The sequence below is a fragment of the Phodopus roborovskii genome, unplaced genomic scaffold, assembly GCF_943737965.1.
Source record: "Phodopus roborovskii unplaced genomic scaffold, PHOROB, whole genome shotgun sequence".
NCBI classification, from domain to species: Eukaryota; Metazoa; Chordata; class Mammalia; order Rodentia; family Cricetidae; genus Phodopus; species Phodopus roborovskii.
In genome coordinates this window covers 2,474,617-2,618,795 of record NW_026126636.1, presented here as the reverse complement: position 1 = coordinate 2,618,795, position 144,179 = coordinate 2,474,617, and the positions used below count along the sequence as shown (strand labels likewise).

General features: G+C 46.7%; 2 protein-coding genes across 4 annotated transcripts; both read right to left on the bottom strand.

The window, feature by feature from the left end:
* Positions 1-26,292: 26,292 nt before the first annotated feature.
* Positions 26,293-96,738, bottom strand: Dpy19l3 (dpy-19 like C-mannosyltransferase 3). Its single transcript, XM_051206960.1, has 19 exons — positions 96,605-96,738; positions 95,008-95,149; positions 91,976-92,106; positions 71,239-71,329; positions 68,676-68,797; positions 67,462-67,607; positions 64,778-64,901; positions 63,116-63,250; positions 58,208-58,339; positions 55,659-55,760; positions 51,309-51,382; positions 51,029-51,187; positions 48,295-48,417; positions 47,805-47,916; positions 46,273-46,329; positions 42,251-42,333; positions 33,763-33,895; positions 32,421-32,579; positions 26,293-30,005 (listed from the first exon to the last, which is right to left on the bottom strand). The coding sequence occupies exons 2-19, from the start codon at positions 95,108-95,110 to the stop codon at positions 29,844-29,846; spliced, it is 2,148 nt and encodes a 715-aa protein (XP_051062917.1). The 5' UTR covers positions 95,111-95,149; positions 96,605-96,738; the 3' UTR covers positions 26,293-29,843.
* A 19,365-nt stretch (positions 96,739-116,103) lies between these two features.
* Positions 116,104-142,897, bottom strand: Znf507 (zinc finger protein 507). Of its 3 annotated transcripts, none has more exons than XM_051207037.1 (7): positions 142,752-142,897; positions 141,399-141,492; positions 133,824-135,931; positions 132,100-132,214; positions 128,241-128,355; positions 116,754-116,888; positions 116,104-116,662 (listed from the first exon to the last, which is right to left on the bottom strand). In XM_051207037.1, exons 3-7 carry the CDS (start codon positions 135,927-135,929, stop codon positions 116,296-116,298), a joined length of 2,838 nt encoding a protein of 945 aa, XP_051062994.1. In that variant the 5' UTR covers positions 135,930-135,931; positions 141,399-141,492; positions 142,752-142,897; the 3' UTR covers positions 116,104-116,295. The 3 variants fall into 3 exon arrangements, with proteins under 3 accessions (XP_051062994.1, XP_051062996.1, XP_051062997.1); XM_051207039.1 differs by having other exon boundaries at positions 141,399-141,488; positions 142,752-142,875; XM_051207040.1 differs by lacking the exon at positions 141,399-141,492 and having other exon boundaries at positions 142,752-142,888.
* Between the last annotated feature and the right edge of the window lie 1,282 nt (positions 142,898-144,179).

The window sequence follows — 144,179 nt, the reverse complement described above, 5'->3', positions numbered from 1 at the left end:
GTTTTCTTATAATTGACTTAAGCAAAATTTGTCGGTGGATATCTCATTAGTTGCCTTTCTTCCAGTGGGGACAAGATCCCTGATAAAAGCAAGGCAAGGGAGGAGAGGTGATTTGGCTCATGGTTCCATGATGGGGAAGGCATGGCAGCTGCAGCCGCTTGTCTGTGGAGACTTTAGCTTGCAGCAGCGCTCCACATCGCCCTGGAAGACAGGCCACAAAGGACAATTGGTCTGGAAGTGGAGACAGGGAACCCATTTCTGACAGGTAATTCCTACCTCCTAATGATCCCAAATTCTCCCAGAACAGCACCACCAGCCAGGATACTAATTGTTCATATTTGAAGTGTCACAAGTACGAAGTTGTTTTCCCTGTCAGTCAGAGCCCCAGGACTGTGACAGAGTACCAAGGAACACAGCCGAGAGGAAAGCAACTTTATTGTGACTTGCGGTTTCTGCTCGGGGTCACTTGATCATGTTTTTGTAGCTGTGGCGAGATAGAGCATCTTGGTGGGGAGTAGTGATGGAGCCAGGCTGCTCACCTCAAGACAGTCAGGAAGGGGGGAAGATGAAATAAAAGTGTGGGGGGGTGGCACAGGGATGCTAAGATAAGGACCTGGAGCAGAGCTGTTAAACTCGCATTAGGGAAACCTTTTTCAGAGCAAGGACTGGAAGACTTTGCTGGAGAAACCATCCCTCTCCCAGAACAGAGCTGGAACACTTCTGTTGGGATACCTTTCCCTACAGAGCTGTAGAGTCCTGTAAAGAGTAAGGATTTCCTCCCGCCGCCAGTTTTAGCCTGTCACTCTGCCAGCCCCAATAACTCACAGAAACCCTGTATTTGATATTATGCTGTTGGCCAGTTACTTGTTTCTTATCGGCTAGCTCTTTCTTAAGTATGACCCATATGTATGTATTTCCACGTGGTCTTACCGAGAGCGGAGAAATGGCGGTTCTGTTCTCTCCAGACTCTCCATCTTGACTCCTCCCCACTACTTCCTCTTTCCTCCCTTGTCTACTAGTCCCTCCTATCTTCCTTTCCTATTGGCCAACAGTGCTTTATTCATTAACCAGTATGAGAAACATATATACATAATGGCATCTCCCATCATCTCCTCTTTTCTGTCTAAATAAAAAGAAGGGTTTTAACCTTAACATAGCAAAATATATACACAACAGTTATCAAGAATCACAGTTAACAATATTTAGTCCATTAACATTTACTAAGATTTAAGAAAATATTCTATCATCTATTCTATAGGGTCCACACTCCCTTGAATCAGGCTCCATCACTGGTGTCCACCATCACCCAACAGCCCATTAAACTAGGAAACCTGGAGCTAGAGAGCTAGCTCAGCAGTTAGGACCATAGAGGACTGAAGTTCAGGTTCCAGACTCACATTGGGAGACTCACAACAGCCTGTAGTTCCAGATCCAGGGAACACAGTGCCCTCTTCTGGCCTCCATGGGTTCTGCACTCACGTGCACAAAACCCAGACACAGAGAATTAAACAGCAACAACAAGAAATTTTAGCTATGAATCTATCAATGGGTTAATATTTTGGGAGTGGCCAGAGGTCTCATGATCCAATCACTCCCCCAAAGACCCACCTCTGAACATTGTTGCCTGGGAAATGATATTCAACCCAGGGACCTCTGGGAACATTGAAGACCCTAACTATAACAGCCATTGACTAGTGTGCTGTTGCAAAAGATGCTCACGCCTTCGGGTGTCCCCTTAAAGACTTATTCAACACTCAGAGGGGAGGAGGGTTGCAGAGAGGCTCAGCAGGTGAGCGCACTGGCCACTCTTGTGCAGAATGAAGGTCTGGTTACCAGCCTCCCACATGGTAACTCACAGCCATTTGTGACTCCTCTGTTTCAAGGGGGATATAGTGCTTCCTTCTGAGCTCTGAAGTATATCAGGCAAGCATGTGGTACATGTACATACATGCAGGCAAAATATTCATGCACATAAAAAAATTAAGAGAAAAGGAGGACAAGGGGTCTCCTCCATAGAGAAGTCTGCCAGATACCACAACCAAGAGTTCCAACTCTACCGTTGACGCTGTGGGTGTATCTCGACAAAGGACTCATTTCTTGTAAGTACTGAAGGGCCTGTAAGGTGCTAAAGATGCCACACTTAATCTATTTGTGGGGATTAGAGGAACAATTCAAACTGGGGGGGGACTTTCTACAAAACAGCCTGCTCAGATCCTAAAAATATCAGTTTCAAGAATGTCCAAGACAGGAGGCTGGGCATGGCAGCCGCACCTTTAATCCCAGCACTCAGGAGGCAGGGGCAGGAGCTTCTCTGGGACTTGGAGGCCAGCCTGGTCTACAGAGTGAACTCCAGGACAGCCAGGGATACACAGAGACACTCTGTCTTGAAACAAGCAAACACTAATCTCCAAGGCAAGGCTGGAGGGATGGCTCAATGGTTAAGAGCACACACTGCTCTTGCAGAGGACCTGAGTTCAGTTCCCACATCCTGAAAGACTTAAACTAGCAAAGAAATGAAATGAAACCCAAATAATTGGAATGCCGGGCAGTCTGACCCAGAAAGCTGACCAAGGCCACTGTGACTTAGTTCCTGGAATTTGCTAACCACTTGCAACCTCTGCCTTACAAGGCCCTAAGATAGCCGATACCGAGAAGGTCGCCCTCCCCCAGGGAGCTCAAGGGGGAACAAACTGCCCCTCCCGTCAATGTGTCAGCAGGGTCCTAGAGAAACAAAGAGATAGCTGCAACTCCTGTTTGCTTAGGCAAGATTGATTAGCACACCCTAAATAGTGAGACCATCTAAAACGATAAAGAGCATGCTAGAGCCCATGACTCTGGTCACCTACTCTATGGTCAGAGGGTCACGGCTCCTCCTTAAGCTTGTAGGTTTTGCCTTTAAAATCGCCTGCGCCCAAAGAATGATGCTTCTCTCTAGCCTGCGTGCTGAGGGGGCCCATTTGCACAAATGTTTCCTGTTCATTAAAGCCTCTTGCGTGTTGCATCAACTGGACTGGACACTGAGTTCTTGGGGGAACCGACTGAACTGGGGAGACTCCTCATTCTGAGGGTCTTATAATCCATCTTCTTGTAACTCCAGGTCCAGCGAGTCTGGCACCCTCTTCTGGGCTCTGTGGCACTGCACTAATGTACACGCCCCCCCCCAAATAAATATTAAAAATGAAGAGTGACATGTGGAGGCTCACCACACTATTATCTCAATATTTCTGAAGGGTTAAACATAATCCAAATGACTGAAGTGAGCTTGGGACTCTGTAGGCTACACAGGAAGTGAAAAGCTACGGAAACAAAGTGGGACTCTGTGCACCCCCATGATGGGGTGAGTTTTGTGATGGTGCAGCTGCATGAGGGTCCCCAATATTCCTTCAAGGAACCCCTCACTGTGCTGAAACCCATTGGTTTCAACAGAAATGAATGAATGAATAAGCAGATAGATAAATAAATTTTAAACGAAAAGTCTAAAGGAACGATCTGGTTAGTTCCCTACTACTTTATTTATCTAACTATGTTAGGTAAGTCTTAACAAAATAATGGATTTATTTTTAATAATGAATTATTAAATGAATGTGAAATCATTGTAACATGACTTGCTTTTCTTCAATTAACAGCTAATTGACTTTCATGAATATTTAACTTCTGAATAAAAATATATTCACATGGCTGAAAATAGAAAGGTTACAAAAGAATTCCCTGGAGCTGGAGAGATGGTTCCGTAGTTAAGAACATGCACGCATTGCAGAGGACGGGAGGCAATTCCCAGAATTAACACCTGTGACTTCAGCTCTGGGAGGTGCAGCGCCCTCTGCTAACTTCCACAAGTACCAGGCATCATGCACATGGTACAAAGCAAGCATACAACACACACACACACACACACACACACACACACACACACACAAATAAATAAATCTAAAAATAATTTTTAAGATGCTAGAGAAATGACTCAGCAGTTAAGGGCAGCATCTGCTTTTCCTGAGGACCCAGGTTCAGTTCCCAGCACCCACAAGTGTCTGTAACTCCTATTCCAAGAGACCCAACATTATCTTCTGGCCTCCACAGGTACCAGCACACATGTGGTGCTTAGATATACATGCAGGCAAGGCATCTATGCACACAGAAAATTTTGAAACCAAAATTCTAAAAATGTGAATGAAGAGGGCTGGTGTTATAGTTCAGTGGTTGTTGACTGGTTGCCTAGCAACCTAGCACACTCAAGGGTCCAGGTTCAGTCCCCCGTACTTCATGCGCACACACACACACATACACACACACATACACACACACACATGCACGCACCCCCCTAGAGAGAAACATTTGATTACAGACACTTGCTCACAAACTGAGGAATCTGTTCTCCGTAGGAAGCAGATGCCCACATATTTGTCCTGACAGAACACTCAAATGAAGAAACTGAGCCTAATGTCACTTGCTTGAGAACTTTATAAGATTTTAATGTCTAAGAATCCAAATTAGCACATCTCTGTCCGAGGGGTATGAAAAACTAATCTGAGTATAATGATGTGGTAATGTGATATCGGGAGCAGAGACCCAAGCCACTGCCCGCGCTCTGAGTTATAGCTGGGCCATTAATAGACTCCATCAACCCGGGCCTGATTTCCAAGGCTTAACAAGAACAGTTCCCAGGATGACCCTTTGTGACGAGAAGGATCAGCTGTTGCTGAAGGTTGGCATCCTCCCGGCGGAGCCTTCAGAGTCATTTCTGCTTGGAGTCCCAAATGAAATCCACATTTAACACTCAGATTTCAGAGTTCTCACAGGGGGACTGCTTGTGCAGTGAGTGACAAGGACCGTGGGAGGGGCGGGGGCTGGGAGTCTTGATTAATGCCTTCTCCCCTCTCCACATGCCTGACTTCCTGAGCGAGCTGACCCACGTGTCTGTTTGAAGTCTAAGGGGTGGGCCGCTCCAAACAGGGCATCAATACACTTCAGGATAATTAAGTGCCTAATTGAGTGTCTCAATTCAGCCGAAGCAATTTATGTGGCGTCTTGTCATGTCTGCGGTGCCAATTCCACTTTCTGTCTAAGTCTGCATCTTTTCCCTTGTGTGTTGGCGTGGTTTGTGTGCCGTGGGTTTGCGATGTGCATGTGCTGTGTTTATAGGGCGTGTGTGTGTGGTGTCTGTGTAGTGCGTTTGTATTTGTTGTGTGTGTTCTCTGTGTGGCGTACAGTGTATCTGTGCAGTGTGCAGTGTGCAGTGTAATGGGTAGTATGTATGCGATGTGTGTGTGCTCATGGGTGCTTGCATACCCAAGCGTGAGCATGTGGACCCCTTAGGAGGGTATCAGTTACCTTCCTCCAGCTCTCCCCCTTATTCCCTTGGGGCAGGGGCTCCCCTCAGATATGAAGTCTGCTGTTTCAGCTAGGCTTCTGGCTGGTGAGCTCTCAGAATCTGCCTGTCTTCTTCATCCTGCAACACTGAGGTTACAGTATGTACAGCATGTCTATGTCCTCTCTCTCTCTGTGTGTGTGTGCATTTTACATGGGCACTGGGGTTTTGAACTCAGGCCTCGTGTCTGTGCACACCAGGCTAGCTGCATTTTCAGTCGGTTCCCAGGCTCCCATTTTCATAAGGCCCTAATCCCAACCCCAGAGGCCCCGTGTACGTGCTGTAGTCTTTTGAAGCTTCCCTGCCTGTTAATGCCATCACTTTGGGGGCCTAGCATTTCAACGCAGAGCACAGACATCCAGACCACAACAACAACAACAACAAACCCCTCATGTATTGATATATTTTCAGTATGGTCTTTATCAAGAGATTTTTTCTCTTAACTCTGGGGAGTTCCTACTTTTTGGAGGGTGTCATTGCTTTGAATCCAGCATACTTAAACATTTATGAAATGCTTACTGTATACACTGATCTAGTCTGGTTCTGGATCCTAGGTCTTAGCCCACACTGTCTGACCTGGTTTTGTCCGGCTCTGTGTAGCTCTGGGGAGCAGGGTGCATATGGCTAGCCGGCTTTTCTCTCTTACAACTGAAGGGGTGTAGGGTCCAGCAGAGTCCACGCTGCAGTCTTCTGGCTGAGAAATCTATTTTCGAATGTGTCAGAGGGGATGGCTGAATTAAAGCAGTTAAGACAAGGCAACAGGGACCTGATTTATGCAGTAAGATGTGTCCTTTTCTGTGTTAGCTTTCCTGGGCTCACGGTTTCCAAGGTTTCAGTTCCTAGTTTGCTGGCTGCATGCCTTTGGGCTTAGATAAGATGAAGACAGAGGTGGCAGAGGATGCTGATCATCTAATCGCTGGGATGTAGAGGGCGGAGGGATTGAGCTGAGGTTTACCTACAAAGACACACCCATGTCCTCCAGTCAGGGAAGCTCCGCCTCCCAGTTTCTGCAGCCTCCCAGCGGTCCTCTATTAATACTTTTCAGGTATTTACTGTGTGTGTGCGCGCGCGCATGCGCACATGCACGTGTAGAGGTCAGAGGCCAACTTGCAGAAGTCTGTTGCCTCCTTGGGGCAACCTTGGATCCTGGGAACCAAACTGAGGTTATCAGGCTTGGCCACAAGCCTCCTTACCCACAGAGCCTTCTAGCTGGCCCACCACAGTGATTTGTCCTTTCGATGACAAATCACTGAAGGGTTGACATGCTGTGATTGAATCGTTGTCCCAAAGTTCCACTGGCCCCCTGCCCCCTGCCCCCCCCCGCTCCCCCGCTCCCCCCTCCCCCTCCCCCGGCTCCCCCCTCCCCCGGCTCCCCCCCTCCCTCTGGCTCCCCTGGCTTCCCCTGACTTCCCCCAGCTCCCCCAGCTCCCCCTCTCCCCCGCTTCCCCCCCAGCTCCCCCTGCTCCCCCGGCCCCCCCTCCCCCTAGCTCCCCTGGCTTCCCCTGACTTCCTCTGCCCCCCCCCGCCCCTTGGCCCCCCTGGCCCCCCTGGCTTCCCCCACTCCCCCCTTCCCTGCTCCTCCCCCGCTCCCCCTCCCCCCGGCTCCCCCTCTCCCCCGGCTCCCCCCTCCCCCGCCCCCTTCTCCCCCCTCGCTCCCCCGCCCCCCCTGCTCCCCCTGGCTTCCCTGCTCTGAGCACTCTCCTTTGTTTTCACATCCTGTTCCTCTACCCTTGTCCCACAAGGAGGGATACTGTGTAGCTCTTGTCTTTTGTAGTCTGGCTGCTTTCACTTAACACACTCTCCTGTCCCACACACACATTCCTGCACCGATGTGACTGTTCTCCTCTGTATGGCAGAACCACATTTTCTCTGCCTGTCAATCCATCCGCTGAGGAGCAGCTGGGCGGGTTCTGTAGCTTGGCTACTTGTGGGAAAGTCTCAGCCACGCCTACAGCGAGGCAACATTGATTCTTTTGGGTACCAGGTGGTAGGCGGCTTTGAAACATTAAATGACTTACTTAAATATGAGTTGTCTTTCCTAAATATGTGTGTGTCTCCAGACTTGTCCCTCCTGGGAGTGAGGCTTTGGAGTTCCTTGGCAAGCGTGCCTTCTATCCCCTTCTTTCACTTTCTGCATGGCCAAGAGGACAACGTTTATGCCCCCATAACTAGTTTGCCCCTAATATGTCTACCGAATAATTTTAAAAGCTGGGCCGGCATAGTGGCACACACCTTTAATCCCAGTACTCTGGAGAAAGAGGCAGGCAGATCTCTGAGTTCAAGGCCAGCCTGGTCTGTAGAGCTAGTTCCAGGATAGCCAGGGCTACATAGAGAAAGCCCAAAAACCAAAACAAACCCCCTAGGATCCAGCTGGGCCTGGAGATGCACACCTGTAATCCCAGTATTGGGAGTCTGAGGCAGGAGGGTTGACAAACTCAAGGCCATCCTGGCCTGCATGCAAAATCCCTGGAACACTGTCACACACATTCACAGACACAAGCACAGGGTTGAATTGAGGGTCTGGAGAGATGGCCCAGAGGTTAAGAGTGCTCATTGTCCTTATAGGGAAACCAGATCCAATTCCCAGAAGCCATGCTGGACAGCTCACAGCCATTTATAACTTCAGGTATGAGAGATTCAACTTACAATTCTGGCCTCTGGGGGCGCCTGATACATACCCTGTGCTAGAAGTTTTATGGTCAAAATGACTTCACCTGTGTACTTTGTGAGATTAATTTCTTTCTTTTAAGTGGAGACCAATGAACAGTGTCAAGCATGGCTCCAAGTGTCTTTAGGATGGCCTGGAACTCACTGTGTAGCCCAGGATAGCCTTAAATTTACCATCTTCCTGAAACAGCCTCCTGAGTTCTGGGTACAATCGCGTACCACCATGCTCCTCTCCCAAGTGTGTGTGTGTGTGTGTGTGTGTGTGTGTGCATCTGTGTGTGTGTTTTAACAGAATAGCTTTTATCTATTCATTGATATTCACTCATGTGAACAATAGGTCTTAATCATATGTACCCCAAACTCACACCCCTCAGGAGCTCCCTAACTCCTCCCTTGTACTTTTATCAGGTCCTTCACCGTGTCCTTCTCCCCGTCATAGTCTACCCTCTCCATCTCCCTGCCTCTCCTTTGACTCCCCCATCTGTCTCCCTCCCCCCTCCAGTTAATGCCTGCCTGTCCATGGACGCATCTTGTGTATATCTTGTGCAGGTACCGATTTAATGGGTGCAATGGCCATACAGGTCCTAAAGCAGCATCTTACAGCCTGATCCCCATCCTCCAGCTCTTACCTCTTTCTGCCCCCACGTCTATGATGTTCTTGAACCTGGGGGATGAAGGTTGCGATGGATGTCCCATTTAGGGGTGAGCACTGGGTACCGGATGCTTTTCAGACTAGGAAGTTTCTTAGTCCTCTGGCCTTGGCAGTGGAAGGGACATGACACAGCTTGTCTAGGCAGGGCTTTGACTCCAGAGCCACCTCCTGCCCCCTAGTGTCCACCTTCCACCCAAGGCTACCCCCCACCCACACACACACACAGGGGTGTGGTCCTCTCAGCAACTCCAATTCCCATGGGCTCTCTGAGCCCTTCAGGCCCAAGGGCACAACAGCTTCAGTACTACTGGACCCAAAATGATCTCCATTGCAGTCAGTCCCCACAAACTCAATCCTCACCTGCTGACTCTTATACCTCCTGCACATCCGGTCACTGTGGATCGATGCCTGTGGCCCATGGGCTGAAGCTATTGAAGGCACTAGTGTATATACCATACACAAAGACAGAGAAAGCTTAGGCTTGTGAATTCTATCCTTTTTGTTTTCTTTTTGAGACAGTGTCTTGAGCTTGGGCTCCCGCTGCCTCAGTCTCTTTAACGTTGGTGTTTAACAAGAACTGTATGTGCGCCACCATGCCAACACCGTGCATTCAAACTTAATGTCTCCACGGTTTATAAAACAGCCTTGGTAGGATCCTGTTATAGCGATCCCACCATTCATCCTGCCATGTTTTTCTATTGCTGTCTCATATCTGCTCAGTAAAACAGTCGGCCCAAACAACTAACTGGGTTAGGTTTTTAAACAAGGAGTCATGGGCTGGCTCAGTGGCTAGGAGCACTTGCTGCTCTTGCAGAGGACCTGGGCACAGTTCCCAGGACCAATGTGGCCGTTCATAATTCCAGCCCAGGAGATCGGAAGTCTTTTTCTGGCCTTCAAGGGCACCCGGCACATATGTGGTTCACATAAATACACGCAGGCAAACACCAGACATAGAAAATAAAAATTAAAGATAAATTAAGGCTGGAGTGCATACTGCCCTTTGAGAGGACCTGAGTTCGGGTCTCAGCATCCACATCAGACAGGTCACAACAACTCCAGCTCCAGGGGACCTCACCTCGTCTAGCCTCAGAGGGCACTGCTCTAATATGCATACTCCCCTACACAGACACACACACATATGCATAATAAAATACATTTTAAAAAAGGTATCAAGTCAGGCTGGAGGATTTGCTCAGTAGTTAAGAACATTTGTTGGTCTTGCAGAGGACCTGGGTTCCAGTTCCAAATGCTCCCATGGTGGCTCCCAAGCCTCTGTAACTCTCATGTCCTTTCTGACCTCCTCAGGCATCAGGCACGCATGTGGTGTGCATACATACATGCAGGCAAACACTCATATGCATAAAATAATCAAATGAATAAATCTAAAGAAAATTAAAAATTGAAAGCTACCATGTGTCTCGAGTCCTGTATTAGAGTGAATTGTGAAGTATTTTGGAAGCCAGTCCTTCTCTGCATGTGGCTCCGACCAGCTGTGGGGTTAGCCTTCCCATGAGGTTGTTCTGGGTCTCACACTGCCTCAGCCTGAGAGTGAAGGGCTGTGTAATCAGGTTGACTTAGAAGGCCAGGACCAGTCTTCCCAGTGGGTTTTAATCATCATTGCAAAAGAAAGGATTATTCTCCATAGTGAGACAACTGGTCTCTGGGAAAGACTCTGGCTTTGAAGGAGTTACCATGGCAACCTCTGTCTTTAGGGTAGCATTTGAGTTTTGCCAAAACAAAGGACTTGGCTTTGTGTTAAGTTGGTCACCATGGAAGTGCCACAGCATCCATACTTCACCCGCTGCCTTTGCTCCTGGGGACATTTGCTTTTCTTCTGAGACTTGGAGACTCCGTGAAACACTGAGTGGCCATCTCCTGCCTCCCTCTGGCATCTTGGACTCAGTAGGAGTCTGCTCATATCTGTGAAACAAGATACGTTTTCTCTAAGACAGCGGGCTCTCTGCTGGCGCGGCTCAGCCCTTCACCATGTGTGTATTGATTTTTAAACAAAGGCTTTAACTCTGGGAAGAAGAATTTTGTGTACTGGGACACACTGTGTTTTTGTCTCTGCCCACCGTCCCTCTCCACTGTCCCTTTCTCTGGCGATAGCATGCTGTTTGTCCCTTGATTGGTCCACTAACATTGTCAGGACAATGAGTTATTTCTCATAAAGGGGAAAAGGCATCTACACTTACATGACATTCAGGTAAATATGTGTGGATTAAAAAATCTGAAAGTGACTCAGGTGGCAGAAGAGACCATTATGTATGTGTTTCCGTGTGTGTGTGTGTGTGTGTGTGTGTGTGTGTGTGTGTGTGTGTACATGAGTGCAGTGCCCACAGGAGCCAGAAGAGGGCATCAGATCTTCATCAGATCTGCTGGGAACTGAACGCAGGTCCTTTACAAGAACACTCTTAAGCACAAAGTCATCTTTTCTGCTTTTATTTTTATTACTGTATTGTTTTGGCTGGAGATCCAACACTCTCTTCTGGCCTCTGTGAGCACTGCACACATGTGGTGCACAAACACACATGCAGGGAAGCACTCATAAAGTAAAAATATGCTACCCCTCGCACTATATGCATGTATGGCATATATATACATATATACATATATACATATATACATATATACATATATAAATATATACATATATACATACATACATACATACATACATACATACATACATACATATATATAAATTACTCTGGCTCTGTTCTCTTCCCCTTTACTTTTATCCCCACTCATTGCATTTATTTTGGCCTTTGCAACTTTTTGCTGAGTGAAAAATCTGCTTATTTTTCTTGCACGACAATGTAAGTGATCCTGATAGATGCTGTGGCTCTCCCGGCTATTAGCTGGTCTCTGTCATTCCTCCACCATCCTAGCGCCTAAGGCTCCTGGGCTGATGGTGTGGGCTTCCTCCTTGACAGAGGGTTGTTTTAAAAAGGTGTCTTAAATCCCAGGTTTGGATTTTTAAAAAATTAACCTCTTACAGGTGATTTCCAGTTTTACTAAATTGGCACATCCTGTGATGGAGTTAGACATTTTCCACTCATGACACTTCTGTCGCTTCCATGATTAAGCTGATTATGCATAAGCAAGGAAGGTGTGTGGGCCCTGCCAGTCAGCCACTGCTGAGCCACAGACTCGTGTGTTCCCACTTGAACGGATCGTAAATGGGGACCTTCACGCCGAAGCATCTCGCTGTGATTTCCTTTCGGGCATTCATTCCTCAATTTCTTCTACTGTACTTAATACATTTTAGCTTCGGTAATTGACATTTGTGCTAGCGGCTCAACCATCTTCACCAGGAAGTGTTCCGCCTGGTTGTTAATATCTTGGCCCAAAGCCACATCACACGTAAGTGTTGGTTTCTTTACTGGCAGCTGCCTGGTAACCATTCATCCATTGGAGTGTATGCTGTGCTCCAGCCACCATGCTCGGTGCTCGGGACAAATGCTGAAAAGAACCACTACCGGGCCTGCCTCCACCGAGCTGCCGGGAGGAGACTGTGATATGACCTGAGCCTCACAGTCTCACGCACATTCCTTCCCATGCCACGCACGTACTGGTTCACACTGGCACACTCTTGTGCCCTCCTCTGCACACTCAGTCACACTGTCACCCACTTCCCCCATGCACACTCATCTATACACACACACATCCTCTCTCTCTCTCTCTCTCTCTCTCTCTCACACACACACACACACACACTCACTTTCAACCTGCAAGATGCGGTATTGGGAAAGGCAGAGACAAAACCGGCCAATTTTGCCTTCTCCAAAGACTGCATGATGTTATAGTCTGTGATGTTCGGTGTGAAATAGCCAGTTACCAGAAAGTGGGGTCACCCAGGAGGCGAGCCTCTGGGCATGTTGGGGGGTTATCGTGATCGTGTGAACTGGGTGAGCCTCATCCTAGCGATGGGAAGGACCAGTCCACAGGGACTGGATAATGAGGACAGTGGGAAGTAAGTGCCAGTCTGCATTCATTCATTTCTCTCTGCTTGCTGACTGTGGGGGAAATGTCAGTTACCACGATGGGGACAGAACCTAGGAGCCACAGATGCTCTAACTGCAGAGCCATCTCTCCAGCTCAATATGTGACGTGTTTTGATCAAATACCTCCCATGCCCTCCCCTCACATTCCTCCCCTGTGCCCCTCACCCCTTTCCATCCTAACTTCATGTGCTCTTTCTTTATTTTTAATTCCCACTTTGTCCATCTGGTGCTGCCCGTAAGCCCAGGTAAGCCCATGGACACTAGTTCTCAGGAAGAACTTAGAAATAGGCATGTGGCTCACACTGAAACTACCGCCAGTGCCTCCTGTGTGTGTGTGCATGTTGGTGTGTATATGGGTATATAAGTTTGTGTGTGCATGTGTGTATGTGAGTTTGTGTGTGTGGTATGTGTATGTGTATATGTGTGTTGATGTATATATGTGTTATGCTGTATAAGTTTGTGTGTGCATGTCTGTATGTGAGTTTGTGTGTATGTAGTATGTGTATGTATATATATGTGTGTATATTTATATATGTCTGTGTGTGGTATTTGTTTTATGTGTGTTTGTGTGGTGTATGTGTGGCATGTATGTGTTTGTGGTGTGTGTAGGGCATGTATATGTATACAGCATATATGTTTGGGATGTGTGTATGGTGTGTGTTTGGGGCACGTATATGAGTATAGTGTATGTTTGTGGTATGTGTGGTGTAGGGGGCATGTATATAAGTTTAGTGTATGTGTGTGTGGTGTGGGGGCATGTGTATGTGTATAGTGTATATTTGTGGAGTGTGTATGGTGTGTGTGGGAGCATTTATATGTGCACAGCATGTATGTTTGTGGTGTGTGTATGTGTGCGTTTGGTGTATATGGTGCATGTGTTGTATCTCCCCAGGAAAGGTCTCTCACACAATTATACAAGGCATCGGTTATTTGCCACCTGCTTAGCTCCTGCAGGTCCTGGCATGGAGCTGATCTTCAGGATGCTGTGTGTTAGGCTTGAAGGGCAGGCAGGGACTCATCTCTCAGTGCCATTCACCTCTACAGCCTCACCTTGCAGTCAATGGACTGGGAGCGTTGAAAGGGTATTAGAGGATGGGGGGGGGGCTCTCTTCAAGGTTTTTCATTCTGCTTAATTTTAACAAATAGAATATATATCAGCTAATGAATATTTCAGTCTTTCACATATGAGCTGAGAATGTAATTATGGATTTGATTTTGCCGACTGTTGCTGCCTGCGGTAGTCAGAGATCACAAATCGCATTAAATGAAAGGTGAACCCCATTACGGCATCGGGAAAATGGAGCTTAATAAGTTTTATAATTATGGGGCAAATCTATGCAAATTGCCATTTTTTATCAGGCAATTTTCCATCTTCATCTTGGCGCTAATAGTCCATTAGACTTGTGCCTCTGTTACGGGAGCTCCTGGCTTTCTTTCTGGATTGTTCTTTGTCATAGAGACGTGGTGTTTGAGGGTGGAATACTCATAGATCGATTTACTTTCTGTTTTGGATCTTTTTAAAAATAGCAAGACTTGAGTTCTGTGTTACCAAGAACTCTAGAAATCCAGTTAGTACCCATTTTTATATAGCCTGGGAACTATGAGAAGCCGAGTCACAGGCATTGCTTTGTTTAGGTTTTGAGCCAGTCTTACTATGGAGCTCAGGCTGGCCTGTAATTCACAGAGGTCTTGTTGTTGTTTTGTTTTTCAAGATTTATTTATTATGTAGACAGAGTTCTGCCTGTATATACACCTGCGGGCCAATAGAGGGCATCAGCTCTCATTACAGATGGTTGTGAGCCATCATGGGATGGCTGGGAATTGAACTCAGGGCCTTTGGAAGAGCAGACAGTGCTCTTAACCGCTGAGCCATCTCTCTAGCCCTCTAAGAGTGTTTTAATTAGGGTTTCTATTGCTGTGATGAAACACAGCAATAGTTGGGGAGGAAAGGGTTTATTTCGCTTACCATTCCACATTGTAGACCATTATTTAAGGAAATCAGGGACAAGAACTCAAGCAGGGCAGGATCATGGAGACAGGAGCTGATGCAGAGGTCATGGAGGGGCGCTGCTTGCTGACCTATTCCTTGTGGCTTGCTCAGCCTTCTCTCTTACAGAATCCAGGGCCATTTGCCTAGGGTTGGTACCATCCACAATGGGCTGGGCTCTACCCCATCAGCCACTAATTAAGAAAATTAAGTTCTCCAGGCTTGCCTACAGCCCTATCTAATGGAGACATTTTCTCAATTGGGGTCCCTCCTCTCAGATGACACCAGCCAGCACAGCAAAACAGATTGTGCTGTGGTTATTTTGAGATATGGTTTTACCCTCTAGCCCTAGGCTGGCTTAGAAATAATGGGAATCCTCTTGCCTCAGTCTCCCAAGTGCTAGGATTACAAGTGTGAGGCCTGGCTAAAGCTATCAAGTTTTGAAGTGGTCTTTGTTTTTCCAAGACACAGTTTCTCTGGCTGTCCTGAAACTTCTCTCTGTAGACCAGGCTGGCTTTGACTCAGATATCTGCCTGCCTCTGTTTCCTGAGTGCAGGATTAAAGGCGTGCGCCTCCTGGTAAAGTGACTTTTAAAACATTTGTTTTAATTATAAGATTAAAATTATTTTTATAACAATTTTGTTATTATTAATAAAGGAGGTGTGTGCATATGAGTGTAATACCAACAGAGCCCAGAGGACGGTCCCTCCTGCGGCCACCGGGCTGACCCCAGACATGCAGAGAAATAAGTCAAACTGGGGATTCTTTGGATTCTCTGGACACATGAAAATATGTATGGATGCTGTACTGAGGATTCTGGCTTGAGCAACAGGATGGACAAAGGTGCTGTTTACACAGATATGAGTCGTCATGTCATTGGCTGAATGTCTCAGAACATACCTCCACCTGGAGAGGAGTTTTGTGGATGCAGTCATGAGTCTTGGGGCTGGACTCAACAGTTGGGACTGGAGAGATGGCTCAGCAGCTAAGAGCACTGAGTGCTCTTCCAGAGGACCCAGGTTCAATTCCCAGAACCCATTTGGCTATTCACACCTGTCTATAACTCCAAGATCTGACACCCTCACACAGACAGACATGCAGGCAAAAACTAAATGAGAAGAAAGAAAGGAAGGAAGGAAGAGATGGGGAGGGAGGGAGAGAGATAGAGGGAGAAGGGAAGGGTGAAGGAGAGAGAGAGAGAGAGAGAGAGAGAGAGAGAGAGAGAGAGGATCTTGGGGCTGGAGAGATGGTTCTGGGGGTTAAGAGCACTGACAGCTCTTCCAGAGGACCTGGGTTCAGTTCCAGACAACAATGTTGGTCAGCTCATGGCTGCTTCTAAGTCCAGCATCAGAATTATATGCCCTCTTCTGGGGACACACACACACACACACACACACGCACAATTAAGAATAAAAATATATTGAAAAGAATCTTTAGAACATTCTAGATGATTCTGGGACCTTCTGAGAGGAAGGTATAGGGAGTTTTGAGACATTTGTAAAGTATACATAAAGAAAAAAATTAAAGCTATATAGCTATAAGCCAGAACCACAGGAGTAAAGGAAGTGTGAGGTTCCCAGCTATGTCAAAGATTCTACAAGGCTGATCGACTATTAGAATTGTGATGAGTTGGAATATTGCAGATCGAGAGCCGAACTGCCTATTTCTTTCCTGCTGCTGTGTCTTACTTTTTTTTTTTTTTTTTTTTTTTTTTTTTTTTTTGGAGACCAGGTTTCCCTGTGTAGCATTGGCTGTCCTGGAATTCACTCTGTCGACCAGGCTGGCCTGGAACTCACAGAGTTTCACCTGTCTCTGCCTCTGGGTGCTGGGTTAAAGGTATGCGCCACCACCGCCCGCCTACACATAACATCGTTTTAACTATCATTGAAGATCTTTTGGAATGTACTAAACAGGCCAGTAGCTCCCACCAACCCGGAAGCCCAGACTTTGAGAAGCATTTATCAGATTGCATCTGCTGCAACCCCTCCCACTCTATGTACGAGAAAATAAAAACAGGATGAGCAAAGCTACATCCCAGGTCCTGACAGCTGCACCGAGGCCCACCTGAGGCACCGTACCTCTGTGTTGACTGGCATCTGCAATCTGTGATGCAGGTTGGATTTGCTTTTTTGCTGATGGAAGAAAGTGGTTCAAAATGGGCACAGAGAAGAGAAGGAAACACGTTAATATATACTCTAGCTGTGTGCAGGGTAGACACTTTGTACAGAAGGGTGAAGGAGTAATCGTGGGAGCCACCCTCCCTGGTAGGAATCGTCAGAATTGTGTTAATAATAGCAATAAATATTTATTAGGTGTTTAGTCTGCTCAGTGCTGTTCTAAAAGCTTTAAATTATTAACTAATTTAATCCTTTCAAAAACTCCATGGGAAAGACTTAATCTATTTACTCTCAACACACAGATGATGTGCCCAAGGTTATGCTGCGGGCAAGCACTGAGCCGGGGCAGAAAGCTGGGTTTCCCTCCAAACCTCAGAAGGACATCAAACATAATAGAAAAGGGGTTTCGAGATGGCTCAGGGGTCAAGAGCACGTATTAATCCTGCAGAGGACTTGAGTTCAGTTCCCAGCACACTTGTGGGGCATTATGCCACCTCTTCTAACTTCAAGGGGGTCCTACTCCTCTGCCGGCCTCCAAGGACACTGCACTCATACACAAGCAGGCACACACATGATTAAAATAAATTTAAATATAAAAATAATAGTAGAAAACAAAGAGTGTAAAAACTGAGGTGTCTTCCTGCCTCATCCTCTGCAGTGCTGGGATTTGGACTTGGCTCCCTCCATCTCTTGCTGTTATAGTGATTTCCCAGCCATCCCGATGCACAGTTTACCCCCAAACTCTCCACCACAGAGACATATCCCCATGGAGGAGATGATGGCATGCACGCCATAACCCTTCAGGTGCATGCTTCAGTCTAGGAACTCTTATGTTGTGACACAGTCTATGTATGCACCACCAAGATCTGAGACACAACGTTCACTGCTTCAAATGTCCTCTGGGTCTGTGAGATGGCTCAGCACGTAAAGGGGCTTGCTGTCCAGCCTGATGACATGACTGCAATACCCCGGACCAACGTGCTAGGAAAACTGACTCTCAAAAGTTGTCCTCTCTGACCCCCGCATGTGCTCCATAGCATGCATGCGTGTACTCATGCACGCGTGCGCGCGCACACACACACACACACACCAAAGATTCTTCCAGTGGCACTTCCTCAACCTCCTATCCCCTCTACTTTAAAAGATTTATTATTTTTATTTCATATGTATGTGTTTCACATGTATGTATATGTGTGCAATATCCACAGAGGGTGTCTAACCTAAAGTACCATCCCTAAAAGTTCTATCTCTAAACATCAACTTGGATTAAATTCCTACCTTCTTTGTTTGTGTGCTTGCATATGTGCACAGGGGCCATACCTGAGTGTCCCTCACTGTGTCCATTTGCCTTAATCCCTGAAGAAAAGGTCTCTCACTGAATTTGGACCTAGAAAATTGTTGAGACTAGGCTGACAGCCATAAAGTTCCAGTTATCCCTATATCTGTCTAGCCCTTGCACTGGGAGGGTGCATGACTGTTCATGGTTTTATGTGGGTGCTGGGGATCGGAACATAGGTCCTAGTGCTTGGCCAGCAAAGACTCTTACCTAGATTCCACCTTATTTACTATTATTATTTTTTTTTTTATGAGTGGGGGTCTGTGCTTATGTGCACATGAGTGCAGTGCCTGTGGAGGCCAGCAGAGGGCGCCAGATTTCCTGGAACTGGAGTTGTAGTTGGTTGTGCACTGGCAGCCAACCCCCACCCTCTGCATGTGCAGCTGTGTTTTTAGGTACCGAGTGGCCTCAGCCCAGTTTCCACCTAGGAGGGCACATTGCAGCCCCCGTCTGATGACAGGAAGATTGCCTGCTTCCATTCAGGGGTATAGATTTGGAATTACTCTGTGACTTTCCGTGGTGGATGGATACTTTTTTAGTGCGGAATAATACTTCCGCATCTAGATGTACACCCACTGAAAATTTCTTTGTCCCTTCTGCATTTTTTCACGTCTATTGTTTTCTATAAAGATCTGTGTGCCAATTTTAGTGTGGACTAAGGGTTTTCAACCCATTTGGACAGACATCAAGGGTTATGCTCCTAGCCACACCCCTGCTCCTGAATGGGGGGAGTCTAGGAAAAGGCTATCTTAGCAGGGTTTGATCCATTTTCAAAATTATTTATGTATTGTCTGTGCATTTGTCGCCACACTGTTTCATGACAAAACTTTTCCTGGGGAGACTCTACACCAGCGGTTCTCAACCTCTGGGTCCTGACCTTTGGGGTCAAAGATCCATTCATGGGGGGGTCATAGGAGACCATTGAGAACCACAGATGTTTACATTACGATTCATAACAGTAGTGGAATCAGGGTTGTGAAGTAGCAAGAGAGATTATTTTGTATGGGGGTCACGGCATTGGGAAGACTGAAAGCCACCACCCTACACGCTCATCTATTCACCCCAGACTGGGAGGCCATAACAGCCCCAAGTATACAGCCAGTGAAGTTCAAGTTGGTGAACCAGGAGTGAAGGGGAAAGTATTGGCCCAGGAGCCCCCAGGCCAAATTCTCAGCACAAAGGAGATTTTTGCCTCAGAGGGACAGAGGACAGGGGATAAAAGACAAACACTGGATAGAAGACAGGGAGAGGGGAAGGGAACAAGGGAAGGGGACAGGGGGTTTGTCCCAGGGGACAAAGGACTGCCCCTGGATAGAGGAGACAGATGTGGCACATGGGCAAATGGTGGTTTATAATGGTAAACGGGGAAAGCCCAGGTTAGGATGAGATGCTTAATTTTAATCGGGCGTGTTAATGAGAGTCAAAGGGGGCTTTTTATTGCTGGACCTTGGTCGTCAGCCTCAGGAGGGGGAAGTGACCAAGTAAGGGTCTAGATTTTGGTGGCCAGCTTTAGGAATGTAATCTAAGGGTTTTTAGCAAGGCAGAGGGAATTGGGGTGAAGGGCAAGGCCTGCCAGGGGCATGTGCTCACCTCACTCCAGGTGGCCAGAGTCCCGTCAATGAGTTCTACTGGGGTCCCTTACAGGAACAGAAATGACTCCAAGAAATGGCATCAGCAATGCCCACGCCGGCATGGTGACAGCTCACAAAGCTGGGAACTTGGAGCACACTGCCCAGCCTGCTGACGGCTCAACAGGCTGGAGAGTGTCCTTTCCGGGTGCCTCAGTTGGTCTAAGCCTCTTCCAGGCAGCTCAGCTGGGTTCTGCTTCTTCCAGGCAGCTGGGCTGGTCTCAACATCGTCTTTGCTTTAGTCTGAGAGGGACTCACAGCTTTCATTGCTTTCTCTGGCAGGGAGGGGCCTAGTGACTTTGGTTTGTTTCAGGGACTTCCTGAAGCCGTTTTGAGTTGTTTACTTTCTGGCTTAGGTGCTCCCCTGCAGGATGGATGCTTTCCATCTTGGAGGACACTATTGCAAAACGGGCAAACACGCAGGAGTCAGAGGAAGACTTGTGGTGTAGACTCTCTCTTACTTCCACGTGAACTCAGGTTGGCCGGGTTGCCGGCAGAAGCCTTTGCCCTCTGAGCCGCTCTAATGGGTAGTGAAATCTCCTGGCTGCTTAATTTGTAAATCTCTGACTTGAGTTCAAGGATGATAAGGGAATACCCTCTACCCTCTCACTGATTTCTAAATCCCCTAGACTAACAGACTGTGTCACAGACAAGGGTAGTGTATGAGATAGGGCCAGGAAGAGGGTCAGAGGGGGAGAAAAAAAACAGTGATTCTTCTTCCCAAGACAGTCACGCGATAAGGCCAGCCTGGTCTACAGCCACTGTGTCCCTACATCTTAAGAGGTGAACAAAAGAGGGAATGAATGAATTTGTTGTTATTAGTCAGGGTTCTCGAAAGCAACAGAACTGATAGGATATAGTAAAGGGATTTTGGGGGCTGGAGAGATGGCTCAGTGGTTAAGAGCACTGGCTGCTCTTCCAGAGCATCCAGGCTCGATACCGTGTGGAGCTCCAGTTCTAGGGGACCTGATGCCCTTTGGCCTCCATGGGTACCAGGCACACACTTGATGCAGAGACCCGCATGTAGGCAAGACACCCAAGAACATAAGATAAAGTAAATAAAGTAAGGGAGTTCAAGATTAGGCTGGCCTATGTAGTCTCCAAAGCAAGACACAGAGCACCATGGGAAGACACACCCTAAAGAAGACACACAGTCCATCATGATTAGCGAGGAAAGAGGTCACCAGACCCCATGAATATGCCTCCCACCCCTTACAAAAACAGCACACCCACAACCTTCTCAACCTTCTGTTGGCTGTTCCTGCCCCGTGTCAGCAGGGGTCAAGGCTCATAAAGTTATTGTCACATTTCTTTGCCAAATCCACACTTGCGTAAGCTGCCCTGTCCCTTTGCTGAAGTCTTGTCTTCCAGAAGACACGAACTGAGAAAAACGCCACCCCACCCCCACTCCACCCCACCCCCTACACCGATAGGGGCTGGAAAGATGGCTCAGTGTGTTTAAGGGTGCCTACAGATCATGCTGAGGACCCAAGTTGGGTTTCCAAAACATCTGGTGTCTCATAGTCATCTGTAACTCCAGCTCCAGGGGATCTGGTGCTCTATTCTAGCCTCCACAGGCACATGCATTCAGACACACACAGAAACACAGAGACAGACAGACAGACACACACACACAAACACACACAATTAAAAATCAACCTTAAAATGTAAAATACCCATAGCGGGCTGGATCCTCCTACCCACCTGACCAATCAGCAATCATGAAAAAGAATGACCCACAAACTTGCCCCCAGGTCAGTCTGATGGAGGCCTTACCCCAATTGAGGTTCCCTTTCTCTCTAGGTCTAGGTTTGCTTCGATTTGACAAAAACCAGCTGGCACAGTTACTCTGCCCTAGGGACGGATGCCTAATGGTTTTCTTCTCTTCTCTGAACAGGTTTCAAATGGCCATCTTGACATCTTTGCTGAATTTGACATTTGGCAATCTTACAGGCCATCTTCATTGCCTGCATTTTCTCAGCCTATGGGACGCGCATTCCTGGGCCTTCTCATGTCTTATAATTTTTAAAAATAAATACATTCTGTCATTACTCCTGCCACCGTTGCATATTTAGAGCCTGTCGACATGAGCGACCGTGTATTTTTAGTGGGATTTTCATATTTATGCGCTCCTTCAGAATGTACAGCTCAGTCAGTTTCTTTGACAGGCAGTGGGAAGGGCGAGTTAGTTTGTCAGGCAACACGGTCCCTGCTCTCAATCTGTTTCTCTCCTTGGGAGGAACCCACTGACCCCCCTGCACACCATCTTTGTCAGACCATCAACAATATTTGTGTAACATTTTGTCGCTGCATTTGAGCCACCTTCCCTGTTTGCCACAGCTATTTCAAGCTTTCCTCATTTCCCCTCATTTTTCATTTTTTAAAAGTTTTGAAAACTTCATACATGAGCATTATGTTCACACCACACCGCCCCCTTTCTCTCCCTAACTCTTACTCTTGCGCTCCCCTACTCCCTCTCACATCCATGACTTCTTTTGTTATTATTACATGTACTCACAGAGATATATGTGCGCACACGCACACAAGCACAAATAAATTTAAAGCAGAAAAACAGAGAATAAATTCATATGCACGGGAGCCTGGCCTTTGCCTCTGCCATATCTTCACAAGGAGAGTATGGTTAGAAGGGATAGGTGTCTGCTCTATTAGATCAAGGCAAAGACGTCACCGATTGGAAATATGACATCAGTGGTTTGTGGGATCCAAGATGAACCATGGCAGAGACTCACAAAAGGGTCCATGGCATAAAAGTCTTCCTGACGCATTGAAACCAGTCTTTCATTGCTACTGAAAAAAAGATTATTTATGTTTATGTGTGAGTGTGCCACGCGTGTGCATGTGCTAGCTGAGACCTAGAGAGAGCCAGGTTCCTGGAGCTGGAGTAATAGGCTGCTGTGAGCTGCTCAATGTTGGTGCTCTGAACTTAACTCTGGCCTCTGCAAGAACTGTGTGCACCCCTAAGCCATGAACCATCTCTGCAGCAGCCGCCCCCCCCCCCCATTGCTACACTTTGATACTTGCTTCACTGCATGGTGACTTTGTGTGGCATGCACCTGGCAGCTCAAGCCTGACTCAAGATGCTACTGGAGACAGATTAGGGTCCTATGAGACAATGTATTTGTGACCTTTTTGTTTTGTTTTGTTTCTATTAATGCTGAGCCTGGAAACCAAGCCTTGTCATGCTATGCAAGTTCTTTATTATTGGGTGACTGGGATTTTTGATACAATGTCTTACTATGTTGCACAGGTTGGTTTGGAATATTGTCCTCCTGCCACAGCCCCCCTCCAGTCCCCTCCCCCAGCCCTGTGCTGGGATCACATGTGTGTGCCACATGCTGAGTCCAGTTTCCAATCTTTTGTTTGCTGTTACTAAACATGGGGGGGGGTTGTTTTGTCTTCTGTTTTGAGACACGGATCCTTGGCTGGCTTAGAATTTATTCTATAGCTCAGCCTAGCACAGCACTGAGATCCATCTCTGCCTTTGGTGGGATTAAAGGCATGCGCCACCACAGCCAACACACTTGAAATCTTTTAGTCTCAAAGTTTGACACAGTAGAGTTAGATAAGCATCACTACCTAGCTCAGAAATCTGGCCCCGGCCCCCAGCTTTTGTTAAAATGGGAAAATGTCCCTTCAGTGTGGCAACTGGGGCCTCACAACCCACCCACTCCATTTGACTAATGAGTGCCTCCAGGGACTGCTGATATCTGCCTCATCTACCTGGGAACTTCTCTGCTCAGCTTGGTGACTCAGGTGGCCTTCACCTTGTCAGTTCAAACATTTACTCACCTGTCATCACCTCAGCCACTCCATCCGATGGCCTCACAGCACCTCCCTTCTCTTCAAGCATTTGGCATTTCCTTGGACTGTTCTTACCTAATGCCTGACCCTCTGCTATAATGTTAAGCTCAGAGAGAATATGGACTTTTATCCTCACTGTCTTCTGATGGGAACCCAAAGCCTTAAAAAATATCACGGCTCCAAAACTACCAGGTGAGCAGAGCATGGTGGCACCCACCTGGGATCCCAACAGTCAGGAATTCGAGGACGGAGAGGCAAGAGTTCCTGGCCAACCTAGGCTTCACAGAGAGACCCTGTATCAAAACACCAGAGCGCAACAAAATACAGCAGGAACGAGAGATCAATGAATGAATTCAATCAACTGGGGTATTAACTGTTATCTGAAGGAAGGCCTGCTAGTTTCAGCGTGCTCAAAACCTCCACGGGTGGTATAAGCCAGCCTTGGTAACTGAGTATGAGTCCTCAGCTGGCATTTTTCCTTAAAGGTCACCGGAATGATTTATTTACAGTTCTAGGAATCAACTCAGGGGCTCCAACAAGTTAGAGAAGTGCTCTACCACTGAGCCACACCCCAGCCCCTCACTGGGGGATTCCAGGCAGGGGCTCTACCACTGAGCCACACCCCAGCCCCTCACTGGGGGATTCTAGGCAGGGGCTCTACCACTGAGCCATGCCCCAGCCCCTCACTGGGGGATTCTAGGCAGGGGCTCTACCACTGAGCCACACCCCCAGCCCCTCACTGGGGGATTCTAGGCAGGGGCTCTACCACTGAACCACACCCCAGCCCCTCACTGGGGGATTCTAGGCAGGTGCTCTACCACTGAGCCACACCCCAGCCCCTCACTGGGGGATTCTAGGCAGGGGCTCTACCACTGAGCCATGCCCCAGCCATACCATTTTTTTATTCAATAAAACTAGGGTGTTTGCTTGTTTTGGAGACAGTCTCACACTAGTTCAGGCTGACCTGGACTCACTTCACAGATCAGAATAGATGTGAACTTACAGTGATCATCTTACCTCAGTCTTACAAAATGATAAGACTGCACGTGTGGACCACCACACCCAGCTTTGCCATCTTCTTCTTTCATATTAGTATCATAAAACATTTTTTTCTAGTACCTTATCATTAGATATCCTCCTGGTCCAGAGGACGAGGTAAATTCTTACACTCTTGGTGTCTGCAACCCAAGAGGCTCTTACAGATGTGTGAAGACACTGAGATCTGGCCTGGAGAGATGGCTCAGTGGTTGAAAGCACTGGCTGCTCATCCAGAGGACTTAGGTTCAATTGCCAGCACCTCGTAACTATCTGTAATGCCAGTTCCGTTCCAGGGGACCTGCTGCCCTCTCCTGGATTCTGCTGGCACTGCACACACATGCACAGACAAGCACCCCTACACATAAAAGACTGAGACACGTTCTTCACTAAACAGGCAAGACCACTGCTCACAAAGACAGCAGACCACCATACAGAGGGCTTCCTCTTAATGGCTGCACTGACCATTACCCACAACCTCCAGGGTGAGATCAGGTGCTGCAATAAAACCCACACCATTGAGCACTAAATGAGCACCGCTTATGTAAATAATCTTAGTGGCAATAATAAGAGAGATAATTGCTCACAGGTGTCATTTCCTGGGGAAAAGCCCACCTTTTCTTCTGAGAGAAAATGCTAATAGTTTCATTCAATTTATGGGTCTTAATTAGCACACTGCTGTTCTAATTATTGTGCGGGGCCTGAAATCACTTCCCTGCACCCCTCTCCCTCTCCTGCACATCCACACTCAATCAGCCATGTCCCCCCCTTTATGAATATGCACTTCTGGGCATGTGCACACATCTGCGCATGTCAATCACACAGCACAAAGTGACGGCATTCCGAAAGCAATCTGTCAGTCTTTGCCTTTGTCAGGAGCCCTTTCCCCATTTCCCACCCCCCCACTCGTGCTCGCAAACAGAGAGACACACATAGGTCTTGATTTTATTTTTAAGATGCGTTCACTTCATCTATTTATGATTTCTTTGTATTTTATGTACATTGGTGTTTGTTTGGCCTACATGTGTGAGGGTATTAGAACCTCTGGAACTGGAGTTACAGACAGTCATGAGCTGGGAATTGAACCCCGGTCCTCTGGAAAAGCAGCCAGTACTCTTAACCACCGAGCCATCTCCCCAGCTCCTGCATCTGGATTTTTACATGGGTCTTTGTGCTTGTCTGGTAGTACTTTTATCCACCATGTTTTTGTTATGTATTTATGTAGGCAGCTAAGAGCGCTGGCTGCCCTTTTGGAGGGCCAGGGTTTGCTTCCCATCGCCTACATGGCGGCTCACAACCACCTATAACTCCAGTTCTAGGGGATCTGGTGCCTCCTTCCGGCTTCCACGGGCACTGAATGTAATATACAAACATACACACAGGCAAAATACCATATGCATGAGATAAGCAAATCTTTAATGTTTTTATACAGCTGGGTGTGGTGATGTAGGCCTGTAAGCCCGGCCTTCAGAAGGCTGACACAGGGGAGTCCTGAGTTGGAGGCTAGCTTGGGCTACCCAGCAAGGTTCGAGGAGGGGGGAGAGGAGACTGAGAGAGAATGAGAGCTTGGCAATGGGACAGAACCACGACGCCCTCATCACTGGTGATTTACTGGCACAGATCTCACAGATCTGTGCCCTCTAATTTGACCTTCAAGCAACACAAGGCACTGGGGATCATTGAAAAGAGCTTTATTTAGTATATAATCTCCATACAATTCAGTACAACAAATTAGAAACGCTCTTTCTAAGCTTTTCCCCAGCACGTGCCACACACCGGAAGGTCAGCCGCTGCCCCGACCTGACAGCAGACCCACAGTCACAGGCTGCCATGGCTGGAGCAGCGGTAGATGTTTGATAAGACAGACAGGATCCCAGAACACTTCATGCTCTTCCTCTAGCCCCCAGCTGAGATTTAAAACCAATGTTTCAAGTACACTTTGGCTAAAGATGAGCTGCATTTTGGGGGAATACCTTCGTATCTTTAGTGGCGCTGTTGTTATGCTCGGCTAACACACCGGAAATCAAGCGGTGGGGCGGCTGTCCTGGTTACTAGCCAGACCTCTGTCTGTCGGCCATGGCAGCAATAACTGTCTGTCTAATGGATAATGGGGGAGCTGTCACCAGTGGTGGACAGCAGCACGTTCACTCGCTGATATTCTGATGAGAAGCCAGAGGCTTTTGTTTCACGGGAGTCCTTGCCTGCGGTTCTTTCTGGCATAAATCACACCAACCCCAGGATTTGGGAAGAACGTTTTCCCGCCAGTGCTGGGAACAGAACCCAGGACCTCATGCAGCGTTAGGCAAGTTCTCCACCATGGAGCCACCTGCCCAGCTTCCAGCGAGACATTAGAAAGATGGGCGTGGCAATGAGGGTTCTAAGCCCATTCATGCCCTTCACCTTTATCCCCCTATGCTTCATAACTTTCCTGATCACATTTAACTTCTAAAGACTACTTCCCCTTCCCTTTTAACTCTGGCTCTGTGTGGGAATGGGCACGTGAGTGCGGTGCCTGCTGAGGCCTGAAGAAGGCACTGGTCCCCAGGAGCCGGAGTCACCGGCAGTTGTGAGCTGGCTAACATGGTGCTGGGAATGGAACAAGGGTCTTCTGCACAGCTCACATACACTACTGAATCATCTCCCCAGACCCAGGCGTGTCACATTTAAAAGCAATTTTCATGAGAAACCGACCTTACCAAAGTATCCCATTTACATTTTTTTTTTTTGCAAAAGTATCTGTCTGACAGTCGGTGTGTCTGTTTTTCTGCAGTGCTAGCTGGTGATCAAGCCTAGGGCTTTGAGCGAGGCCAGGCAAGCACTCTGGCAAGTGGCACCCCAGCCCTCTTGTGCTTGGGCTCTGTACTTACGGTCAGAAGCAGAAGGTGTACCCAGAGATCTGGGTTGGACTATGACTGGAGCCAGGCACGGGTTTGCAGCAGGTGGCTTCCAACAGGGCTGGAGCCCTGAGGCTCAGGGAGTCCCGAGTGGAGTTAATTAAGTTCTGTTGTACTTAGAGGTTCTTCCTGGAACTCAGCAGCGAAGCCTAGTGCTTGCTCTCTCTAGAGCCACAGCTCAATGCTATCAGCCAGAAGTAACAGTTCCCGGGCCCCAACAGCAAGGAGTGAGGGTTACAGGGTTCCAGCTTCAGCCTGCCTGGCTGGCTGGGGGCAACAGCCAAGGGTGGGCCCTCTTTCCTCCCGTGTGCTCGATGATGAGGTCACAAGCTAACGTCCTGATCAGAGCTAAAAGTATCAAACATGATTTGTCGAAAGATTTGCTCACCAAGAGTAAAAACTTGTCCTGTACACATCACAGTGTCTCGGGCAGAGCGCCTGTGTGGAGACTGGGTTTGGCACTTCTCAGTGTTTAGGAAAACGGGCTGGCAGCAATGGCGCTGTGGAGAAAGTGTGACTGTCACCACGGTAAGGGTGTGCATCCAAGTTAAGTCCATGGCTCTTGGATACCAAGATGCCAAACACTGACTGTGAAACACATTCAGGAATGTTTAAAACAAATGCAAACTCAGCCACTAAGCAACAGTGGCGGGGTCTTGATACATTGTGCCTTACCCGTCCATGCTTTCCCTTACAAGTAAGGCACTGGCCCAGAATGTTCTACCACCAGCTCTGGCAGCTGTGTCAGGCATGCGACATTGCTGGCTACATTAAAGTTTTGGCATTGATGAACATGTTTTCTTGCTGCTTACCCCAAATTGCAGTGGTCTCCAACCTTATTAAGGGGTCCAGAAAAGGCAGGGTTCCAAAGTTCCAGTGGCCCAATTTAAAAACCTAGCTGTTGATGTCTAATTTAAATGAGTTTTGCATAAAAACCCTGAGCCTGATGAGACAATGAAGTGCCGTTTTGAAAGCTACTTAAATCGTAACCGAACAGCAAATCACGGGAGCACGTGCTGCTCTCCGACCCGATGCTCAAGGGGATTTATTGCACTAACACGTGAGGAGAAACATTTAAATCACTTCCAAATGGCAAGAGAAGGAGAGAAAGTTAATTTCATTAGCTATCTTGATTTAATTAAGTGGACAATATGCCTGTATCAGCAGCTTTTACATGCCCCCACCATTAGAAATGAATTACAAAAGCAATTATCAAAAAAGCTCTGAGCAGGTATACTACCCCTCTCTGCTGTTTACAGTAAAGCGCAGCTGGGAGGCACTTGGTCACCTCTTAGGGAGGAAAGTGGCATCTCTGGTGCCGAGAGGGAAGACTGGAGACCACAGGTCAAAGGGTATGAAAACACCACACTCAATTTCAGGGGTCAAGATACAGCATCTAAAAAACCCACCATACCTTGCGAGTTTCTAGGGTATGAAAAAATACAAAGGCTAAAAACACAAAAAGTTTACAAAGTTTTGCAAACCCAGTACATTGAAATGAGTAAGAAATGAAGCAAAACTACTATTTTACTTGCAAGAGAGACTAAATAGCACAAATGGGTTTTAAAATGAGCCTGTAACAGTAGCACAGGCTACCTGGCTACATGCACTTCTGCCCCTCTAAGACCTCTAGAATGGCACCTGTGGCTTTGTTGCTTTGAGACAGGGTCTCTCTACAGAGCCCAGGCTGGCCCAGAACTCACTGTATAGACCAGGCTGGCCTTGAACTCTCAAGAGATCCGCCTGCTCCTGCTTCGAGTGCTGGGATTAAATGAGTGTGCCATCACACTTAGCCCAGGAGCACCCTGACTGCTGTGTCCAGAATTAAAACACATACATGCTCTCAGTCTATCCCACACATGTGACATTTTGAAGACCTAACATGATGTGTTTCTTCACACGTGAAATCATGGTAAATTGGGAAGTGTTATAAAATTTTAACGAGACGGGACAATAAGCTTTTAAAAAGCCACCGGTTGGTCTCAGTGGTGAAGATTTATCAATAACTGAGCCGTGCAGCCTGTCAACTACACTCATTCATAACTGGCTCGGGTTCACTGAAAATCACCAGTATTTCAGATCTTAAATGGGCCATCATTTTCCAGGCCACCAGTGGGCCACACATGATTCCTTTGGTGGCAAAATCTCCAACCAGCCTTGGGCAGGTAAACAGACTAAAGGACACTCATGGAAAAGACAGACAGGATGGAAAAGGGTTTGGATGAAGGCAGGGCTGTCTGCAGCTGTTCCACTCTTAGCATTGACGCCCTGCTCCTGACTCACAGACACCGTCTCAGTCGGCTGTAGATGCACTGTGGTTTAAGAATGAACAGTTACTTGTTTCTGGACAGTTTGTAGACATGGAATGTCTTATTCTGGAAAACTCTAGTGAAGTGAGCTGCGTAGGAAGGTGGGTTCCTCTTAATCTCCTCACAGAAGCGAGGGTGGTCTGCAGGTCTCAAGTCGGGGTCACTCTCTCCTGGCCCATCCATCTCCTGAAACCAAAATAAACCCCAAAACAACTTGAGTGATGGTGGTAAGGCCTTATCCATCCATCCATCCATCCATCCATCCACCCCCCCATCCATCCATCTATGCATTCATCCACCCATCCATCCATCCATCCACCCACCCACCCACCCACCCACCCACCCACCCATCCATCCATCCACCCCCCCATCCATCCATCTATGCATTCATCCACCCATCCATCCACCCACCCACCCACCCACCCACCCACCCATCCATCCATCCATCCATCCATCCACCCACCCACCCATCCATCCATCCATCCATCCATCCATCCACCCCCCCATCCATCCATCTATGCATTCATCCACCCATCCATCCACCCATCCATCCATCCATCCATCCAACCATCCACCCACCTGCCTATGCATCTACCCATCCATGCTGGCTTTTGTTTACTGCTTTGCTTAATTTTGAAACAGGTTCTCTCTTTGTAGCCCTAGGTAGCCTGGAACTCCAGATACACCTGCCTCTGCCCTCTGAGTGCTGGGATTAAAGACATGTACCACTGCATCCAGCCTATATCCTGGGGCGGGGGGAGCCAGGCTGGCTTACAAGTCTTAATCCTCTTGCTCTAGCTTCATGAAAGCTGGTACTGAAAGCATCCGTCACCATACCCACTGGAAAGAAATAGTCACATTTATAAAGGCAGTAAGAATCAGGGTAGGTGCTGGGCTTTCTGGGTGAAAATGGTCAGTAAAGGGTGTTTGAATGTCAACCCTACTCAGAGACCAGATGGCCCACCTCACTCTCCTCTACCCAAAGAGCGAAGCACGGCTAGAAAGAATTCCGTGTCACGAGATGTGTCACCACTAATGGCGGAGCAGAAGCAGAACTCAGATCTCCCTGTGTCCTGCCTGGTTAGTCTTTCGTCAATGTGACAAGACCAGAGTCATCTGTGACAACAGAACGTTAAGTGAAGGACAGCCTCCATCAGGTTTGCTGCAATCAAGTCTATGGTGTCTTCTGCTGATGGACGTGGGAGGGACCAGTCTACTGTGGGTGTCCTCAGTGCCACCCCTCACCTGGTGGCCCCGGGTTCTACATGAAAGTAGGCTGAGTAAGCCAGGAGGAGCAAGCCGGTAAGCAGTGTACCTCCATAGCCTCCGCTTCAGGTCCTACCCTGACTTCCCTTCATGAAGGACTGTAAGCCGTAAGATGAAATAAATCCATCCCCTTTGTCTTAGTTAGGGTTTTATTGCCGTGAAGAGACACCATGACCATGGCAACTCTTATAAAGGACATATTTAATTGTGGTGGCTCCCTTACAGTTTCAGAGGTTCAGTTCGTTACCATCATGGAGGATAGCATGGCAGCTGTGGTGCTGGCTACATCTTGATCAGGAAGTGGTCTCAGTGTCACACTGAGGGAAGCTTGAGCAACAGAGACCTCAAAGCCCACCCCCACAGTGCCACACTTCCTCCAACAAGACCACACCTCCTAATAGTGCCACTTCCTCTGGGGGCCGGTTTTTTTTTTTTTTTTTTCTTTTTTTCAAGCTACCACAGCCTCTCCAGGTTGCTTTACTCATGGTATTTGTCACAGCACCGAAAAGCTAACTGGGCCACCCTGTTCCTAGAAGCACACTATCCTTTCCCATCCACAAAAGTTAAACACAGAGAACTCTAACAACAGGGGAAAATTCCCCAACTCAGACGCAGAGTGAGGAACAGCTACCCACAGGCTCACACACTCACAGGTGTGTGTTCCGCTCAGCCTCCAAATTCAAGGTAGTTACTGCTTATATTACTTTCACTGGGCAAAATTCTGAATTTCTAATTCTCGCCTTCAGGCTGTTTTCAGATATAGGCTAGTTACCCCACACCATTAGTCACACCGCATCCCAAAAGGACAAAGACCATGTTTACAGTGACCTGGCTCAGCTCCAAGGGAATCTCCCTTTCTCTGAGGGAGACACAGCTTGCTCTTCTGTGGAGGGCAAGTTTAGCTACCCTGAGGCTGTGTGTGGGTGGAGGACAAGAGGGAGCAGGATGTGTGGGCCACAGGGCTTGGGAAAAAGGGGTGACCCACTGCCTGACACTTAAAGATGTGCCAAGGGGATGTTTTGGAGCAGTGTGTTTACTGGCAGATGTGCTGCATAGAGCAGAAAAATACTCTTTACAAATAAAACGTAGGCAGTGCTGAATCAGGCAAAACAGCCAAAGGCGAGAGGTGCCCTTCCTGAGTCAAACTGCAGGCCGGGCCTCCCTGTCCCCTGGCCCAGTGCCTGCTGTCAGTCACTAAGGAGCAGGGCTTCTACCGATGGACGATGGACGTCTGACTCATACGGTCACTAGCACATATGGTCTAAAGCGACCTACATCACGCTGGATTTCCACCCTCCCTGACAGCTCCCAGAGGTGAAGACGCAGCATGCTCACGTGTCCGTTAGCGACATCCAGCAGGTCGCGCAGCCGGCAGCCCCTCTGGTGCCTGCGTTCATAGCAGATGCTGTCTTCTAGGATGACAAAGTCGGTGCCGAAGGACCTCAGGAGCGAGTGCACTTCCTCTGGGGACCTCTTGGCGTATATCTGATAGACCTTCAAAACGGGGTAAAAACGGAAAAGGGCACACAGCCTGGGAGTCAATAGAGGAAGGGAGGGAGCATCCATCCCCAGGGGGCGGGGTGAAGACCTGGCACTCAAATCCCCTTGCTGTCCAGGCCACTCTTGTCCTGTCATCACAGTCTGGCGTAGGAGCATAGGGAATTTCCACATTGATATTGTAATTATTTAACAGGAGGAGGGAACAGGAGTCGCACTGAGCATATCTAGTATGGATGCCAAGAAGAGCTGGACTCAGAGTGAATCATTTTAGGTTTTTAAATATCTTTATCAGGCGATAACTCTAAGAATGAGTAAACATGACCCGGTCAACAACACAAGCAGGCTGGTGGTACTGTTTGGGCACATGTGTGTCTAAGGGGGAGACCTGGCTTCCCACCACAGCAAGCGGGAAAAGGGCTGCTGACCTTGGTTGGAGTACCACAGGCTTCAGTGGGGTCGGATGCTCTCTTCGGACCTCTGTGGGCACTGCACTCAAGGGCACACCCACACCCACACCCCCACGCACACCCCCGCACATACCCACCCACCCACCCACACACCCACACACCCGCACACACCCACACCCCGCACATACCCCCACACACACCCACCCCCCCACCCCCACCCCCACCTCCACACACACCCACCCCCACCCACACACCCACGCACACGCTATTTGCCTCCTGGGAAGGCAGTCGGTAGCTAGGATATAGGGATGGTATGAATATGTTTTGGACCATTCCCTTCTATATGTTCTGAACTTTGAACTACGTGGCTGTATTGCCTATTTAAACAAACAGCAACAACAAGCACACACACGAATGCACGCGTGTGCACACACACACACACACACACACACACACACACACACACGAATGCACACACCAGAAATGGCCCACAGATAACCAGTATGCCTCCACTTCCTTCCTTCCGAAATCACAAGCTCCAGGGGCTTTGGCCTGAACGCTGCCTCCCTCACACCCCAGGGGGTTTATCCCATCTGTCCTTTCCCTACCTAAGAGGGGCATGTGCTGTACCCACCCTACAAGGCAGAGCGGAAGACGCCGGCCCAGGCCCTTACGCTCTGGCTGGAGGTGTGTAGCATACAGCCCCTCATCATGACACAGGGAGGCAGGACTGGGAGGGGAAAGTGAGCACAGGCAAAGTCGGGCCTCACCGCTTGGGTCCGCTCTCTCAGGCTTTTGTCTTCATAGTGTGGGTGGTTGGTTAGGGTCCGGCCCGTGCACAGCTTGACTCCAGCCAGCAACTGCATGCTCCCAGCGAACACTGCCTTTCTTGGTGTGTTAGAGCTAGAAGGGTTCAGAGTGTGGATTAACCCCAACACTAACATTTCCAAGAAGACAACATCTCCCGACTCAGAACCAGCCAGCTCCGAAGGGGAGTATGAAGATTGGGGGCGGGGGTCACATGAATGACTCAAACCTGTTCATGTTGACATTTTTAGGACATGTAGCCCAGGCTTGCCTAGGGCTCAGGAACTTCTCACCTCACCTTTAGCCCACTTCCTATCTGTTTTCTGCTCACTAGAACAAGGGCTGAGGAGCGTCTTACTCTCCACTTTGAAGGGTTGGCTTTTGTGATGGTCGGACTGTGTTTAGGAGGCAGGAGCTAGCTCCTGAGCCCACAGTCTGTAGGATGCTCTTCTACCACTGCCCAGAGAGGTGAAGTCCAACACAAGATCTCACAGGCTGCAGCTGAGAGTAAAGTAAGACATGAGAGGTGTCTGGAGAGATGGCTCAGTGGTTAAGGACACGGACTGCTTTTGCAGGGGACTCAGGTTCAATTCCCAGCACCTGCTCAGTGCTTCACAACTGCCAGCAACTCCCATTCCAGGGGACAGGGTTCCATTTTCAGGCCTCAAGCCATGCATACATATGATGCATATACATGCATCACAATGCATATGTATGTGTGTGTATGTGTATATATGTATGTATATGTATTTGCATATATTTATCTGTGCATACATATATACTTACATATACATACTCATATATACTTGCAGAAACATACACAAAAAGGTAATAAAATAACATAAGCAAGAAGTCAGAGAAACACAATTGATTGTGACTCAGTTCCATGTGGTTGGAAAATCAAAATGAAACACAGAGAATCCAGTATTTACTGCAGATGACATCTGAAGAAAAAAGCCCGCAACCATAAATGCAGAGTTGGGAAGCCGCCTCTAAGCAGTAGATCCCCGTCTCAGAGAGGGTTATTCAACATGGGAATAGCCTTCACCCTTAACCCTGATAAAGAAAACAATTCGCAAAGCCAAAGCTTAAATAGTATGGGGTACCCTAAGGCTACCCCATGAACTTGTTTTCCAGTGTAATGTGGCGTACCCTAAGACTACCCCACAAACTTGTTTTCTGATGACTCTTTGTTTCCTCGAAGGCTGTGAGGAGCCATGACAGGGAACGTAGGAAGACACCACATGGAAGGTCCTTCCCTTCCCTCAGCCCAGGAGGGAAAGGATCTGTTTTCTTCTCATTTTAAATTTTGACAGTGAGTCTTGCTCATAGCCCAGGCTAGCCTTTAAATCACAACTCTCTTGTCTCAGCTTCTTGGGTGATGTGATCATAGATGTGTCTGGCAAAATAAAAGCCTGTAGCTGACTTAACTCAGTCCTTCTGGGGAAAGCTGGGAGCTGCAACCCTCCAGCCTCTGCCCCAAAGGAGGATGTTTTCACGAGGAACATCCCAAGACATCTTTGAGTTAAGAAACAGGAGGGCTGCATTCTGGAGGCAGAGGCAGTCAGGGATCTCTATGAGTTCAAGGCCAGCCTTGTCTACAAAGTGAGTTCTAGAACAGCTAGGGCTGCTACACAGAGAAAGTCTGTCTCAAAAAACTAGGAAGGAAGGAAGGAAGGAAGGAAGGAAAGAAGGAAGGAAGGCAGGAAGGAAGGAAGGCAGGAAGGAAGGAAAGCAGGTAGGCAGGAAGGAAGGAAGGCAGGAAGGAAGGAAAGCAGGTAGGCAGGAAGGAAGGAAGAGGGTTGTTGGCGTAACTGTGCACACACCCTTAACCCCAGCACTCTGAGACAGGCAGAGGCAGGTGGATCTCTGGGAGTTCCAGGCCAGCAAGCAGAGTGCTGCACAGAAAATCCCTGTCTCAAAAACAGAACAGAAGACTAAGAAGAAAAGAGACAGGGGGCTGTTGATCTGTGCTAAGCCATGGAGGTAATCCTGAAGACTATCTGAAACTTAAAAAGAAAGCCAGAGCGGGTGGCTTCAGTCTTCCGGAAGCAAGGCCCGCAACCTGCTCTGCTGCCGCACAGCTCTGAGACGCCTCCTCACATTCCTATCTTTATTTCAATTTAACACTAGGAATACAGCCTGAACGCAGGCCAATAAAGGCCTGTGGCTGTCTGGGGGCAAGACACGCTATGCTTCGAGTGATGACAGTTACAAATAAATTACATTTAGAAAATCCGAGGTTCCTTTCTAACCATGACATTCGTAGACTGTTGCATTCCAATAAGGCCTCTCGGGTGAGGGGCGAAGACGGGATGGAATTACAATGAGGGGCGGGGGAAATGACAGACACCCATCTGCACCCGCCCTCGGCCTCACTGAAGTCTAACCCTTCAGCATGAGCTTGGCTGGCCTGGCGGGGCTGCCAGCATTCTAAGCAGACCCAGGGATGCGGACCAGAGAGATACTTGCTCTGTCCCCCAGATCCGAGATTTACAGGGAAGTTTGACAGTGGTCCCACCCCAGCAGAGGAACGGGAGGCAAGGGAGGGCTTAAATAAAGGCCTGTGGAGGTAGAGAACTTGGGGAATTCAGCTTACTGAAATTAAAGCTCACTTAACTCTTGTCCTGGGCCTTGCCTGTCTTCCAAACTCCATTTAGAGTCTAAATTTTAGTTATACTGTGAATTTTAGACTGTACCAAAGTTGCTAAAGGGAACAGATATAATGAAGGCGGAGCCATTATTTCCCGGCCAGTCTTCACTCCCCCTGGATCCTCTCAATGTGATGAGCCATCCACCCCCCCTGCCGTCAGTCTACACTAACATATGGACTTAGACTACACGGGAAGGGCTGCTTCCTTCCATGTCAGGTAGAGCAGGAGACACAGGTAGCTCCCATTTCATTCAGTCTTGAAGTGCCAACCTGCAACAGGTTAATTACCACCGGACTAACGGGCTAATGAAACACTTCAAATAATTTACAGGATTATGCAGATAGGAGAAATGGTTTTGGGGTGGGGTGCTGGAGTGGTTATGAGCCCTGGCTGCTTTTCCAGAGGACCCTGGTTCAATTCCCAACACCCACATGGGAATGCGCACGTCTGTAGCTACAGTTCTGGAGATCTGACGTCCCTTTCTGGACTCTGCCCACACATGGTGCACATACATAGAATATTGGCAGGCAAACACACACACATTTAATGGATAAGCGGCTCACCAGCACTTAAAGTCTGACCTATACAGCGTCATCTTTAAAACACACACACCTCTTTCTCCTTTGATTAAAAGCAAGGCAATTCAGCGTGTGCTTTTCAGTTGTGTTGAGAACATGCTACACATGGGAAGCTTCTTGATTGCAGAGAGACTACGTCTAGTAACAGTCTCCTGAACGCAAGTCATTAAAGTGCCATCTTTCAAAATAACCCCATCTACAGATCCCTCTTAATTGCACAATAAAATTTCCAGGCAGCAAAAATGTTGCCTTCCAGGATAGACAGGCACAAGGCACGGCCTGGCTGGGCAGCTGTCACTGTCACCCTTGCTGGAGTAAACATGCTTTTCAGTAACACAAAGTCTGTAGTGGCACCGCCTGGCTTTTGCTGAAAGAGACACAAAAAGGCAGAATGGCCCAGGGATCTAATCTCTGTGCCCAGTGTCAGCGAGGAGGACACTCTTGGAAGCTGCTCGGAGGTAAGGCACACTGCACCTGAGCACATGGGCAGGCTCAGAGCAGAGAGACAGAGGCAACCCCAGCTCTCACACGGGCACTGGGAGGTAGCTGGGGCTACACACCCGGGGACCTGATCTCCACAAAAGGTCCTTGCAGGCTAACATGCCTTTATATAAAATGGAGTTGTGGCCCAAGGCTAGGGCTACAGAGCAAGGCCCCGCCTGGGAAAAGGAAGGAGGAGGAGAGGAAAGAAATAAAAGGTCTCATACATCCCAAGATGACCGTCAACTTACTGTGCTGCTCAGAGTGATCTTGAGCACACAGCATTCCTGGCTCCGCCTCCAAGTACTGGGAATATAGGGAAGTGCTGGGATTACAGGCCTGGCACTCCTGGGTTATAAATTTACACGTCTGTTCCATCAGGAAAGTCAAATCCCAGACACCTCCCGCCTGCACTCGTGACGGTCTGGACTGTGAGGCTGAGTGAAGTGAGGACATGGGGACTGCAGGGCGGTGGTGGCGCACACCTTTAGTCCCAGCACTCGGGAGGCGGACGCAGGCGGAGCTCTGTGGGAGCTCTGTGAGTTTGAGGCCAGCCTGGGCTACAGAGCGAGTTCCAGGACAGCCAGGGCCACACAGAGAGACCCTGTCTCAGAAAAACCAATGAATGAATGAACACACAGACGGCAGGGCCGGCAGGTAGACCCATCTGCTTCAATGAAAGGCAGTGTCATGGACAGTCACCCGTGTTCACATGTGTACCCTGGTGTCCCGTGTGCACAGCTGGGACCCACAGAGAAGCTACTGAACTGTACCAATAAGCACGCAGCTTCAGGTGTGAGAGCTTTATAATGTAAAGGCTTCCAATGCGCTCACAGGACTCCAGCCCTTCGGCCCCTTCACGAGTCCTGTGGTGAGGCTCTCTCTCCTAGGAAAACACAGCTGGGCTCCTTTAAGAGGGACAGACACTAACTCCCACCAAGGCGATGCCATCTTCCTCTATGTCCTCATCAGTCAACCCACGGGTGTCTGGAAGGCCAGACACCCACGGCCCTGGAGTTCAGCAGTGAACCCTGGGGCAGGTGTGTGGCTCCCACAGAGCAGAGCCAGAGGGGTGGGGGTGTGGTGACAGATTGATGGCTAAGCCTCCTCTCCACACTCTAATAGAATCTTCGTACACTAGCATGGAAGACCGCTGGCTGGCTAGCCATCTTGAACCCGAGCGTCCCCTCTTGCTCTAGAAGACGCCATCACAGCTGTGCTGACAAAGGACAGTCGGGGTGGTAAGCACGCAGGTGACCACACTGTGTCCAGTCTTCTCTCCTGGCAGCAGACACACAGCCTGTGACCAGTCTCCTCAGGGAAACCAAAGCCAACAGGAGGATAAGAGCAGGTTAAAGGGACATCAAAGCAGCATGTGGTAGCATAGGCTCCCGGGGAGGCTGAGGCAGGAGGCGCAAGCTACAGAGTGAGTTCAAGGCCAGCCTGGGCAACTTTAGGAGACCCCCCCACCTCAAAAGATAAAGCAAAAAGAGGTCTGGGGACGGCACCCAGTCGTAGAATGATGCTTGCCTAGCAGAACGAAGTCCTAGGTTCAACCTGCAGTACTAAGAAAATAAGAATATTAAATGTACTCCCTTGCAGGGAGAATCGAAGCCTGCCGACCACAGCTGATTTGAATGTTGATTTAAACAAACATATTTTGTGTCTAAATAGACCCTACTTTGGCATACATTCATCATCACTTAAGCTTAATTTACAAACATGCCAAGCAGCTATTTTTTTTTTTTTACAAAAAAAAAAAAAAAAAATCATTTCAATTTGAGGAATTTTCAGAGAAAACAGGCAAGATTACATGACAATGGCACTAATATTTTTAGACAATATGAAATTTTCAGTTGTTGAGAATGAGGAAAGGAGAAAGCCAACCAGCTAACAAGTCAAAAGAGTACGCCAGTAAAGACGCTGTTAGCTAACGGGGCTCAAAGATGCCAAGGCCAGCACCCAGCAGGGAAGAGCAGCCTGGTGCTGCCTTCTTTACACCCGGAATACACCTACCTCACCCATACTTCTGCAGAACCAGAAATACTGCCTTAGATATACATTTCTGAGGGGAAAACTCGAAAATAATGATAGTCAGAGAAGCCTGGGTTCCACTGCCATCGTCTGGACATAATTAGCCAAGGAACTCAGGCGGAGATGCTAAGGATAGCCCAGGGAGAGGAGAGCCACCACCTACAAGATGCAGCCCATGGTGCCACTTTCAACAGGGTCGTGCTAGAAATACAGAGGACCCGTGCTGGAGAAGGGGCTCAGTGGCTAAGAGGACAGGAGCTCAATTCCCAGCATCCATGCTGGGTGGCTCACAATGTCCTACAACCTCAGCTCTAGGGGACCCAACACCCTTTTACAGATTCTGAGGCATCCCACACCAGCACACATCCCCAAATGCACATAATAAAGGTAAAATAAATCCTTAAAAAAATACAGAGGCGCTGGTTAGGAGCACTGGCTGCTCTTCCAGAGGAACCAAGTTCAATTCCCAGCACCCATGTGGCAGCCCACAACTGTCTGTAACTCCAGGTCCAGGGGATCTGACCCCCTCACACCAATGCATATGCAATACATTTTTAAAAGATATGCAGACAGGGAGGACCAGCCTTGCTTTCATATGCACAAGTTATAAATATCTAATTGATTAGTTAGCACAAAAGTAACTAGCTTTTCTTTAGATGTGTATTTATATTTACAATAAATACTGAAACAATTGTTTACTTCCATATTACCCATCATGACTTAAGGTTAATAAATAAGGACCAAGTGTCATTTCCCCTGATCCGGAAACTGTCAAAAATTACCCTCCTGTCCAGTCTAACGAGCAGTTTGACACTGAGACCATAGCCACACAGACATTTAGACTAAGTCTCTATAGAAGCCATGCACGGTGCTCAGGGGACCTAAGCAGCAAGCAGTTGCCATCTCTTAACTTGGTGCAGTACTAACTGGTACTGGCCAGTAAGCACTAGTTGTGGCAGGTACCCACGAGGCTGCTGCTAAAATCCTAAGCGATGGACACAGTGGATGAGGCCTTCAGGACTCGCCTGTGTACAGACAGGCGAGTCCTGCTCTTAAAGCAGGACAGCTGGCTCCACAGAGTATAGGCATGTCGCTTAGGTATCAAAGTGTGTCTTTGCTAGTGAGAGTCAGGGTTCCTGAACAGAATTGGTAAACGCGTTAGCTTCATACTGAGACTGGAGGATGAGCTCAAGCAACCAAGTTCAGGCAAAAGAGGAAAAAGAAGAAGAAGAAGAAAAAAGATCCCTCTGTGAGTTCAAGGCCAGCCTGGACTACAGAGTGAGTTCCAGGACAGCTAGGACTACACACAAAAACCCTGTCTGGGCCAGGGACTTGGGGGTGTGTAGTACTTTATTTGTTTAATTAATTAATTAGTTTTTAAAATTTGAAACAGGATCTCTTTATGTAGCCCGGGCTGTTCTGGAACTCTCTATGTAGACCAGGCTGGCCTCAAACTCAAGAGATCTGTCTACCTCTGCCTCCCTAGTGCTGTGATTAAAGGTGTGAGCCACTATGCCTGGCTAAGGAAAATGTTTTAAGTAAGATGAAATAAAATTTTCTCTGAACTAAGAACTTGAGCAGTGTGAAGTTCCGTGAAGCCTGCAGTGACTGGTAATTTAAAACTTTCAAGGAAAGGACACTTTCATGTGTGTGTTAGTGTTCACAGCAAGTCTGAACAGGATTCAGATGAGAACAATAAAGATCAGCAAAGAGTAGACACTAAATTTTAACATGTTAAATAGAATTCTATAAAAGGTGTTGTGTTTGTTTTTAAACATGGGTGTGTACATCATACATCAGTGTGGGGTATGCATGTGAATGAACTGCTTGGGAGAGTAGAGGGGGAGTCAGAGGCCCTGACATGTGTGTGCGTGTGTGTGTGTGTGCATGTGCATGTGTGTGTATGTGCGTGTGTGTGTCTACGTGTGTGTATGAGTGTGTTTATATATGTGTGTGAGTGTGTGTATGTATGTTATGTGTGTGTCTATGTGTGTGTATGTGTTTATGTATGTATGTGTCTGTGTATATATGTGTGTGTCTGTATGTGTGTCTGTGTATGTGTGTCTGTGTATGTATGTATGTGTGTGTGTCTGCATCTGTGTGTGTGTGTGTGTATGTGTGTGTGTATGTGTGTGTGTATGTATGTGTGTGTGTATATGTGTGTGTGTGTGTGTGTGTGTGTGTGTGTACATCTATGTGCAGAGGCCGGGGTGGAGTCAGAGGCCCTGCAGCTAGACTCCCAGGTGGCTGTTAACCACCAGGTATGGGTGCTGGGACTTCTTGGGTCTTTTACAAGAACAGTGCATGCTCTCAAGTGCTAAGCCTCATGGGTAAATAAAATCCCACTGTCCCTTCTGCTGGTGTTGAAGTTTATATTCTGATCCTGTTTTCCACTTCAAATGAGAATTTCCTTTCCTTCAGGGGATGTAACTGCAGAGAATACTTTTGTTGTTTACAGACAGGGTCTCACTATGTGGCCTGGGTTGGCCTTGAACTCATGGCTCTGCCTCTGCCTTAGTGCTGGGGTCGCTAGTAAGAGTGTCTACCAAATTCAGAGTATTAAAGAAAAGTTTGATTTAAAAAAAAAAAAAAAAAGATGACGTTTCTTCACAATTAGAAGATAAACTCTCTCCCCCAAACAACTGAAATATACAGCTGACTCAAGAAAGGCATTCAAAGTTTTAAACTTGAATAGTTCCTCTTACCTAATCCAGTTCATCAGTTCCACTGTATCTGGGTCATAGAATTCTTTTAACTCGGAGAGCTCATCCATCATTCCTGGCCAGGACTGAAATTAAAAATAAAAGGAGCTGTGTAACAGTCAGCAAGAAGAGGTAACACAGGAAGAGAAACTGTATCATGTACTCAGGAGCCAAGCACAACTAAGCCAAACTAACCAAACCTGGTACCTCTGAGAATTCCCCATTCATTCCTGCTAAGCTGAGCAGGGTCAGATGCTCTGTTAGGGTTTACATATGGACTGTCATGTTGCTTAAAGGGGGGGGGGCACTGTTGGGCCTAGAGAGAGAGCTCTGTGACTAAGAGCATTTGTGGCTCTTTCAGGGGGGACCTGCACCCACATGGTAGCTCACAGCCTACTGTAACTCAAGTTCCACATGATCTGCTGCCCTCTCCTGGCCTCTGTGGGTGTTTGTGCACGTGGGGCACAGGCATACACATAGGCACCCCCCACCTTCAAACAACACACACTCTACAGGCTTCCAATACAGAAAACACCCTGTCCTCACCATAACCCACACGACAGGCGCAGCAGGGAGCATCACCAGCAGATTTGTCTCTTGGCATGGACACGGCGGCTCGGGGAGATGGCTTAGAAGTAGCAGAGCTGTGCCCCAGAGCCTGCTTCTAAACTCAGTCCCCTGGCCATCACAGTGCTATGACACCGTTCTACGGCTAGAGTTCTGGGCAAGTGGTTTGATGGATGTTAATAGAAATACTGGCACAATGGGAAACAATAGCTGGAAACCAGACCCTCCAGGAGAATCTAATATACTTGACTTTGTTATTTATGCCAGGGTCAACTCATGTCACTTAAGGTTACACAGGCGTGATGTAAAAAGAACATTTCTATCCATCACTTCTCTAACATAAGGTCTAGTTCATTAATCAATTAAATCTTAATTATCTCCAATAGATGGTGACCAAGCACTTCCCCTATTAATTTTATTTGTTGTTTTGAGACAGTCTTACTATGTAGCTCAGGCTAGCCTCAAACTCCTGACTCACTCTACTAAGTACTTTGGAGATTAAGTATGTTGTCCCTGTTACTTGACAATAAACAAAATACCAACATTTTAGCCAGTACAATGCTATAATTTTGGAATATGTGTGAATTCAATGGGTATTGGATATTTCTTTTTAACTTTAAAGTTGCTGATATGGAAATAATGTTAAAATCTGGTGCATTCTGAGGGAAACCCCATAAATAATATGCAAATAAAACTAAATGTCACCTTTAACAGAATGAAATAGATTAGTTGGGATTTCACCAATCCAATAAGATAATGAAGAACATAGTAAATGTTTTTAATCTCTGGCTTTGCAGAGCCTACCACATGCTTTTCTCTTTGAATGGGATTATCGTAGAGGAAAGAACTCAACGCACATCATAACTGTCAGTGAAACTCAAACCAGGCTTTGAATAAATACACCACTGACAGAAGAATCTTACTAGTTGGCACAGATGGAAAACCGTCCTAGTGTCAGGGAAAAACTCCCAATGTCTATATTGTTCATGTTCTCTCTGAATTCATACTTCACTTTTTTTCCCCCCTCAAGACAAGGTTTCTCCACATAGTCTAACTGTCCTGGAACTCTTCTCTCTGTAGACTAGGCTGGCCTCAAACTCACAGAGACCCACTTGCCTCTGCTGGGATTAAAGGCATGCACCCCAGCTACAATTCTTTTTCAAACGTCAGAGCCTTGCTCACTAGTAGCCCTGGCTGTCCTGGAACTCGATATGTAGACTGGCAACTGAACAGAGTTCCAATGCCTTGGTCTCCCCAATGCTGGGATTGAAGTCATGTGCCACCATGCCCGGCTTTACTTTGCAAGTTTGGGATAAAGTATCTAAAGTACTTTGTACAGAGTGAGGAGAGGCATCAGGCTAGCTATCCAAGGCCCGAGCATCAGTCTTGAGAAATTCATCAGAGTCCCGGTTCTCTCACCCCAGGACCAGGACCACTGCTGGCTGCTGCTGGCAGTGGTGGCTTTCCCAGTCCCACTGGTCCCCTACAGCAGTGGTTCGTGGAGATGAGGGGACTCTGCTCCCACCAGGTGGAGCCTGGTATAGGAATGTACAGGGAAGTGACTGGCTGTTACAGGGGAGGAGCCATCAGCATCAAGGACATAGAAGGTAGGCATTTTGCTACCCCATCCTTGGTGTAGGTCAGCTCCCGGGACATGGTTAGCGGGGACAAAGTCCTAGAAGACAGAGAAGCACAGCATCAGGCCTCCCAAACCTGATGCCATCCGCATCATCACACCGCTGGGCATCTACTTCTGCTTAGGAGGTCCCAAGTGTAACCCACATCTTGCCTTTCCTAGTTCACTGACACTGATGCTTCTGCCTGCCTGGGGACCATGTTTAAGAACCAAAGCTCTAGACCATGCGTTATTTATCCTCTAAACTCTTCCTTAATCTTATCACCACCAAGTCCTTAAACAGCTTAAAAAAATTCATCAAACTTCAGCAAGTAGTGGAGAATTCAACGCACACACACACAAGCATACCCACAAACACATATGCACACATACACATGTAGATACATATACACATGCATACAGGCAGGCGCACACACACAAACATCTATGTACACATGCATGTCCATATGCACACACACGCGCGCGCACACACACATTCACACAGTTCCTAGTCCCATACTGTACTGCTCCCACAGCTACAGTGGTGACAACAGAATAATGCTGAGATTGTGGGGGGTTTAACCCTTACAATTCCATGTAGAGGTGAAGCTGCCAAGTCGCTCATTGAACATTTACCATGTTTCACTCATTTACGTACAAGAATAAATTTCCAGGAGCTGGTGGGCTGTGCCTTTAATGGCAGCTGTTATGATAGGACACAGACTATCAAATGCAGTTCCTAAGCCCGAAGCCTTCAGTTTATAAACCCTCATGTTACAATAGAAGCAGGCCCATCTGGAGGCCGAGCTGCGGGAGGGCTCACTCTTGCCAACCTGCCAAATCAGGGCCTCTCCATAGCAACCTCCAGTCCACTGCTATAACTTAAAACAGCACTGGAAAACATCAAAAACATTTGCTGTGTTTGAGTTTGGTTTTGGTTTAAGAAACGGTGAGAGAGCAGGATGGTGGCACACACCTTTAATCTCAGCACTCAGGAGGCAGAGGCAGGTGGATCTCTAGGAGTTCGAGACCAGCCTGGTGTACAAAGCGAATTCCAGAACAGCCAGGGCTACACAGAAAAATCCTGTCTCAAAAACCCACCCACCCCCCCCAAAAAAAAAGAAAGGGCAAGAGGTTCGATTGGATTAAGTTTTCTCTATTTTCTCAGGTGATAATTCAAGGTCTGTAAACCTCAAAAACCATCAAATGAATCACTAAGTGGCCAAATGACCGATGACAGGTGTCCCTGAGCGGTGTCTTAGAACACTTTCAAATCAGTTAAAGGAAAAGATGACAGTTTTCTCTGTGTCATTAAAGTGTCTTTGGGTTGGGGAGAAGGGTCAATCTTTCTTTCTTTCTGTTGTCTTGTTTTTGTCTGGGTCTCATTATGAAGCCCAGGCTGGCTTTGAATGCTGGATCCTCCCACTCCAGACACCCAGTGTTAAGATCACCATTGGGTACCACCACACCGGCCCCAAAGACTAACCTTACAGTTTATCCCATGTGTCCAGTTCCTGAGAAAACATCTAACGAAATGTGCAGGTTAAAGTTGGTCCTACCTTAAAACCTCTCACTCTACAGAAACCAATTTTTTTATGCCTTATTTGTCTCAAAACATTTTCAGGATCTGCTTTTCAGTAAGCGTCGAAACTAATGGAATGGCTTTTTCTAAGTGTGTCTTTCCTTTTCTGAATGACTTTTATACTATAACGCTTAACCTCTAAAAACTACAAGTTTAAAGACCGCCTTTCTCATCAGCGCCAACACAAGACTCAAAGGAAGTCTCTGGGGATGCCACAAGCCCCTCTGCTGCCCAGCAAAGAAAGTGTGAGACCAGCCTTACCTTACAGCACAGGTACAGCAGCGTGAGCATGGGCACCAAATACCGCATAACCCAGATCTGTGGGACAAAGACTCTGTTAGATCACACCTCTCTGGATCTCTGTGGCTACCAAGTCTGGCTTTGTTGGAGCAGGCCTTTCAAAGGCAGAAACAAAACCAAGCAAACTGGACCAAGCATCATGTCTGTCAAACAATGGTGCCGACTGTGCCAGCTGCAGCTTCTACCACCCTGCACCTAATGCAGAGGGCAGGCCGTTCATGGCTATGGCTGGTCAGCTCTACCACATAGATGCCAGGAAGTTATCAATCTTTAGGAAAATGCCTTATAATAACAACTGTGGTTCTGGACAATGGAACTATTGGAAAATTTTAATTTGGTTTTTTGTGCTTTTTACTGCATTCCTAAATTCTGTGGAGAGTGAACATATCTGACACTCAGTGAACCTATCTGACACTCAATGAACATATCTGACACAAATGACTTAAAAATATAATGGACAGGGCCAGGCAGTGGTGGTGCACACCTTTAATCCCAGCACTTGGAAGACAGAGGAAAGTGGATCTCTATGAGTTCCAGGCCAGCCTGGTCTACAAAGTGAGTTCGAGGACAGCCAGAGCTGCTACACAGAGAAACCCTATCCTGAAAAACAACAACAAAAAATTTGATGATCAGACTTCAATCATGCAGATAGCCTTAATTAAACTAAGTATGTCATAAGACAAAACCCCACAGTCATAAATCTACTGAGGGGACGGGTAGGTAACAGTCTGCTGGCTAGGTTTTGGTCACTAGGAAGAGAGAGCCTAAATTGAGCGGCTGTCTCCATCAGACAGGCCCATGCTCAAGTGGGTGGGGCCTGCTCTTGACTAGTGATGGATGTGGGAGGGTCCAGCACACTGTGGGCCATGCTGAAGTGGGCAAGCTGAGCCAGCCTTGGGGGACAAGCCAGGAAGTGGCACTCCTCCATGGAGCCTAGAGTTGCTGCTCTGACTTCTCTCGGTGATGGGCCGTGACCTGGGACACATTTGCTTCATAGAGCTTTTCCTTCCCAAGTTGCCTGTGGTCATGGTGTTCTATGACAGCAATGGAAAGCAAACTAGAACAGAGGAGGACTCACAGGCGTGTGAGGGAGTTAGGAGGGAATGTTGGGATAGGTGCTAGAATACAATATACACATGTATGGCATTGTCAAAAAATAATGAAAGATAAAATGGCAAACATATCTTAAAAAAATCAATCCCCATAAAAGATCAAGTGAGTGAATTCAAGATACAGATTTTGAGCCTAGTGGTGATGGCACATGCCTTAATTCCAGCACTTAGGGGGCAGAGGTAAATGGATCTCTGTGAGTTTGAGGCCAGCTTGGTCTACAGAGTGAGTTCTAGAACACCTAGGGCTATATAGAGAAACCCTTTCACAAAACAATCCAGAGTTTGTATCCACTCTGTTTGACGCCTGGAACCCACTGGAACACTCATCTGGAAGAAACTCTACAGCTCACTCCAACTGGATGAACAGAGGATGGCACTAACCCTTTTGGGGTTACAGAGATGAACCAGCCTCAGAAGCAATTCCCAGATCTCAGAGCTGCACAGGCCAAAAGACGCGAACACACACATATGGGAGGTCCACAGGTACTTCATCCTGAAAGAGCAGAGAGAGGGCCGTCAGCAGTGCCTGCTGGTGTGAGTGTCTGGTGAGTGCTCCAGCAAGCAAGGAGCTAGGGAGGGAAGCTCCCACACCTAAGACCGCCCTGTCAATCTGCACAGAAGCCACCAGCCAGAGGGCTACTTATCCACTCCGCCACTTTCTAGGAAGAGTCGTGTAAGTGAGCCATTGAAGAGTGTTTGCAGCTAAGAGAAACACTGGCAGTACATTTCACCGAAGGGACAGGAGGCACGAGGGCAGATGGACGGGGCCATACCCAGCGAAGGTGGCGGCAGGTTCCGAATCACGCTGCCAGGCAACATCAACTGAAAAGCCGTCAAGTTAAATCAAAGAAAGGAGCTGAGATGCAGATACCTCATCGTACTCAGCGCCAAGACCCCAAACAGAAGGGTGTGGATCAAGTTGTAAGCAGCTTCTGGTTTCAAGTCAACGGCACACTTTCTTGTCTGACCCACGGACTGCGGACTCGAGGAATCGCTGGAGAAAACAGCAAACGAGCAAAATGAAGCTGGGTGTGTAACTTTAGTCCCCTATGAGGGGACAAATCAGCCTCTGTCAATGTGGAATTTGAGACTTCATGTTGTAATATAACACACCAGCCTTTAAGCAACTATAATTTCACAGAAGCTTTTAAATGAAAATGTAAACAGATTCACTCCTTTCAAGGATTACAGGAACAAATTCTCTGGAGATGCCCCATATTGGGAAGCTCAAATTTGAGGCCAGCCTGGTCTATAGAGTGAGTTCGGGGGCAGCCAGGGCTTCACAGAGAAACCCTGTCTCAAAAAACCACCACCAACAACAAAACCTTGAATTTGGTTAGTGGATCAAAGGCCATTTCACCTACCAAAGCCTCATTATTTATAACCAATAGATAAATGTTATGATTAAAGGGTGCTCCAGGCACGCAACTGGGTCGTGTGAACGGTGTAACACGCCCAGTAGAATGAACACTAACTCTTAATACCATTTAGCTGTGTTCTTACTTACGTATTTCTTTTCTTATTTACTTTTGGACAGGGTCTTGTTATGGCTGGATCTGAATTCTTTAGTTCTCCTGCTTCAGTACCGCGAGTGTTGGGATTAGAGGTGTGTACCCCAGGTCCAGCTGCAGGAATTGTTTTATTTATTTATTGTCATTGTTCCTTTTTGTTTACTTGTTTTGATTTTATATGTATGGGTGTTTTGTCTGTATGCATGTGTGTGTACCATGTGTGTACCTGATGCCCTTGCAGCCCAGGAGAGGGCAATGGATCCTCTGGGATTTGCTGTGAGTCACCGAGTGAATGCTGGGAATTGAACTCGTGCTTTTAACTTCTGATCAATCTCTTTGGCTCCAGTTTAAAAAAACAAAAACAAAAAAAAAAAAAAAAAACCTGAGGGCTGGAGAGATGGCTCAGTGATTAAGAGCACTGACTGCTCTGCCAGAGGACCTGGGTTTGGTTCCAAGCACCTACAGGGCAGCTAACAGTGGTCTATAATTCCAGTTCCAGAGGACCCAACACCCTCTTCTGGCCTCTGAGTGTATTGCAAACATGTTATACAGGCAAAACACGCATACATTGAATAATAAAAGTAAATAAGCCTTAAAAAAAAATCATCCTTTGACCACTAAGTCAACACACATTAAGAAGCTACTGTTGTTTGATTAACATAGTGCTTTTCCTTGAAAACCTGCTAATAAACCTTCTATCAGGTAGACAACGGCCCTCTAATGCCGCAGTTCTCAACCTGTGGACCACGACCCCTTTGGGGTCAAATGACATTTTCACAGGGGTTGCATAACAGATACCCTATATATGAGAAATTTACATTATGATTCATTCACAGTAGCAAAATCACAGACGTGAAGAAGCAACAAAAATAATCTTATGGTTGGGGGTCAGCACACATGAGGAGCTGTATGAAAGGGTGAGAACCACGGCTCTAATGCCTTTGTCTACAATCACACAGCAAACCAGCCTCCAGGGGACCCCCCAGATGCACAGCGACCTCAGCGACTCTGCAGGTCCACTGGACCCTTTGCTCTGGGTACAGTCTAGGGTCCTGTCCACAGCTGTGTATCCGCAGTAACATTAATTGTGCCATCTAGAAAAACTGTCCTGTTTCCAGAACGCTAAGGTTTACCTCCAGCCAGTTTACAATAGATGAAGTATTTCCGTAGTTTCCTTTTAAAGAAGATTTCTACGGGGCTGGAGAGATGGCTCAGAGGCAAAAAAGGATTGGCTGCTCTTCCTGAGGACCTGAGTCCAATTTTCAGCACTCACATGGTATCTCACGGGACTCTTCTGGTGTGCAGGCATACATGCAGATAGAGAACTATATACATCAAATGAATACATTTTTTTTAAAGATTTCTATTTATGTGTCTGTGTGTGAGTGCTTGCAGACGTTGAAAGGGGACAGCAGGTTCCCTGTAACCGGAATCACAGGAGGTTGTGAGCTGCCCAACTTGGGTGCTAGGAACTAGACTCGGGTCCTCTGGAAGAGCAGCAAGCATTCTTCTCCACGAGCATTTCCCAGGCCCTGCTTTTTCTTAATCACAGTCCACAGCATGTTGAGTGGCTATGCAACTACACAGCAAAGGGGCTTCCCTGAGAACTCCAGCCAGCTCTCCCAAATGACCGTCACCCCAACATTTTAATTTTCTTCCAATGAAACATGGAGTGTAAATGCAAAGCCCATCAGCCCGAAGGGAAGTAAGTCTATGAGTCTGCAAAAAAAAAAAAAAAAAACCCTTCACACTCCCAATGCTCCTGTAGCTGGGAGACACGCTGAGTTTTAAATACAGGCATGAGAACACACTTAGTGTGTGACTTTTCACAGTTACACAGCAGCCTCACTGAAGATCTTGTTCTACCGGGAAGGAGACACAAATACTCACAGGCCACCCAACTCGCCAGAGATGGGCGCTCCTAAGCACGCAGGCCGGACAGGACTGTAGCCCTGCTCTGCATCCACCCTAACCAGCGGCTGGCTCCTTTTTAAGATGAACAGTGCTCTGTTCTGTTTGCTGTTTGTGTTTTCTCCCTCCCCCGGCTCCCGTCCGGAACAAACTCATTGCAGCAGGAGTGTTAAAAGGTCCTACCTGAGATTATGAAAGGCAACAACCGATGCTGTGGTCAGTGTGACAAACAGGACAAACATGTATGCATAGAAGAGCAGCGTCTCGGACAGCCTCTGGAACGTGTTGAGGGGCAGGAGCCCGAAGGCTTCTTCACACAGATAGAGATTGGCATCGAAATCCCTGGGGAAGAAAGGCAGGGCAGGATGTCACACCCGGGATGAGGCAAGGAAAGCAGCCGTAGGAAGGGCAGAAGGCTTAGGGCTTCAGCACGAAATGGCGTGCAGTCTCACACCAGACATACCTTGTTGCTCCAAACCCAAATTTGGCCTTCAGAAATTTAAAGATGTGTTCGTCCGACTTCAGGTTAAGAATCCTCTATTAGGAAGAGAGAAAAGGAAATGAGCTATTAGTGTCTCCCTGACGGCCTGTGATGAACGCGTTGCAGTGGGAGCATGCGAGGCGGCCAGTGGCCACATCCCAAACTCTCGCCTCATCTCCTCTCGCCGTTACCTTTATTCAGACATCTGCACACTCAACAGTTAAAATGGATAAAAGAAAGGCGACCTTTTGGTTTTATATCCGAAAAATCAACAAAATGGTCTGAAATCTCAAGCAGGTACACAGGCTTTCGGGTTTCAGTTCTGAAGACAAAAAAACGACACAGGACTCAGTCATTCTCAGGCAACCCGAGAGAAGTGAACCAGGCAGAGACGCCCTCAGCTCCAGGGTCCATCACTAGTGGTGGTGATTTTAATTTATTCTTTATCTATGGATCATAAGAACCCACACGGTACAAACAGTGGGGGATGGAGACGTGCCTCAAGTGGTCAGGAGCCTGTACTGCTCTGGCAGAGGACCTGAGCAGGGTTCCTGCACCCCAGCAGAGCAACTCAGAACTGTGATAACCCAACTCCAGGGCATCCGATGCCCTCTTGTGGCCTTCATGGGCATCGCACTCATATGCACAGCCCTCCATGCCCCACATACACATCATCAATAAAACAACAAAAATAAAAGCTTAAAGACAAAAATGCAGAAGATGGTACCAGATAAAGAAAGGCAGGGGAAAAATAAGAGAAAGTCGGAACTGAGAGTAGAAAACAAAATATACTCATGAACAATCTGAGTGGCAGACAGAACTGCTTGGAGCAAGGGAAACACTTCCTGTGGGTCCGTATGTGCAAGGAGTGCCAGACTGTGTTTTCTAACTGGCTGTTGTGGGTCTCTGCTGAAACATTCAGTGAGGCTCCATCAATAGACTCTTATCGTTTGGAGTGTCAAAACCAGAAGTGTAGGCTCAGAGGTCTCTATGGTTAAATCAAAGAGCAGCTTGCTGAGCCTGCCAAGTGGGAAGTGGAGGAGCTTTGCACACATAAGCTGCGAGGGAGCACAGTAATCCTTGCTATTATCACAGAAATTGGTTCCGGGAATCCTTCAGACAGTCCAGTGTTCAATACAGTGCTTGCATGCAAACATTCTCCTGTACTCTCTCTCTCTCTTTTGCAGGGGTGAGGTAGTTTAAGGTATTGGTCTTCCGGCCTTGCACATGCTAAGCACGCAGTCTACTGCTGTCTTGGATGCGTGGCCCTCTGTCTCCCTGCAGAGCACAGGCTGGCCTTGAACTCAAGAACCTCCTGCCTCGGTCTCCTTGGGGCTGGGATTATGGAAATGCACCACTATCACAACTGTCTTTCTGCAGACCTGAAACCAACTCTAGGTTATTTACAAAATCAAGTATAAAAATAAATGCTTAAGTGGATTAAGTGGATTATTTGGGAAATGTAAGAGAAAAATCTATACATGTTCTAGGCGTCTTTTCTGATTGTGTGTGTGTGTGTGTGTGTGTGTGTGTGTGTGTGTGTGTATGTGCATGTGCACATGTTGTATGTGTAAAGGCTGGATGTTCATGTGAGGAGTCTTCTTCCACCTTAGTATTTGAGACAAGGCCTCCTCTCGATGAACCTGGAACTCACTGATTCTGGTAAGCTGGCTGCCCAGTGAGTTCCAGGGCTATACCAGCCTGCCTCCCGGGCCCCGGGACTACAGACTTTCACATGGGAATGAGGATCTGAACTGAGGTCTTTGTGCTGGGGGGGGGGGGGTAGAGGCAAGTGCCTTACCAACTGAGCTATCTCTGTAGCCCCATTTCTGAGTAATTTGGGGTCCTCCAATTAGGAAACTGTGGGTATGATATGGCGTTTAAGAACACAGTGGCAGATGAGAGGCAGAGGCAGGTGGTTCTCTGTGAGTTCAAGACCAGCCTGGTCTACAAAACAAAACAAAGCAAAGCAGAACAACAACAACAAAAAAGTGTCTTCTTCATTGTGGTTCCCTTTTGATAGTCAACATGGAGGGGAAGGAAGATGTTCACAGATGTCTCTTATTTAGACCAGCCTTCAAGAAGAGAGGGCGGGGGGTGCACAGACATGGACGAAATCACTGCAGCTTTGCTCCAGCTTAAAAACAAGTGGAGACTGGGAAGGCAGCTCAGCGTTAGGAGCTCTGTCTGCCCTTCCAGAGGACCCAAGTTTGATTCCCAGCACACACATTGATGGGAGATCTCACTCTGCATATATGTTTCTCTTATTGGTTAATGAATAAAGTGCTGTTGGCAAATAAGGAGGATTCTGAGAGATGTAGTAGAGTCAAGATGTAGACTTGAGAGAGAAGAGGTCCGGATCCTCTCTCCAGTAAGATGAGACCATGAGGAAATACTTATATAAATAGAAATGGGTTAATATTTAAGACAGAGCTAGCCAATAAGAAACGCTAGTAACAGGCCAACAGCTTTATATCTAATACAGTGTGTCTGGGGCTGATGCGGCTCTGGGACCAAGCTGGCAGGAAAACTGTTCGTAACACACACATGGTTGCTCAGTCATCTCTAACTCTAGTTCAGAGGACCTGTTACCTCTCCTGGAACATCAGACATATGTGTGGTACACAGACACACATGCAGGCAAAACATCCATATATATATATATATATATATATATATATATATATATATATAAATAAAATATAAACCAAAACCTAATGGGGCACTGAGGTCCAACAGAACAGAAGCCACCAGACAAGCAGTAAACGAAGCCATGCCACAGAGCACCGAAACAAAAATCTTAGTAAGCCGGGCATGACAGTGCTCATCTTTCATGGCAGCGCCTGGCAGGAAGAGTCAGGCAGAGCTCTGTGAATTGTAGGCCAGCCTATTCTACCCAGTGACCAGGTTCCTTAAATTTATTTTGGTGGTGAGACTAGAACTCACGGCTCTGTATGCACGGAGTTCACATACGCTCACAATGACATCCCAGCCTGGGGTTCATTTTAACTTAGTAAAAATGAACTCACATCTTTTGAACAAAAAAATTCCCGGTAAACCCACCTTGTGGGGCCTGGCAGTGCACACTTGTAGTCCCAGCACAAGGGTGGCTTAGGCAGTGGGACTCGAGCTCAAGGCCAGCTGGGTTATATCCTACAGGGGAATCTTGCCTTGCCAGTGTATGTGTGTTAGTGGCCACACCCTTTTGGGCGTGGTCTCAGGTGCAGGCAAATCGGAAGAGAGGGGCGGTCTCTGTGGTCACAGACTGAGTCAGAAGGGCATCTTCTGGAGCAGGAAGACCTAGAGGGTCTTTATTATTATCATCTACGTAAGTTGTTCCCCAATAAAACACCCATTTGTCAATTACCTTGGGTCTAGTGAACTCATTACAACCCCCACCTTCAACAAAATGGTCTGAAATCTCAAAAGCCTCTCAAACAAAACAAATAGAAAACGATCATTCAAAAAAATACCACGGTGCTCACAGGGAATAGTCTTTAAAGTTGAGCTTTAAATCTGATGAGTTCAAGGACAGACACACTGTGCTGGCTAGTTTTAGGAGAGGAGGGAACCTCAATTGAGAAAATGCTTCCAGAAGACCAGGCTATAGGGAGTGAACCTGTGTGGGACCATCCTTGGGCTGCCGGCCCTGGGTTGAAGAGCAAGCCAGTAAGCAGCACCCTCCATGGCCTCTGCTCCAGTTTCTGCCTCCAGGTTCCTGCCCTGTCTGAGTTCCTGCCTTGGTTTCCCTCAGCGGATTGTGACTGGTGATAGGTAAGCAAAATAAACCCTTTCCTCCTCAGTCTGCCTTTGGCCATGGAGTTTCATGACAACGGCAACCCTAACTAAGACAGATACCATAGTGATTTCAATGAGATGTCCCACATAGTCTCAGGCATTTAGTCGGTGGCACTGTTTAAGGAGGAAGTGTGCGGTCACTACAGTGGCCTTTGAGGGTTTAAGGCCTCACCCCACTCCCAGTTTGATCTCTGTTTCCTGCTTACAGTTCAAAATTCCAGCCCACAGCTTGCTTGGCCTGCCATCCTGGACTCTAAGCCTCTGGGACCATAAGCCCAAATAAACTCTTCTCTGAGTTGCTTTGTCACAGCAACAGGAAAGTGACTGATAAAATGTGTCTGTTGTGAAAGGGCAGAAAATTAAAATTAAAACCAACAAAACCAAGTGTGGCCCTTGCTAGGTCAATCACAACTCAGTGATTCACTATGTTTTAACTATTCCTAATAAAAAGTTCAAAGACATAAAATACCATAAACATATCTCCAATACCACAAATACATTTCAAAATGGACTGAACCTCACTTATTAACTTACCTTAATAATGTTGTTGAGAAGAAGTGTCAAACAGAAAACTAGGAGTAAATGCAACATGAGTTTCCCAATCCTAGTCAGGAAGGTCCCAGTTTTTAGGTTTTTCTAGAAATTGAGAGAATTATGTTTTAATTTTTAATTAGTATTTAAATAAATTTTAATGACAGCCATAACTTTCATAATCACTTGAGATTATTTGAAGATTTAAGATGTTGGCTCATGAAACACACACGGAGAAGCATGTGGAAAACAAGACCAACTTCAGGGGCTCTCTTTTCCTTTATTTTAGTAATTTTACATGTGACATGAAAGGGGGTACAGTAGTAAAGTCTAAGCAGGGATGAGGGGAGGAAAGGTCTGGGGAGCTGTTGAAACAACACCAGGATGCACACAAAAGGCCTTGTGGGAACCTACTAGCTTGCAAAGTGACTCAAAAATGCAATTCTGTAAAGAAGGAATGTGAGCAGAGGTCACCTGCATGGGTGAACAAGGCTGCCCCTAGAAGGCACAGGTTATTAAATGAAAGGCCTGGTGTGAACACATGGGAGGGCTCCCTATGAGTTATTGGATGGGAAGGCCCCGGAAGGCCCTAAGACAAAACAAAACTAAGCTCCTACTGATGAAGATACCACAGAGAGACAGACAGAGAGACAGAGAGAGATAGAGAGAGACAGAGAGAAACAGAGAAAGAAAGAGTCAGAGACAGAGAAACTTTATCTGCCTCTGTCTCTTTCTCTCTCTGTCTCTCTCTGTAGAGAAAGAGACAGAGGCAGATAAACACAGAGAGACAGACAGAGAAAGAGGCAGAGAAATAGAGAGAGAGAAACAGAGAGAGAGAGAGAGAGAGAGGGGACTGGAACTGATTGGAAAAATTCCCTCAGCAGATTAGCTCTCATGGTGAAGGAAGGTTGCTAAGCAGGATGCTGGGTAGGGTAGTGGTTGGGGGTAGGGAAGACATCAATGGTCTTACCTAGCACTGACCCTGCATGCTAAAATACTGGCCTGCCAGGCAAGGTGTGCCCACTGGTATGATGGTGGCATGACCGTTACAGGAGTAACCAACTGCTTTCTGATTGGATGAGGTTGATGCACCAGGAGGGAATTCATGCCTGGTTCTGTAAACTTAATCAAAAGCACATGGCTGGGGAGGTCATCAGCCCTGGAAAAAACTATGCTTGTTGTTTTGTTGAACAGCCATGCTGTCAAACTGTCTTCTAAGTATTTGCTTCTATCTACAGATCTGTCATTCTCTCAACCTTGGTTAGGGAGGCCTCTTTCTGCATCGGGCAGTGGTTAATGCAGAGACTCATAACTGATCAAGTATAGAGGATTACCGACTATGCGTGTTTAAATGTGACACGTTTACCACACCCCACCTCGAGGCTCAGGGAACAGCAGGACGGGGATAGAGAGAGAAAGTTCTGACATGTTATCTGCAGGACATGGCTTGGGGATTGCACTCATGAACCCTCGGCAGGTGCGCCTACCTTCAAAAGACATGTACAGATCAAGTCAGATTCCAGCACGGATGGCGAAGAGCTAATGCAGCCCAACCCTTAACTGAGGAACGGCTGGCAGCTGATGGCTGCTGAGAGACGGAGTCATTTTCCTGAGGTTCTGTCTCCCAGCAGGTTGCTCAGGCTGCAGTGGATGGTCAGAACTAACTACGTGCCGTGGGTAATTTAATTTTATAAAGGAGGGAGGAGACAAGAAGTTGGGACGGGGGCGTGTTGGGGGGTCTGGGGAGAGGACTGGAGGTTGAGGAGTGGGAGTCAACAGGATGGAAATATACGGTACACACGTATAAAACTCTCAAAGAATTGAAAATATAAATGAACTTTACATGGTTTTGTAATACCTCACAGGGATCCCTGGGCCTTTGTAAGCATTTATTTAGATTCTCTGAGTTTTGACAACAGACCATTTTAATTCAGTTCAATGTCACTAACTGGCTGTGTGAGGATAGGGAAGGATGGTGTTGGCGCCATCAAGCAGCAAGGGGTCCAGACCTGGAAGACTATAGTGGACACACTGGCACTACTGAACATACTTACAAATTTCATCTTGCATTGCAGCTTTATGTCTAGTGTCATTCAAGTAAAGAACCTGGGCTAATGCAGGAATTAGGGTTTCATTTGCACAGAGACAATCACTGCCAAAAGCAAAGAATGACACAGGGAACCGAGGAAGTTTGAAACAAATGTTTCGGCATGCATTTCATAGGGAAAAGCAAGCGTAACCTTGATGGTGCGCTTTACCGGGAACTGGGTTGTTTTCATCCGATTTCAGGATGACAGTAAGATTTTATGGGGTGGGAGAGATGGCTCAGCAGTTAAGACTGTATACTGCTTTTGCACAGGACTAGCACTGGTTGCCAGCACTCAGTTTAGGCAGCTCACAACAGCCTGTAACTCCAGGTCCAGGGGCTCTGGCGCCCTCTTCTGTCCTCTATAGGAATTGCACTCATGTGCACATCCATGAAACACACACACAGAACTAAGAATTAAAAAATTTAAAAGTAAATACCGTTTATAAAAATTAAAAAGTCCTACCTGCAGTTTTCTCACAATTAGTACTGAAAGGTTAAAACTGATGAGCAACGATCCCAGAATCATGGCGTTAAAGAACTGAAGTGTACAGACGAGGAGCAAGCAGCTTATCTGTATGCCGTACAGCCAGGTGGCCTGCAACAAAGACGACACGATGGAGATTGCACCAGGAGGCCAAGGCATGTTGACACAGTGGCCACATTTCAGTCACCAGCAATGCAGAACACATACCTAGCTCCAAGAAACACCGTCTATGAAAGGACACAACATTGCCTAAGTTCCATTTGTTTTTCACTTTGACTAACTAAAGATTACTCTTTAATTGTATGTGTGCGCGTGCGTGCGTGCGTGCGTGCGTGTGTGTGTGTGTGTGTGTGTGTGTGTCTCCATGTGAGCGGGAGCATGTGTGCATGCATGCAGTGCCCACAAAGGCCAGAAGAGGGTGCCAGATCCCCCGGAGCTGGAGTTATGTGGATGTGAGCCACTTGATGTGGGTACAGGGTGAGCTTATCACCAAGCCATCTCTACAGCACAATAACAATAACAGAATGTTTTAGTTTGCATGACATTAATGAAAAGGGAAACAAACAAAGGGGTATTTGGGGGAAATGACAAAATGCGATTTATAATTTTCAGTTTTCTTCATTTTATAATTACTATCTATAATCAGCAGTTAGTCAGATTTCATCTCCTCCCATTACTTTCCAGACCAGCCACATCAGGACCCTGCCATACATGACTTCATTTAGTTTATATTCATCCCCAGTTAAGTCGGAAAACCCTCATGACAGCTCACAACTGTCTGTAATTCCAGCTCCAGGGGATCTGACACCCTCTTCTGGCCTCTGTGAGTACTGCAACCACGTGGAATAGATACATACATACATACATACATACACACTAACAAATACTCATAGGAAAAATAAGTAAATTTTTTTCACATGGACCTATGAAAAATAGCAGTTTTGTTCATCAGACTTGACTTCCCTAATAGTTCACGCTTTTAACCTTAAAGGAAACCAATCTGCTTCAAGCACAGAGAGGTGAGGCCTGTGGGCTCTGCCTCTGACTGGTGTCACCAGGAGTACAAGATGGAGGATGCTAGTTTTTAGGATTAAAATGTACCTTACTGTACACAGAAAAAAAATGAAATGGAATAGTAATTGACAGGAAGGTAGGGCCAAAGGTCAAAACTCAACACCATTACCAATAGGCAATGCATTTCAGACTGGCACCTCCCATTTCATACAAACTACATACACCATGCTATGTGTAAATTTCTCATACCAATGACTAATCTGTGAAAATTTAAACTTCAAAGCACTACAAAACTATGAAGATCTGATTCTGAAATATACCCTTATAGGTTTATGTTTTCAAGGTTTGTTCTCCAGCTTGTGGTGCCTTAAAATGGGGGTGGGGGGGTGGGAGGGGATTGCCTATATGTACACAGTGAATATGATCATATCTAGCCCATTTCTATCTTTTGTCCCCCAATATGCTCCCTCCTGAATTCAGATCTAAGTGCAGTTAGTGCTGTCCGTGTGTGTGTGTGTGTGTGTGTGTGTGTGTGTGTGTGTGTGAGAGAGAGAGAGAGAGAGAGAGAGACATCCATCACCGTGTGTAAGACCCACCAGGGCTACATCCTCAGTAAAGAATGGTTCTCCCACCCTCAGCAATTATCCACTAGCAGCAGCTACTGGGGTGGAGGGTGATACCAGGATTTTGGCTGGTTTGATCTTGGGTAGGTTTCATGTAGGTAACCACAGCTGACAGAGGCCAAAGAGCTGAGTCTTCCGGAGAAGGGGCCCAGCATTGGAAGGTGGTCACTGGCACCAGGCCTTCGCAGCTATGCACAGCTCTGGTTCTGATCCTCACTTCTGTCTCCTGCCTGCTGACTCTAACTAATGCTGCCTTGTGCTCTGGACACCACAGACAGACCCAACCCATCCCATCTCCATGTCTTCAGAAAGATAGACTGATATTTCTCTGCAGCTATGGAACAAAAATAAACCTTTTATCCTTAACTTGTTTTGTCCCAGCAGTGAGACAAGTCACTAAGATCACAATGTTTCACAACAGGCATGATGACACAGCCTGTGGGTATATATGCTTTTAATTTTTTTTTAAATTAACGTGCATGAGCTTGATCTTATGCACCTCAGCTCCTCCCTCCCACCCACGTCAGGCACTCTGAATGTATCCCCCTTCCTTTTTCACGTGCTCTCCACTGAGTGCAATGCTGCCTGCTGGGATTACCTATCCACTTAGTGCAGGGGGCCACAGCTGTGGTGAGTTCATGCTGCCATAACCATGCCATGTCCCAGAGACAGCAGTTCACAGCCCTTACATTTCTTTCTGCCCCCTTCTTGGGAGAAGGGGGTTGAGATGGATGCCCCATTTAGAGCTGAGCACTGAGTCCCAGGTGTTTTTCGGACTGTGAAGTCTCTTAGTGGTCTGATCTTGGCAGTGGAAGGCAAAGCCGGCCTCCTCTGATACCATGCTGGCAGGGAGGGAAAGGGTACCATCATCACAGCTAAGTGTTGGCTGAAGTCAGACCGCCCCCCCATGTGGCCTGTGGGAGCCGGTGAAGACGGCAGACACCCTTCGGGAGGCCCAGGGGAGGGGAGCCATCCAGGTGCTCCCGAGATCAGCTGCTGGCAGAGTTGGGAGAGGAGCTGCCTGTTTTGGAAGGTGCCGGCCGCCATGAGCTGTTAGTTTTCTGTCTTGCTAAGTTTTCTCCTTTCTGGTCCTCTGCTACAGAAAGGGTTTTTGTTGTGCTTTTCTGTCTGAATCTACTGCTATTTCTGGGTCTCTGATTTTCCAAGTGCCTACTCTGGGATCTGTGAAGGGAAAAGGAAACAGGTGACTCGTCACTGCCGCGTTTTCCTTCGGGTCTAGTTTCTAGTTTTCTCAGGCAAGGTCTCTCTCTGTTGCTGTGAGGAGACACCATGGCCACGGCAACTCTTACAAGGAAAGCATTTCATTGGGGCTGGCTTACAGGTCAGAGGTTCAGTTCATTATCATCACTGTGGGAAGCGTGGAGGCACGCGGGCAGACGTGGTGTTGGAAAAGTCGCCGAGAGTCCTACATCTGGACCAGCAGGCAGCAGGCAGAGCGAGTGACACTGGGCCTGGCTTGAGCATCTGAAGCCTCAGAGCCCCAGTGACAGGCTTCATCCAACAAGGCCACCTCTCAATAGTGCAACCCCCTATAAACCCAGGGGGCCATTTTCACTCAAACCCCCACCCTCGTCATCTCTTTCTGGTCAACCGTTTGCTTTGTGTACACGCCCAGGTTCTGCACTGTTCTTGGAACAGGAACGAGACGTGTGTGCACTCTAGCTTGTCTGCACTCAGCCTTCGCTTTCAAAAGACTGCATCATACGGCTACGTCTAAGCACTTGAATGTGTGTGCATACAGGAGCCTGTGGAGGTCAGAAGATGATGTCTCATTCCCTGCAACTATGAGCTGCCAAGTGAGTGCAGGGAATTGAACCTGGGGCCCTCTGCAAACCTGAAAGCATCAGCTGCTAAGCCATCTCTCCAGCCCACTCTCTTTTTAAAAGACTTAATTAATTTTTGTTTTTCATGACAGGGTTTCTTTGTGTAGTCCTGGCTACCCTGGAACTCATCCTTAGACCAGGCTGGCCTCAAACTCACAGAGATCACCCTGCTTCTACCTCCCGGGGGCTGGGATTAAATTAAAGGTGGGTGCCACTCCTGCCAGACAAGATATGTTTTCTAAATTATGTCTGTAAGTGTGCATCTGTGTGTAGGCTCGGCAGCACTGGCTGCTCCCGCAGAGGACTCAGGTCTGATTCTCACACCCATTTGTCGGCTCGCAACCATTCACAACTTCAATTACAGGGGGCCTGGAGCCCCTTCCGGCCCCTGCGGGTACCAGGCATGCATGCAGTACACACATATACATGCAAGCAAAACACTCACATAGTAAAGTAAAATTAAATCCTTTAAAAAAACTAAAACAAAACACTTCTGAAAGAATTATATGGCCAACTGAGTTTTGTTTTGTTTTTGAGACAGGGTTTCTCTGTATTGCTTTGGAGCCTGTCCTGGAACTCACTCTGTAGACCAGGCTGGCCTCAAACTCACAGAGATCCACCTGATCTGCCTCCTGAGTGCTGGGATTAAAGGCGTGTGCCACCAATGCCTGGCTCAATTGAGTTTTTGTATTAAAAAATAAGTACTCAATACTAAAAAATTTGAAGTATGCTATATTCTAAATTATAAGCCATGTTCACAAATGGCAACAGACTGCGACACTTATCCCTAGAAGAGATGTATTGTCAAATGATTTATTTATTTATATTATTTGCCTGTGTAAGTTTATGTGCACCATATACATGCAGTACCCATGGAGGCCAGAAGAGGGCACTGGATCACCTGGAGTTGGATTTACAGATACGTAACTCCATGAGCTGCTATGTGAATAAGGGGAATTGAACCTAGGTCCTCTGCAAGAGCAGTAAGTTCTCTAAACCATTGAGCTATCCCTCCAGTGTCTAAAGGCACTATTTACTTGAAAAAAAATTGTTGAGGGGCTGGAGAAATGGCTCAGTGGTTCAGAGCACTAACTACACTTACAGAGGACCCAAGTTCAATTCCCAGCACCCACATGGGGGCTAACAAGATCTGTGATTCCAGTTCCAGGGTTACCCAATGCCCTCTTCTGGCCTCTGTGGGTACTGCATGTACACATGTGGCCCACACACTTAAATGCAGGGAAAGTATCTGCATACATTTAAAAATAAATCTCAAAAAAAAGTGTTGAGGATGTCAAACCGGGCTGCACTCAGCACTCAGCATCAGGTGAGCACAGCAATAATGACACAGATGTACACAAGGACACCGTCTCTGTACCAGTTTCCACCCCATCATCAGTGCTCACCTTCACGGCTGGCAGCATGTCCAAGGAGTCCAGGATGAAGAGCACCAGCGCCTGCAGCAGCATCATGAACTGGTTAAATTGCCATGTCAGGCTGAAGAGAAAGGTTGATATGAAAATGGCAAGAAGTGTCAGCCTCTGAGGAAAAGAAGAGAAACCTGTGGATAAGTTACGTCTCCAGTCATAAACCTCACAGTTATGCTTTCTTGAGAGTAGCCCGTATCCCTATAAACCACATAAAAGGAAAGACAGCATAAACTGCTCTGAAACCCTTGTATTTGTTACTTCAGCTGTAAATATCCCGAGGTGACATTCCCATATAAATATTCACATATGGTATGTGCATCGCACGCTGATCTAGAGGCCGTAATATACCAAGCCACAGCTCAAGAGCATGGCTCAGAAATTCTGACAGCTTCACAGAACTATGTGTGGGCTTCCCGCAACTACTTGAAGGTAGACTGCAAAGAAGTCATTTTTAACTTGAAAACATTTTCCTTGCAAAGGAGGAAAAAGCTCAGAGACAAAGAGCTCAGCTTGGAAATGAAGAGGTGGCTGAGCCCTCAAGAGTGCCTGCCGCTCTTACAGGGGACCCCAGTCCGGCACCCAACCGGGGCTGCGCACGGCTGTCTGTAACTCCAGCTTGACGAGATCAGTGCCCTTCTCTGCCTCCCATAGGCACCAGAACCCAAGTGCCTGCACCCATACACGGACACATGACTGCACACATATTTAAAAATAGTACATTTGAAACCAGGTGGTGGTGTTGCATGCCTTTAATCACAGCACTCTCGAGGCAGAGGCAGGGGGATGCCTTTGAGTCCTAGTCTACAGAGTGCGTTGCAGGACAGGCTCCAAAGCCACAGGGAAACCCTGCCTCAAAAAAATCAAAACAATAAAGAAGACATTTGGTTATGGGATGCGAGCTATCTCTGTGAACCGAAGCATCTTGCTTCTTAGACGAAACAGGGGGATTAAAGAGTACTCTAAAAACTTTGGGTTGGCAAAATACCTAACTGAGTAGAGACACTGAGAACCCCAGTTTAATCCCCGGGTCTCACAAAGTGGTGGGAGGGAAATGATTCCCCTGAGTTTTCCTCTGACCTCCCTATGAGTGCTGTGATACCCCACATACCCAGAGACACACACACACTCACTCACAGGCACATTCACTCACTCACAGGCACATTCACACACTCACAGGCACATTCACACACACACTCACTCACAGGCACATTCACTCACTCACAGGCACATTCACACACTCACAGGCACATTCACACACTCACAGGCACATTCACACACTCACAGGCACATTCACACACTCACTCACAGGCACAGGCACATTCACACACTCACTCACAGGCACATTCACATACTCACAGGCACATTCACACACTCACAGGCACATTCACACACACACACTCACAGGCACATTCACACACTCACTCACAGGCACATTCACACACTCACAGGCACATTCACACACACACACTCACAGGCACATTCACACACTCACTCACAGGCACATTCACACACTCACAGGCACATTCACACACTCACTCACAGGCACATTCACACACTCACAGGCACATTCACACACACACACACACACACACACACACACACACAGGAATAAGTAATCAAAGTGTTCTAGAAACTTACTTCAGAAAGAGGCTGTAAGTTTGGTCTCAGGAAGTAGGTAATTGATGCGATCTGAATTGCAAAGAAAGGCAGAGCCCAGTTCTCCCTCAGCGGGATGGTGAACTCAACTCTCGTGGTATCTGTTCTGTAGGAAGAGAACACAGACAACCAGAATAACAGTTCTCGTAATCACTTCCCCAAGGAATTCATACAGGGGAGGGCATGGGGCATTTTCTTCAGGGACACACATGTTCTGCCGTGGGTTCTGAAAGGCAACTGTCATCACCGCCTTCACCTCTATCACCTCCGTGACATGAAACCCCGTGCTCCTCATTAACTAAATGGTGGGATCGGAGTTCAAGCCCATGTTATCGAGGATACTGAGGCACCAAGGGCCCATGCCAACCCCCCCCAATATTTCTCTAGATGCTATAGGCAAAATCTTCTTTGCCGTTCTTTTTCTTTTAAAGATTTTTTTCTGTATGTGTGTTTTGCCAGCAGTGGCCAGAAGAGGGCACTGGATCCCCAAGAACTGTTGTCAGGGGTGGTTGAGAGCTGCCCTGTGGGTGCTATGGACCCAACCTGGGTCCTCAGCCAGAGGAGCCAATGCCAAGCCATCTCTCCAGCTCTCCAGACCCTGTTTTCCTTTGTGCTTTATATCTGAAACTTGCTGATGGCAGGAATGTTTTCAAAGAGCTTGCTCTAGTATAATGTCACCCTCCAGCGGGCACGAGGGGGTAAGCTTTCGCCTCTGTGTAGTCAGTACTGAGAGACACACATGGCCACACACCCACACTGGGGCAATCGATAGCCACTGCAAAGAGCGACAGTGCCATTCAGAGTGTGTGAGCACAAACCCAAGGTTCACAGCTCTAAAACCGAGGTGACAGCATCTACCTAGTGGGGTTGCTGTTTGCTTTTGAGACAGGGTCTCTGACTGTCCTGGAGCTCAGGACATAGACCAGGCTGGCCTTGAACTCTATTTGTTGTATACTACCCAACCCAGCCCCTTCTAGGGCTGTTAAAAGAATAGATTTTGTAAAGTGCTGGAACACATTACAAGCATCTGCTAGTCTTATAATAAAAAATAATTTTGGGAAGGCTGGAGAGATGGCTCAAAGGTTAAGAGCACTGGCTGCTCTCACAGAGAACCCAGCCTTAGGTCACAGCTCCACGTGAAGGCTAACAGGAACATACATGGTGCATATACACACACATACGTAGGCTAATATTCAAATGCATAAAATATGACTACATTTAAAAAACGATTTTCATATGACTAAGAAGAAAATCTATATGAGGATTCATATTAAGACTTTAGGGCCTTACCAACTATTGCTATTACTGCTACTGTAAGTTTCTTTTCAAGACCAGGGTCTCATTATGTAGTCCAGACTGGCCTGTTACCTGCTATATACTTCAGGCTGCCCTTGTACTTGTGGTACTCCTCCTGTCTCAGCCTCCTGAGTGCTAGGATTCACAAGGCATGAGCCACCGTGCCCAGCTAATAATCTTGAATATGTTTTTAAACTGCTACTTCATAAGGATTCCACATTTACAAATTAATGTAAAAATATAAAATAATTGATAACAATAAATAATGAAAGCACTGCATATACACAGCACTGTATATTTTTCTGCAAATCCTATCATGAAGGACAGGGAAGTCAGGTGAGGTGGGGAGGCCTCTGATTGCAGCAGCTTGGAAAGCAGAGGCAGGAGGAGCTGAATTCGAATGTGGCCTCAGCCTCAGAGCGAGTTCAGAGACAACGCACTGAAATCCTGCCACAAAATTAAAAAATTTAGAAGTTTGGGACATAGTTTAGTAGTCGAATGCTTGCAGGTCATAAACAATGCCATGGGCTCAACACACACACACACACACACACACACTCTCTCTCTCTCTCTCTCTCTCTCTCTCATACACACACACATACTTACACATACACTCAAACACATATGCACATACACACACTCTCACTTACATATACACACACATACATACATTCCCACCTATACTCACTCAAACTCACACACACACCCTCTTTCTCATATACACTCACTCACGCATACTCACACATACACTCAAACACATATGCACATACACACTCCCACATACATATACATACATTCACACCTACACACCCACTCACTCAAACTCACATACATACTCACACACACACTTACATATATACACTCACACATACTTGCACACACTCACATACACTGATGCGCACACACACAACACTCTCAGACATATACACACATATGCACATACACTCTCACAAACATACGCACACACATGCATTCATACACACTCTCACATACGTACGCCTGCCCTCCCACATACATACAATTATACACACAGTCGCATTCTCACACTCACATACATGCACTCATAGTCTTTCACACTCATACACCCCTGCTGTCACTTAGCTGTGCAGAGATGAGGCGGTGTGGCTAACTAAAGAAATACTGACCACAGAGCGGGCGGTCAAGTAACAGATGGGGCTGTGGTATGGTACTTCTCAGAGGGAAATCTTCTGAGCAGGGCTTTCTGTCTCGCTAAACAAGAAACATCCTTTCACCCCAAGAAATCACGGCACACTGTGCTCTGGCTCACCAGCCACATTCCTTTCAGCTACATTTGCACAACATTCTTACCCAAAACCAGGAAAGGAGAAGAGCAAACTGACCCAACTCACCTGTTGGTGACATACCAGAGAGCTGCCAACAGTCCTGACAGCCAGGTGCCGCTAAGGAGCCAGCTGGTTATATACAGAGCTGTGACATAGACTGCTTGGAGCCCGAAGAGAGTGTAGATATAAAAATAAACAGGTTCTAGATACTTCTGTAAAAGGCAACAATAAAAACTGAGCATCAGGGCTGGGGATGCAACTCAGTGGGAGCCGATTTGCCTAGCATCTTAGTTACTTTGCTCTTGCTGTGAAGAGACATTGTAACCATGACAACACATAGAAGAAACAGTTTACTGTGGGTGCAGTTTCAGAGGGTGAGTCCATTACTGTCATGGTGGGAACATGGCGGCAGGCAGGCTGGCTGGAGCGGTTACATTAATACAGTTTTGATTGGCTGAGGTTTTACTTTTCCCATCTTTAGGCACACACGGGGCAAGCCCTTGTTTGGTCACTGTCTTGTAACATTGTGGGGCTGGCTCAGGCTTTGTGTGGGTCTCTGCTCTCTGGGGTAGTGTTGACTAATGGCCCTTTGTGGGAAAAAACTTGTTCACTCTTAAAAACTGAAACCTAGGTCCGGCTATAAAATGGGAGAAATTTACACCTCTCAAGGGTAGCTGTCCTTCTTCAAACTAGCAAGAGAAGATGCAAAGGAGACCTCAAGACAAACCAATGCTGTCTAATCTGCCTCACTCACTTGAGAAGTGGTCACTGCGATCTGATAATTTTATGTATTTTTCTTTAAATCATAAAGGTAAATCATAAAGCTGGGCAGTGGTGGCGCACACCTTTAATCCCAGCACTCAGGAGGCAGAGGCAGGTGGATCTCAGTGAGTTTGAGGCCAGCCTGGTCTACAGAGCCAGTTCCAGGACAGCCAGGACTATTATACAGAGAAACCATCTTGACATTTCTCCTCCCCATAGAAAAACTGGTTAGCAGTAATGGATACACATTTTCAAGTGAAGCTGTCTGAAGCTTCTAGACAGCAGGCATATTATGAGATAAGCCAGGAAGCATCTACTTGTAAAAATAAGTAACAGTATTTTACAGGATTAAAAAAGCAAAACCACAAAAGCATAACAAAGCAAAGCTCTGGGAGCCCACAGTGACAATTCACTACAAAACCAGCTGAAATTGAAGAACACAATGAGACTCCCACTCTGACCCAGCAGGAGAGGACCTTCCTCAGACACTGAGAATCCAATGAAGAGGATGCACATACCTGGATGGGGAGAACTCTATATAAAACACTGAGAAAAACTTCTTGGTAAATATTCATTCGTTGAAGGAGGTTAATTGTCCTCATGGATTCAGTTTTATTGTCATAGATTAAGCCATGAAAACCTAAGGATATTTGAAAAAAAAAATCAAGAGAAAGAAATTACACTCATACTTCTCCCTCCATGCAACTTGACCCATGGACTGTTTAGTATGCTGACGGCGTGGTCACAACTGACTTCAGACTAAACTAGCGCCACAGTGACAAAGGCAGGGAGACAAAGAGACAGAAAACAGACATGCAGAACAATGGGAGACAACAAAGGGCCCAGCAATAAACTCATGCAATGACGGCGACCCAATATTTGACAAAAGCATCAGAAACGTGTGTTACACACACACACACACACACACACACACACACACACACACACACACACGCGCGCGCGCACGCCTAAGCAGTAGTGGCGCACACCTTTAATCCCAGCACTCTGGAGGCAGAGGCAGGCGAATCTCTGTGAGTTCAAGGCCAGCCTGGTCTACAGAGTAAGTTCCAAAACAAACAAACAAAAAAACCACAAACCACACCATCTATGGACACCTGCGAGAGGGGAACACTTCACACACAGCACAGGTACACTTAGGAATTTCCGAACAGAACCCTGACAGATTGCCACCCCCCCCCCAATGACAAATGTGATGACATGAATTTAAAGCTTGTGCACAGCAAAGGAAACACATCACAGAGCAGACACAAAGGCCTACAGGACGGGAGAAAATCTTTGCCAGGTACATCTCAGATGGACAACTGATATCTAGAGCACATAAAGAACTATAAAAACTGGACACCATAAAAACAAAACCACGAATGAATCAATAAGTGGGTTTATAAACCGTTGAACAGACAGTTTTCAAAAGGAGGAACACAACGGCTGACAGATCTTTTAAAAAGTGTTCAACATTCTTAACCATCAGGGAAACGCAAATTAAAGTGACTTGGAGATTCCATTTCACGCAGGACACACTGGGCATCATCAAGGAAACAAGTGTCAACAAATTCTGGAGAGGTCGGGGGCAGGAGGAGCCCTCGTTGACTGCTGGTGGACTGGAAGTTGGGACAGCCACTGCAGAAACCGGCATGGAGGCTTTCCAAAGAATTAGAGACACATGCCCGAGAAGCCATTGGCGGTTCACGCTTGCTGGGGCGGGCGGATTGATTTTCCTCGATGGTATAACCACTGCTAAGTTGCTTGTGCTCCAGTAAATGCCACCCACAAGCAATTATGCAGGCAACGACGATTTAACTCCGTGGGTCACAAACAAAATGAAACAAAACAAACCAAAGAAAAGATGTGATCAGCACACAGGAAACTTGTTAGGAAGAAAAGGTTTAGCAGAGACTGGGGGACAATGCGGGGTGTATTATACACACACATGAAATTTGGCAAAGAATTTTTTAAAAGAAAATTTCTTCCTCAAAAGTACTCATCATAGGATTGCTCGTCCCGTCGGGCCGTCAATAGCATCAGCTGATTTTGCCACCTGGCAGGGGTACGCAGTTCACTGATGGCCCTGATAGAGGGACTGCTATCACCCACGATGATGAGACCCCTGACCTGGGCTCACGCCAGCAGTGAGGGGACAGAGACCCAGCTCTACCCTCAGCATCCTGACAGGGTTCCTTAAATGCTCAGGGACCCTGACGCTTGCCAAACCAGGGTTTGTGGCTTTGATGCTGAAAACAGCTTGAGGATTAGCCAGTTGATCAAGGCAGAGCTGGACATTAAAGTTGTTAAGATAAACTGTCAAGAAGGGAGGGCGAGCACACCCAAGACACAGATCCCGGATGCTGTAAGAGCGCTCGCTGTACACTGTGCCCCATGGTGACTGCCTGCAGGTGTCGGAAGCCGTGGGAATTTCTCGGGACACTGCCTGCCTCCTTTGCCTGTTTCCCTCTTTGAGAGTTGGGAAGACAGGTTGGCTCCGAAGTGCCTGGAATGGGATTACCATCTGATAAAATAAAACCAGAGGCGATGGGAGTGGAGAGAAGGCTCAGCAGTTAGGAGCACCGGCTGCTCTTCCAGAGGACTCCAGTTTGATTCCCAGAGCTCACGTGACAGCTCACAACTATCTCTAATTCCAGTCCCAGGGAACATGGAACTGTCTTCTGACCTCCGCAGGCACCAGGAACACACACAGTATACAAGACATTCATACATTTAAAATTATGAGCCAGGTGTGGTGACACACGCCTTTATCCTGGCACTGGGGAGGCAGAGCAGGTGGATCTCAGAGTCTGAGGCCAGCCTGGTCTACAGAGTGAGTACTCTGTCTGAAAAAAAACAAAAACAACAAAAAGCCAAAAGGTGTGTGCATGTGTGCGTACGTACACACACACACAGAGACACACATACATATACACAGACACACACACACCATACACTCACGCGCGTGCGTGCGTGCGTGCGTGCGCGCACACCCACACCCGCCCCAATGCATCAGTGCAAAGCAGGCCTTGCCTGATGGCAGAGGAATTACAGCACCCAGACAGGAGCAGTTACGATTACCTTGCAGGAGGGTCGGCGCTTGCAGCATCTGCTTGTAGTATGAATAGTACAGTCCACACTCCGTCCTGAAGGAGATTTCTCGCTCCACTTCCTGAAACAAAGTGAGAACTACTGGGTTTACTTGACCTAGTTTTGTTGAAACACCCACCGTTACTATAGAAACAAGATGCAGAACTACAGAACTTGGGAGGGAAAAGATACTCTGCAAATTCCAGAAATCCCGCCATGGGGAGGCATGGAGGCACTTGCCTACGATCCCAGCAGGAGGCGGAGACAGGAGGGTCATGACTTCACGGCTGGTCTGGAGACTAAATGGAGAGATCCTGCCTCAAAGCCACCAAAAGAAGGCTGAGGATGCTGATGCTGGGCGACAGGCTGGATATCCAGGGGCTGGGTCATTATTCTCTCTACTTTTAGAGGTGAAACCACTTTTAAAACCAGACAGAATTTGTTCTACTTAAGTGGGTAATTCAAAGTTCATGGTTTCACACAAATTACAACAAAACAAAATCAAACAAACAAAAACAACAAAACCTCTTGAAAATCACTAGACCCAAGTAATAATAATAGTATCTCAGAGCAGTGGGGAGGGAGAGATGGTTCAGCAACAAAGAGACTGTAGACACATTGTTTTTAAAGGAAGTATAAATGATTTAAAAGACTTTAATCTATGCCATCACAGACTCCTTTACGCCAGTGTTCCAAAAGCCAGGTCCTAGAGCTGAGATCACACTGGAAAAAAAGCAGTGCCATACACGTCACCACACACCTCAGGTAGCCAGGCGAGGCCATAAACACACACACTGGCTGCTAAAGTCCTCATGTCAGGACCACGAGTGTTTCAGAGTCATAAACACTTATCTAAAAAAACCATTTATGGGCTGGAGACATGCTCATCAATGGTTAAGAGTACTGGCTGCTCTTGCAGAGGACATGTGCTCACGACTGTCCAGGGGGATCTGCTGCCTCCTTCCGGTGTCTGTGGGCATTGCATGCACACGGTACACTTAGAAACATACAGGCACACAGTCATACACAGTAACATTAAAAAAAAACAATAAATTTTTAAAAAGGAGAACCACTTGGGCTATTATATTCAGACCTGTGAATTAATGTGTTTCTTCTACTCATCCTTTAAAAATACTATGAATCTGGGCCAGTGAGTGGGCTCTGCAGATAAAGGTGCTTGTTGCCAAGCCTGACAACCTGAGTTCCATCCCCAGGATGCACAGGGTAGAAATAGAAATCAGACTCCCATAACTTATCCTCTGACCTCCACACATGTACCCTGGCAGATACGTGCTCCATTCATCATGCATGTATACACGGGATGGGGAGGGGAAGAGATGCAAAGCTTAAAAAAATAGAGTAAAATCAGCCTGGTCTACAAGAGCTAGTTCCAGGACAGCCTCCAAAGCCACAGAGAAACCCTGTCTCAAAAAACAAAACAAAACAAAAAAATAGAGTAAAATATACAAACACTAAGAACCCACTCCCATGCTTATGTTAAAATCACTAGTGAAATATTCCTAATAACTAAGAGTGTGCAAACACAACCTGCTGAGATGGCTGGGCAGGTAGCCTGCCATGAAGCCTGATGACCTGAGTTCCATCCCCTGAGCCCACACGGCTGAAGGAGAACAGACAACTCCTACAAGAGGTCCTCTGACCACCACAGATATGCCACGATACACCACAACACACACACACACACACACACACACACACACACACAATTTAAATGGAATTGCATAAGAATGTCAAAATATCCAACTATTGACTCTAGGATAAACTATCAACTTGTATTTACTCCTTCTAGGAACACGTGAGGACAAACTTTATATATGCAACGTACTTTCATAGAAAATGAACATATCTTGGGGGAAGTTAAGCATTAAAGCAGAGGAAAGAGGGGAGGAGGAATGAGGGAGAAGTGTGGGAGGGAGGGAGGGAGGGAGGGGGGAAGAGGAGGAGTCTGCTAGGCACAGCGGCTCAGGTCTGTAGTTCTGGTACCCAGGAGGTGGAGACAGAAGGAAGGACCACAGCTAGAAGTCCGGCCTGGGCTACACAGTAATATTTCATCTCAAAATAAAAGTTTTAGAAGGGATGGAAGTACACACTTTTAATGCCAGCACTCGGGAGGCAGAGGCAGCAGGTGTGAGTTCGAGGCCAGCCTGGTCTATAGATCAAGTTCCATGACAGCCAGAGCTACACAGAGACCCTGTCTCAAAAAAACAAAGTAAACAACAAAGAGGTGCTACAGAGTGCCCGTAAGTATACACTAGCCTGGCCTGCACAAGGGTTTGATCCCTGTAGTGCAAAAGCAAAACGAGACAAAAGCCCCACACGACACTCAGCCTCAGCACCCCTGCTTCATGGGAAGGACTCTGGGGGCCAGCCCCCCTCCTCAGCTTCCATAGTGGAACCGACTTCTCAACCGCCCTAGCCATCTTCCATCTTTTGGAACACATGCTCTGTTGCTTTTGGTCGTATAAAACCGAACTGGTACCCTGCGGTTCTGTGCTGTCCAAACTCCCACTCAGGTAGACAACCGTGGAGGCTGCCTATTGGTGTTAACTGAGCAAATACTAGCTTTTGTCCGTGCAAAAGAGTAAAACGAAAATAAACCCACATTAAGTGTAATTACACCCCTCTTTTCTTCCAGCTGCCTCGCAGTGTTTGCAGGGCTGACTGCCTTCCACAGGGCAGCCTGACTCCCGGAGGGGGAGCCAGCGGTCAGTCACATCTTTGGGTTTCACTTCCTATAAAACTGTGAGAATAAAAAAAAAAAAAAAAAAAAAAAAAAAGTCTTATAAAGATGGGGGGGGTTATTCAGTGTAAAAAGTGGAAAGCTTTCTTATGCCCTTCCTCCTCTTTACAACATCCAGAGCAGTAAAAACCAAAGGGGGATCTAATTAGTAAAAAACGCATTCAAACATGATTAATTGGTAATCCTGGCACCAGCTGTCTAGAACCAAATGCTATCCTTTATTAGACAGACACTCGCAAGTTTTACATCTGCTTCGTGCTACGAGAACATCTGCTTCACTCAAACGCTTTCCCAGTTCTACAGCAATTTATACTTTGTCTGGTGGTTTGCGCCAATGAAAATGTACATCCGTAGATGCTACCCTCCGCAGAATGCAAAGCGGACAAATATTCCACAGTTTAATTTGCATAGGTTCTGAGGGGAGAGCAGCACTTGCTGGAAGAATTGTCTGAAAATAACGACGGAAAGAAGAAAGACAGATGAACGATGAACGGAATTCTTTTTTTTTTTTTTTTTTTTTTGTTTTGTTTTTTTTTTTGTGAGCATGTGTGCACGTGCACACGCAAGCATGAACCCACAGAGCCAGCAGAGGGTGTCAGACCTCTGGATGCTAGAGTTCCATGCAGTTACAAGCAGATAGTTAAGGGTGTGGAAACTGAACTCGGGCCCTCCAGGAGAGCAGCAAGCGCTCTTAACCTCCAACCCATCTCTCTAGACCCGTGAACTATAGTTTTAAAGATCCACATCCCTAAAAACTCTGCAGTAGTAGCTTGGATAGCAATTTACGTACTAAAGGGGAAAAACAGCTCCTGGTCTGTACCCCAGGGTTGTGTGATCAAGCTTCTGGATATGCCTGAAAGGTTATCAGGCCCTTGGAGACAAATGACACCCAATTTGGGAACACATCAAGCTCAGTTCTTAAAATTTCACATCAGTAACTTTCGTTGATAAAAACTGTTCCCTCCCTACCCCCCAATAATTAAGATGCTGGGAATGGAGAAGCCAACGACCCATTTACTCTCTGAAACGCTGTTTCAAGAGTTAGGCTAACAAATCATCTCACCAAGATATGGGAGCTCAAGGGAAGACAGCTGTGCAGAGAGCCACACTGGGAACCATGTCCTTGGCAAACGTATTTACTGCACGTACATGGTTTATTGTCTGGTTAAATTCACATCCATCTGTTAGGATGTAAGGATTCCTGCCCCCAGAGTTGATTAAAGCTGTGACACGTGACAGCTGACAAGCAGCGTTGGTGAGAAGGTTAAGTCTTGCAGGCTCTACCAGCTCGCACTGGGCCTGCCTGGAAGCCATCAGCATCTTTGGATTAACCCTGGCTATTCCAGGGACACCTCGCTTTGAAGAAGTGTGCAAATGCCACAGGCTGAAACCTATCACGGCAGGCAAGCTGGTGAAACAGAAGCCCAAGGAAACAGGCTTGGAAGAAGCCAAGGGAGCCGAGCAAACAAGGCGGGAACAAAAGAGGGCTAAGAATCCAGCCCTAGATCCAGAAGAACAAGAAGGGACGGCGCTTAAGGGAAAGGCTCCTGGAAGCCTAGACGTAAGTCTAGTTCCATCCAGATCCAGGGGAGTCTAACCCAGTCCTCTAGCTTCCACAGTCACCCGGTATGCACATGGCTCACACACACACACACACACACACACACACACACACACACACACACGTGCAGGCAAAACACTCACATGTGTAAAATGAAACTAAGAAACAAAACAACTAAAAAAAATGCTGCAAGTAGCTGGGTATGGGTGTGGTGGAGCATGTCTTTAATCACAGCACTTGGGAGGCTGAGGCAGGTGGATTGCCATGAGTTCCTGGTTTGCACAAGTGAGTCCCAGGCTACCCAAGTCTAAATAGATGAACCCTGTCTCGAAAAAGGGAAAGGACAGAGTGGTGAGGAGGTGTCTGGGCAGAGATCTGCAGGTAACCGTGGGCCAAACGGATACCTGAGGGAAAGGCCTGCCAGTCACACAGCAGCGTGCGTGAGCACCAGGGACAGCCGGAAGGCGTGGCCGCGTGGGTGCGGTGACTGTAGAGGAAGAGCGGGCACGAAGGGCAGGAGCAGGTAATGGAGGGCACCCCGTCTGCTCCCAGCTGTTCTTGAGAGCTAGGAAGGGTTAAGTGTGCAGAGGGAAGTTAGGAGTTTGTTTTTATACCAGGTGACTTATATTTATTTAGAGACAGAGCCTCACTAGCAAGCTCAGGCTGCCTGGCACTAGGATTATAGACATGTACCACCATGCTTGCACACACACACACACACACACACACACACACGACCCTATATAATACATCCACATTGTAAATGTGAAGATTTTTATTTATGTGTACATGTGTCTGTGCCACATTTGTGCAGGTGCCCACGATGGCCAGAAGAAGGTGTCAGATCCCAAGGGGCTGGAGTTGCACATACTCAGAGTGGTCCAGCCTCAGAAAGACAAAGAGTGGCCGCATTTGCTCACACACAGAGCTAGATATACCACAGACATATGTGAGATGGGAAGCAGAAGGGTAGCTAGGTAGGGGGGGTGTTGGGGGGGGAGGGGAGCAAGACAGGACCGGGGCAATCAAACAACAAATCCAATCTTTCCATTTTCCCCTCACACGCGGACAATATTCATGAAGGCAGAAGCAGGAAGAGATGAGCAGAGTACAGGAGATGAACAGAGCCTAGCACATTGACAGCATGTGTGACATTTCATAATGAAAGCCACTGTCTATACTCGTTTTAAAAAATAAAGGAACAAGCCTGGTGTTGGTGGCGCACGCCTTTAATCCCAGCACTTGGGAGGCAGAGGCAGGCGGATCTCTGTGAGTTCGAGGCCAGCCTGGTCTACAGAGCTAGTTCCAGGACGGGCTCCAAAGCCACAGAGAAACCCTGTCTTGAAAAACCAAAAGAAAGAAAGAGAGAGAGAGAGAGAGAGAGAGGGAGGGAAGGAGGGAGGGAGGGAGGGAGAGAGAGAGAGAGAGAGAGAGAGAGAGAGAGAGAGAGAGAGAGAGAGAAAGAAAGGCACAAAGCTGAGCTTGCATTAATGTGTCACTGTAGTGACCCAGGCTGAGAAAAGGCAGTCTCCGGACAGTCAGCTTCTGGACACGGGGTGTTCAGGAGTGGGGTTTGCTGAGGGACTTCATGTAGGCTCTGCCAGTCAGACATGAAGTTGTGAGCTACAGGTATGGGGAAACATCAAGGCCTGGGAAGGGCCAGGGCTTTGGCCTGCTGCATCTGAAATGCCCACCGGACACCAGAAGAAGGTGGCCATCTAAGGGTCTGGATCAGGGTTTCTTACTGGGAGTCACCAGCACGAAGACCTTAGAAGCATGGATAGAAGAGACCTGGGTTCTCAGGCAAGAATAGGTCAGAGGCTGGGGAACAGCCTTAGAAGACTCGAGGGCTCAGCTGCAGAGGCGGGAGCCAACTCCCAAAGGACGTGTCCTGCAAGCCAGGACTGGATGGCAACAGACCAGGCTGACTGACTGCCACCGAGTTTAGCACCTTGGAGATCACTGGTCATCTCACTACGCGCCTTTTTAGAGCAGGGCTATGCACTCAAGCACAACTGGAAAGGGTTCCAGAAAGAACCACAAGAGATGAACAGGGCCTACAGGTAATTAAAATGAGACAGCAGTTCAAAAGGGAAAAGAGGAATAGCAGACGCGTGCCCAGATGGGAGCGGACGTGAAATTGTCAACTGCAGAGCGCCTGCTCTGGCAGAGACGGAGAGAAGCCAACAGCACAGCTATGTGCACATGAACCAGCTGGGCGTGGCGGGAAGGCTCATCCTCCAGGGCACAGGAGGGCTGAGGACTGAGGAAGGCCCGCTGGTAAAGATCCGAGGGAGGAGCTGGCCCTGTTAGCACACACTCACCTCAGCACTGCGGAGGCTGCGTATCCGAAACTCAATGTGCCCAGTGTACATGCAGCCATTTGTGCACAAACTCAGGGTTGTGACAAATCCAAAATGCCCAGCGATCATGGGTCCTAGATGGAGTGAGTCGCCCTATTCAGCTCTCACACAAAGATGAACAGAGGAGGAAGAGGACAGGGGGTGAGTGTAGCATGGACATCCACTTCTGACATCGGCTGCCCCCACTCTACTGTAGCATGGAGAAACAGTGATGTCACTCAATCCTTTTGAACCTCAACTTCTCTTTCATAAAATACAATACACACTATGAGGAGGAGGATTTCAAGAGCTCAGGGTATAATCTATATGTTACATACATACATACACATATATATATATATATATATATATATATATGTACATAAACATGTTTCCTCCAGGAGCAACATTCCAGCCATGGGTAGATGCTAAGTAACACAGGAGTACCAGCTGCAGTCTTTGTGTGTTCTAGAATGGTTTGAATGCTATTGGAGTATTTGGAGTATTTTGTTTGTAAGACTTTGGATGGCTACAGCTATGGCTAGAATCTACCAGTGAGGGGCTGGGGGCATGGCTCTGAAGTAGATAATTTACCTAGTGGGCAAAGAAAGCCCTTACTTGCATCCCTAGTTCGGGAAAATTCTTCATTAAAAAATAATAATAATAATCACTAGTGCTTGGTATTTTTAGGATAAAGGCCAAGTACTCACTATGAAAATTACAGAAATTGTTTTCTGGGGCTACACTTGGCGATTGCTACCTACCTAAGACCTCAGATTTGCATAGACAAGCTACCTGTGAAGTCATGACCTGCTTCTGGGTTTTAGTTTCTGTATTTCTATTTTATTTCGCCCATCTTTGTGCTTTGGTGGATAAGGCCACACTGGCAGTTTTCATTTCCACCAAATGTTTGCCTGTTTACTATCCACTACTTAGTTGTACCCCCCCATCCGTCCCCCCCCCCGCCAGATTGTTCATGTTCCACTTCCACAAAGGAATATTCCATTCATTTCTGGGTACTCACTTATCCTATATTATACTATTTGAAACAACAAAACTCTGCACACTGCTTTGAAATGCATCTCTGCTTTCTAGATTTCAATTTCTAATTTCTAAATATCCAGCATTCATTTCCTCTGTGCTCCAAGAATTATTTAAGGAATACTTTTAGGCACTTACTGCAATGTACTAGGCCCTGGGTTCAATCCTTGGGGGGGGGGGGCGTAGAACAAAGGGAAAGGGGAGGAGAGGAAAGGGGAGGGGACGGGAGGGGAGGGAGGAGAGGGGAGGGAGGGAATGAAACTTTTAAAATTACAAGTAGAAAGGATGTTAGTTTTAGTTAGCTTGAATTTTCATTTAAAGGAATGAATGAATCAAAGAGACAAGTGTCACATTATCCTGAGGTCTATTTTGTCTGCTAAAAACAAAACAAAACAAAACAAAACAAAAGCAAACACTCTGGGGAGCCAGAGAGATGGCTCAGCAGTCGAGGGCACTTTCTGCAGACCCCAGTTCCATGCCCAGCACCGACAAGGGCGGGCTCACAATCGCCTGGCACAGTTCCAGGTGATCCAATGCCCTCTTGTGGCACCTGGGGGCATAGCACTCGTGTGTGCCTGTATATACACACGCCTAATCCTGCAACTTAAAAATAATAGTTTGGGAAGTTGGATATGGCAGTGCACGCCTGTGAGTGTGAGGCCAGCCTGGTCTACAATATGAGTTCCAGAGCAGCCAGGAGTAGTGAGACCCTGTTTCAGTTTGAAAGAAAAAAAAGTAAAAAGGGTTTGGATATATTTGATAATCGTGTGTTCCTGCATTTTATGCTCTGCTTTTGAGAATGCATCTTTGTGTCTGTTTGTTATCTCTCTCCCTCCCTTCCTACCCCCAGTGTGTGTGTGTGTGTGTGTGTGTGTGTGTGTGTGTGTCCTGCTTTGAATTAGGGAGGTTTATAGGGTGGCCTTAACTACGACACAGGACAACTTATCTACCTCTCTGTGTGTTATCTACTGATGCTCTGTAATGAGTGATCATGATCATATGCTGTGTCATCTTCTCCTGTGCTTTTGAGGCGTTTTCTTTCATAAGCACACCTATGGGGGGGGGTGTTTTGACAGTGTCACCATGGAGCCCAGGCTGGTCTTGAACCCAGGTCTCTCAAGAGTCCTATTTCCACTTCCTAAGTGCTAGGATAACAGGGATGTATTATCAAAACCCAGATCTATTTGTTGATTTATCAAGTGGTGGTTTTTGAGGCAGGGACTCATGTAGCCCAGGCTGACTTCAAAATCTCTATGTAGTTGAAGACGTCCTTGAACTTCTGATCATCTTGCCTCCACCTCCCAGTGCTGAGGTCACAGGCTTGTGCCACAATGCACAGCTTATATGATACTGGAGATAAGCCAGTGTGTCCTGCATGCTATGCAAACACTCTCTAAGCAAAGACTAACAATTTGAAACAGTTTGAAATAAATATATATATTTATAGATATATTTTGCTTCTAGCTATAAAAGAGAATCCAGGGTGTCTCCACTCCCTTTTTTTCCCTTTCACGTGGTACGTTACTACCATACCATTAGTAGTCACCGTCTTACACAATCATTCATTACTTCATTACACATGTAAGCCTGCACTGCTTACATCCAATACACTCTGTGCTGTGATGCTATGTAGCCTTGGTCCTACAGTAAATAAATATAAGTTCCACTGATAGCGTTTCTGACCTTTTTTTTTTTTTTTTTTTTTTTTTTTTCTTCCATTCCACATATATTTATTTGTTTTCCTTTTGGGATGAAGTCTAGCTATATAGCCTTGGCTGGCTTGGAACTCACAATGTAGACCCGACTGACATCAATTTGCCTGCCTCTGCCTCCCGAGGACTGGGGTTAAAGGCATGCACTGCCATGTCCCACTTCTGTCACTGTTTAAAACCTCGTCTAGAGCCTGGGTTAAGTATTTCCTCTTTCAATTTCTTTAGTAGCTTGAAAATAGTTTCCATTCATGGTCCCTGAGTTTCACATGTGATTATGAAGAAGTTGGAAGTGAGATTAACCCCTGACTCTCCTCTTAGGTCATGTGATCTATAATGCCAACTGGTTGCTTCATTAAGTCCTGCAATCCCCCACCACCACCTCTCACTCTCTGAAACTGAGGGGCTGTGTGTGCCACCAAACACGCTATCACTTAGCTATCTTCTCCAGGCTCAGTCTTAAGTTTCATACTGCTGCATACTTTTTATTCTTCTGTGCACACCTCATGCACATGGAGTTGAGTAGACAACTTTGTAGAGTTGGCTCTTTTCCCTCTTTACATGGCTTCCAGAAATCAAACTCAGATCATCAGGCTTACGTCCAAAGAGCTTCTACACACCAGGCCATCTCAGCGGCCCAGAATTAGTGTGTGCGTACACATACATATGTACATACACACATGGTCTCATGTACATCCATACACACATGGTCTCATGAAAACACACACACACACACACACACACACACACACACACACACACACACACAGAGTCTCATGTATCCTAGACTGGCTTCAAACCCATTATGTAGCCCAGGGTAACCTTGAACCTCTGATCTTCCTGCCTCTTCCTCTCAATTGCTAGGGTCACAGGTCTTCTCGGCCACATCACGTTTTCATGGTGTTACAACTTCAGGCTAACGGTTCTCCTGGGTTAACCCTCCTTAGGACCGACAATGTCCTTTCGATTTGTATGCCCAAATTTCCCTTACCCTTGAATTTTCAGGGCACACACCTGTGCCACCCTTGCCCTGCTCTTTTGTTGGGACCCCAGTGCTGCGTGTCTGCTAGTCTTTGTCTTGCCTGGCAGCCTCTTTCCCGCCAACGCTTGACCAATTTCACCCCACTTGCTTCCACTGACATGCCCATCCAACTCTGTCTCTGTGCTGTCCGCAGCTGCAGCTGCAGGGTGCTGAATCCTCTTTGGTCCTACTTTCTGTCTCTTTTCTAAATTCTGCTGCCTCTTGTTTCCTTTCCCTTTGTGGCCTTCCTCTATCCCTTTGAGAGCTGGCTCAGTGTAGGGTTGCTATTTCTGTGAAGAGACATCATGACCACAGCAGCTCTTAGAAAGGAAAACATTCCACCGGGGCTGACTGACAGTTTCAGAGGTTCAGTCCATTATCGTCATGGCAGGTGGCATGACAGCGTGCAGGCAGACACGGCGCTGGAGAAGGAGCTGAGAGCTCTGTGTCTTGATTTGCAGGCAGCAGAAGTGACCTGTGCCACACTGAGTGTAGCCTGAGCAAAGGAGACCTCAAAGCCCGCCTCCGCAGTGACACACTTCCCCCAACAAGGCCGCATCTCCTAACAGTGCCGCTCCCAGTGGGGCTATGGGGCCATTTCCTTTCAAACCAGTAGGAGCAGCTGCAGGGGACCTGTGCCCACACGGAGGCTCGCACCCACCCTAGCACCAGTGTCACGTGATCTGATGCCCTCTTCTGGTACAGACAGGCATGCAGGCAAGCGCTCATAAACATACATTAAATTTTAAAAAGTCTATTTCCCAAGCTGGCAAATATTTTTCTTTTGGTGACCCGGTCCCACCGGGTAGTTGAGGCTGGCCTTAGACTCTGTCCCCTGGCCTTAGCCTCCTGAGTGTGGGGTTCCAGGCCTGCACCACTGTGCCTGCTCTTTGTGATATACTTGGTCTCCAGCTTCAGGTCTTTGCTGTAAGGTTTTGCTGGCTTCTTCTTCCCCTTTCTCTTGCTATGGCTTCACACCCTTCTGCTAGCCCCTTCCGGGATTAGTCATTGTGAATGGAACTGACAGGTTCTTTCTTGATCAGTTCTTCCCAAAAAGGCTATGGTGGGGAGAGGTGAGGAGCATACTCAGGCCAGCGGAAGTGGCTTTAGGATAGAGGTTGCTTTTCAACAGTGATTTCTTAACCTGCCCTGATGGTACAGGCCTTTAATCCCAACACTCAGAAAGAGTCAGAGGCAGGGAGAAATCTGAGTTCAAAGTCAGCCCGGTCTACATGGCAGGGCCCAGGTCAGCTAGGGCAACACAGTGAGACCTCAAGAATGATTTCTTTAGTTTTCCCAAGTATAGTGAACAGTGACTGGCAATGCTAGGGTTGTTCAAACTGCAGGTCCTGTTCTACTAAATCCCACATCCTACCGACACGGTCAAACCCTGTTAGGGCTCCTGGCAAACTGCCTAGCTCCGTTCTCTCTCCCAGATGCACAGCTAGGAACACCGCTCTGTGGTTCTGCGTGCCCGTTCCCACGGCCCCCATGGGTGGGCATGCCAGTACCTCAGGCCCATCTCTACACTCTGCATCTTCACCGGAGGGCAGAGCTGGAGAGCCCTCACTCAGGACTTTTTACACTCCTCTGGGCCTTCCAGATTTGCCTGGAATTTGGATAATAGGCTTCTTAGATTCAGGAGACACAAAGTCGGGGGCGCAGTGTGGTAGACTAGCTTTGCATGCGCGAGCCTTAGAAGGAAGGAAGAGAGGGAGGGAAAGGAGAATCCAGCTCTCTTCATTTTCCTTAATTGTTCCGACACAATTTCAAGACGAGGAGAAAGTGACATGTTTTTACTGCCACTTTAAAGTGAGAAGTTAAGTAAGTAATTTTGGGAATTTAATGACACAATTAGAAACAATCTAACTCTCCAAAATTGGGGCGCGTTCAAAGAGTGAAATAAATAAGAGTATACGCATGTCAAATCTGCAGAATTCTATAAGCACACATTTTAAACCTAATAACAGGGCAAGCTTTGTGAAGACATGTCACTGTCTGGGTAAAAAGTGTATGATGTGACACCAGATATGGCAAATTGTATATATGATATTAGGTTTGCTAGGTAAGATACATATGCATGTAGGATGAAAATGGAAGGGAATTTTTTTTTTTTTTGGTGGTGATGGCAGAAATGAAACTCAGGTATGCACAGACTAGCCAAATGCTCTACCACTAAACCACATTTTTACCTTTAGCACTTAAAAGATTTTTCCCTTTTTGTGTTCTCTCTCTCTCTCTTTCTCTCTCTCTCTCTCTGTGTGTGTGTGTGTGTGTGTGTGTGTGTGTGTGTGTGTGTGAAGAGACAGAGAGAGATAGAGCAAGAGGAGACTGAATCCCAGGCCTAGGCAAATACTCTACCACTGAGTTACATCTCTGACCTTTTTATCACTTCGTTCACATTGAGACAGGGGCCTGATAAGCTGCCTGTGCTGGCCTTAAACTTACTCTGCAATCCTCTGCCTCAGCCCCCTGAGAAGCTGGTCCAGCCAGCTCTGAAAATGCTTTTTGATAAAAGTCATTTGTACTGAAGCTGGGTGATGGGGGTGCATGCCTTTGGGCCTAGCATTCAGAAGGCAGAGACAAGCTGGCCTCTGTGAGTTCAAGGCCAGCCAGGGCTACACAGTGAGGCTGTCAAAATCATAAAAAGTGTGTATGTGTGTGTTCCTAAATACACAAGTACAACCTGTTCAGTCTCTATAATGTTATTTTTATGTATGTATTCAAGGCTGACCATTTGATATTGATAATCAATTGGTGTGCCCTTCCCTATTTATAGCAACAATTAATAAAAAAGAAGCCATGAGCTTAAGCATTTGGGAGGGTTAAAAGGAAAAGGAAGGGTGAAAGGGTGAAATGATGTAATTATAAACAAAAAAGTTGCAGTGATATTTTCATCTGAAAGTCTGTTTCACCATCAGAGTATAGCATTATGAAAACAACAAATAAGGCATAATAAATGTTCAAGAAATAGAAGCCTAATGGCAACATAGCTTTCCTATAGCCTCTGTGGCAGAGGTCATTAAGATGCTCTGGCTGTCCCCCACTTGCCAGGACTAACAACATCCCCCTCAGCCAAGCTAAGCTGCTCCTTCTGATCCAGCTCCAGGCAGACAGATCTTCCCACCAGTCCTTCCGACTCCTCTGCCTTCCCTTCCTGCAACCCCAGAGGTCCGCCCTGCTTTAAACACCGCCTTATTTACTTAGCCCCACTAATGCACTGGGCTTTAAGGGCAATGCAGCAAGTAAGAATGTAGACTGTGCCCTTTGGGTTTGTTTTGATTATGATAAAGGACAGTAGAAAAGGCGGGCTGCATCTTAAAGGCCAATTTAAAGCTAAGGTGTTTACTAAGGAAAACAAAAACAAAAACATAAAACGTACCAGCACATTGCAGACATTCAACATAGGATATGTATGTTTTTAATCTGTGACAGTTGAAGTCGTGTGGCAAGGAAGATAAAGTAAAATGACTGAACAGGAGGAAATAAATCCTCTACCCTATAAACGAGGCTGAGAAGGGGTTCAAAATAGATTTTCTACACTGCTTAAGCCAGTATCTTTCCCTTCAGTTTTAACGTTGATGTCGGATGGCTCCCAATTTTCAAACTCTAACACTGTAAAGGACACTCCCACATGCAAAGGACACTCTGAAGTGACTGCCACACAGTCTAAGTGAGCCTGGCTTATGCTCTGAGTCCCAGTCAAAAGTGACTGAGGTGACACCGTCATGTCCTCATCTTAACCCGGACTCCAATCTCTGTCGGCTCAGACACTTCTCAGCCCCAAACGCCCCTAAGGACCATGCCCTCTTGGGCAACACATTTGGGATTTTCCATGACCCTAACCATAGCCCAGATGTGTAAGCTAAACAACTGATGTGCTCTGGGAAAAAAAAAAAAAAAGCTACAGGTTTCCCCTGACCTACACCTGACAATGATGTCATAGTGGTGTTTGCCTTTAGAAATGCTTTACCCCTGAGCTCTGGGCTTTGGGGCCAAGAGTTCTTTCAAGCGAAAGCCTACTCTTGGTTGTCAACTAACAAAGACCTCAACTTGGCCTTCTACGTATGGCAGTCTGTGACTTTCTCACCTGGGCTGTTAATACCAGGCCTACATGTAGGGCTGGGCACTGAGCCTGTCTTTCAAAGGAAATAAACACGTAGGCACATTGTATTGAGGTAGGGCGCCGGGGGTGGACATTTGTAATCCCAGCACTCAAGGTTGAGTCTGGAGGACCAATAGTTGTTATGTTTTCTTAAAATCAAGCCAGAATTAAATCAGTACATCATTCGGAACACAGAAACTCAACACGTGAGCTCTTTATCTTACCAGGAATTATTTTTGGTATCTGAATAATCAACAATTCCAAGTACTCAAAATGAAAATATTTTCACTGAAAAATAACTTAGTACCAAGAGTATTGGTGCACACCTTTAATCTCAGCACTCAGGAGGCAGAGGCAGAGGCAGAGGCAGAGGCAGAAGAATCTCTGAGTTCCAGGCCAGCCAGGGCTGTTACACAGAGAAACCCTGTGTTGAAACAAATAGACACTGCTTGAATAGAGTGGGGGAGGGGAGTCAGTGAGGCTCTGAGCTCAGTTGTAGCCTCCACAAGACAGGGGGTGGTGGGTGGAAGAAACCTGTTACAGGATATGCCGGCTTGTGGCATCCCAGATGGCATCGGAGGCACAGAAAGGAGCTGTCCAGGCTTTTCCTTCGTTCCCATTCTACACACTTCTGAAACAATCTCACCCACACATCCACACGCTGGTAACATGAAAATGCCCGCTTTTCAACACAGATGGAGTGCCTGCCTTCGGAGCCACAAACCCAGCTTCCCCAACTCCCTGTCTTTGGCACGATGGCTCTGAAAGTGCCTTCGGTATCAAAAGTCAGCTGGTGGGGGGTGGCAGCAGGAGATTCCTGAGTTCAGAGCCAGCCTGGGCTACAAAGTGAGACCTTGTCCTTGGAAGGGACTTCCAAGCTCGGCTGTTCTCAGCCCTCTGTTCCTGGAAGGCAGCCCGTAACTCCTCAGTGACCAGGGTCCTTTCTCTGAAGTCCCCATCTGACAGCTGATGCTGCTGACTTGGAATGGGCCTCTTGATTATACGAAGATGACTCAGGATGGAAGTCTGGCCATTAACTAGAAGGTTAGGTCTTTGAACCACACAATATCGATCTGACTTCTGCAGGCTGCAGACTGTGTTTAGCCCATGACCCACGGAGCTTTTTATGTCAATTTGACACTACCTAGAGTCATTATGAAGGAGAGAACCTCAATTAAGGAGACGAACACAGCAGACTGGCCTATGGAAAGCCTGTGGTACAGTTTCTCGATCGATGTGGGAGGGCTCAACTGGCTGTGAGAGGTGCCACGCCTGCACATACAGTACAAGCAAAGAGCCTAAGCAAACTGTGAGGACTAAGCTGGTAGTCAGCAGTCCACCATGACCTCTGCTTGAGAGACGTTCCCGCCCTAGCTTCCTTCAATGATGGACTGTGATAGAGACGTATAGGCTGAAATAAACCCTTTCCTCCCCAAGTTGCTTTGGTCATGTCAGCAATAGAAACCCTATGACACTTGACTACACCGTTTCGGCTGCCATCAAACCACACACCGCCACACCGTGTGCCGAGAGAGAACTTCAACCTGAGCTCACAAGGAAGGGCAGTGGATGCTTGGGTCTGGGGTGTTCTGGACTACCTGCGTCTTCCCCTTCAGCTGATTCTAGCCTGTACCTGTATGCCAACTTCAAGCATAGCAGGCCCCTGAGCTCTAGGAGTCATTCTACCTACCTAACTGCTCATTCGGAATGGCTAGTGGGCAGCTCAAAACTTAGGGCCACCACTTAGAGGTGAGAGCCACTTGGGGATCCCTCAACTTGAGACTGGCATTTTGAAACCAGGCTTTGCTATGTCATCCTGGCTGGCCTGGACCTGTGCAGACCAGGCTGGCCTCGAATTCAGAAACCCACCAGCCTCTGCCTCCCAAATGCTGGGATTAAAGGTGTGTGGCCCCACCAGCGAACAGCCACTAGAGCCTGCAGCCAGGCCAGTTCTGCCTAGGGCTACTCCTCAACCTGGAAAGTTTGGACTAACAAACGGTACCTGGAGAGAAGTAACTGTGCCCCCGAGAACTGCATATGGCAGTCTGCATATGTCACAGGGAGTGGCAGGTGCATCCAGCCAGCCACCAAGCTGCTCACAGGAGACATCGGGCTGTCACTATCTTTCTGCCCTGTCAGTCACCTTTCATAAACATAAAAAAAGCAAAATGTCCTTCCAAACCAATGTCCTAGAAAATTCTGACTCCACGCTCTTCTCTCCAATTCCTTCTGGCCTCTGAACCGTACATGACGGGAGTGCAAGCTCAAATTCCCCAAAGCGGGCACATCGGAGTGGAAGGGTTCGCAGGTCAGGGTGCTGACTAGAAGCGCCATGCCTGTGGGGAGAAGAGAAGGACCCCACAGGCAGACCCAAGAGCCAAATCATCCTCCGTCTTTAGTCTCACAGCCATGTGTCCCCAACCTCGCCACCTGACCTAGGACGTCTGTCTAGTGGGTGAAGCTTTTGGCACGCCCTCACTTAGCAAACCACCAGCTTCTCCCCAGATTCAAAACTAGGAATGTCACCAGACAGCCTCTGGAACCCACAGCAGAGATTCCCCCCCCCCCCCCACTTTGCTGTCAGCCACGTCTTAGGTTTCTATTGCGGCGATTAAACATCACAGCCTTACACATCTAGTCCTCCATGGAGGGAAGTCAGGGCAGAAACTCAAGGAAGGAATTACGGCTGGGGCCATGGAGGGGTGAGCATACTGCTTTCTTATGTAACACCTGCCTAGAGATGGCATTGCCCCAGTGGGATGAACCCTCCCACGTCAATCATTAATCAAGAAAACGCCCCTGAGGCCTCCTGACAGGCCTGTCTGTTGGAGGCATCTTCTCAATTGAGGTTTCCTCTGCCCAGATGACTCGAGCTTGTGTCAAGTCGACCAAAACAAACACACTAACAAACAAACAAACAAAAACCCCTCTGTTGTCCCCACCAAAGTATTTGGGCAAATGCGTTGATTTAGGGTTCTCTGATCTGTGACCATAGAAGTTCCTGTAACCTTCTCCACAGCAGCATGTGTCACTCAGAGCAATGTGAATCCGTATCTGAGTCAAGATAAACAATCTCTCATTCCCTCTGGAGCCAGAGCTGTGCTGTGTAGGCAGGATTTTTGTCTTTTTTGTTTGTTTGTTTGTTTTTACAGCCCAGTACAACTTCCTTAATATGCTCACAGATCTGGCCCCAAGTGCCTCGTCCTCCCTGATTCTGGCCCTGCCAACTTCATTCCCACTTGGAGAGCCACGTCCCTACGATTGCATCCACTCCTTTTTACCACGAAGGTCCTGGTTTCCACATCTTACCCCGAGGGCTCAGATACACACACACACACACACACACACACACATACACACACACACACACACACACACCCGCTCTAAGGAGCCCCTAGTCACTCATCACCTGCTGATTTTTCTTTCTGATCTTGGGCCTCTCATGACAATGAAGTCTCCTCCAATGCCGGATTCCCAGGCCCAGAGGAGTGCTGGCTCACGGAAGATAATCGCATATTGGATATCCTAATTGGATATTCAGGTCTCATGGAATCCACTAAACAGGATTAACTCAGCGGTGGGCTCTAGCTTTATTCTGCCCTCCTTAATCCATTCTCCACACCACACGGGGAGACGTCTCTCCAGTAAGGCACTACAGCCTAGCAGGCCGTAGACCAGCACAAGGCTCACCACACGCTCAAAGGCCACTCTCTCTGACAGGAGCGCACAGGCCCATCACCATCAGCTGCTGCCACATTCAGCCCACCCTTTCCCCGCCTGTTCCCGGCCACCTGTACTGCTGTTGGCACACCCAAGTCTCCCTTGCCTCCTGGCCTTGGCACATGTTCCTCTTCTGCAATATTCACCCCCCACCCCGGCCCCAGGTCTCTTCCTTTGTTTAGCCTTCAAGGTTCCTTACCCAGTATGTGTAGAAAACCTTCTCTAACTCTCCTGTGGGCTTCCTTAGAAGTCTACCCAGGTCAGAGCACGGGTTCATGATATGTGCCAGTATCTGGAGCCTTGCCTGTCTCCTCAAGAGTATCACCCATATGGCATAAGGGTCTTGTCTTATTGGTTTGTACTGATACCATTAGGCACACTGCCTGCTTAATACCGCAGGTGTCTAATACCTATTTACTCCAGGTAGTGTGCTGGATAAGCTGAGGCCTTTGTTAGTCCCTCCACGTTCTCCTCAGAATTTTGTTCAGTGTTCCCAACAAAGCTGGCACTCAACCCTATTGAAAACATAGCACAATGACTATTCTAATCCAGGGAAAAGTCAAGGGGGCCCCCAACGACCATCCTGATGATGGAGAATTATTCTTAAAGGATGTGAGCAAGGCCATTCATAAACTTTAAACAGCTTGACTTAGTACTTTGCAATTAAAGACATGATTCCTTTCAACCATGTCTTCCCACCACACTGCTACTAGCATATAACTTTGGCCATAGTCCCATGGAGGCATTTTAGCCCTTATTCAAAATAGAGATGTTAATGCTCATAGGAGCATTCATTATCTGGGGCTGGAGAGATGGCTCAGCAATGATGAGCACTCGCTGCTCTTCAGAGGACCAGGGTTCAGTTCCTAGCACCCATGCCCTGTGGCTCACAACTACCTGGAACTCCAGCTCCAGGGCATCCGATGCCCTTTTCTGGCCTCCCAGGCACCTGCACCCACGGGCAGGTACACACACGCATGCACACTATATATAAGTAATAAAGTTAATCATGAGGGAAGAAAAGCAAGGCATGTTTAGATCAAAGCCACGGGCAACATGCAAGCTTCCTTCTATGAAGTCACAAACATGCTCTAAAACAGTGCCAGCAGGTTCTAGAAATTCTAACACAGGAAGAAAACAAGGATATTTACATAGTCAACGTGTCCACCTACTGTAAGAAAACGATGGCTTTTCCACTCAAACCCATTTGCACATACAATATTAGAAAGGTCTGAAGCTCCTAATGGAGGCGAGGGTTTTTCCCTTTCTTTTTGCCTGTTGCAACCAACAGACACAAGAAAATAATCAAATTTAAAAACTGGATTTTTTTTTTTTTTTTTTTACCATGACCCAACCTGTTGTACACTGATATACACAATCAAAACTAAAAGTAACAAAACAATCCTAGCCCTACTCTATAATATTCCACTGGATTTCACAAAAAAAGCATGGCCCACAACCTACTATGCCAGTTTTATAACCGGCATTTTGACAAACATTGATAGTTTAAGTAACTACAGTAAAACTAAATTCATTAAAAATAACAAAATTCAGCTTTACTTCTTTCTCTGTCTTTACCCTGCATGTGTACAGGGGCATGGGGACACGCAGGCACATGTATTGGTATGTGCATCAGTGGAGGCCAGAGGTCAACCTTGAATGTTATTCCTCAGAAGTCATCTGTCTTGAGTTTTAGGAGACAGAGTCTCTCACTGGAACCTGGATTGTAAGAGTCACTACCGCACCTGGCTTTTTACAGGAGTGCTGAGGATTTGAACTCAAGTCCTCATGCTTGTGCAGCTAGCCCTTTGCCAACCTGATCACCTCCACAGTGCTTCTCCCTTTATTTTTCAGACAGGGTCTACTATGTAGCTCAGGCTAGCCTCAACTCTCAAATCTTCCACCTCTGTCTCCCTAGTGTTGGGACAATGCGGGTACCACCATACCGAGTGAGAAACGCGTCTGATTATACAAACTTTGATGCTATTTTTAAATGATGAACGCAAGTCTCTTTATCCTTGAGTCAAACCCTTTGAAAATCCAAGATTCTTTTCGTTTTCGGGGAAGACAAGGTCTCATGCAGCCCAGGCAGGCCTTTGAATGCCCGCTCTTCCTTCTTCCAACTGATCACTGGGATTACAAGACATGCACTACCGCGCCAGGATAAGAAAGAGGTTAGGCCAGGCAGTGGTGGCACACACCTTTAATCCCAGCACTGGGGAGGCTGAGGCTGGCGGGTCTCTGTGAGTTTGAGGCCAGCCTGGTCTACAGAGTTCCAGGTCAGGCTCCAAAGCAATACAGAGAAGCCCTGTCTCAAAAAATCAAAAGAAAAAAGAAAAAGAAACAAAGAAAGTGGGTAGATTCTCTCTCATGGTTAAACTGTGTGGTCCTGGTCATTCACTGGCACAGCTAACTACTGGGGAAACAAGCGAGCAGATCATATAATAATGGTCTAAAGTAGCCCATACCTTAATATTGGAAAACCACAGGTCATTCTCATGCAGGGTGGCCAGGTAGACAGATGTGAGAAGTCCAATGCAAAGGGCCACGATTCCACCAACCACAGGCGACAGGATCTTCCAGAACCTTCCAGAAGCACCTTTTAGAAAAGTGAAACATATCAAACAAGAATATAGAATTTGGGGCAGGTGAGATAGTGCCACTGTTAAGACCACTGGCTGCACTTGCAGAAGGCCTGGGTTGGTTCCCAGCACCCGCATCAGGCAGTTCACAACCACCTGTAACTCCAGCTGCAGGGGACCTGATGCCCTCTTTTGGCCTGTGATTATAGGTACAACCTACACACAGACACACATAGACACATATGAAATACAAAAATAAATTTCACAGAAACAATATAGCATTGACTACAGAAACAAACTAGAAAAAGTACAAATATAGGAGATTAAAGGATAATAAAAAAGGATAAATATATTCTTGTAGGGAACAGATTAAGGACATGGATAGGCAATGAACAAAAGGGCAAAAGGCCAATAAATGTAAGACAGAAGAAAACATGTCAAACTTCATTCAAATTCTCTAGTATTGACAAAAAATGAGCAGTACTTTAAAAAATGCTCGTCAAATATGGAATTTAAAATTGCTAATACATGAGCTGGGGAATGGCTCAGTGGTGGAGCCCCTGCCTAGAATCCCCCAGTGAGGGGCTGGGGTGTGGCTCAGTGGTAGAGCACTTGCCTGGAATCCTCCAGTGAAGGGCTGGGGGTGTGACTCAGTGGTAGAGCACCTGTCTAGAATTCCCCCAGTGAGGGGCTGGGGGCGTGGCTCAGTGGGAGAGCACCTGCATGGTATGACTAACACTGCAAGAGGGATAAATAGTAATGTAGCTGAAAACTGTTTTGGAAATGGGCAGGCTAGTTTTTGCATCAACTTGACACAAGTTAGATTCAATGACAGGAGGGAACTTCACTTGAGAAATTGCCTCTGGAAGATTGGCTGTAGGCCAGTCTGTAGTGGAGTTTCCTAATTAGTGAGTGATATGGGCAGGCCCAATCATTGTGAGCTGTGCAACAGCTGGGTCCTGCGTACTAGAAGAAAGCAGGCTGAGCAAGCCAGTAAGCAGCTCCCCTCCACCGCCTCTGCATAAGCTCCTGCCTCCCAGTTCCTGCCCTGCTTGAGTTTTTACCGAGTTCCTTTGGTGATGAACACCGATACCGAAATGTTAGCAAAACAAACCCTTTCCTCCCCACGTTGCTTTTGTTCATGGTGTTTCGTCACAGCAATAGAAACCCCAACTAATACAGAAATGGATTTAATTAAACAAACCTCTTTCAGGCTGGAGAGACGGTTCGGGAATTAAAAGCACTTGTTGCTCTTACAAAGAACTCGGATTCTGTTCCCAGCACTCACACGGTGGCTCACAACCATCCGGAACTCCAGTCCCAGGGAACCCACTGCCCTCTTCTGACCTCCGAGGGCACCGGGCACACGCCCGGGACATACTTATGAAAAGGTTGAGGACATGGTAATGGCAGAGCAGCAACTTCCCCAAACAGCACATGCTCTTGCTCAGTTTTATAAAGCTACATGTGACTGCTTGAGGGCAACCATGCGGAGACAGCGGCATTCAGACAGCAAGACAAACACAGTCATCTGTGCTGCTCTCAGGGTGAGGAAGTCGGTGAAGGACTTTTTTCTTCTTTTTTTACATTTGTCTTTAATGTTCAGGGTTGCTTTTTTTTTTTTTTTTTTTTTTTTTGGTTCTGACATGATTTCATAAAATGGGCAATCTTCAAAGTGTTTTTTAATTAAAAACAAAATAAAACAAACCAAAGCGGGGCTGGAACATGGCTAAGCAGTTGAAGAGCACTTGACCACTCTTGCAGAGGACCCAAGATCAGTTCCTATCACCCACAACCATCTGGAACTCCAGTTCCAGGGGATCTGGTACCCAAGGGTGACCTTGGTGGGCATCAGGCACACCGACAGTGCGTATACCCACATGCAGACAAAACAGTCATACACATAAAAATAAATACATACATCTTTAAAAGCAAGCAAAACACACCGTAAGGGCTAGTGTGGCAGCTCACTGAGTGGGGGCACTTGCTGTCAAACCTGATGACCTGAGTTTGATTTCTGCAATACAGAAAGTGGGAGATTCCTGCTAGCTCGGACCTTCACATGCACACACTGTCCAAGCCACCACACATGCAAGGTAAATAAATAAATGCAATTAAAAAAAAAAAGAAAGGCACACTCTAACATAAATTTTAACTGTATAACATCATCAGAAACTACTCCAACTTACCTAACATGTATTGGCTCCGATCAACTTAGCTGAGTGGCCTGGCTTTCCAACACAGACATCTTTTATCTTATTAAACAGCTTTTCCTGCTACCTATTAGCTCTGGCTGCAAAGAATTCATCTAGCTACAAAGGATTAATTATGTCCCATACCGAAAATGGCTGACAGGTGTGGAGCTTTTCAAGCTAGCTTTTGAAATTTTGGCCGCATTTAATTACAAAATGTGACCAGGGGTCACTTAGCAAATGTTCAACATTATATAAACATCTCACCTAGTTCTCATTTTTTTTCTCCTCCCCCTCCATTCCTACCTGCCCTCAAAATAAAGCAAAAGAGGTAACTCCAGGTATTTGACTGAATATAAAACGTTAAATGTCTTTTTCAGAGACTACAATGAAATGAGACTCCAGATAAGGCCACCTGGATGGTACCGCACACACAAACCAGACTAGGTACTAGAGAAAGAGATGGTCAGGTAGGGCAGGCAAAGCATCACTCTGGTGACAAAAGTAACAGGCAATCTACCAAGACTTCTCATCAATGCTCTTTTATTGGTTATAGCTGAAAAGCCAATACAACCAAAGTACAATCAGACTATCTGGGTGCTGGAATAAGCATCCTTCATAAGTCTCACCAGTTTTTTTTTTCCCCCTATTAGAGTGTGTGTGGCATGTGTTAATATGCAGAAGTAAAAGCAATCCAAAAATGCTGCTTTAGCTCAAATCACCTACCAGATGGCAATTTCTTTTCCAACTTCACATTTTCTTTTGGTGACGGAAAATCCTCAGAAACTTCTATGGTTTTTGTCTCTTTTCTTTGCCGGATGTACATCATGATGTCAAAGATTCATGTGCATTGTTCTTCCAACCACTCCTGCAAACAACACCCAGATAAATGCCCCATGGATATGTTAGCACCCTCTTCACCCCAATACACCCTTATGCTCTCATATGATCAAATGGCTTGACTCAAATCTCCTGGTAGACCCTCCCATACAAATTCTAAGCAGCCTCTAGGGACACAACAGAGATAATTAACTCAACGGTATTTATGAAGCACCTGTGCTCCAGCAGGCACGTCCAGGAAGGAGTCAGGGACACAAGAGAGCCACATGAAGCCCACCAGCCCTTCTTCCAGGACGCCATCTTAGATGCTCCAAGTCTTGGGATATTTGCCTCCCCCGAATCTGTAACACTAACTATGAGATTTGTTGGGTGACACAGTTTTACACTATTTTCTTCAGAAAGTAGCGGGTCTCATTCTCCCACAAAACTGACCACGTGGGAGGGATTCCTCCTAAACTTGTGACACCCAGATTTTGAAGAACTGAAACATTGTTTCTCTAACCTGAATTTTAGCACCTGTGCTCTTTGAAACAAACCGACTAAGCTATAGGTCTCGGTGTCAACGACAGCGCCGGGCTGTGCCAATCAGGGTGGCTGCTTTCCCTGGGGAGCAACAGTGGGTGTAGTTGTGCGAGCAGTTACCTAGTTTGGAAGCTGTGAGGGGAGGCGGGGGTGTGGTGGCGGTGAGTAAGCTGGCTCCTGCCCCCGAGAACATCTTGCCTAGTTCCTCTGAATAATGAATAGCGTTTTACTAATTATCTATTAAAGATGAGGAGTAGCGAGATGCGATTGTTTAGGCAGCTAATCCAACCTGCACTCAAGATACCAAAGTCTTATGTTCACCTAACAGTAAGCCACTTGCTAAATACAACAGAGCAAGGGAATAACACACAACGGTTTTAAGATTCGTCCATTCAAAAATAATGAGAAGGAACACGGACTTAAATGATGTTCCCCAAAGCACAAGAAACGAAGAAAGTGACGGGGGGGGGGGGGAAATGGGGGCGGAGGAAGGGGATCTTTTCAGTCTTGCAGCCACAGCTAGGATCCTGTCCCATCTCAGGGAGTTGTGCCCTGCTAGCCCTAGGCGGGGCATGGGCTATGGAGGGCCCATCGTGCATCCACCCTGAGCCTGTTGAGACACAAAGTTAACCAACACGCCAGGTGCTAAATATGATACGGGTCTGGATGGCAACAAACACACGAACTATTAGACAAAAAGTTGCTCTGGCCAGCGGGACGCAAAGCGCTGGCCAGACTTTAGCTAAGGGACCTGCAGGCAATACCAGGATTGCCGATCGGGATGCACCTGGAGACAACCCCCTGCGCACCTGGCGAGCCCAGGAGAGGGCCAAGTGCCGGCCAAGCCGGGGACGTCCAGGCACCCGCTCCGGCTCAGACAGGCTCCCTCCCACGCCCCGCCCACGTGTCCCGGAGCCACCGCTCGTCCAGTTCCCTCGCGGCCCGACCCGCAGCCACAGACCTGCGGCCTCAGCAGTCCTCGCGGGCGGCTTGGGATTGGCAAGGAAGCACGCCGGGCACCCAGGCCTTGGGGACGCGCCCACACCGCGGGCTAGAGCGAGGTGGGGGAGCCGGAGGACCCAGCGGCCGGAGACTGTGCGAAGCGCGAGGCAAGGCTGGGCCTGGGGGGGGGGGCGTCTACAGTCCCTGGAAGGGGCGCGCCGGGGAGGCCGGGCCGCTGCCGCTGCCTTCATTGGCCGCGGGAGCTGTTCGTCAACGCGGGGCCCCGCCCCCGCCTCCCGCGCTGCCCCGCCCCGTCTCGTGCGGCGCAGACCGGAAGGAAGAGGCGCACTTCCGCTCGGGGGGTTGGCTGGCTGGGCGTGCGGCGTTCGCAGGCGTTTGTCAAGCTCGGCCGGTTTCTGTCCTCGGGGGCCCCCGCTGCCCTGAGGAATGGTCGCCCGGGCTCGGGGTGAGCGCAGGGGCGCGGCTTTACCAGTGTCCACCTACCTGCGCTTTAGACGGTTAGTGACAGGACCCGCAGCTACGCGGGCGTCTGTAAAGGCGCTCCCTCCCACCCCAGGCCCCGCCCCCGCCCCGCCCCCGCCCCCGCCCCGCCCCCGCCCCCGCCCCCGCCCCGCCCCCGATGGGTGTGCCCTGGGCTTTGCTGTTCTCCTTAGCACGCCCCTCTAGTGTTGAGTCCTGGATGCTACTCTTGCCTTTACCTTGCGTGTCAGCCTTTTTCTTCTCTTTGAAACGGGGTCTGGCTGTGTAGCTGTGCCTGGCTGGCCTGGATCTCTCTGCTTCTGCCTCCTGGGTGCTGACATTAAAAGTGGGCGCTACTGTACCACACTGAGTTTTAGTAATAGCTGGCCCTCCGCGATCGGGACCTATGAAAAGGCGGCCTGCCATCTAATTTCAACAAAAATTGCTTCACCCACCCCGCTTTTCTTAGTCACCCGCCTCAGCTAGATCTTTTTCTCCTTTGGTTATCAACCGTTAATACCAAAAAGACGCCTCTCAGAATGCGCTCTTATTAGACAGGATTTTTTTTTTTTCCCTATCCCCTCGCTTAAAGTGACTTAAAATGTAAGAGCTGTGAGATGTGTCCCTTACAGGAACAGTATTCAGCTGCTGCCTGGTTTGTGAATGGAAAAAAAAGAGAGAGAGAGAAAAGAAAAATGAAAGACGACTGCTCCTAGGAATAGTGGAGGAGGTTTACTGTAGATCTATGGGAGAGCAGAGCCAAGAGGCAGGGACCTCTGGGAGCCTTCAGAGTGGTCATGACCTGAGCCAGGTGGGGAGAGGGAGAGGGGAGCGAGGCGAGAGAGAGGGGGGGGGACAGGTCCAGCAGCCACTAGGTACAAAGAGAGTGGGCAACCATAAAGGTTGGATTATACAAGGAAAGGCAGCCCAGCTCCCCGGAATGGAGAGTTCAGGGTAGAGAGCAGGCTATGGCAGCCAGGAGGGGTCAGAGGGGTGGTGGGAGAACCTGGCAGCCGGCTCTGCTTTGATACATATGTTAAATAGGCACTATAGCCATTGTCATGGGTTTGGAACCTAACAATTTCTGTAACAGGAGGCTAGAACCATGCTAAGAACATCAAGTTGGAGCCCTTCTCATAGGAAGCAGGTGCCTGCTGCTCAGAGTCACGACTGTAGTCATATATGCCGCACGCCAATAGTCCTAACACCTAGGAGGCTACAGCAGGAGGATGGCCAACGCAACTCTTGCCTGGGTTACATACAGAGACGAACAATACTGTCACAAACATACAATAAGGCAATGAGGTGTAGTGATCAGAACAGAAAGACGGAACGTTATGGGGAAAGGAAAATGAATCTCCCATCCCACATGTAGATGAAGCCTCTCCCAAGCTGCAGGCAGGAACCCAGCACACAGCTGCACTTGCTGTAAACTAAAGGTTGCAGACACAGAAATGATGTTTCTCCCATAGCTATCTAACTTAGTTAAAATAGCAATGACCCAGGCTTAAGACCTGACCGCATTTGATCTTTGGGTCTCATTCATTTCCCCAGACACCTGGGGATCTCAGAGGAGACACTTAAATGCTTGTTTACAGTAAAGATACCCTACCTTGGGGCTGCAGAGTTGGCCCAGCAGTTAGGAATACTTGCTGCTCTTGCAAGTTTGGTTCCTGAACCCAGGTGGTAGCTCACAACCATCTGTAACTTCCATCCCAAGGATCTAATGCCCTCTTCGATCCCCTAGGGCACCAGATATTCATGAGGTGTACATACTTGCAGGCAAAATACACATAAAAATACAAGGAAGGGGCTAAGCAATTAAGAGCATGGGCTCTCCCTTTGGAGGACCTCTCTTAGATTCCTAGTACTCACGTCCTGGCAACTCCTGTCCCGGGGATCTGTTGCCCTCTTCTGGCCTCAGAGGGCAATGCATGCATATGGTGCACAGCCAGCCATATAGGCACAACACTCATAAATAAAATAAATCTTTTTAAAAAATTCAACAAATAAAAGTCTTTAAAAGGCATTAGCTTGGGTGATATCCACAGAGGCAAAGAAAACTCAGCACGACCTGGGATATTTAGGTGCTCCATGCAGCTGGAGTCAGTGGGGGGGGGGGTGTCTGTACTAAAGTGATACTGGCTCCCAGGCTTCTGACTTGAACAGTCAGGCCAGTGGGATGCACCAAAAGAAAAGCAGGCTTGGGGCTTGTGACAACTTAAAGGGGGGTTTCCTCATAGGCAGAGGTGGTTCTGCCCACAGGCTGTTGGAGTAGCCTCAACCCATAAGCACTGAACTCTGAGGCTTCTGAGATGTCTGTGGTAGGGGGAGGGTAAGGAAGAGAAGAAGCCGCCATATGCTGGCGCTAGGCGTGGGAAAGGAAATAGCGGCAGGGGGCAGCCTTCTTCCCTTCTCAAGTTCACACAGTCTGGGCCTGGGGTATGGAACCAAGTCTTCACACTCAGCTAATCCCTTCTCAGAGATGGGCTTCACCTACCTCCTCCATGCACTTCCTGCTGCTTCTCTTCCTGTCCACCTCGCGGTGAGCAGTTCTTACTGCCATGGTGGTGTTCCCCCTCAAAGTACTGTAGACAGAAGCTACAGAACCAGGAGCCAGAACAAGTATATTCCTCCCTAAGGTGCCCTGTCAGGTACTGTGGTCACAGTGGAAAGCTAACACGTACAATAGCCTCACATCATCGGTCTCATGAGGTTAGGGCACAGGATAGTCCAGGGTCAGCCTTCTGCTGGATTGCTTGCCATGGGGAGAATTTCAGTGGTTATGCCAAAGCTGCTCCAACAGCCTATAGAGAGAGCCTTGAGAGCAGCCAGCCGCCTGCCAGTCATGGAGTGAGCTGTTAGCACATCAGACAACGTAGGTCAGCTCTGGTGGATGTCAGGATACATCCTGGGTAGAACCACCTCTGTGTGTCACTCTCACAAATCAGAACTCTGAGGACAGTAGGCGCGTGTTGCAGCTGTGATTGGTTAGGCTTTGGGGGGGGGGGATGTTGTATGGTGATAGATACATCAATACAATACTGATCACCCACATGCATATGTCACTATGTACCTATTTCCACTGAGCTAGACATCTAGGCTGTTTCTGATGTGTGTATGAATGTTTTGCCTGCAGGTATGACTGTGTACTACATGCATGCCTGATGCCCCAGGAGGCCAGAATAGGGTATTGGATCCCCTGGAACTGGAGTTGCAGACAGTTCTGAGCCACCATGTAGGTGCTGGGAATCAAACCCAGGTCTTGGCAAGAGCAGCAAGGGCTCTTAACCACTGAGCCACCTCTCCAGTCTCTGTCTTTCTGTTGTTTTTGAGACAGAGTCTCCGTAGCTCAGGCCTTTGTTTTCCAGTGCTAGGTTTAAAGACATGTACCACTATACCCAGCCTGTTTCTGGTTTGATGCAATTTTAAGTAATGCTGCAAGAACATTCTTAGACATACATAATTCTTTAGGAAATGTTTCTAGAAATAGACTCGAAAGAACTCATGTTCTAATTTGTGATATAAGTTGGCAAACTGTGTTCCAAAAGGATGAACACTTCCATTACTTTAGTTTTTATTACCACTTTGTATTACAGCTCGGATTTCTCTATACCTTTGCCAAAAGTGGACATATTTAATATTTGCCTACCGGGGATAGCACATAAGACATTGCACATGCTGGGCAATGTTCTACCATTTGTTTACCCTCAGTGTCTTATTTTTGAAGCAGGACCTTGAATCTGGTTTATAGCCCAGGCTAGCCTTGAAATCATCATATATATAGTCCAGGCTGGCTGTGAACTTGGGAACATTCTGCCGCATCCTTCCAAACACTGGGATGTGTACCAACACACCCCTGTATATTTTATATACAGGGTGATGATGTCAGGTGTTTTAATTATTTATTTTTACTATGATTACTATTTTATAGTCTTTGTCCTGCTCAGGTATTTAATCCATGAAATTATCATTTGTTCACTGTGAATGTTTGTCATATACATCACAGATAGCTTCTTGTTATTGTATTATCTATTGTGTGTATTTTGCTATATAGGAATTTCCTACATTTATGTGATTAAATGTTTGTTTATTTATTTATATGTGCATGCCTGCATGTATATCTGTGTGAGGGTGTTGGGATTCCCTGGAACTGGAGTTACAGTCAGTTGTGTGATGCCATGTAGGTGCTAGGAATTGAGCTCAGGTCCTCTGGAAGAGCAGCCATTGCATTTAACCCTGAGCCAAAAGTCCAGCTCTCATAAATCTGTTATTCTTATAGCTCATAATGTGTACAAGTTCTCTCATTTTTTCTTGAGTATTTTTTTTTCTAGTAATTTGAAATACAGGATCTTATTTTTGGGGTGGGTGGGTAGTCCAAGACAGGGTTTCTCCATGTATCCCTGGAAATTACTCTTTTTTGTTTGTTTGTTTGTTTATTTTGTTTTGTTTTGTTTTTTTGAGACAGGGTTTCTCAGTGTAGCTTTGGAGCCTGTCCTGAAAGTTACTCTGTATGTAGACCAGGCTGGTCTCGAACGCACAGAGATCCACCTGCCTCTGTCTCCCAAGTGCTGGGATTAAAGGTGTGTACTACCACTTCCTGGCTTCAGAATTTTTTTTCCTATGGAATGAGAGATGTAACACAATCTTTTTCTAAGTGTACACTTTTTTCATAACCCTTACCCTGATGCTCTAAATTACTTATGCTGCAAAATAAATTCTCGTGGGTTTACAGCCAGCTTGTGAACTATATATCTGGATATTTTTTAAACTCAAATTATGTTCTCTTTTTAAAAAGAGTTTATTTTAGTGTGTGTGTGTGTGTGTGTGCGCGCACGCACATGCATGTAGTGCACATGGCTACTAGAAGAGGGTGATGGAGCCCCCCCCCCCAGAACTGGAGTTAAGGGCAATGGTGAGCTGCCATGTGTGTGCCTTAAACCAAACCTGGGTCCTCCACGGGAAGATCATGTGTTCTTAACCACTGAGCTCTTCTCTAGCCCCTGTTGAAATTCTCTTTGAAAGAACCAAGAGCGCGTGCCCATAATCCCGGCACTTCAGAGGCAGAGGCCGAAGGATAGATGGGGCTGGAGAGATGGCTCAGTGAGTAAGAGTACACACTGTCCCTGCAGAGGACCCCAGTCAGATTCCCAGCACCCACGGCAGCCGATCTCAAGCACCTACAACTCCAGCTTCAGGGCACTGGGAACCCTGTTCTGTCTCTGAGGTTCGCTGCATCCACACACCCTCCTTCCTCACACACAATTTCAAAATAAGAGGCCAGATAGTGCTGGTGCACAGCTTTGATCCCAGCACGTGGGAGGCAGAGATAGGCAGATCTCTGTGAGTTCAAGGCCAGCCTGGTCTAGAGAGCTGGTTCCAGGACAGGCCCCAAAGCTACAGAGAAACCCCATCTTGAAAAACCAAAATAATAAGAATAATAAGAGTATAATAAGAAATTTTAGGTGAAAACAAAATGCAACAAACCAACAACAAGGGCTTGGAGTGGAGCTGAATAGTAGAGTTCCTGCCTATGTGCACAAGGCAGGTTTGATTCCCTGCAGCGGCGAGAAAATGCACAGCAAACAGAACCAGCATTGCAGCGCCACAGACAGAAAGTTCTCTCTTTGTGGAAGAGTGCTCTTCAAAATCAGAGCAATCGACTCTTACGTATGCCAAACAGTTCAGCCACTCTGTGTGTTGTTTCGATAACCCTTATAATTTTTTTTCCAGGTGCTGTGAAACAATTCATGGTAATTGTTATTGCGATGGAATAAAACACATGGAAACGTGTCGGGGAAACGAGGTTCTCACTACACAGCATCCATGACAGGAATACATGCGTGTTAAAGACAGCTGCGCCCACGGCGCTAGAGACAGCTCAGTAGCTGAGAGCACCTGCTCTCCTCGCAGAGGACCCAGGCTGGGCTCATGTCCTTCTGATCTGTACCTCCCTGGTGCTGGCATTACAGACGCATGCCATCACACATGATCTCCAGTGTCTTCATAATATAGCAGTGATCGCCGGAGTCTCATCCTGTGACAACTATTTCTCTTCACCCTCTTTCTGTTTACATTTAAATGTGTCCGGCTAAAGCCAGTACAAATGGAAACACTAATAGTTCCTGTCTGGGTTGTTCCATACCTTCCTTGTGTATGGCTCCATGTCAGCAACCACATAGGTAGGGTCTGTCTTTGACATGCCTCTCAGCCTGGTTTGACTCACTTAAGCCTTTTGTGGGTTTGGTAATGCTGAGAATGAATGTATGCCTTTATGCAGAGCTGACAAGTACTCTTATTCCTGAGTTACTCCCCAGCCCCTCACTGGGGGATTCTAGGCAGGGGCTCTACCAGTAAGCCACACCCCCATCCCCTCACTGGGGGATTCTAGGCAGGAGCTCTACCACTGAGCCACACTCTAGCCCCTCACTGGGGGATTCTAGGCAGGGGCTCTACCACTGAGCCACACCCTCATCCCCTCACTGGGGGATTCTAGGCAGCGCTCTACTGCTGAGCAGTGCCCCCAGTCTGAATACTTATTTCTAAAGGAAGCTATTCGATGGTCTTTGAGCTTTTCCAGTGCTTGGAGATCATTGCATAACTGCATGGGAACTGACATCTTCCTGGCTTCTTTCCAGCCTCATATCCCAGCAAATATGACCCCTTCTCTGCGAGAGTCTGTAGACCAGGCGTTCTGAGATATTGTTAATGTTTTTCTCTTTCTTTGTAAACTTTGTGTTAACTAGATTCAGAATGGTTTGAAGCTGAACTCCATGGGCCAGTTGGCATAGGCATGCATGCCAGTAGCTAAGGGCGGGGCCGGGAAGAGTCAAGTTCACCGAGCTTTGAAGCATCAGTTTTGTATCTTTCTCTTCCTTCCCACCTGCTATTCTTCTTACCTCGACCGCTCTGTGCTTTCCCCATCTCCATGGTTACCGCCTACACTTCGTTTCACTTGCAGGGCTGGAATCAGTCTTGTGTGTTCCTGAATGAGGGGGAGAGCAGCCCCACCACCCAACTGCAGCAGAGGGTGGTGCTCGGTCACATCAGCGGCTCACGTGTGGCCGTCCCCACTTGTTGGCACTTCTTACGGGTCGGCCTTGGCTGCTCCTTCCGCTTGTTTCTCTGGACCTACTTGAGCACCATTCCCTGTGCATCAACAGATCGGTCTGGGTACTGACACCCAGAGGCGAGGTCTCCCTAGTAGCAGATGTGGAGGCATACCGTCAGGCTTCAGATTCTTTGGGGTTCTTTATAGGAAAATGTAGAACTCTGAGCTGGAAATGAATATGTTTCCAGAACCCTCAAGTCCAGATATTTTATCATCCCAGTGTAGCGCTGGGCTAGGTTTTCACTAACATTCTTTGATTACACCCTGAGAATCTTCTTGAAAGCCCCTGGATGGGGATGAGTTTCCTCTTCCCCCTCTCCCTCGCCTCCGTTTCTTCCATATATGTGTGTGTGTGTGTGTGCGCGTGCGGGTGCGCGCGTGTGTATGTGTGTGTGCGTGTGTGTGTGCGCGCGAGTGTGTGTGTGTGTGTATGTGTGTAGGTCAGAGGATAACTCTTGGGAATGAGTTCTCACTTTCCACCGTGTGGTTCCTGGGATCAAACTCAGGTTGCCAGGCTTGCGCAGTGACTGTCATAACCCACTGAGCCATCCCCAGGCTAGAGACAGGGTCTCTCAGTTGAATCCAGAGCTCACAGATCCAGCTCACTAGCTCTATGTTTCTGGTCTCAGACTTCTGAGCACCGTAATTACAGGCAGGCCTCTGTACCGCCTGGCATTTATGTGGGTTCTGAAGATCCTGACACACTATTTATGCTTTCTGCTTGAAGGGCAAGGGCTTTAGCCAATAATGATCTCCCCACACCCTGAGTGTGGTTATGGTGTACATTTAACTATGAAGGCTTCTCTGACCATTCATGCATCTTTTTCAGGGAATGTCTGCTGGAGCTCTTTGCCATTTTTGAAAGTAAGATAATGAAAATACGTTTGATGCTGCCGGGCCACCATGTGCCATCAGCTGTACCTCATCACCACGACCTTTCCACGTCTCGTACATAGGGCAACAAGAGAGCCTGGGAACCAAGTCTAGCTGAGAAGCCACAAGCTTGGCTAAAAGGCATATCTACTTTGGAGGCTGGAGAGATAGCTCAGTGCTTAAGAGCACTGGCTACCCTTCCAGAAGATCCAGGTTTGGTTCCTAGCACCCATGTGTCGACAAATAGTCATCCATAACTCCAGTTCCCAGGGATCTGATGCCCTCCCCTGGTCTCCACAGGCGTACTTACACATGGTGCACAAACATGCATGCAGGCAAACCTCAAACACACACACATGCAGGCAAACCTCAAACACACACACGCACACACACACACACACACCTATAATATCTTGCCCCTGGGGTTAATAGCTGCTGATTTATAGTAACACCTCAGTGAAAACTGTTGGGTTCTGTATTTGGTTTTACTTTTACATAGCTATGACAATAGTATCTCAGAAAACAACAGTGCAGGAAAGATTTATTTAGCTGACAGGTTCAGTGGGGTCAGCCCACAGTTGCTTGGCTTGGCCAGAACATCATGGCAGAAGTAGTGAGTGGAGGGTAATTTTCCTTGTCCCAAAGTGAGCTGGAATCAGAGAGCCAGGAAGGAACTGGTGGCTGCAGAGAACCTCCAAAGTCCGAGGCACAGTGAACCATCTCCCCCAACTATGCCTGTCTCCCAGCACTTCCAGAACCTCAGCAAACAGCATCATGATCTAGAGTTCTCCACATGCTCCTTGGGAGACCTTTCATAATCAAATGCTAACAGGCACTACTGTGCAGATAGAAATTTGTATAATGCATTTCAAAAACCACAAGAGAAAATTTGCAGATCCCCACCACAAAGAGTCGGCAAATGGGGATGGAGAGATGGCTCAGGAGTTGAGAGCACTTGCTACTCCTGGAGGGGACTAGAGTTTGATTCCAAGCTGGGAGCTCTCTCTAACTCCAGTTCCAGGGAATCTGATGCTCTATCCTGAACTCCAACGTCACCAGAAATTCTATTAGGCAAAATACCCCCACTCACACAAAATAAAAAGTAGTGATTTCAAAACTCTTTAAAAGAATTGGTACATGAGAAGATAAAGATGTTTAATTGATTTGAACAATATGTATCACATGGAGGCACTGAACATTTCATATTATATTTTTTTCTCATAGTACATTTTTAATATGCTTTTTTGGTATCGATTTTAAGTTCTACACTGTGGAAGAGAAAAATGGAGGTTGAAGAATTAACTATCAGTTTGTTCACTCCAATTCAAGTGGAAAACATTTCTACCAAAGGCCGGCATGAAATGAGTGCTGTGTGATGTGGACTAGTAGTGTTGTTTCTTCAACTCTTTGTCAGCCTCTTAAGCAGCATGATTAATAAAGCCGGTGTGTGGGAATGGCTTGGAACGAGCGAGTAGAACCAAAATAACTAAATACCAGTGAATGGTCCAAAGTCAATCTAAAAAGGACTGATGATCTAATTTGGTATGAAATGCAGAGTCTCTCATGGCACATGTTTTTCTTTTCATGGAAGAATAGACTTTTCTTAAGCATCAGTTCTAAAAACACTAACACTGACCCATGCCCCAGCCCCTCACTGGGGGATTCTAGGCAGGGGCTCTACCACTGAGCCACACCCCCAGCCCCTCACTGGGGGATTCTAGGCAGGGGCTCTACCACTGAGCCACACCCTAAGCCCCTCTCACTTGGGGAATCTAGGCAGGAGCTCAACCACTCAATCACACCTACAGTTCTGAATTTCTCATTTTAAACTGGAAATAGAATTTTATGACAGAAGTTCTTCTTGAAGAGTTATCTGAGGGACATAAAACTCAAGTAATAGACGTTTGTTAAATGGTTTAGTAAACTGGCTGAACAGTGCCTTATACATGCAGTGACTAGGAGGCTGAGGTTCACTGTTCCAACCCTTCAGGTATTTCATACAAGGCATGGGTGCAGCTACATCTGGGTCCCACACTTCTTTTCACAGAAGATGATACTGCCGCGGTAGGGTTTTGATTGAATTCTGCATCTTTTCCTTTGTGCCTCTCTTCCATACACTCTGTTAGTGTACTAGATATGGTCCAAACTAACTTACAGGAGGAAGGGTTTATTGAGTATTACAGTTCCAGAGGGAGACGAGTCCTTCATGGGAGGGAGGCAGAGCAGCAAGTTGCAGTCTTAACAACTGAGGCAGGAAGCAAGAGCTCACATCCTCAAGGGCAGGCATGAAGCAGAGAGAACAAACTGGCAATTGTGTGCATCTTTAAACTATCAAAGTCCACATCAGTGGCATATGTCCTCCAGCAAGGCCACACCTCCTAAACCCCCACCAACAGTGCCACCAACTGGGGACTAAGTGTTGAAACACACATCCCTATGGGGGGATATTCTCACTCATTGAGCAAGGAATAACAGACAGAAAGTATTGTTAAACTCTGCCCGTTTAATATTTTTTCATTCTTTGGCAGTCTTAGTTCACGGATATGATGAATGTTAGTTGTGTTCACGACACCTGCTCCCCCTGAAGCCAATCTTCTTTCCAACAAGTCCTCCTCAGGTGTCCTTTTTCACCGTGACCCGCTGGGTTTAATTAGGAATCGCTGACATGAGTGTGGGAGCTTGGGCGACCAAACAGTGGCTACACTACTGAAGAAAGTACTATCACCCCACCCCAGCAGCCATCAACTGCCAACAGTACCTGAGGGAGGGCCCTCTCCATCCATGATGAGATGCTGACAGGCCCAGGCTTGCACAGATAACCCCAGCTGCAATGGGCTCATGGACGAGATGGTGATGTTATGTTCAGGAGGCATCTTCTCCTGCACACCGCCCTGTGCTCCGTGTCTTAGACGTTTTTCCATGCCCCTTCTGTGACATTTCCTGACTCTTGGAGGAGGTGACATGGCTGTCCTAGGACAGGACTTTGCATTCCAATACCTTTTATTCTCCACATTAACCCCTTCCTGCTGCAATAAAAGGCTTCCTGGATGAAGGCTGGGGACACCCTAATCTCAGATAGAGACCTGGGAGTTGGGACTGAAGTGCCGGTGGTAACTCCACCTTAAATAGTGAATAAGAGCTGTGACTTCTCTACCCGTTTAGTCTTTTCTTTCTTTGAAGATTTTTATTGATTTAGTCTGTCAATGTATGCCATGCACTTGTTGGTGACTCGTGGAGGCCAGAAGAGGTTGATGGATTCCCTGGAACTGGAGTTACAGGTGGCTATGAAAAGCCATGTGGGTGCTGGGAAGAGAACTCAGGTCCTCAGGAAAAGCAGCCAGTGCTCTTAACTGCCAGCCACCACTCCAGTCCCTGATGTGGCTTTCTGTCTGTCCTCTGATGTTTCCTACCTCATCACCAGCCCCTTTGGTAGAATATGGAACACCACTGCCAGACTGCAATTCACTATTTTACATCAACAGGTAGGCATCTGAGCACCAGTGTGCTGCTGAAGAAATGGCCTCTTCCAAGGTTACACTTACATCACATCCCTTAGAGCCTTTGCACAGCCTGGGAGAGAAAGTAAGTGTGTGTGTGTGTGTGTGTGTGTGTGTGTGTGTGTGTGTGTGTGTACCCATGTGCTCATGGAGGCCAGCAGAAGGCATCAGACCCCCTAGAGGTAGAGTAACAGGAAGGTGCTGGAATCCACACTCAAGTACACTGAAAGATTGTTACAGGCTCTTAACCATGGAGCCATACCTCCAGCCCTACCTTTTAGGATTTCCAGACAGGGTCTTGCTATGTACCTCACCCTGGCCTTGAATTCTTGATTGTTCTGCCTCGGTTTCCCAAGTGAGGTGAACCACAGGTGTGCCCCCCAGCTCCTATCTCCAGTGGCTTCTTCTGCAGGGGAGAAGAATCTTAGCTGCAGGGGATTAGAAATAAAACCCAGCTCAAGGTTTCAATCACACCCCGCTACACTTTCTCTCACAGGCCTGAAATAAAATTTCTAACACCTTTTGTGATTGGATACACTGAATTTAAATAGGACTGCAGCTATAAACAAAAAGAGCAAGCTGTGGATTGATGTGTCTATTTCAGTGAACTGCAGCCACATTATTTCTGAATATGGAGACTAAAATTAATAAAATAACAAGTAGAAAAGGCTCAGAGTTTGGAGACGTGTCCTGTAGTGATACATCTTTAAATAACAGCAGCAGGTGTTCATAATAAAAGATAAAAAAATGAGTAATGTGCATTTCTATTTGTATTTATTTAGAGACATCTTTGCATTGTCGCCCAGGCTAGCCCCCATTCACAATGTAGTGGAGACTGGGCTTGAACTCCTGATCTTCTTGCCTCCACCTCCCAAGTGTTGGGGTAACAGCTGTGCACCTCCATGTCCAGTATGTTTTATTTTGGCAAGGGTTTTTCCAGGTCATTGTGTACACTGTAAAGGTAAGAATTGTATTTATTTATTTTTTGTGTTACTTGGGCTTTGAACCCAGAATTTTCCATATATTAGACAGGAGCTCTGCCATCTCAACAACCCTAAGATAACATTTTTATTAATTTTCCTTATTTTATTCCGAGGATGGAACCTAAGGCCTTATGCATGCTTTACACATTGTCTACCACTGAGATACACCCCGTCTGTAGTACTAATTTAAATCTGTCACTGATGCCAATGGCAATGACATGATATTTATAAGTACTTCATTTTAAGGAAGGGCAGAGCTGAGAAATAATCCTCACATCAGAAATGGAATGAAGATATTTAGTTCTGTTTTATGTCATTGGGCTTTTAGCTCAGATCCAATGATTTTCACTGGAATAGTTGGGCCTGAGCTCACAAGGGTCCCTCACTTTCTGATCTGTGCAAGTGAAGCTATCTACTTAATCAGAAGAGTCCATGTCCTTGACTGTTACTGTAGAGGTACCTGTCACATACTCAATTTTGCAAACTGTTGTAAAATGACATCTTTGTTATATGTATTCAGCAACCCAACTTGTTTAAATTGTTTAAGTGGTGCATAAGAAGACCAATCCAACGATTTCATTATATAGCATGGCATTTCAGTGTATCATTTTATAATAGATGTCTAAAATCAGACTTTTATTTACGAACTCACAGAGATCTGCCTGCCTCTGCCTCCCGAGTGCTGGGATTAAAGGCATTTGCCAACAATGCCCGGCTAAAATCAGACTTTTAAATCTGAAGACCTACTGTAATCTTGAGTAAGGCAAACAATTCAAAGCAATTACCTGTTATTGAAAAAACACTCAATTTTGCCTACATATCATAGATACTAAATGTATTCTGGTGCTGCCAGGTAAATGGGCCTACAGCTTCCAGCACAGTAGACAAACTGGTGTCTGTTGCTCATGCTGGAGCCTGAGATCTACACCTGTTTTACCTAAGCAAGCTGTTGCTTAGTGATGACTATAAGCACACTGGGCAGGGCTGGAGAGCTGGCCCAAAGGTTAAGAATGTCCCCTGCCCTTCCAGGGTATCCACCTGTGCTACTCACTGCCCGAAACTCCAGCTCTAGGAAATCTGATATTCTCTTCTGGCCTCTGTGGGTGCTGCATCCACGTGTCATAGGCACACTCATAAATAAAAAATAAATCCTTAAAAATAACAACTTCAAACACCAGACTTGTCTGACGCTTTACTGAGCTGGCAATGTTCTCATCTGACACTCTGGCTGCTTGATCTGAAGGAACCCTGACTTGGCCCTCAGCACCGGTGGGCCTGGCTGTAGGTGGCCTATGCTCCTTGCTGTAGTGCTGCAACTCCAGTCAGCCTGCCCATGAGTTTACTGAGCGCACCTTGCACCACGATGACAAAGGCAGGCTCTGTGACCAAGTCACAGCCCCAAGGATGAAGCCCGGAGGGGCACGCTGACATGGTCATGACGGAGGGACTCCAGTGCAGCGCAGTCTAATATTTACATATTCAGTTAAACAAATTGTTTGGCTTTACGTACCTATCACCTGAAGTACCGCCTGTAGAGTTTTGGAAAAGGCAGATAATGAAGAGGACAGAGGGGCCAGTGAGATGGCTTGGTAGGTGAAGCATGTGCTGTGGCAGCCTGGCAACCTAAGTCTGATCCCAGGAAAGCAGTAAGGTGGAAGGGAAGAACGCCCTCCAGCCTTTTCTTCTGACGTGTAAAGACATGCTGTGGTGCATGAATGGCCCACTCACACAGCACGCCTGCAAAGAAAAAAAATGCAACCCAGCTCTGACCATCACTGTGAAACAGCTTTCTTTCTATTTCGATTTCTGGTAGCTGTAGAGCCCAGATTTCAAGAGCCAGGGCTCAGCAGGTGTATCAGCTAATAAATATATGGGCTTTGTGGGTCATACAATCTACCGCCCAAACACAGTAACACACTAGAAAACAGCTGATAAAAAAGTTCAAAACTTTTTTATCAGCTGAGATTCAATAGAATTTTATTTATGGAAGCAAGTGGCGAGCTGGATTTGAAATGGAGGCCACCGTTTGCCAATCTCTCATCTACACCAGCACTAGCCAAGGGAAACAATGTAAACCATGTATGTAATTAAAAAGATCTCTAGTAACCACATCGATGTGTGCTGTGGTTTGGATGTAAGTGGCCACAAAGGTGCACGTGTTAGGTTTGGCTGTGAGCTTTTGAGAACTGATTCTATCTTTAGGGCTCCAACCAACCCAGCCACCAATCCACCCAGAGGAAGCAGCACCTGGCTAAGTCCATCTTGTTGCCCGCCTGTCTTTCCCCTCTGCTTCCTGGCCACCATGAGCTCTGCAGTCTGGTTCCCAGGTTCCCAGCAGGATATCCTGCCTCACAGCAGTGTGACAGCAAGAGAGAGATAATCTCAGACAGAAGCCTCTGAACCCACAGTCCAAGTCAACCTCCCTAAGTTTTACTGTTTTTTTTTTTTTTTTTTTTTTTTTTTTTTTTTTTTTGTTTTTTTTCCTTTTTCAAGACAGGGGTTCTCTGTGTAGCCTTGGCTATCCCAGAACTCTCTCTGTAGACAAGGCTGGCCTTGAACTTACAGAGACCTGCCTGCCTTTAGGTGTGAGTTACTTCCATCCTTTTTTTTTTTAAGGTATTCTGCAACGAAAAGCTAACAGTGAAAATGACTTTAACACATTTTTTATTTAACTCAATATATCCCAAATACTTTAACATGTAGCCAATATATAAAACTACCGAGATACTGTACATTTCTTTTGTATTAAATCTTTGCAACTGTTGGTTTTGTGCAGAGATCCCATCTATAGTACACAGCAGTTATGTGACTATGGCTGCCATGCAGGGCCCTGTGATCTGGATCTAGGTCTCCCATGACTGTCACAACAGTGTGAAGATTTGATCCTTGAAGAGTGACAGGACCACGTCATCCTACAGAGCATAGGACAAGGGGTTCTAGCAATCAAGGAGATCTTTGGTCTCAGTCACCTCTAACAGGGAAGACCTGGGGTTCTAGGGCACGAACTGTGCTGTAGTTAGGTGAAGCATCCCTGGCCTTTGCAATGAATCGTGGCAGACTACGGAAGGGGATGTGCGCACCCCACCCTGCAATCCCGGCCTTCAGTAGAGCTCTAATCACAGAAGGGAGCTAGCATCCACAGGTCAGCACTGAAATTGTCTCTGTGCTGCCGCCAGAGACAAACAACTGCCTAATGAGAGTCTTCGAACGATGCTTGTGAGACGTAGCAACCACGAGCCAGTGATAGCTCAGTAAATTAACAGAGCCTACTAATAAACGCCAAGCAGCTTTGGAGAAGCTATTGGTTTATACACACATTTCTAAATCAACAAACCCAAGACAAGGTTGGACATGTGCTGTTAAAGAAACTTAGAAACAAGTGTTTTTTTAAAAAAAATTTATTACCAAAATACAATATTTAAGTCAATACATGACAAACTCCTGTAAAGCAAAATAAATTATTCTAATTTTGCACAGTGCTTCTGAAGTTAAAGAGGTGCCTGGTGGCTTGCTGCATTCTTCTGCACAGGTGGCCTGCTCTACCACAAACACAACTCTAGAGTTTTGGCTTTAAGGCTTGCAGCTCGATGTGCAACAAAACGTGACCAAATGCCAATTGTCCAGTTTTAATGACAGTGTCAGGGTCAACTGTTGCTTTCTTACACGGTATTCCAGAAGTTTCTCTACTTTGGCTACAGAAGCAAAGCCATGTTACACAATACTCATTTTTTTTTTTTTTTTTTACAAAAATACACATCTTTATGCCCATGAATGTCAAACTCGTTTCTATTAAATATATTTATAGACTATTACTTTGAGCACCTTGCTGTACAATTAAAAAAAAAAAAAAAAGGATTAAATAAGTGTTTGTGAAACTGCTCGTATTTATCAAGCCAAAGACCCTGGGGAGGTGTGATGATGTAAACACGATGCTCATATTTGTTTTGTGAGGACAAAACCAAAACAGTTACAAAGCCACCAATGGCTACCTCAAACAGGACTGAAAGGTCCAGGCCAAAAGTTTCAGGTGGTATCGATGCTCAACGTGGTCTAGTCCCAGATAAACATGTGCCTGGCAGGCCAGTGGGGGCACCTGCCAGACTCCTATGGTCACTGCAAGGGGTAAGATGATAAAGCCCTAAAATAATATTGATAGAGACCACACCCATCCCCTCCATCTCATGTTTACTGAACCCAATGAATGTCTTTAGAGCAGTATTCCCCATCCGATCTTAGAACTGCAGGTGGTCAGGACAGAAGACAGACACAGGGCTCCCACGCCAAGGCCTACAGCAGTGATCGGCACACTGATTTGGCTGGTGACCCTGACTATGTCTGCAACTGCACACACACATTTCTGTTATTGAGACTGGTTAAAGCTTGCTACAAAATGTTACTAGGTGTGCAGTGTAGCAGGCCAGAGGGCTCACAGCAACAGAAGGCAGTGTGGCGGCTTCGAATCTCTGGGTTAATTTTCCCCCATGGGGTGGGGCAGATTCTAAACTCATGATCGCAGTCATGTAATCTGGGAAGCGTCATCTCAAGAGACACACTGCTGGAATGGCGGGATGTTGTGGGTGATTACTATTTTTTAAACAATTCTAGCAGATTAAAGCTAAGAAACTCAGGAAAGGCTAGTAGTTTTTAGACTAACAATAATGGAAAACAGATCTAGTGTGTGCGATAGCAATGGGTGAGGAAAATGGAAATTGTTTGCATTTGGCATTAAATATAAATGTTTTAATTGTGAAAATAAGAGAAAAATCTATTTAAATCCATAGAGCGAATTTAGGGGAATCTAATTAGTATCAATAAGTTCATTGTCTTATTAAAATCCATGTATTGGAAATGAATTAACTTTCATAAATAAATAAGCCTACCTTGGCCAAGGATGGTAGCACTTATCTTTAATCCCAACACCCAGGAAGCTGAGGCAAGTGGATCTCTGAGTTCAAAGCCAGCCTGGTCTTTAAAGTGAGTTCCAAGTCAGCCAAGGTTACATGACCCCCCCCCCCCAAAGCTATCCGAAATCAAGTCAAATAATGTCATTAAAGTGAGTGGGGTAAAGATAAAACAAATCAGAAGTTGTTTCCACATACCTGGCCCCATGCAACAGGTCCCAGTGCCATGTGAAAGCTAAGAACTCATTTCCTGGACACTTGAACTTTGGGAACAAAAGCTGTAAGTCTTGTCAACACCCATGGACCCTTTCCTTCCAAGAGCTGCCCCTCAACTCTGGGTGTGTAACAACACCTACATCAGCAGCAAGGCAGGATCTCCTTTATGGAGCAGCATGTGAGTGATCAGAACTTCAAAAACTTTAACACCCTGTTCGCCTCACCCTTTGAAATAATGACACAAGCCATGTGACTAATGAGGTCACACCTGCACGATGCAAACTTTAGCACGAATGCCCCACGACTTATCAGTGTCTTCCATGCTAACAAATGGTGTTTCTGACCAGAGTTTGCTTTTGCTTGTTTTCTCGTGGCTAGATGTACATCAGAGAAATGCTCAGCTCAGGTCTCCAACCCTGCTTTATGGAGACTATTTTTTATTGGTGTTTTGCCTGAAGGTATGACTGTGTACCACATTCGTATCTGGTACCTGAGGAGGGCCAGAGGGTAGCAGACCTCCCCCCCCCCCCATTTCAGAAGGTTGTGAGCCACTGTGTGGTTACTGGGAACCAATCCTGGGTCCTGCAGAAGAGCAGCTGGCGCTCTTAGCTGCTGAGCCATGCCTCTAGTACCTTTTGAAATTACTATTTTGTTTAGTTTTTTGAGACAGGATCTCACCTGGAACTTACTATGTAGGTCAGGTTAGCCTCAAACTCAGAAATCCACCCCTGCCTTATTAAAATAGTCTCTCAAGTTTACTGTACTTTAGTCATACCGTCTTGCTGTTAAATGTAACCACACCAATAAACTCTAAGGGGGGGGGAGCTCAACAGCTGACTTTACTCAGCTCTTACTCTCCAACTGACCTCTTTTTTAACCCCATGAGGCCCAGTCCTGCTAGCCCAGGCTGGCTTCAAACCTGCAATCTCCTGCTCAGAACTCCAGGTGTGGATTACAGCCCCTGCCACCACACCCAGCCTCCCCATAGATCTGTGTCTTGGAGCTCAAGCTATTTCTATGGCCCAGTGATGCAGTACTGTCTCCGTCCTGTTACTGCAGGAGTCTGCCAGGTAAGTGCTGCTGCTGGTGGAGGAAAGGGCTCGGTGTGCTCACATTGCATACAACCTCTGTGAAGTCACCCATTTCTGTGAACCTGAGATTTGGTTGAGTCTTGTGGGGAGTCACTGTGAATTTGAAACAATAATTTACTTCCCAAATGTGCTCTGGGATCCCTCTTCTATCTTGTTCAGGGAGTGAAGGATTATACCCTACACGAGTCTATGATAAATTCTTGTCAACAAGGGAAACCATTTATGAAGCCTATTCCACAGCCCGCTGCCCACTGGAGACAGTGGGAACGACCCTGTCCCATTTGCTGCTTTTCCTGCCAGCCCTGGCCACTATAGGGCTGGCCAGTGTGGCTCCGCATGGCCCTCTCAACTCATCTACTTGCAGACTCTGAACTATGGCAAGCTTTTAATAGTAAACACTTGATACTAAGGAGTGAAGAGGCTCACACAGGGTCACAGCTCTCTATCCTCAATCAAACCCTGAAACACAGTCACACCCACCTGCTTCCCCATGTCTAGTGAGCTAGTGACAGCATTGAGCTTGGCCTGCAGTTGAGGGTCCCTCCCACATGCTCCCAGCTAGTTGGCGTTCAGGGCTGTGCTGTGGTCCTTGTTCAGGATGATGCTAACGATCTCCCCCTCATGTTCTTTCATGTGATCCAGGAGGCTTTCCTTGCTGGTTGACTCGAAGCCACAGATGCAGCAGCAGAAGAGCAGCACGCAGTACTCGGTGCCCGGTGTAGCCAGGCTGCAGCTCCTTCCTGAGATGTCAGAGCTGCTGCCCGTGGGGCTCAGTTTCTCAAGCTCGCTGGCATCTATGACCTCACTGGGCAGCTGGGAAGTCAGCTCTGAGGATGACACCAAGTCTTCTGGACCGCCGGGGGTTGGGTCAGCTCTCTCTCCACTGCTGGTTAAAAGTGTTTTCCCAGGGGACTTCCCCAGAACTCTTATAAAAACAGAACACAGCAAAGTTTCAGTGGGTTGTGCTGCAGCCTTGCTCTATACCAAGCAATCAAGTGGGGGCTGGGACGGCGTACCTGCTGCTCTGTGAGATTGCATCGTTGATGGCCTTGTTAACTTGTTCGTAGTTGTAGTTCTGGTCACTCGCATGCTTCCACATGTGTGACTTCAAGGAAGGGGGGTGGCTGCACACGTACCCACACAAGGAGCACCTGGAAGACAGGGGCCAGGGGAATGACAACCATCTTACAGCGCCACTGAAAATTCACCATGGTTTATGTGAGCGCCACCCTTCCTAGGTAAGTGTCCCTCTTCACAGCAAATGGGGACCGCCACAGAAAAATCACAGCTGGACACATTGACATCACAGGTCCTGCTCCTATGGCTAAGAGATGGAGAGAAGAGAGTAACAGCCAGAACACCACTGCTGTGAAACAGTCTCCTAGAAATAGCCCCCAAAACAAGCGCTGAGTGGGAGGGATGTAGTCGGTGTAGTGCCTCCCACAAATGTGGGTGCTGGGAAAGGAACCAGGTCCTCTGGAAGCACAGCCTGTGCTCTCAACTGCTGAGCCATCTTTCCAGTCCCCAAATCTGTTTTTAAGTAAATCTGATTGCATTAGTGTGATGCATTACAATTCTGCAGGTTAAAGTTGTGCTATTTCTGCTTAGAATTAGAGAAACACACAGCTTTGTGCACCCCAGTGCAGTCTTGCTGAGGAGACCCACAGTCTCTGTGGGTCCTCACAGTGCTCTGCCTATTCACCCCTCCCTCTGCCTTACTCCTGGCACCAGCACTCCACCATGTTTCGGGAGACCTACAGGGCCTCTAGCTGGTCTGGAGCTCAGCAGGTGAGCTGGGCTGCTGGCTGGGTACCACCCGCAGGGAGCAGCAGTCTCTGCACCTCAGCCCTGGGATTACAACACCCATGCCTTTTCAGTTCTTCCTTCTGTGAGCTCTGCAGTGACTCACACCATGTTTGCTTCCCGGTTTTGCTATCGTGAATAGTTATTATAAACACCTGCATGCAGGTTTTCTGGGGATGAAAGTTTTTACTACGCAGGAAAATACCTAAGTGTATAATTTCCAGTTTATATTCTACAAGTACGATCTTTTTGGATGCTGTAATAGTGCTCAGTCACAAGCCTAACAAAGCAGCTCACTCAGTCCTTCCCCATACCCACGAGACAGGCAAACGGTGAAGCACAGGTATGGGTTAACTCTTAGCCTACCCGATGCCAACTTACCTTTAAGATAGCAAGTGGCAGTTTTTTATTACATGTCCAAGGACCAAGAATAAGGCCAAAGATCACTGACCTTGAGGCACACTAGTCCACTCAACAGCAATAAAACCATAACATACTCTCCCTGCATAGTCTGGGGCTGCCTTTGAAATTATCCCCCTGCTTCACCTTGAGTTTGGGATCACAACATGTGCCCCCCCCCACACCTGACAAGGCTAAGGCAATTCGTTTTCTAAACAAAACCTTAATGTATACGGATGTTGTACCTGCATGTATGTCTGTGCACTGTATGCATGTAATGTCCTCACAGGGCAGAAGGGGGAATTAGATCCCTGGAACTGGAGTTATAGGTGGCTGTGAGCCACCATGTGGTACTGGAAGCTGAACTCAGGTCCTCTGGAAGAGCAGCCAGTGCTCTTAACCACCGAGTCTTCTCTCCAGCCCCATGAGTAGGCAATTCTTAATAGAACTTCTAAAAACCAAAAACCTGAAAGGGCACTGAACCTCACTAATAACCACAGAGATACAGCACAGATGCAGTACAGAACAGCCTTCACAGAAGTGGAGAGATGGAAACACACCGGTTGTATATAGGGGTGAACACAACACAGAACATTTGGCACACATCTGTAACCCCACAAATCTTCCTGGGCTTCTGCCCTATAGGCTAGCACATGTTCACAGAGTGTCACTATAGCTGTGAACAGCAAAAGGGATGTAGCTTAAAACTACTGCTTTCCCATAAGAACACAGAAGACTGGTTTATTCTTACATAATGGAACATGACAGAGGACCACCACCAAGCCACCACCAACCAATAACTGTATTTACCCCTCACAAACCAGTGTCAACAATGGTCAGTGGAAAGAAAAACCAGCAAGAAAGGTTTTCAGTGCATTTAAAAAGATTAATTTAAATTGCATTTTATTTGTTGTATGTTTGTGTGCTTGTGTGGAGGTGAGAAGACAACGTTTTGGAGTTAGCTGTCTCCTCCCACAGGGGTTTGTGTGTGTATGCATATGTATGTACACACACACACACACACACACACACACACACACACACACACACCCACCCTACCTTCAAACCCAGCAACCTGGGAGGCTGAGGCAGGATTATAAATTTAAGGTTATACAATAAGACCCCATATCTCAAAAATGCAAAAAACAATTAAAAAACCCAACAAAAGAAAAAGGTTCTTTTAATTATATATAGGAAGACAAGTTTAAAACATGACTTATGTGCAGAGTTGAACCAATGGAAAAGCCCATCCTGTAAAGCTGTTATTTTTTTCTACATCAATTAGAAGCTTAACATGCTCTCAATGTAACAAGAGTAATTTAAGAGAAGGCCAGAAAGGCTGATTACAAAATTCAAGAGTATTTATATACCATTCATTCAAAACTGTAAGAAATACCCACTAAACCCAACACTTCATTCTTCTTGTTTTTGTTTTAAACTGCTCTCTCTTGTGGGATGTGTGCTCAAGAGTGCAGGCCAGATAACAGCTTCCGGCAAGTCTGTCCTCTCTTACCCTATGTGGGTTCCAGGAACTGAACTCAGGTTGTTAGGCTTGGCTGCAAGTGCCTTTACCAACACTGAGACATCTCAGCGGCCCAGGACAGTAAAATTTAATTTTTATAGTCAGCTGAAGAAATGTTTTACTTAGAAACTCATGAGAAAGTGGTATGAACGTGATTCACAAAATGATAAACACAGCACATAACTCTGCTGAAGAATAGCACCATACCCCAGGAGGGAGCCGTGTCTCCCAGATCTCAAGCCTGTCCTCCCCAAAGGAGACGCGGATTCTCTGATGTTTTCACTGAATCACTTGCTTTATTCCTTAGTTTTGCACCCATGCATTCCTGCATCCTACCTTATGTATCACTCTGTGGCCTACTCTTCTGGCTTTCACTACCTGAGACTCATCCATGGATGGCGCGGTGCTTATTCGCGGAGCTTATTTAGGTTAAGAGGTGCCTGCTTCTACTCTGATTTTTACCCTTGTGGTTCTCAATTCTTTGAAAGAAACTGCAAATGTAAAACTCCTTAGGTGGATGTTAACCTGTACCCAGAGCTACAATAGCTGTTCTACGTATTTTCTCCTTAAAATCACGTATTTCAGTGGGCTGTAACACTCTTCCCCAGGGGAGTTACTCTATCAGCACTGATGAACTGTTTGTGTTCTCTCTGTTATGTGACATGCTATAACAGATACCTAAATAACACACCAATAAAAAACATCAAACAAACATGCCACTGACCACTCTTTTGGGGAGTCTATTTTCTCCTGCAATTCATGAGAAGAAAAGGGAAAAACTCCTGCTCTACACCTATGACATAGGACTTCTGAGACTCTGTGTGGACATCTTCTTGGCCTCCCTAACTAACCTTTCCTGGAATATGGAACATAGCACTTACAAGAAAAAAATTTGTCTTTTTTTTTCTCCCAATTTACTTATTTTTCCTTTGCCATGTATAAGTATTTTGCCTACATATATGTCTGTGTACCATATGTGTGCCTGGAGCTTGTGGAGGCCAGAAGACTCATAACTCCTGGAACTGAAGTTGCAGACAATTCTGCGTTGATGGGAATCAAACTTGGGTCCTCCAGGAGAGCAGTCAGTGCTCTTAACCACTGAGCTATTGCTCCAGCCTGGGGCAAAGCACTTTGAAAGCAGTTTCAGCATTTATAGTGTTAAGGAGATAAACCAGGAATGATGGTATACATGCTTTTAAAATTAATAGATAGTTATGTAGGGAATGAATCATGTTATTTTAGATGTAAATGTCCAAATGACTTTTGGAGGACTGTGAAAGAGTCTGGGAGAGCTGGGCATGGTGGCATAAACCTTTAATCCCAGCACTTGGGAGGCAGATTTCTATGAGTTTGAGGCCAGCCTGGTCTACAGAGTAAGTTCCAGGACAGCCAGGGCTACACAAAGAAAGAAAATAATAACAAAATGATTTTTCAAACAAAACTTTTTGCAAAATCTGGTAAGCAGAAACTGTTTGATGAGTCACACAGAGCCCTCCATCTGCTCAGCTATGCTTAAAGCATTGACAGCACACTGTGTTTTCTCAATCTCCTTACAAAGGTCTTCACCCCTCTTACTGAGCCGGTATCTGTAAACTGTTCTGATCTGGCTCATCGCTACACTTTACTATGAAGACAGCAGAAGCTGTTCTGCTAAGCCAGGATTCCAGGAACATTTCCTGAGCTACAACAAGGACACTAATAACAGCGGATATTATGACAGGGGTTCCATGTGAAGACAATGATGACAAACGGATGAGGCTGAACAAGAAACAACGCACACTTGATTAGAGGACCAGCTTCGGGAAGGAGACCTGAATGCCACTCACACCTCCTTCTTAGAATCTTGCATTTTCCACAGTGAGATGGCTCAGTGGGTCAAGGGGCTGCTGCACAAGCCTGGTAACCTAGTTTCAAACCCTGGGAGCCACGAAAAGGTGGAAGGAAAAAGTCAACTTCACAAAACTGTCCTGATATCCACATGCACACTGACATGTGTACCCATATACCCCTGGCACACACAATTTTAAATAAATAGAGAATGAATCATGGTTATCTTTATAAATGTAAAGGTTATCTTTACATTTATTTATTGAGGGAGAGACAGAGGGAAAAAGAGGAATGGGGGAGAGGACAAGAGGGAGAGAGAACATGAACATGCAAGCAGGTGTATGCATACCATGGCACACGTGTAAAGAACAGTGTGTGGGAGTTGGTTCTCTCCTTCCACCATGTGGGTTCTGGGGATAAACTCAGGTCATCAGGCTTTGCCCACAGTTATGTCTGAGGATGAGCTGCCTCTGCTGATAGCATTGCTATGTGTAGCAGGAATAGGGCCATAGGGGTGGGGCTCAAGAGTTCCAAATTGGCCCAAGTTCTGGCAAGCTCTCTGCTTCCCCGTCCACCGAGGTACAAGCAAGCCAACTCCTGTTTCTGCCTTTGTGGTCAAAAGCCGCTCCTATCACCGTGGATTCTGACATGCCAGCAGACCACCAAATAAGAGCCAGATGGAGCCTCTCCTCTAAGCTGGTTCTATCAGGTGTTTCATTTCAGCAACTGGGAGAGTAACGGATACATTATGTCACAGCACCACCCCATCACTTCCCTGTGCTCACCTTCATCACCAACACACACCCTCCATGGTCAGTCACATGCTGTGTGAGTCAGACTGTGAAACACTGACTCTCTTTCAATCTGCTCAAATCCACCAAGTTCCCAGAGAAGGGAGAAAGGACGATGTGTTTTAAAACGGATGCAATAGAGCATGTCTACTCACCAGACCAAGCGAGCAGTGACAGCCTACCTCCAGCTAGCACAACATCCCCTGGGAGCATAGGGTGAAGTGCCTGACCCTGCCCACAGGCTACTGTTATTCCCACTGCCAGAAACCTGGAAAGCTTTGGTTTTTTTCCCCTTTATTTTTAAGGATTATTTTATTTATGCTAGTTATTGTGCTATATTTTTACTTCTTTAAGCATTACCTCCTGGATTTCTGAGACAAATCAAAGCCACTTTCAGAGTTAAATACATAAGAGTCCCAGATACAAATGGACAAATTTGTCCTTAGGAAAACTAGAAGTTTCTGTACATCAGATATCAGGGAAGCCACTGTACAGGACAGGGCATCAACAGTGCACAAGCAAAGGACTTTGTGTTTTTTCGAGACAGGGTTTCTCTGTGTAATTCTGGTTGCTCTTGAACTAACAGAGATCTGCCTGCCTCTGTCTCCTGAGTGCTGGGATCAAAGGTGTGCACCACCATCACCTGGCACAAAGGACCTCTATACAGAATAAAGATGAACCCCTGTACACTACCACACAGGCAAACAAACCACCACAGTAGTGAGCAACATTACGCCAGGCGCCAGTGCACCTGCCACACCCAAAGACAACACTCAGTACCAAAGAGGGCAGGCAGGGGCTCACATTCCCACTCCAACTGCTGCTGACACTGTCTGCTAAACACACACCTCCACCTAAGAGGGCAGGCAGGGGCTCACATTCCAACTGCTGCTGACACTGTCTGCTAAACACACACCTCCACCTAAGAGGGCAGGCAGGGGCTCACATTCCAACTGCTGCTGACACTGTCTGCTAAACACACACCTCCACCTAAGAGGGCAGGCAGGGGCTCACATTACCACTCCAACTGCTGCTGACACTGTCTGCTAAACACACACCTCCACCTAAGAGGGCAGGCAGGGGCTCACATTCCAACTGCTGCTGACACTGTCTGCTAAACACACACCTCCACCTAAGAGGGCAGGCAGGGGCTCACATTACCACTCCAACTGCTGCTGACACTGTCTGCTAAACACACACCTCCACCTAAGGCCCAGCAACCCTACTCATCTCTATCAACTGACCAGACATGGGTTTGTTTCCTATGTACACCCCAAACAAGAAATGTTCTATATGGAACCATTCATAACAAGGAAAGAATCTGGTGGAAATCCAAATGTCTATCAATAATAGAATGAATGAGTAACTGTTTTGGTAGCTCCAGGGATCAAACTCAGGGTTTGTGCACATAGGCAAGCAACCAGTCTCTGAGCTATACCCCCAGCTATGTACTATGGTTTTATAATAGAATGTAATATAGAAGTGAAATTTATTAGCATTCACACACACAGTAATGAGTGAAACGGCATAAAAGTCTATGCAACATATGGTTCTATTTCTATTAAGTTCAAAACACACAAAACTAATTTATGATGCTACCAGTCAAGATGGCGCTTGTGAGAAAGGGGTGAGGATAATTAATGACAGGAAGTCCAAGAAGGGTGTGCTGCCAAAAGCTGGAGAAGACTTGTGGTTATTTATCAAGTGTGAATCTGGGATTTATGTAATTTCCAGGATGTATGCTAATGTTAATCAACAATTCAATTTAAGACATTTGGAAGAGAGGAAAGAGAGGAAAAAGGGAAAGGGAGTGAAGAGAGAGAGAGAGAGAGAGAGAGAGAGAGAGAGAGAGAGATACAAAAGTTAACCAGAAGGCCTAGAAAGACGACCACAGTGAAAATCACTGGCTTCTCTCCCACAGGACCCGAGTTCAATTCCCAACACCAAGGTGGTAAGTCAAACTTTCTCTAATTCCAGCCCCAGGGAATCTGACTAACTGTTCTGGACTCCATGGGCACTGAATGCATGTGCTGCACAGACATACATGTAGGTAAAACACCCACACGCATCACAAAGAAACGAGGGAGGGAGGGAGGGGGACCTAATAATAAAACTTCATGTTTTGGCCTTGTAGGGTAGGATACAATTTAGTGTGTGTGTGTGAGTGTGTGTGTGTATGAGAGAGAGAGAGAGAGAGAGAAAGAGTGTGTGTGTGTGTGTGTGTGTATGGCCAGATTTTTAAAAAGGTATAGTAATAATAGCATGCATTTACTTTTCAATGAAAATTGCACAGCTAACCAGAGCCATTTTATAAATGAGCAAATCTGAGGCACATCAGAAACTTAAAGTCAGCCTTTACTGAACATCTGTAGGGAGGGGCTCTGAATTTCGCCCAAACCCTATCTATTAAGATGGAGGGGTCAGACTGAAGACCAGGACTAATGTTGGCACAGGCAGAGTGCTCACACATGACAGGGTACCTGCCAGATCACACACACAGGCTGGAACTGACTGGAACCACAACAGAGAAAACCAAAATGCAAGCAAAGATGTTGCCACTATAGAAAAGCCTTAACACTGGAGGCTGCTCAAACACAGGAGGCGCCCCCTGTGCTTGTGTACAAAGACCAGCTAGCTGTACAAAAAAGCATTCCAGTTCTGAAGAAAGGAAACAAAGAAACAATCAGAAAAGTGCACAAGGTAACTGGGAAGACAAGCCCAAACACCAGCTGCACGTTTACCAGGTAATTAAAGGGGACCAGACTGGTTATGAAGGAAAAAGAAAGGACTACTGTGGTTCTCGTGGGGAAAACCAGACATCAAGAAGGTTGTGTCTCCTAGTTCAGCGTCGCAGACCTATACAATGGAGACAAAGTCCTGGCAGAGAATCTGAGTATATAAACCCATGCAGCAAGACAGTGGCAAGGCCAGAAAGCAAGACTAGGAAAGCCATGACTGTCCTGTAAGTCTGTGATTATTTTAAGATCACACTGCATCATCCTCATAATGGCAGCAGATAATTGCGAGCCTAATCTACTCAGGGAAACCTCCTCTACAGAGACAGAGCAGAAGTGGCACAGACTCCGCATTTTGGAGTATCGATGTACGTATAATGAGACTCAAATCTAAGTAAACCCACCTATGTTTCATGCACACTTCATATGCACACTGAGGTTACTTCTGCAGAGTATTTTTTGAGCATCCCCATTTTGGCTAAGATGTGTAGTATACAAATAATTCTTGTTCCATCATGCTGTTACTCAGTGAGTTTCAGGTTTTGCCTAGTCCTGTGGATCAGGACGCAGTCTGGAACCTGTGTCTGAGACACAAGCCCTGTGATGGTAAAGATGCCTTTTCTGTTAGGAATACAGCTCACAAAGCACTTGGGACAGTTATGTTAATTGTAACATTATTTCTCAATGAGTGAATGTATGCTCTAACTGTAGGCCTGAGGCATTTCCTGCCTATATCATGTGTGTTTGGCACATCACTATTACATTCGAGAATAAAGGCACTGAGATTTAAATGTAAAGTTTTTGATGTCAGGAAAACACAGGTGTTTTCCTGTGTGACCATGTGTAATCACATGTTCATCCCAGCTACTACTCCTCACTTAGAACGTCCAGCACCGAGTGACTATCAATAATAAGTGGCCATCAGGTTTTGGTAAAAATCCTTCTTTACCTTGAAAATATTAAGTATTAAGGCAAAGCTGAGTGTCTGCCAGAGCTCCAACACCAGCAGATGCCTGCAGGCCTGAGGCCAGAAACACATACATTCTCTCTCTCTCTCTCTCTCTGAGAGCATAAGCACATTACATTTTAGAACCACATTAAAATTATTTATTTAACACGTATGGGTCTTTTGTCTGTAGGTGTTATCTGTTCACCATGTATGCATGCTGTTCACAGAGGGCTCTGGATCTCTCAGAACTGGACTCACTGAAGGTTGTGAGCTGACCTGTGAGTGCTGGGAAATGAACCCAGGTCCTTTGGAAGAGCAGCCAGTGTTAACCACTGAGCCAACTCCCTAGCCCAAGAGCCACGTTGTATGAGATAGCAATGTGTTGGGTTTTCGTTTGCTTTCCGACTCTTAAGCTGGCTCACTGAGTATTGGGTCATGGACAACATGGAAGCAGTAAAGGCTTTCTGAACACAGGATAATCAAATATTAATTCACACATGCAAGGACTCTGAGCTGTTTCTAGCAGCACATGCGTGTGTCGCATCATGTAGCTTCATTGCGTGCAGTCTGTGCTCTCAACACAAGGCATGAACACCCTGCCCTGAGCAGCCTGTGACAATGCCTGATGCACCCCAGCTGAGATCACAGGGCTTTTTACTATGCCTGCAAATCTTTCTGCTCAGTTTAAATACAGAAGAAAGAAGAAGGAAGAAGAAGGAGGAAGAAGAAGGAAGAAGAAGAAGGAAGAAGAAGGAGGAAGAAGAAGAAGGAAGAAGAAGGAGGAAGAAGAAGAAGAAGTAGGAAGAAGAAGAAGAAGAGAAGAAGAAGAAAAAATACAGACTTAATGTTTCTTTATGAGACATGGTTTCACATAGCACATGCTGGCTTCAAACTCCACATGGAGCTAAGGGTGACCTCGAACTTCTGATCTACTTGCCTCTAACTTCCAAGTGCCACGGCTCATGTATGGAAGGCAAGCACTCTACAGAGTGACATTCCCAGCTCCAGCATATTTACCAAATCCATATTTCTTTAGATTGTGCTTCATTAGAAAGTTTGATTTTAAAAACTGTTGCTTGAAATAATGACTTGAATTAGAAAACAGAACAAAAACAAAAAACAAACTTCAGTGAATTTTGGCTTGGGATCAAGACAGAATTTCCAAAAGTTCCTGAAATGACCCCAAACATACTTTTGCTACTTTGCATTAGGTATTTATGTAAAGTGATGTTCTGAGCTTTGATGATTATAAAATCAAAATATTGATCAATTCTGAAAAATGCTGAAGATGATCTATGTCCTTCATTTTCAATTGTTCAACCGAGGTATAATTCTTTATGTAAAATAAGTAAGTACACATATCTCATTAACACTGCTTCTGTCTTTAACAAATGGTAAAATGTACAGATACTGAATAATATTTAACATGACGTGATTTGCACACCTATTTTATATACCTACATACCTGGAGCTGTGTAAAAACTTCTCATGTGAAAAGGGGTCATGAGTAGGTAACGTTAAAAGCATGATTTAGATTAATGGAGCAACCTGTTCGACTCATCAGTATTTCACCTGGAACCCCAGGAACAGGTAAATTGGGGGAGAAGCTGCTAAGGGGTTAAGCAGCTTCACGAAGTAAAGTTTACTAAACAGTGGTCACTGCTTGGCAGCCAAAAATACTTTATTTTCTCTAAACGCACATTAGACAAAACTTGCTTTTGCGACAAAATTTATCAAATGACACGGCTCAAACCACAGTAGCTTAATATTCAGAAACAAAACTTTTCCCAGGGACGTTATGACCTTCATGCTTTATGATTTTTGCTGGGATAATGAAAGTACCTGACCTTATATCATGGTAACGGGCTCTAAAGCACTGGACACTGCTATAATTAAGACTCAAGTGAAATGAGGACATAGAATCGATGGACATGGATCTCTTCCAGTACTCCAACTGCCCCAGAATATCTGCTGCACTAAGACTCATGAGTAACATTTCTTAAACTAAAAAGATATTTAAGAAACCAGTATGTAGCCGGGCAGAGGGGGTGCACGCCTTTAATCCCAGCACTAGGGAGGCAGAGGCAGTCGGATCTCTGGTCTACAGAGACTCCATAACTCACAGAGAAACCCTGTCTTAAGAAACCAAAAAACCAAAAACAGAAAAAAAAAAAAAAAAAAAAAAGAACCAGTATGTAACCATTTCTTCTAAGGTTTTGATTTTTTGTCTCGTTTTTAAGACATGGTTTCTCTATAGCTTAGGAGCTTGTCCTGGAACTTGCTTTTTAGACCAGGCTGGTCTCAAACTGCCTTTCGAGAGTTACAATTAAAGGCATACACCACCACTGCCCGGCCCCATTTCTAAGTTTTTAACATGTTTTTCAACAAGTTCTATACATTCCAAACTATTTCTAAAATATTTATCACAATAATAAAACTTACTGTTTGAATACAAGCATTAGAACCATCACACTTACCTGTATGGCTTATCTGAGTTATGGATTCGTCTGTGGTTTCTGACACCAACATAAGTTGTACTTGTGTAATCGCACACATCGCACCTATACTGCTTCTGGGTTGAAGACTTGTTTCCTTGAAGGAGAGAGGGTTAGAGGCATGATTTGGTAAGACTCAAATGGCAGTACTTACACCCTATCATCATGAACAAGTAATCAACACAACATACCAACATTTGAATCAATGCTCTCCCACAGTATAATTAACACGTGTTAAGCAGCTAGCTCCCTAGACTATCGTGCACCCAGACCATCAGCAGGCATGAGATGAACGCCATCTGACCTGTAAATATTGGCAGATTGGGCTGGTTCTGTGGACCAAGTTGTAGAGCAGAATGAACTTGCTCCCAGCTGCTGTGCTGACTGTCTAGCAGCTAAATTAACCAAGATACACTGTGAATTTGAAAGGCGTCATTCTAACCAATAACGGGCATCGTGTCTCTTTAAAACATTTATTTGCCAACAGGCTAAAATAATAAAGTATTATAAAGTGTGGCAAGGGGCTGGAGAGATGGCTCAGTGGTTAAAAGCCCCGGCTAGTTCCAAGTACCCACATGGTGGCTCACAACTGTCTGAAACTCATCCATGACCTGAGTTCTAAGGGATCTTTTTCTGGTTTCTATGGGGACTGTATTCAGATAGTACACATACATTACATGTAGCAAAATAGTGATTCACATAAAGTAAAAATAAAGTGTGGCCACGAGGCATACACAGTGAGCTACTTGGAAAAAAATCTCACGTTTTTAAGCCTGTGTGTTTGCTCCGTTTTCTGCCAAATGTCAGCCTTCAATTAAACTGAGGAGGAAAAGCAGCTGCCAGCTTTGAAGTGCTCTACAACTGAGCAGTCACACCTAGTGGGCTGATGGGTTTTGGGGACAAAGGCTGTAAATGCACAGCTCCCTTGTGTGTGGCAAACCTGGATCCAGGAGACAAGCCCTAGTATTAGCTCATTTTTGCAAACAAGTAGTTCACACAAGACAACATAAGCTATAGGACTCCATCATAAGCACTGTTAGCTCTGTTTACTGGTGCCCAGGGCATCCTCACTGTAATTTTCAGACAGCAGGTAAACATGGGAGCTCAAGGATCAGGCAGAGTGCGAAGAATGTGTGCTCTTGGCAGGAAGCAAGCCATGAAGCAAGCCGAGGTGGGAAGGGAGTGCACACAGTAGCAAAGGAAAATCACAGAAGAAAAGAAAACCCACACTGCAATTTCAACAAAGATAATTCTTAAGTTAAATTTAAGCTTTCTAAAACTGAAATTTTCTTTGGCTAATAACTACTGCCAGGCAGAACAAAATGTCCCAATTTCCCGGTATAAATCTATAACATTAACACACTAATCATAATTACAATCTAAGTATTGCTCTTAATTGGTAGGTTAAAAAACTTGGACTTGATTATAAATGGCATTGTTCCAAATATAGTTTTTTATTAAAAAAAAAAAAAAGACCTAAAAAAATGAAGTGTGAAATATTGGATAATGGTTTTTGTGAGAAATATTACAGATCAATGACAACTAATAAAACTGACAGATGGAAAAGCCTAATATAGCACAGAATGAGAGCCAGTGCTACCTCAAGCAAATGTTTCCAATAGAATCAAGACTGGATTTAAAGTTTAACAACTTGGGCTTGATTTCTGCTCTGCCACTGGCCTGAGAATGAGCAAATCATGTCACCTCTCGAGGTCCCATTTATCTTTTCTACAGAATGGGAAGCAGTGGACCTCACCAAATGGCTTGAAGAGGCCTTGTACTCTTTTTGCACACGTCTAGGCACATCTGGCATGTTGGCATCAAAACCCAGGGCTGTACAAGTTGTCTCTAAGAAAGTGCAACTTACTCTTCATACAGAGACACTGTCTGGATGTCCGGAGGTGCCAGGCCAAGACGGTTACTGATGTCATACCCACTAGTTCAGTTCTGACTTCCTCAAGGGTACTGATGCCCCTTCCTGCACTCCCAGCACCTGGCAAGAGAACCTGCTCAAGACAGGCATGCCGCAGTACTGTTCTATCGGGTTTGTACAGAAAGCATGCTGAGTGCAGTCTGTACTATACAGCAACAGAGGCTGGGGTGGCAGTCATGCACCTTCCTCCTATATGCATACAGAATAGTTAAGAGAACTGGACAAATTGTGAACCATAACAATACTGAGTTAATCCCATCCCATCCAAGACCGTATACAGGAAGAGATCAGCCATGCCCGCTACACTACTGTGACAGAACAGCAAATGCAGCTAAGTAGGGGTTAAAACTAAAGCATGGTCAGTCCTGGGGTGAAGCCTGGTTGAAGAGTGCTTGCTCAGCACCACAAAAGTAAATAAATAAATAACAAATGAAAAAACAACCCCCCCCAAACCAAACCACAAGGTGACCATGTATACAATTTTAAACCTATGTATCTTTAATCCCAGGAGCAAGTGTGTAAGTCACAGATTAAAAACTGCAGAGAGGACAAAGTGCAAACAATGACGCTGGAGTGGCCACGTTGAAGTCTTCATTGAATTTGCTAAGACAACTGGGTAGTTTTAAGCCCCTGCTTTCTCTGATGCTGCTGGAAACAGTCCCAGCACTGGAGTCAACTGCAGGTGGCGCTACCGAGTCACATGTACTTTATTCCCTCATTAGGATTTACGGGCCAATCATGTCTAATGCTTAATGTCTCCTTTAGAAGGGATATGGAAACATAATGAATTAAAATAAAAGGAGGCATTTAGGGCTATTCTGTAGAAAGGAAACAAAACTGTTTTCGCTCAGCCATCCACCACGGAAGCAGATGCCATGTCGTAAACTCCTTTTGTTCAGGATGGTTTTACGGGGGTGGCATCTGTTTGACAAGGGGATTCTGGTACTATGGTGGTGTCAAAATCAGTTCCTTCAGAAACATTCTGGAATCAGTTATGCTTTCTGGGGTATAATTTAATGAGACATTATGGTAAAACATTTTACTCTGCAGTTGTTCTAACTTTAATTCTTAGGAAATCTAAAAAGGAAAGTCACCCCAATATGTTTTATTTCCCATAAACACTATGTACCACACTGGAGACATTTAAAGCATATCAATTTACGTGAACCAATGCCAGGAAGCACAGCTTATTACACTCTATCCCTCATTCTCGGGATGTGGCATCCGCCTTTTCATGGAACTCTAATTAAATCTTTTGATTCTAATATTCCTATTACCAGATACTCGGCTGACTAGCACCTAACTAGTACATAAAAGGTTCCTGTGTGTGTTTAAATAATGCAGATGAAGTCTGGCATTCATACTTGGAGAAGAGTAAGATAACAGCAGGACGCCTCAGTTAAAGTTTGAGGTGGGGGCTGCCATCTGCAAAAGCTTTGCCTGGGCAGGTCATTCAGTGCTGGAGAGGGGCGGAGCACAGGCTTGCTTTTCGAGTTCCAGCTTCTCTGACTTGCTGATCCATTACTTTCTAAGGGTCTCTGCTGTAGCCTGGCTCTTACAGACCCCTGCAAATTTTAACTGTAACAACTACTTGCGAGGTTGCAGCCAAGTCCTTACAAATGTAGTACCCTGACCCAGAACGAGATGTAAGTTACTCTAGTCAGTTCTCAGAATATCATTAGGAACAAAGGGGAGTCACTCCCATGCACAGCACAGAACCAGAGGAGAGTACATGCCGCTCCATTTTCACCTCAGACCCTTGTCAATGCAGCCTGTATTTAACAAGGCACATGTGAGGACAATGGGATGTGCAAACATGATCAAGGTACATTACATGCATTTACAAAGATGCCCTGATGAAAACCATCATCCTGTACAGCGAATAGACCCTAATGAAAATGCAGATACCTTCCTGAGCACACTTTCCATCAGCGGCATCACGGGAAATTCTTGGCTCATTTGAAGCTACTGACAAGGTGTTGGGCAGACAGTGCTGATCTCTCTCATGATTCCTCAGTTGGCTCTAAAAAAAAAAAAAAAAAAAAAAAAAAAAAAAAAAGGCAAGAAATTAACCGGTAACTTCTAGCAAATACACCTTCTGGGTTACCAGGAGGCTATGCAAAGGGCTGACTGCGTTTGGAACCTCTGGCCTAGAATCCATTACCAATTGGGTGCTAGAGTGATTTTTTTTTTTTTTTTTTAAAGCAGCTTTTGTTCCTCTTTAAAAAAAAAAAAAAAAAAAAAAAAAAATTCACCACCTGGACCTTATCTACTCCTCATTGCCTCCAAGTCCTTACTAATTTACTATTTGCTTTTTTAAAAATTAATATTTTGAAGTTACATCTCCTAAAAACCATTTGACACATGTGAAATTATAGAAAGACAGACACAAGGTGACTGCAATCCCATTGAGAAGTCCATCGCTCTTCTCATGCTCTTTGAACGGATACCCATCTTCGGAGGATACCCATCTTCGGAGGCGTTTACACTCAGCATGGGCACACTTCCCACATGGCCTACAGGCTAGAAGGTGAGGGGGTAACTCCACATGCCCGTAAACAGAAAGCTCACCAGCAACCACAGGCTTCATTAACTTCTACCTTCTGACACCAGCTAGAGGCACTACAGGAACTATTTCCACCCCAAATCAGAAGGACAGAGGCAGCAAAGCAAAGGTGGATACTTCTGGAACTTGCTACTGGAACCTCTCTGGATGTGCTATTTGGAATTTCATGAGTGTGATCCAAGTTCCAATGAACCTCAGACAGGAGCAACTTTGGTTGCTTAAAAAATTCACCACCTGGACCCCCAACTGTAGGTAATCTGTGAGATAGCCTATGCCCCGTGGGCCAACAAAGGTTCATTTTTAATAACTGGTACACTGAAGGAGATCTAAGTCAATAATGACCTCAGGATTGACTGCAGGTATCCTTTACAAAGGGTAGTAACATTTTATACCAGCTTCTGGCTCAATATGTACGATAAACATCTGCCTTGAATACCCACTTAAGTCCATTTAATGGCCATGTGTAGGGGCATAGTCCTGTAATCTCAGCACACAGAAGCGAGCCTGAAAAGGACTACAAATTCAAGTGCTGCTTGGGACACTCAGCAAGACTCACAAGACCAAGCGCTGGGGATATACTTCTGCAGCCAAGCACTTGCCTAGCTGGTGTGAGGCTCTGGGCAGATCCCTAGCGAAGTCCCTCAACTATCTAGCAACAGCAAATATGGCTTTGTTTCTACGCTTCTGTCTCCCAGTAAGCCTCATTGCCTGCTTCCCTTCTGCAGTGACACAAATCACTTTTTGCTGGTTGTGTGGCAGCTGATATAGCCCATTATGTAAAATGTGTGCCCATCAGCCTACTCCACATTCCTTTATAAGTGAAAACACAAAAGCAACAGGTGCGGGGGATAACAAAGCAGGTGGGCAGCAGACTAAGGGGCTGGGGGCGGGGTTCTGGACAGCAATGTGGACACTCGGCTTTCAGACCCATCTTCAAAGTGAATTTGTTGGGGGTGTCTCTGGGCAAATCACCAAACTTCCCTGGAGCTCATTTTCTTGATATACAAAATGGGGTGGCTGGACTACATCTACAAAGTCCCTGGCAACCCTCACGACCGTCGCTCACCTTGTAATGGAAAGACTCTTTGCACTGCTTACACTGGTGTATTCTGGTTTTACAGTGGTTGATCATGTGGCTTTCCAAGTCTTTGCTGTTCCCAGCTATGTGCTCACAGATAGGACACTGGTAAGGCTGCCTCTGCCGATGGACACGCAGGTGCTGCTTGATGTAGCCCCTGTTGCCACTCGAGTAGTGGCACAGGCGGCAGCGGTAGGGCCGCTCAGCATCCGGGATGTATTCCACCACGTTGGACCCTAACAAACTCCCATCACCATTGGGCTGACACTGGGCATTGTCCTGCAACTCTTTCAAAATGTCGTCATCTGACGCATTCTGGTCTGTCCTTTCTCTCAGTTTTTCTATTACAGTAAGAAGGGACATGCTGATGCCAGACTTAACTTGCCCATCTGACAATTCCTGCCTTCCCTCCGGGAGCTCTACCACAGTGGAACTGCTTTGGTTTAAACTTGCCACTCCATCGGAAGAGTTCTTAAGAGGAGACATGATTTTTTTTGAGTATGCCGCCAATGGACCACTGACCTGCCTTTGTCCAGTGTCTGGATCTAAAAGGTTTCTGTCCCCATAGTGCCCAAGGCTGGCTCTCGTTAGTTCAGCAGCTCTTATGGGCATGGTGACAAGGGCTTCTGCAGCTAAGGAGTGCAGCCGGAGAGACTCAGAGTTTGTCCTTCTTCGTCCTGGTGGGGCATTCTCGTCAGCAGCCAGGCCCTTACTCAGCTCACTTTCTTTCTTCTCTGCGTTGCTCCAGCCGATGAGCAATCCCCCAATATCAACAGTACATTTATCAGCATGGAACACGTCTCCTGCTGCTCCACACCCAGTCTGCGCATCGGCAGGCCTCAGGCTCTTCCCCTCTTCCATCTCAGCATTCAGGAGGAAGTGTTTTGGCGGGAGGGTTTCTTCCGCACTTGGCAAACGCTCCACAATGACATTCACATGCCCTTTCTTGTTTGGGCTGCTGCTAATGATTTTCTGTGCTGATGAGAGCAAACTATCAGCAAACAGATTCTCCTCGGAATCAGACATCACCTCCAGCGTCTCTTCCTCGTTAGAGTCCAGGGTGACTGACTGGCTGAGGTGCACTCCCTCCTCTGTGCTCTCTTCTAAAGGAGATGAGGAGGACAGTGGCTCAGAGCTGCAAATCTGTACTTGTACAGATGGCCCATTGTGGATGCTGAGTTCACTGTCCCCGATAGCAATGACAACCGCGTCGACCCCGCCAGGTGCAGCAGACACCGAAGAAGCGAGAAGGCCGAGGGGCTCATTTTCATTCTCAAAGATTGGATAGGAGCAGTTAACCTCCCCTGCATGTTTCCAAGCATGTGTCTTCAACATCCGCTGCTGGCCGCACGTGTAGCTACAAAACAGGCATCGATACATGCCGTACTGCTCGTAGGCATACCACTTCCTCCTGCCCATCTCTGCCCCGGCTGCACTTTGGACGGTATGGGCCTGTGGGATGCCCATGCTCACTGGGACGTCCACCACGGTCTCACTCTTTCTTTCTGTGGCTCCCTGGCAGGAGGAGCTGGGCTGAATGTGGCTACTGGCACTGTTTTCGTGTTCATTCACCACATGAGCCTCGAGCTCCTCCTGGCTTCTGGAGGTCATGTGGCACTCTGAGCACATGAGCATCACGTCATTCTGTTGCCCGTGCTGCTTGATGTGCTCTTTCAACACAGAGAAGGACGACGACAGGAACTTACAAAGGCTACACTGGTAGGACATAGCCTTTCCATCATTTGAGGCAAGAGAATCTGGAGTAGAATTTGCTTGTGACATCTCAGATTTCCTAATCTCAGCAGCAGGGGACTCGGCTGTTTTAGCTGGAATCTCACAGTGCTCTAGGGCTTCAAGAGAGAGTGGTGTCACACTTGGGCGCGGGCGCTTCTTCCCAATCAGAAGACATTTTTGTGACTTTTCGTGCCCCACTATCTTGCTTAACTTCTGGATGACATGGACCAATGGATCTGCTTTGGCTTTTCTTTGCCCGTCAACTTCCGAGGCCTGGCTGAGGACTCCTTCAGCAGTTAACACAGCCTCCTGTTCTCCAATCTCTGACACCAACATGGCAATGCTGTTTCTTTCTTCCATATCTAGGGACAGTGCACAGCAGAGGGCTTTGGTTATGGGACAATCACATGCATGTAATGCAGAAAAACAATGTTAACTCTGGTGTCTGATTGGAATGCTTACCTATCCTCAACTTAGGAGATCCCTGACACAGACTTAAATAGTTCAGAATTCCACTTTGAAATGCATCTCCTAGAGCGGTGGTTCTCATCTTCCCAATGCTGTGACTTTAATACAGCTCCTTAGGTTGTGGTGACCCCCAACCATAAAATGATTTTTGTTGCTACTTCATAACTCTCGTTCTGCTACTGTTATGAATCATTTTGTAAATATTTTTGGATAGAGGTTTGCCAAAGGGGTCACGACCCAGAGGCTAAGAACCACTGTCCTAGAGACAGATGGAGACCTTGAGTTCCTTTACCCTGCATCCCTACCCTGCCCTGTTTCGCCCTGGAAAGTCTAGAACTAAAGAGACACAGATTCTTTGTTTAAAGAAACACTGCCGTCCTCAGGGCATTCGGAGTCACCTCAAGCTACTGGGAAGCATCAGTGTGTGTGAAGCCAACATGATTTGATACAACTCTGGATAAACTATTTCTTATGCCAAATTTTAACTGTAGATAACGAAATCACACTTTTCTGCTCAAATGTTTGAAATTCTGAAAATATATTCATTTTAACCTACTATAAAGGACACTGAATTTTGGGAAGTACTATGCAAATGAAACTAAGTAAGAGCAATGCTCCACTTCCTCCTCTTCTTTCCTTTGATTTATGGTCCACCAGATAAACCACAAACTATGCTGTGGCTTTCTAGAGGTCACATCAGTGGTCGATTGTTCCTCATTCCCAGCCATGCTTCTCCTTCCTGAACAGGGAAGGGAGGCAGAGAGAAAATGCTGCCACTCCAGTTCTGGTTCAGCTCCAGAAAGGTCAGTAAGGAGTTATGGTAGGCTTGAATAATGCAGCAAGGCAGGGAACTCTGCAAGCACAACACAGCACGAAATCACACTCCCTTAGGCCTCTGAATATATTCTTTATACTTCCTGGCAGCCCTCTCACTTCAGACATTTCCTTTTACTTAAAGTGAGATTATTTTGTTGACTTGGATCACATTTTTAAGTTTAGGCTCTTTTCCAGCAACAAGTTTTGTTTTTCCACATTTTAGGTACATTCTGGAACCTTACTCACAACATTCAATAAATGCCAGCACGATTTTCAGTGCCACAAGCTATAGACCAAAAACTAGGCACTATTCGTAAACTCCAGTAACAGACTTTGCACTCATCTCCCTCATGGCAGAATCCTGCCCAGGGCCCCCTAGCTTGGATCACACCTAACCCATGAGGCAGGCTCCGCCTCCCCAAGGATCACACCTAACCCATGAGGCAGGCTCCGCCTCCCCAAGGATCACACCTAACCCATGAGGCAGGCTCCGCCTCCCCAAGGATCACACCTAACCCATGAGGCAGGCTCCGCCTCCCCAAGGATCACACCTAACCCATGAGGCAGGCTCCACCTCCCCAAAGATCACACCTAACCCACCAGGCAGGCTCCGCCTCCCCAAGGATCACATCTAACCCACCAGGCAGGCTCCGCCTCCCCAAGGATCACACCTAACCCACCAGGCAGGCTCCCACAGTGCTCCTACCTGCATCTCAGGCCTGCCTATCCCAGTTTCTGGCCACACTGTGTAGAACTTTCCTCTCTTGTGCCCCACTCTTTCCAGCATGAGTTTTCTCCATTTAGGTTCACGTCAGACAAAAATGCAAGTGTTTTAGTCTAAAAGCGAACACTGGCTTTTCTTTTTCTAGAGCCAGCCTGTAACAGCCACCTAATGGAGGGTGTATTCCAGAGCCATAACATAGCCACCTCAGCTCTGCAAACGCCTCTCAGAACATTTGTGTCTTTTCGTTTCCTCAGGAAGAACAAGTCTTTCTAGACTTTTACAGCAAACTTGCAGCTGCTAGAGAAGGGACTGAGAGGACAATGTGGTTCTTCAGGAAAAAACAAAAAAACCCTTTCTGTGGCTTCTTAAACACATCTCACAGTCTCGATTCCCATTTTAGGGGCTGGAGAGAGATGGCTCAGTGGTTAGTGTTTGCTGCATGCATGAGGGCCTGAGTCTGGGTTCCCAGAACCCTTGTAAAAGCTGGGCACTGGGCATGATGGCACATGCCGACAACCCCAGAACTGTCACATGAAGAAACCTTGTCTCGGCGGGGTGGGGGTAAGCAGATGATATATGGCAATCAAGAGAGGAAGACACCTGACACGGACCTCTGACCTCCACTCATGCGAGGGTTATGCACAAACCAGCCCAAACAAAACAAGACTCCATGTGTTTTGGTGGAAGAAAGTTGAGGCTGTGGCTGATTTCCCTGTGGGGCCAGAGCTGAAGGATTCTTGTTGTCATTCAGCTCAACATTAAAGGTGTATCAGTTACATAATAAAAGTAGCAAAACCCACACATTTCCAGTTTCTTGGCCCGATCCAGCTCTACACTACTGTAAAGCCAAGGTCTGCCTTGATCTTGGCTGATAACCCAGAGAACAGTTTGCTCAACAGACCTCACACCTAGTGTTCCAAAGGTGACTCCTGAGTCTCCTGCTGAATGATCCAATAAGAGGGAGACAGAGAGGTGCAAATTGCTCCCCATGGATAGTTCCGAGTGTTCCTTAGAAAGTGAGATCAAGAAAAAGACTAATAGAAAAGAATTTGACACAACACTCACTTTCAAAGCTGTGTACACTCAGGCATTAAGAGCTAATGGCAACTTGCAGCAGATGCTCCAATTTCCCCAGAACGTTTATGTAAGTATCTCATTTTACAGGCTGCATACATTTGGGGATAAGTACAGTAAGGCAGCTATCAAGCCGATATGACAACATAAAACGCATCAAGAAACACCTGAAAAAAACAGTTTAGGTCTGCAGGCAAAAACCAACAAGCAAGCAGAAACTCATTAAAAGAAAAATCTGTTAAATAAAAGGTCACATACAGCCCCTAGTAAAGTACAAGGGAGAGGAGGTCACTAAAACCAACTCTTCAATTTCCAATTTTTTTCTTAGCCCATTCATGCAGTCAGTCCATGTGTATTATACATACAGAACGTGTAAATATGTAGATATTTATTTGTACATTATATATGCCAAGTGAGCTAAACTTCATTTGACTAGGAGATGAAAGAGTCAGCATACAGCCCTACCGACTCAAATCACGACATGGAACACCACCCTTGGACTTCAAGGGCTGGGGCAAACAGCTCAAAAAAAAAAAAAAAAAAAAAAAGAACAATGATCATGGGGGATGATGGATGATGGATGATGGAAGGAGGGCGGGGCTGGGGAGATGTGTCCGGGGAGAAGAACTGATTCTGTCAACGAAGGTGGGGCCAATCACCTGTTCATTACACTCTTCTTTCTACTTGTGCAAATGCCTAAAGTTTTCCATAATGAAAACAACTGAAGATAAAAATACCACCCTGCCTTAGAGAAAGCAGAACCACAATCAGGTGTGAGGCTCAAAGCAATTAGGTAGGACAGGGGCATTTTACACTCAACTCAGTTACTCACAGGTGGATAAGGACAAGCACACAGAGAAAGCAGAAGACTAAGCGCTGGCTTTCCAATACTAAGTACACAATGGCCAAGTCCCCAGAGACGAAGGCCCCTCTGGGCAGAGAGCTGGCAGAGGCGGGATCTGCAACACGCGGGGGCACTGCAGACTTAGCACCCCCCTCCTCTCTATGGGACTCTCTGTCCCAGGAGGACTTTATCATTATGCTCCCTGGTCCTCTGGCTGACACCGCCAATGGAGGAGAGCCATGAGGGTCAGAGGTCAGTCGATGTCCTGGTTCCCCACTTCTAGGTCACCCTGGATTGCTTGTTTCTTACAGAAGGTTCCCAAACAGCTGCTCTCCACCAATCTGTTTCTGGCTTTGGTTCTGCCCTTCTCCTGCTGCTGCTCCCACTAACTCCACCATCCCCGTGGCCTGCCTATAGGAGCCCAGTACCTGGAGTAATACCACCTTGGTAAACACAACCTCCCCGAGTTACCCTCATTTGAGTTGGTTGCTGTTAATAATAGGGTAAGAGTGACAAGAAAGGCGGAGAGAGGAAGAACCCTGCTCTCTCTCACATGAACATTTACTTACAAGGAGGAATAAGCGTGCTCCCTCAGGTGGCTGCACTGGAAGGGTCACTAGGACCCAAGTCTAGAGACATTAGTCAAGTGGGGCTCTCTTGTTTGGAATCACTAGCTACACCATTAGATCAAGTCAGCTCAAGTAAACAAACTATTCTCCCAAACCAGAAATGTTCTAGTCTTTCCCACAGAGTCTTTCAGTTCTGTCCTTGACAACAGTAATCCATGGGAAAAAGCTAGTAATTAGTGTCTTTCCCAAGAAAAGTGAACAAATTCAGTTGTCTTTACTTTCTTATAATTTGCTATTTGGTCTATCTGTGTATCTAATTAGTTCCTTTTACTTACAGCAATATGACGACAATTCATGTGGGCTCAGAGAAAGGGCTGTAATTTTCTGGGTATATGTGAAGGCAGAATATGATGGAATAAAGAACATTCTCTTTTACACTAAGGATTCCTTTTTTTTTCCCCCAACTAGGCAAATAAACAAAAACTTCAAGGCCAAAACAGCAGAAGTGATGGCTAATGAATTTCACACTCTTTCAGGGTCTCCAAACTTCAGAAGAAGCCATGGCCCCTCCCTCCTCTGGAGTGCTGTGTGTCCCTGGGCAAGTTACTGTTTCAGATTCTTCCAATGTTAAATGTGAGGGTAAAGCTGGATAAACTTTTAGAGCATGGAATTAGAAACTGTCTATTAAATGTAACCTAAATGCTACTTATACTTTAGACATTCCTAGTATCAACCATAATTTCTTCTAAGCTCAACTTAATAATAGCTACTCAGAGAAAACCAAAGTATAAATATGTAAGTACATGGGTTTCCTAGTCTGGGGTTTCTTAGCTGGCACCAAGCCACAGACAATATTCTGATTTAGTGGCTACAATTAAGACAGAGGCCTAACTGACATCAAGCAGTATTTTCAGCTTCAGTGTAATTTATGACACACCCAAGCCAAGGGCAGTGCTAGAGACCAATGTCCTTGAGCAGTGAGCTCACAGAGTAGGGCCTTCATCCATTTCCTGTAACGTTCCTTTAGTTCCCGGAACCCAGCCCCTTCTTGGGAGAGGAGGTGTAAAGTAACACATTTGAGGCTCACAGATGAGAGGTGGTATCTGGTTAAGAACTGGAATCCTTGCCAGTGGTATTCTCAGACCATGCTTTCTCTAATACACCAAGTTCCATCCTCAACTGGAACACGGTGAACACAGAGGAGAGAAACAGCTCCATATGGTAGGCAGCAACAAACATCTCCCTGCACCAGATCCCCAGAATTCTTTGCGCCTAGTTACAACCGTGTCACTGTTTATAAACCAGGCAACTCGGTAAGGCGTTAAGTGACTTACCCAAGGTTACATGGCTGTTAATGGCAGAGCCAGTGTCTTTTTCAATAAATTCCTGAAATTAATGCGGTCTCCTGAATCAATCTTCACAATCTAGCTGTGGCCAAGAAGGAAAGTAAACAGAATCAAACATTTCTTTCTTGGTGAAACATAATAACTTACTTTGGCGGTGAAGAAACTTCCCAATACTTAACATTAAAAAGAAATTTCAGAAAGCTGTTCACGAAATGTAATTATGTGAGGAAAATTTACATAATTTACTTAACAAGTAGAGGACTTTGCAGAAGCTAAAACGAATGAGTCTAGAAACATCTAACAATTGTATATTTTAAGTCTCCCCCCACCTTGTAAGTAATTTACTAAGCAAACTGCTGGTTTTACTGACATAATTTTCTAACCAATATGGAATAATAAATGACATATTGCTATTTTAACTTTAACCGAAATTACTGCCTAAGGGGTGATTATGTAAATTAGTCAAATACAGTGGGCAGAACGGCTTCACGAAAAGATATGATAGCATGGCTTGACCTATGTATTTTCTAATGCAGTTTCATGCCCTGGTCCTCCATTTCTTTGCTACGGTTCCCTATAGCTGCTTAGGTACGCTTATTCAGTTCGCGTAAAAAAGTAACTTAACTTCGCGATTATAGTTAAGTAGAATTAGTACACTGCTAGGGCGTTCTCCGAAGTTAATTTCCAACGAGTTACCGTGATAAAGAAGCGAAGGGTCAGGCTTTATCTTTTGAATCAAGAAACCAATCCTTACACTGAATCAGACTTCAGTACAGTGGAAAGTACAAACTCAGAAGAGGTGACAAATCCAGTAATTGCCTGGAGCGATGTAGACTGATAGGAAGTTCCAGTCCACTGCAGGAACCTAAAAAGGCTGCCTTGGGGGCTGCCTGGGCCTAATCAATCACCCAGGCCTCGCACTCCCAACAAGCGATCGGGAAGCCCCAGGTCTGGAAAGGTGGGCGCTTTCCCCAAGGGTCTCAGCGATCTCAGGCATCCCAGAGTGTGGGAGGCCAGGACTGCTGTTTTCCTTTTGCACTGCTTTCTCCAATACCACGGAGCGCTCAAAGGGCCGGGGGATTAAAGAAACTTAAGCTCCATCCTGGCTGGCCTAAGCGTTTTCACGTCTCAGGAAGCGGCCCCAGCGGGGCCCCCACCCCCAGCGGCCCGGCGGGAGCGGAGTGTCCGCAGGCCCGGCGGAGGGACCACAGTGCACACCGGGCCCCGGCGCGCCGGCGCGTAGCGGCGCCGCGGGCGTCACCGGCGAGGAAGCGGGCGTCACCGGCGAGGCCGCACATGGCCGGCGGCGCTCAAGCGGAGGGGCGGCCCGGGGCTCGGTACCTGCGGTCGGGCGGCGGGGTGCTGCTTCTGCGAGCCTCCTTTGGCCGGCCGGGACCTCGCCGTGCCCGCGCCCTCGTCCTCGCCCGCCTCGCTCCTGACTCTTTTTCCCTCTCTTTTCCCCGCTTTGCCCCCTCCTCAGCCGTAGCTCCAAGATGGCGGCGCCGAGACGGATCACGTGAGCGGCGGGAGGGTCAGGTGAGCCGGGAGGCTCGCGACGGGGGCGGGGCCCGCGGAGGGGGCGGGGTCACCGCAGGCCACGCCCCTCCGGCGCCCCAGGCCTTAGGCTCTGGGCCAATTCCTTGGCGTCCAGGCCCCATCAGTGCTAGTGTAGGTCTGGAACTCAATGAATATGCACTGTGGCCTCAATCTATAGATCGCTCTTCATGCCACCATCTACCCCATCTTTCTTTTCACCCTTGTGAGTGTGGATCTGGTTGGACTATTCTTTTTAAAAAGTTTACTGGAGAGGTGGCTCAGTGATTAAAAGCACTCGTGGAGGACCTGGGTTTGGTTCCCAGCACTCATATAATGCCCTACAACTATGTGTAATTCCAGTTCCAGGGGATCTGAAACCCTTACCCTCTCTTCTGACCCCCACAGACACCAGGCACACACACATGGCGCAGACAGACATGTAGGGAAAACATTCACACGCACAAAATGAATCTAAATATTTTCAAATTATTATTTGCTTGTTTATTGTGTTTGTAGGGAGTTTTGCTGGCCAGGAGACAGCTTTTGTGAGGCTGTTCTTTTCCTTCTGGTTTGGCGGCAAGCACCTTTACCCACTGCCCCGAGGTCCTGAGGATTAAACCCAGGGCCTTGCACACACTGGGCAAGGGCTGTTCCCCTGAGCTACATTCCCCAACCTTCCTCTTCTTTCAGTGTTCTGAGACAGATGGCTCAGTCTGGCTTCTTATTCCTTAGGTAGCCCAGGCAGATCTTGAAGTTGTGATCCTCCTGCCTCAGCCCTCCAGAGTAGCCAGGAGTGTAGGTGTGTGGCCACCACACCAGGCTCTGCTAAGAACTATTGTTTTTGAGGCATTGCATGTGGAAACTGTAGATGTCCTAATCATGTGCAAACTCAGGTGTTGGATAAGGGAATCTCTTTGCCTGAAAATACTTTCTCTTTAAAAAACGTTTTTTAAAAAACTGCATTTAGTTATTTGTGTGCGAGCGTGCCATAGCCTGTGTGTGGAGGTCAGAGGACAATTTTCCGGAGTTGACTCTCTCCCTCTACCATGTAGGATTTGGACAAAGGTTGCAGCCTTGGCTGAAAGTCTGCCGAGCCTTGAGATTCTTGATTGTTCAGGGATTGTAGGGTCTGACTTGGTGAGCTTGGCCTAGTAACTCCAAGTGAGTCATTTGGTTTGCCATTTGGATCTGTTTCATCAAGTACATACTCTCCTGTAACAAGCCCTGTTGGGT

Bases quoted from the DNA above. Each gene is read 5' to 3' on its own strand.
- Dpy19l3 (XM_051206960.1), bottom strand. From the start codon at position 95,110: ATGATGTACATCCGGCAAAGAAAAGAGACAAAAACCATAGAAGTTTCT. The intron at 64,902-67,461 runs GTGAGTTGGGTC...CTCTTCCTACAG, and splicing joins CTCTGGTATGTCACCAACAG to AACAGATACCACGAGAGTTG. The intron at 46,330-47,804 runs GTTAGTGCCATC...TTTGTCCCACAG, and splicing joins ATCTCTGTAACCCCAAAAGG to ATCTGGGTTATGCGGTATTT.
- Znf507 (XM_051207037.1), bottom strand. From the start codon at position 135,929: ATGGAAGAAAGAAACAGCATTGCCATGTTGGTGTCAGAGATTGGAGAA. The intron at 128,356-132,099 runs GTATCTGCATTT...CTCTCCTTCAAG, and splicing joins TGGAAAGTGTGCTCAGGAAG to GAAACAAGTCTTCAACCCAG. The intron at 116,663-116,753 runs GTACGCCGTCCC...TGTTTTTATAAG, and splicing joins GCAATCTCACAGAGCAGCAG to AGTTCTGGGGAAGTCCCCTG.